The sequence below is a fragment of the Rhyacophila brunnea genome, unplaced genomic scaffold (genome assembly GCF_057557595.1).
Source record: "Rhyacophila brunnea isolate RB1 unplaced genomic scaffold, BYU_Rbru_1.0 scaffold_73, whole genome shotgun sequence".
Lineage (NCBI taxonomy): Eukaryota > Metazoa > Arthropoda > Insecta > Trichoptera > Rhyacophilidae > Rhyacophila > Rhyacophila brunnea.
In genome coordinates, this window is record NW_028233343.1 from 1160363 (window position 1) to 1304541 (window position 144179).

The window sequence follows — 144179 nt, forward strand, 5'->3', positions numbered from 1 at the left end:
TACGGAGTTGTAGATTATATTTTTCGAGAAATAAATTCAAAGCCTATTCTAATATAAATATTATGTTTTTTATTTCGCAAACATTTTTAAAATTAGTTTTTGGCTGTATTCACATTTTTTAAGTCGCCTGAAGAAAAATTTTCTGCTTAAAATTATAATTTCTTTTAGGTTCTATGTAGCATGGTCCAAAGAGACTTTTTCTTTTCTAATATAAAAATAAAGTACCAAGATAAAAATTAATTTTTAAATAAAAAAGTTGTAGAAGCCAAATTTTACCTATTTCACTGAATGTACACAATAAAATAAAACTATGCTGATCTAAACAACAAAAGCATGTGAACTTTTTCATAGTATGCAAAAATATATACAGAAGAAAAAATAGTGTGGAATTTTTTGATCTGAATCTAAACTATTGTTTTGGCTTATATCAAATCAATTTGTTAAATGTATTATGCATATTAAGAATAGACCAAATAATAAAATGAAGCTTGTGTGAAACAGATTTTGTAAATATTGATTACCATCTATATTTTTTGTACTAATTGAAAAACAACAGAGCTTATTTATAGCTTCTTGCTTTTTATAATAAGCTAAAAAATAAAATTTATTGATTATCTTTTGGTTTCTGCTCTTTAGACGCAATTTTTTTTAAGGAATTGCATATTAATATATGAAATGCTCAAATGTCGATCTGTATAGGTCTTTATAAATCAAACTCTTTTATTGCCTAAAAATAATAAAAACCAACCAAAATAATGATATGAGAACATAAAATAATACACCGATGAATCGCTATGTAGAAATCTTGGAATTTAATGTACCTTGTTATCATTTTTTCATATAAAAATTAAATATAATAAAAAATTTGACTTAAAATCCAAATTTTCATTAAATTAAACTAATCCGCAATATTTTGCTAATTCTTCTTATAAATATACCTCCCGATTTCTTGATTATCGATAAAAATTTCGACTAAAGCATAAATGGGAAAAAATAGTATGAATCGAATTATATTTTAAATCTTGCAGGGTATTTTATGGATATAATAGTTTTCTTTAAGTTTTGTTCTAAATCAAACTTTCACTGATACTAGTTATCTGATTTTAGTGATTTTTATATAGACTGAATAATCACGTATGATTACTACTTATAAGTGCTATTATATTTCATTTATTCCCATATAAAATATGCCGCTATGAACAACATGGTTTTTTATTGTGTATCTAGACCATTATATGTGAATTTATGTCAAATAAAACAATATCTTTGATGGATTTGGATCTTAATATAAAGCTTGGAATAGTGTTCGAACTGCTGCAACGCTAGTGTGTGTTTTCGAAAAAGACAGAAATCATAAAGCCATGTGATATAAAGTTTCTGTCAAATTTTAGTAAACCATGCGATAAGACCGTCAAGTTTCTGTTAAAATAGATAAGGCAAAGATTCGATGCCTTAAAATGCATTCTGGTACATCACTAGATAAAAAAAATATGCTCCCAAGTGGAGCTTAGAAGATATTTTTTTATATAAAATTACAATAAATTCAAGATAAATGTATTATATCAATGCCGATATCGTTCGGATATATAATAAATTTTTTTATTCTTTTCTTTGACTTATACAAGCTATTTGACAATAAAAAGTGTGTACCTTGAATTTGTAGTGAAAACCTTTGTTTTTGTATAGGATAACGAAGAAAAGCAAAGTTTAATAATTCATTAAACCTCTTATTCTAGTTAACTTATATGTTATGAATCAAACTATGTTTACGTCACAATAGAGATTCAAAAAAATAACGAATTTTATTATTAGATTTTATGCTGAAAAACATTTTAATTAAATATTATTTTTTATATATAAAGAAAATTATTTTTAAAAAATCAAAAAAAAAAATTATGACATCTTAAAATTATTTTTACTCTATATGAGTTAATAGAAAGATATATTTGCTCATATATTGATAAAATCTCGATTACTAGTGATTTAAGGAACAAGAGTTATTCACTTGTAAATACAATTTTCTTGTAAAGTAGAAGTTTAACGATAAAACCATCGTCTGATGAACTGTTTTGATCAAAAAATATGTGATGGCAACAGATAGTAAGAAATATTATATTAATTGCCTCTTTTATTGCATAAAAAAATCATATAAATAGTATTTAGAAGTCTGTGGCTGATATTGTTTTTTAATATCTTCAAATATTTTTTATTGGCTTTTATATTATTATTAACGTTATTAGTTTTTTCTTGAGAAAATGGTCCTGTAAAGTATCATATAAAAGGTTTTTTGTCATTTTAAGGAAAAAATACAAAAAAAAATTGATGAAAAAATGAACATAAGGTTCATTACATTAAAATTCATGATTGTTTTTATTGTATCCATTACTTTATCTTGTAAATTATAGAGGTTTTATTGCCCTTATGAAATCTTCGAAATGATTTGTTTTTCTTTTTATTCATTAGAATTTATTCATATGCTATGCAAAAATTAAATTTACTGTGTCAATCTTCTGTTCACTTTAAATAAACAATAATTTTCAATAAATTGATTATTTTATTACAGATACTTTTTAAGATAAAATTTAAAAGTATATTATAGAAAATTTGGTTTTAACATACTTATTAATAATTATATTGTGGTTTTTCGATATTCAAATAAATAATATCTAAAGGAAAAAAAAATTACAATTTATATTTTAAGAATAAATTTTTAATTTGTGCTGGTCATATATGTAAAAAAATGTCCAGGGTTGTGATATTTTAAGGTTTTTATAAATCTGCCGTAAGTATTAAACAAATGTAATTTCACATTTTAAGCTTATTTTGTCCTATTAAAATAAAGAAATGCATCCGAAGACTAAGAAGATAATTGGCGGCATAATTTTACAATAAAACTTACTTTAAACGTATAAAATATGTTTTTTCTTATGTTAAAAAGTATATTTTTGATTAAAAATGCATTTACAACACAGAAACTTAACAAAAAAAACTATTTCATAAAACTTTTTTTTTCTTAATATGTATTATATTCTTCATGATATATTATAAATCTAGGTTTTTTTTTCTGTAGTTTCTTAAAAAAAAAATTATTGCATGTATATACTGTATTCATTTCAAAAGAAGAACGAAAACGAAAGTTGAAGGTTAAATAATTTTCACTTAGTACAATTATATGATTTAAGCATATTTTATGTAATCTAAAGAAAGATTTATCATTAGAAAAACATTGTATTATTTTTAAGAAAAAATGTATAATTTTTTTGTGCAATTATATTTTTTTGTAGACATATTTTTGTGGCCAATAAAAATAATATATTTATAAATTACTTAAAATAGATATAAAATATTTCAAACTAATATAAATTTGAGCGAGTAAACTATCATATTATATGCAAGAATTTGATTTTTTATTATCAAAGCAGGTATAGATTGTTTAATTAGATTAAAAGAACAAAGTTGTTTATAAAAGATTGCAACCATGAAAATTTGATATAATAATAGAACAATAAGGCTGAAAAACCATATAAAAACCAGTATATTTTTTTACTATTTGAAGAAAAATACATATGTATCTATATGTTATTTATCGATCCCCTAAATTGTGTACAGCATCAAATTATTGTTGGTTTAATCATAAGTTCTAATTATATTATTATAAAATTCAACTTAAATTGTTTTATTCAAAGTTCGACAATATTTAAAGTACATGATCATAAAATATCATAAGAAAATATATGATAAACATATTTTATACAGATTTTAAAAAAATGCAAACTAAAAGAATATAATTTTTTTTACAGCTATATATGAAAATAAATCTTGTTTACTTGTTGAAATATTTAATATATGCTCAAAAACTATTACCGTTTGCATAAAATTATCGAGATAACAAATTTATTTGATATGAATCCAGATTTGTTTAATTAAAGTAAAACAAATATTAATTTGTAGTTACTCAACAAGATTCCCTAAATATTAAACTATAATATTTTTCTCAACAAAAATTAGGGTAAAGCATTGTAGAAATCGGCACACACTATATGCAATTTCAGTAATAGATAAACTTATGCATTGACCGGATTAATAAATACGCAGAAATTTGCGCTTTGATACTAAACTGTACATTATATTCAATTAAAAAAAAATTTAATAATGCGATATTTTCTTCTAATACGTTCTAGGTAAAAGACAGACTGTTTTATACAAGTGCTTTTCTAGATCGAGATTCTAAGATGATGATTATAATATAATTTCTATCGTTTCTTGCAGACCCATAGGTCAATCGATGATGATTTTAATTAAAATAAAGTCTCTTTTTTTAGCATTATTTTATTAAAAAATATGAAATTATGTCAGCTAAAATTAAAAATCATTTTATAAAGCATTTCAATGCTAACGGTTATTTTTATTTTATTTTTTTGGCTATATAAGGATTTATTTAAAGATTTCTCTATTAGAAAAACCATCTTATTTATTTTTTATTTTAACTAAAATCATATAGACAGTACTTATTTTATAAAATAGCCTTTTTACAACTAGCAGTATATTTTTGACTTTATGATGTTTTATATATGATTATTTTTTGCTTATATATTTTTATAATAAATGTGGTATATAGTATATAAATATATTACGCCACAGAGACCAATGAAGCAATATAAAAATCACGCATAAGCGACAAAAAAACGTGGTTTTATGTGTCTAAAATACTTTAAATTAGTTTCTACATTATTCAGTACTATTTTTGCATACAAAAAAAATGTGCTTGTAAATCCTAAGCCCGATAAAACAGCATTTACTTCGCTTTTAAATTTATCGTGTTTTTTTATATGATTTACTATTAGAATGCAAATATTTTTTTTTTCTAGCTTAAAAAAAACCTATCGTTAGTTCCAATGAAATCACAGATACAAAAGAAAAATTGCGAGAATTTTCTTTAGAAGCGAAACTAACATAAATACACGATAAAATCATAACAGGAACCAACGTAGTCCAAAATTTACGCATACATATGTCAGTAAAGCTTAAAAATATAAAATGCATCTTCAAATTCTGTAAAAGAACATTTTATATTTTAAAAGATTTCAATTCTATTTTTAGAAGAAAGAATTGAGCGCATTTATTCAATCTGATGGAAAAAAGGTGGTTTTAGGACAAAAGATAAAGTTTAAATAAAAATAAAAAAAATAGCGTCGTTAGAGATGATTATTAAATATTTTTTACATTTTTATGTGATAAATAATGAACGAGCTTCTTACCGGATAATGTATTATTTAACGCGGGTATTTAAAATAACTAAATTGTCAATAATATAAATGAACACACATAAAATTGCATAAAAGATGTTCTTATAAATATATGATATCTTAATTTCATTGCAGTAAAATAAGATAAAAATGATCATAGGTTGTATATTTATATCATGAAAATAAAATTTCCTATATTTTTAAAAAAATAAGGCATTAATATCACTTCTTATACATGTAATCTACCAAAGATCAGGAGATATCAGATAAAAGATTATGGTAGATATACCTGAAACCATATTTTGCTCACATTTTATATTTTTTTTTGATAATTTTAATAAGCACCTTTCTTTGTACATTTTTTAGAGTGAATTTAATTGTATTTCTTAATTTAAATAATTAGATTATATTTAGTTGATTCTATTCGATGGTAAAATTTATGGTAATAGAAAATAAAATATCAAGATAATTATTTATTTCATGTGATCTTAATTTATGTATCAAGCTCGTTTCGTAATTTTTACCTAGAATTGGGCATTCTCATTAACAAATTTGAATAAATAAAACGTTATTCTTAGATTTTAGTTTATAAATATATAGTATTTTATTAAAAATGTAACTTTTGAGATCAATTACTTCTATCATAATCTTTTTATTCATTAAAATCTTTATTATTGCTAATTTTGTTCAAAATTGACGGGAAACTGCATAAAAACAATCTGATATATGTTAGAAATCCAATAATATAAATTTTACTATTATATATTAGAAAAACTTCAGTTCAATAAAATGAATTTTATAGAAATTTTTATTCGTTTTAAAAAATTATGTTTAACAAAGAAAAATCTTTGCTATATGCCACAGTTTATGTTTCGATTTAGATCTTAGTTAAAACAAAATACGAACAATCGGATTTATTTTTATAAAAACTATAACAGTATGGGTAAATGAATTTATTCTAGTAAATATAAAAATTCCTTGAAATAATGTTAATGCATTAAAAAAAAGAAATTATGATGGTTTTAAAATGTGTACAAATAAAAGACTATAGTTATAAATGTGATATTAAATTTTCAAAACGTAAATGTGTTGACATAGAATCAAATGTACTTTAAGTTGTCTTTGGAACAATTATTTTTAATTCCTATTTAATTATTTTTTTATTTTATTTATATAGTGAATAGCAAATCCTCAAAATATCTAAATAGCCTGTGTATTTAAAAATAATTTTGATATTTACTTTACGAAAATCAAATATTATAAAATTCATATTACTCGTAAGAATGATATTTTAAAAATATATCTTTAATGAGAATCGCATAGATTTTTATGGTCCATAAAAAAACAATATAAATGACTAAAAAACATAAAAGTTACAGTAATTTTGTTTGGACTTACTCATTCTTTACTTTTCATAATTTATTTGTTTTTAACGAAATTAAATATATAAACAACACCAGTTTTTCATTTCATTTTTGTCTTACAGAAAAAACATTACCTATATAATATTTCATTAAAAATACATTTCTTTATTAGAATAAATGTTTAAATTTGTACATAGGTTTTAAATTATGTAATAAAAATCCGAATGTGATATTTTCTCTTTTTAGGCAGTTTTTTTTGGATTAAAAAAAAGCTATGGTCTATGAATGTATACAATAATAATCTATTAATCTTAGATCAACAGCCATTTAACTACAATTTATGGATGTAATTTTTTTTTATGGAGTTTACATTTGAATAATTTAGAAGAATCATAGTGATGATCGTGCTAAAGAAATAAAAATAGAGATTTGTATTGGATATTTATGGGAAAATAGAATTTCATGTTTTCTAAAATAGATCTATCGAAGTTTCAATAATAAGAATCTAAATATGGCGCATATTTGTAATGATTTTGCAATAATTCGACTTTTTTGATTTTCAATTGATTTTTGAAAAAAAACTAATTTCAATTTTAGATGAAGTAACTTCGATTTGTCAATTCTCAGATAAACATAAAACAAATTTAAAGAAACTTATTTTATTATGAGCCTGAATTTTTTAAAAAAAAATTTGTTTCCATGCTAAAAAAAACCTGTAGTATCTTGATCATTGATTAACTAACATATATCCCAATAAATCTATGTCAGTTCACAAATATCGCTTATAAATTATCCAATAGAAATTATATACAATTGAAAAACGCGAACTATATATATTTTATCCAGAAATCATTATCATAAAAATTTATTTTTACCTCTTTTTTAAAAACATAAAGAAAAGTTCTACAATAATCCAAAAAGGTGATTTCAGTCATCTTTTCTCGAATTATAAAATATTACTTCTGTTATTATTTATAGAAAATACTATATTTTATCCTATAAATATCAAGATTTAGATGTTTTGAATCTTTCCGACTTATTTTTATCAAATAAAATTGCGAGTATGGGAATCATGTAATAAAATATAGCTTAAACGATAATAATTTATTCAAAATAATATTTGGAGATATTCGGGCTAAAAAATAATATTATTTTTAGATATGTCAGTAATTTTTGTTTAGTAGCTGTTTAAGATTATTTGAATAATCACTATCGCATAATTTTTTATATAATTTATAAAGGGGTTTTTTTCTGCGAAACATAAGCCGGTAAAAATTGAATTTGAAGATGTGATTTCCACATATATTCGAATACAAAATATTTTATAATAAAATACTTATTTTTGATTTCTAAATAAAGTAAAAAGACATCAGCATCTTTATTACTTAATAGTCTTTTCATAATGGTATTTATGAAAATTTCCCTATTATTTGAACCCTATTATTTAATATTTTTTCTTAAATTATTAAGAAATCGCTTTATTTTATGTGGTTTTATTAAGTTCGCCATGATTATCTCTCACTTTTAAAAAAAATAACTGTGGGAGCAAAAATATTTTTCTGCACAAAATATGAAAGTAATTGAATTAAAATATGTTTTAATTCATTCTTTTTGGAAAAAAACAATCGTATGATCACGAACCTATCTACTATACACTCTAAATTGTTAATTACATTTAAAATGTGATTATACGACTTTTTTTGCAAATTAACAAATATACGCATATTGGCTAATTTATATTTACAGCAAATATAGAAAACAAGCTATTTTAGGAAAATCATATAAGGGCTTATTGGTTATTTGAGATAAGAATTTTTCAAGAATAGTATTTAATGATTTATATTTATATACTTTTAATCTTGACTATATGTGAGCATGAATTATATTATTTGTAAATATCTGAATTTATTTTTCGAAATGGATTCTGACGTATTGTTAAATTTTGAAGCAAAGTTTATGTGCCCAAATATTGTATACGTAAAAAAATAATTTTTATTGTTAATGCTATTTTATAGATTTAAAAAACATATTTTAATTTGAACACCATTATCTAATATTTATTAGGATATTAATTTTTTTATTTAAGCATTACTTGATTGGTTTCTCACAAAATAAAAATAGAAACATTAATAATCCAACATTTCTCGTTTTATGGGTGCAAAATACATTTTTTATTTAAGTATAACGTGATTTGTTCTATACGAGATAAAATTAATGTAAAAGTTTTTTATATCCTTCTAAAATACATATATTTTTTTTATCGGAACATAATTTTATTACAACTTTTATAATATATTTAAAGTAGTCACATTAATGCTTATGCCTTCTGATTTGAGAGTTTATTGTAATTTTTTTATATAAACATAATATAATTTGTTATTCAAAATATATTTAAAGTAGTCGAATTCATAAAATAGTCTTTCTTGTTTTAGATCTTTTTACGAAAGATTGTATAATTATAAAATAATTTGTTTCTCTCATTTCATTTAAAAATGATGAATTCATATTATATTCTCTCTTGTTTTAGATCTTTTTACGAATTGTTTATTTAAGCTTAAAATAATTTATTTCTCCTATTATATTGAAATTATTCGCATTAATTTTATAGTCCTTCTTGTTTTAAATATTTATAAATAAATTTTGTATGTTCATAGACTAATATGTTTCTCTCATTATATTTAAAGCAGTCACATTCATATTATATTCAATGTTTTATTTGCTGATTAATATTAAAATTTGACTTATTTAGCTAAAAATAATTTGTTTCCCCATTATATTTAAAGTATTCACATTAATTTTTAAGTCTTGATGTTTTATTTGCTCATTAATTATAAAATAATCTAAATTAAGCTTATATTCTCTTCTATTTAGAAGAAAACATAATTTATCTAATTTACAAATATAACTCAATGCAGAAATATTAATATTTTTAAATACCAATTTTCTAGCCCCATATTAAAATTGAATGGGGAGTGATTTAATTATAAAGAACATAAAAATAATATTATTGCGAACACTTCAAGTTTTATTGGTTCTCACAAGTCTTCTATCTTCTGGATTTTTAGCATATATCTGCAAGACACACAAAATGCTACCAGCTTTAGTTTTATGGCCAGATACAGAGGAAATAACAAAAACACACAAAGAAAGAAACAAAAAGGAGATCGAAAAATATATTCTCGACGGAAATGATGTGATAAAATTTAAAATAGCCGAAACAGAACCTTTTAACAGCATAGACTTTTGGAAAATTCCATCATCAAATAACATCAAACGTATTGCTGATATTTTATTATTTGTAAAAGACCAAAATATATTGGTGTATTCATTTGATAAACAGTATAAAAAGGTGTTTAAGATTGATGATTATATAAAATTAATTTTAGATAACTGTGATGTCTTTGGTGATCCAGATATTCCTAAAAATTTAACTGATCTGGTTAAATCACTTAAGGAAGAACATATTGGTTTTCCTTTGGCTAAAATTATCGTGACTGATGAAGCTTGTTATCTTTTCGGTGAAAAGTATTTTGGACCAAGTCAGATAGCCCAATCACATATATATGATAGGATTCTTTTATAGATGCTTATATTTAATATAATCAAATTATCTTGTCACATATGTAATTCTGATTTTATAAATGGGTCTTTTTTTACCTATCTTTCTGGTTATTATAAAATCGAGTAATTAAATTATAATATTTATGATTGAATGTATATTTTAATAACAATACGACAATTAATTTATATTTTAATAATGCTGTAAAATCTTCTTAATTTATTATTTAACATTGCTCAAACAACAATACAATCATTAATTATACTAATAATAATGGAGAAATCAACTTTTTTTATTATTTAACTGTGATTAAACAATAATACAATCATTAATTTAACTAATAATAATGCAGAGAAATCAACTTTTTTTATTATTGTATGTATGATCAAACAACAGTATAGCCATTGAGATAAATATTCAAATACTGCGAAATCTCAATTTTTATTATTTAACTGTGATTAAACAACAATACAATCATTAATTTAACTAATAATAATGGAGAAATCAACTTTTTTTTATTATTGTATGTATGATCAAACAACCGTATAGCCATTGAGATAAATATTCAAATACTGCGAAATCTCAATTTTTATTATTTAACTGTGATAAAACAACAATACAATCATTAATTTAAGTAATAATAATGCAGAGAAATCAACTTTTTTTATTATTTAACTGTGATTAAACAACAATACAATCATTAATTTAAGTAATAATAATGCAAAAAAATCAACTTTTTTTATTATTTAACTGTAATTAAACAACATACAACCACGATTCTAAATATTCATAATGCTGTGTTTTTATTATACTCGTACTATATTCAAGGTATGATTTTAGCACAAACTAAAAGAAATAGAACATAATCCTCTATTTATATATTTCTTCTTAGTGAATATATAATGATATATTATTTTAATGTTTGCTAAATACAGTAAATTTTTATAAAAGAAGTAATTTCTGTTGTATGAAGTATCTTTTATTAAACTCTATATCTTTTAAGGCACAGGTAATTCTTTTATGTGTTCTTTATAACTAATTTAAATATGTAACTAATATAGTTCTGTCTTTGTCTCCAAAAGTTTAAAATATTATAAAAATCAATTTTTATCCCAAAAAGGGACTTTATATTTCTAATTTTCAAACTTAAATATAAAAAAATACTGAAAGATAAACATGCTAAAACCAAATTCTGTTGCATATAAACTTTTAATAAATAAAATAAACTTTCATCTTGCCTTCTATCTTAGCTCGAAATTACACCCAATACCCATTTTAAATAAAACAATAGAAATGGCATTATAAAAGATTGTATATTGAGTCAATTTTATCAGATTTTCTTTATTTTTTTATAAAATGCTGTTTTATAAACTTAATAAATTACAATTATTTGAGTTTATAAAAAACAGATTTTCATCATGAAACAGAGTAGAAACAATAGAATTGCTAGAAAAAATTATATCCATTTTAATTATATGAAAAATAATGATTTTATATCTTTGATAGCAAAATTAACCCATCATGCATTTCATCTTGATATATTTTATTTTTATTTAAAAAATTATAGCGATATTTTCCAACAATATATAACATAATTTTATATGAATAAAGTTTCGATTGATAATGTATCAATTTCTTGTATGTTCTGAAGAAATAATCTTTCATCTATGTGCTATAAACTTTTATAAGTGAAATCAAAGGTCCTTTTAAGCAGAAAAACATGAAAATACACCAAGTCTATCAACAATTACTATAAAATGACGAATTTTTTTTTGGATGTTGTATAAAAAGACTTTGGACCAAACATTTAATTAAGTACATACAAGCTGGTGCCACTTATCAAAATCCTTATTGCAGGAATTTGTCTGATGTGTTTGAAATGAATTAAATTACTTCTAAAAATGTTAATTTTTTGGATTAATTTAAGAAAACAAACGAAAATAAGTCTAATTTTTTAGATGTGTAAATAGAAACTTGTTGCATTAATAAGTTATGTGTTTTTTGTGCCCAAACAAGTTAATCTATGGTTAGAAAATATACAAAGAATAACTGAAATGGTGAGAAAATATACAAAGAATAACTGAAATGGTGCGAAAATCTACAAAGTATAACTGAAATGGTTACAAAAGCTACGAAAAATAACTTAAATGGTTAGAAAAGCTATAAAAAACAACTTAAATGATCATAAAAGCTACAAATAATAACTGAAATGGTTAGAAAATATACAAAGAATAATTAGAATAGTGAGATAATCTACAAAGAATAACTGAAATGGTTGTTAAATATACAAATAATAGCATAAAATGGTTAGAAAATCTACAAAGAATTCTGAAATGGTGAGAAAATCTACAAAGAATAGCTGAAAATGGTTAGAAAAGCAACAAAGAATAACTGAAATGATGAGAAAAGCTACAAAGAATAATTGAAATAGTGAGAAAATCTACAAAGGATAACTGAAATAGTTATAACTATAGGTATATGAATTACAGTTGTTCAAATACCAAAATACTATATCGATCGTAAAAGAATATGGTTTTTAAATGAAAAATCGGAATCAGGAAACTGATTTAACTTCTTATATTCATTAAAACAAGCCTTCCGACAATAGCTATATGCGATGTTGTTGGTATATATAGATGTTCGCTAGAAGGGTGTGAACGAGGAAAGAAACGAATAGGCAAGCATTGTGCCAAAAATGCTTTTTAAATGTATGGGTCTGGTTTACCATATTCGAGCCGATATAGCAATGCTTATAAAAGATTTAGTCTCATCGAGAAAGGCTTCAGCAGACCAGCTTAAGCCTTGATTATTGTAGTCACCTAGCCAAGTATTTTTCGAGGTTTTTCTTTACAGATCGAAAGAAACATCGATAAATGCCATTAAGAGAGCGGTCAGTTTGAGTTAAATAATGTATTCGATAATGGAAAGGCAAGATGATTTATCATTAAACAACAATAAACAGAATGGTAGCACAGTTCTGTATAATATTGTTGCTCATGATTCTTTGGTTCAGCACAAAATGTTGAGTCGTAAATTAACAAGCTGAAGTACAGCATTGAAAAAGAGAATGGTGTATGAAAAAAAATATAGAGACGCATATTTAAAGGTCTATATTTTTTTTGATTATAATAAAGCCTGGGTATAAATAGCAATATTCGAATTTACTAAAATTCAAGGATGAGCTCTTACGTTTTTAATTTTAATATTGTATCGATCTACAATATTATATTCCATAATTTTATCAAAATATTTTGCATTTTTTTATATTACTTTAGATGAATTTAGTTGATTTTCATTAATTTTTTCGGCTGGTGATTTGTCTATTGATACGGAAACGGGCTATACTTATAGAACCTAATTAAATATCTAGGAGGTTTTATAATCTAGTTTATGTAATAATAATATAATGAAAACATTTGGAATTTGAATTTACTGGATTCATATTCATACACTTAAATAATATTTTTATATTTATTATCAAAAAATACCATTTCAAGAACGAAGAAACAAATAGAAACACATAAAAAAGTCAATTTTTTACTATTACAACAGTACCATCCTTCACTTTAATTATAATTCATACATAAAACACAATAATTTTATTTAATGCACTTCAAAGGAAATGGTAAGCCACTTAAAATATCGGATACGCATTATACAGATTCCTAATTAAAATTGTTAATTTAATATTTGAATTAAAAAAAACAATTCAACTTATTTACTTTGAAAAGAGGAGAGATATAGAGAAAGATATTAGATAGGGATATTTAGTCAAAATTAATGATATATGTACTAGTGCCAAATCAACCATGCTGTCCCTGAATATAAAAATAAATTTACAGTATCAAAAAAGCTTATAGTTTATGTTCTAAATTACATATTATGTCAATATTTAACTTCAGAGTACTATAAATATTTGAATTTCGCCCGGTTTTTATAAAAAAAATACACCTTGTATCAGCCTATACCCTTTTTTTTAAAAAAAAAGACTGCGATTGCTCGTATCATACACATAGCGCTTATAATAATAGGACTATTTTAAAACATAAACTATGCACATAATTTTATTTAACATTCCTTTGCGGCAGAAAATGTAAATATTAGTTGATTACTTATACGAAAATATCAAAATATTCATATCTAGCGAAATTATTATAAAAATACATTCTTAACAACCAGATATAATAATAATGTTGTAATCTACGTTTCCATATATTAATATCAGTAGTATCACCAATATTATATCAAATACAGTAAATCACCTTTTTAAATTTGATATAAAAAAATATTTACGTGTTGTATAAATAGTCTAGATAGTATCAAGGTCTTGCTGAATATTTTCTATAACTTTTGTAGCATATTTCTACAATTAAATAATAAAATTATGTAAAGAAAATCATCCTCAACTTTAAAATTCTAGAAATTAAAATGGGGTCCTAAAATAATTATACAGCATGAATACCTTAAGTATAAAAAAGATATAATTTATTTTGTGTAGGTCTATAAGACAAGTACGTTAGAACTCAAAACAGCTAGAATGTCTGATCTTGTATACATAGTATTTTAAATAAGATATTGAATCTGTATTTTTTACCATTTTTAGGTGATTAGAACAACAAGATTCCCATTTTATAATTTTATTGAAAATAGATCCAAGCGAAAAATATATCATATTAAATACACTTCAAAAAAATATTATTATTTTGCCTATGAATTTTATTCATTTAAAATTTTTGTGGTAAGAATACTTTGATTATAACAAAAATACAATATTTTGTTTTTTTATGTATAGTATTAAATTTTTTTCATTAAATATAAATTATAAAGAAATAAGCGAACCTAATAAAAATCAATGTATAGATTCAATATAAAAATAAATAAATTAAATTTGACAAAAAATACAGATCTAATTATTGAATGAAGAATCCAAAAATTACGATGAATGGAATTTCCACATTTTACAACGGTTTTAAATAAAATTTATTTTAATCGATTATTCAAATGAACATATGTAAATTAAAACATAAAAGAACATATACGAAATATTTATTTATGGGTTAGTTTTATTTTTATCCATTTTATCTATTTAGACGTAGTCAGCGTGTTGTGAATATTGCACAACTCCTTGATGCATCTTTTGACACCTTCCTTTGATCTATCTTCGTCAATTGCTCTTCTTCTCTCAAATAATATGAGTTCAAGTATCTTGCTTAAGCTAGATATGAAGTTCTTATTTATTTATGGGTTAATTTTCTTTTTATCGATTTTATCTATTTAGACGTGTTCAGCGTGTTGGGAATATTGCACAACTCCTTGATGCATCTTTTGACACCTTCCTCTGAGCTAGATATTAAATAGAATTATACATAAAAGGTCAATTAAATAGATAAATAAATTATATATAATATGATAAATTTACAGTGACAAATAAATCAAAAAACTAGGTATTAAAAAAAGACAGTAAATATGATAAATAAAAAGTTCATAAATAATCTATATTTAAAAATAAATTATATGAAAACGATCAATAAAATATATACTTAATTAAATATATAAATTCTAGATTTAAAGTGTAATTATATTTAAATGATTATTAAATAATCCGATATTATTTATTTAGCTTTACTCTTTTTAAATCTTGCCATATAAAACCTAAGCTCATCACCTTGCAAAATACGACCCGATACAAATCCTTCTTGACCAGGCCTAGAATTAATCACACCATACAAATTTCCCTTCTCTAAATTATCCACAAAAGTAGGATCAACTTTTTTTAAATAAGACAATCGTTCAGCTACCTTTTCTTTTAAGTCCTCAGCATTGGAAATCTTAACAATAGCACCCTTAGTCAATGTATTGGTTCTCATAAGTTCGGTATCTGAAGGATGATACATCACAGTCGTCATAGTACTTGTTAGTGAAACATTGTCTGATGCAAGAGTAAATTCGCCAGTATTTAGACGTAAGCCACGTTTCTTGATGTTTCCTCCTCTTACTCGTAAAGGCCTTACCCTCGTCTCCCCTATTTTGGTGTTAGATGGTTGTCTGGCCAAAGCAAACTTTCGTTTCTTGCGGTATATCCCTTTTTTTGCACCTGTCTTTGAACGTTTATGTCTATCACTTCGCTGCAGACCCATTTTGATGGGTTGAAAAAATATAAAATGAAGAATGTAAAAAATTTAATTTATAAAATTTTAGTGTAAATCGCTGATGTCAAGATTTAAAAAAATAATATTAAGGATATTCTGAATTAATTTATTTTAGACGAAACTATATATTATACAAAATGCAAGTAACTAATAAAAAAAAAGGAAAATATAGTAATATGTTTCTGTAAGAAGTATCTTTCGAACGGATTTTTATATGATAATTTCTCAAAAAATTGTGCCGTATTGTCTCTTCTACATTATTATGGTTTTTATTTAAATTTTCTAAATATGATGATTTTTATTTTTCATATATAAATATTTATTTAAATAAAACCTTTGAAAGCTCTATAAAAACCATTTATCCAACTATTGCGAATAATAATATTTAAAGCCAAAAATATTGGTTTCACATTTAAAGAGTAAAAAATAGAGTTTTTTTTTATTCCATCATTTGTGCATGTGTTTCTGCTTCATTAGAACATCCAACCCCTCGACATATTATTACAGTCATATTATCACTAATTTATATTTCTTGCATCATATTTATATAAAGTAAAATGAATATTTATAATCATACAGAATATTGTTTTTTGTCAAAAATTTTATAAAAACTCGAATAAATGTATTTATGGTGCAAGTTATAAAAACACAAAAGGTGTATTTATGGTGTAAGCTATAAAATGATGTTTATAAAAAAAACATAATTGTGTTGTTTATGAATGTGTTTTTTTGCGTTTAAAGTGCCATAATCAACGCTAATTAGTGTGTTAATCTGAAGAGTTAGTTATTTTTTTATTTAATCATGTATGCATATTTTCTTATAGACAAAGAACATTTCTTTACTGTTATACTCATTTTAAACAAATAAAAAATAAATTTAAATTTATTCATATTTTTTTATGAAAAATTTAGAACGCTTTGAAAGTGTTGCTAAAAATTCATAAAAAAAATATATCATTATTTTTTCAAGGCTATGCCATGTTATTTCTTGTGATTTTTGTTTGAAATGCCAGAATTTCAAATTAAAAGGAATATATGATTTCCTTCTTATTTTAATATAAAAACCATTGTTTTTTTTAACCAGCACGCTTTTAATATTTAATTTATTTTTTTGCCTCAAGATATCTTTTTTTGCGTTCTTCTTATAAAACATCTTTTTTTTGTGTTATTCTTCAAAAATTATAGTGAACATTTATTTTTGCCTAAAACCAGAAAAGAAATTATAAACATCTTAATTCAAATAATAAACAATAATATGTTACACCCATTTGAATCAATCATTATAGAATGTTCGTTTTTTTTTTAGAGATTTAGATAATATTTATTTATAAAGCTCAGTTTCTCTGTCTGATATTAGAATCTAAATCCAATTTAGCGTTTTTTTATGAATAAACGACATAAACCTTCAATAAAAATTATTTACGTAAATGTCAATTCAAAGTATATTTTTTCCGTTATTCATCAATAGATCATGAATAAATACATATTGTAAACTATATAAATGACGTTATGATGAATAAAGCTAATTTTGGATTACATAGATCGCAATATTTCATATGCATATAAAATGCAGAATGATATTTGAATCATTGAAATATCGAGTTAAAGGTTTTAGACGCACGTCAATCGGTTCAAGGTTTCCCTTACCCCCATGAAATAACTTTTGTACTTAAAAAAATATTTCACGTATAAAATAGAGATAATGCGTATATTTATCCCGATAAAGTGTTTTTAAAAATGCTTGTTTGCTTTTTTTTTTGATCGTACCAGTATTTTCTATATCTCTTACAGCTAAGCGGCATACATTACTTGTTTATAAATTTACCAATTTTTATCAATGTATTTGTATAAGAATAACTCGAACCCTAATCCTTCAAATCAAGATTTTTAATCGAATATTTACACATATAAACTATGGCCACATTTGTCTTCTTCAAAAATCTAGATTAAAACAAATGTATTTTTTTGTAGTTTATATATTTTTTAAATTCGAAAAAAAAAACAAATCAAATTTTTATAGATTTTGGTAGTGGGCATTTAAAGATAAAATATATGGTTTAAATAAAAAATAACTTTCTGTCAGTTTAAGTAGAATATAAAAATAAAAGAAACTTAATCATATAAATAAACAGCTATATATTATAAGGCCTAATAATTTGGATAGTTTTATCAAACTTAAGTAATCATAAAAAAAGAAGCCACAAAATAATAAATGTGATTTTTAGCTTTTTTAATATTTATATAATGAAAATAATATTTGCCTGCAGTATTTCTTTCGTGCATACTATAACAATTTCCAATAAAAAAATCATTGAAGTTTGATAGTGTTTTCTTAAAAGTTACTTGAACCATTTGTCTAAACAATATTTCAAAGCGTATATAAAGCTGAAAAAACGGTTTTTCCAAAAACATGCACTATTTGATAATTATATCTGTTTTTAACATTAGTAAAAATTAAAAAAAAAATAAAACTTACTTAATGCATGATATTGTTAATTTTTTGCGTGTATTTGCCTTAATAAAGGTAAAAGCGCCATAAATTGTGTTTTAAATAGCTTGAAAACCACTTAATTGAATTGTCGTTGACAATTAAAATATAATTATTTGCAATTTTTGAACATAAAAGCTATGTTTTTTGGAAGAAAATGGCGTTTTCAAACTTCTGTATTTTTAAAATTACATTTATTTGTAATTTCACTAAGATTAGAATATAAAAAAATAGCATATTTTCTCAAACATACCATCAAATAAATATTTTTTTTTGTGCATGTAATATAAATCATATCGCCTTATTTGACTTATATTTTTTCTTATGAATTTACGAATGTTATTTTCGGCATTCTACTTCTTTAATTGATATTTCCTTTTAAGAAAAATATTATAAAACATTTAGCTGCAAAAAGCATAAATTATGTTTAATTTATGTCATATCTACATTTAATAAGCATTTTATAAAACATATAATAGTATGAATGTCTGGTTTTATGTGAATAAATATTTTTTTTATTTTTATTTTTACATTTTCTTGAAATTACTGAAATTCATAGTTTTATTTAATGCAAAAAGCAGTATTTTCAAAATAAATAATTTTTTTTATAAAAAAGCCTCGTATAAACAGTAAAATCGAAAATTTATTTGCTGTAATACAGTATTTTTACAAATTTAATTTTGTTTAAGTAAAACTTGAGATTACCCTACAAATTATACTTAGTTAATACATATTTCAGCCATATGCCCTCAACAATATTCCTCAAAAAAAATATTTTTTCAAGACTTATTGATTCAAGTGTTTTCTTCAAATATATCGCTTGTAATAAATATTAATATAAGTTATTTAACATAAACTGCGAACTCATATCATTTGACAGAACAAGAGCAGTTGATGAAGATAGATGAGAGGAAGGCGTCTAAAGATGGATTAAGGATTCGTTAAATATTCCTAATAGGCCGTCATTATCACTGTAGATATAATTTATAGGAAGAAGAAACTTAGTACTTAATTATAAAAATTCAATATAATATAAAACACCGAGGTTGCATCATTATTATTTGCTTTTAGACATGTTTTTAGGTCACATAATTTTATAAACTAAATATAATGAACCCTAGAATATCAAAGAAAGCGAAAGCACATAAACATTAAAATAATAATGAAAAAAACTATGTGTTAATAACTCAAAAGGGCGATATTATATGAAATAAATAAAGGTGGTGTTATTCACAGAAGTACCTTATATATTGTTGTTCAAAAAAACACACAGGTTATGCGCTTAAATTTACATAAAAAGAAAATAAAACATTAAATCAAATTATAGTTTTGTTTAATTTTTCTTACCTTAGCTTTATTTTTAATTAATATTGACAATGTTTGATATTATCATATATCCATATTTTTTTGATTCTATTGGATACAATAACGTTCTCCATTTCAATACTCGGAGTTAAAAGCAGAATAAAATTACATTGCCTAGTTTTTAAAATTTTAGCATATTATATGGCATTATGTTGCATAAAAATCTACTTAAAGTAAATAGAATATTTCTAAATTCTTAAAAGATAAGAAAAGATCATTCAGTGATCAAATATCTGTTTTATACGAAAATCCTTATAAATTTGACAATATCAATTCCGCACATTTTGATGAAAATCTACAGTAAAACGAAAACATTATTATTGTTTATATTAAATAAATATATGTATTTTCACTTTAGAATTTTGCGAGGGTTTATGGTCTAGAGGTATGATTCGTGCTTAGGGTGCGCGCGGTCCTGGGTTCAATTCCCAGTAAACCCCTTTTGCCCTATATAGTCTCAATGTATCAGAATAGTCCATCATTAGACAAAATAAATTGGAGAAAATCTCTGTTAGTCCTATATCATAAAGTTTTAAATAAATTGACGTTTAAAATTGTATATCTTTAGTATGAAATAATTTATTCATTGCGAAATTTCTTGAATTGAAGTTTTTAAATCCAAATTTATGTATGTTCGTGTAAATTTAATAACCTCTGAAAATTCTATATATATTATGTACAGAAAAATAATATTGACAATTAATTAAAATCCATTATTTAAGGCCGATGTTGTTAAAAAAATTACCGTTTTATCCTAAAGTCTCTAAAATATTAATGCTAACAACGAATTTATAGCCATAGTATCACGTTTAGCTAGTTTTTTATTTTACATTTAGTTTTTCTGCTCTCAATTTCAGGTGTATTGAAAAAAAGACACATAAAAAATTTAAGCGCTTTTTAGAAACAGTCCACAAAACAGTTAATACAAGCCGAAAAAATACAAATTATCCCTGTTTAAAAACATAATTTAGCATCAAAATGTTACATCTGATATAAGGGTTAAATAAATAAAGGATATCGACTGATAAAACACCGTAAAGTAGATTTGAATGATATAATCTGCTAACGTAAAAATAGTAGCAGAATGATTTAAAATTTCTATAGAAATTGTCATGTTCTTGTATATTTAAAAAATTATAGTGTGTAGTTTTTATGAATAAATCTTCACTCTAGCCAGATGAAATTAGTTAAAAAAACTTAGAAAACCAAAGCTATATATTAACTAATATATTGGGCAATAAAATATTATTTGCTTCAAGAGATAATAATATCTACTTATTATATTCAGTAAGATTTAATTTATTATTTTAATTTTTTAGACTATATATGGGTCAAAATAACCTAAAAACCATGTGAATTTTATATGGATTCTGGTGTATTCATATTTTTTAGATAAAGGTTTTCATTATAATTCTTAAGATTAAATTAAAAATTATTTACAAGCCAAAAAGGATAATTTTTCTGTACAAAATCAATTGGGCTCTATTTAGAAGCATTATTTTCATTCCGACTCTACTGATTTTATTATAATCTTAAGATTATGGTAAATATTTTCATCTAAAGGATATAAATTTCATGTTAAAAACAATTTTTACTAGATTTATTTTATATTTTTATAAAAAAAAATATATAGGGCGAATCTATTTCCTCCGATGTTAATATTCTTATAATATAAATTAGAGAATATTCATTAATAGAAGCACAATGCACGGTTATATCGATATGTACCGTATTTGCGTTAAAAGGCTTATAGGAAGTTTTATTTCATTCCAGTCACAAATGGGTGCTTATGGGGATATTCAGGGATACTGGTTGATGTATAGAATTATTTTGATTTTTGTTGCTAAAAATACATTTATATTCAAGAAGCCGCAAAATATTAGAAAAAGAACTTTGGCACAAATTTATATATTTTTACGAGCCATAATTTTCTATATTTAAATTTCCGTTTTTTTTATTTTTTTATCGAGCGATTAAATCCTTATATTAACCTTAATTCATGCATCAAATCTCGTAAGTCAAAAAATTTTCGAAATATGATTTGTTTGTCCTGTATTTAATCACATCAAATATTATATACAGAAAATATATGTACAGCTGTTGAAATCACATATTTTCAGGGTTTCCATTTATGCCCTGTAAAACTCATATATAATGATATAGTTTTATTATTTTATTATTTCCTTGCATAATTAAATAAATTACTTTTTAAGTTGATTTAAACTACTGAAAATTCATTCTTTTTTTCATTTTCTATTAAACTTACAAATACCCAAATAATATTTCTAAAAAAAATCATTCGAAGGCAGTAATAACTGAACTATAATCACATTCTCTCCTTGATATACTTTTAAAGTGTGCCCATCCTGTTTTTTAAAAAAAATTGCAGTGATCTGGCCCGATATCGAAAATTGAGCACATTTATGATCTGAAGCCTCATCATTTTTTTAACTTCCACTCTGAGTAAAGTATGGGGCTAAATATGATCGTGATGAGTTCGAAAAATCAATAAAAAATCAGCTCTTTTAATTAAAAATTATAAACCGCAGCTTTAAGTACAGACTATCTATCGAAAATTTCATTTTTTTCATTTATGTTATTGTAATGGCTTCATAAGATTTAATAAGTTTTTATAACGCTTCTTGATTGAATTTATTTTCGAGTTTTATAAGGTCTATTTTTTTTTAATTTTGATTATGTTGGTGATAAGGTATAATTTCTGATTGCAGTATCTAGAAAATTTATCTTATGTAGTATTAACGAGAATTAAGACACTGTTTTGTCTAAAAGATATAATGATTGTACATACTAAAGAAGGGTATCTATAGATATCAAAAGTCAAATCTGATACCCTATAGCGCTTTTAGGACATTTTCGTCAATGTAATTAATATAGAAACATCCTCATTCTCCTAAAAAGATGTTTCTTCTATTAAAAAGTATTGTTTAAAGTTGACTTTGAATCATTGACATATAAAATTATATAATTTCGTTTTTTAGATTCTATAATATTTTTTAAGTTTTAAAGTGATTTGTGGTGTTTTATTAGCATGCTATTTTTTTAAACAAATACTGAAATATTTTGAATAGGAAATTTCATAAGAATTTTTATTTATAAATTTTAGCCATAATATAAACCACAGAACCAGTGCACTTATAAATTTTTAAATATATATGGTTTATTTTTTTTTAGATAGATTTTTGGTTTCTTGTATTTTTAATTGTCACAATCCTTTATTGATTTGGATTTAAAGAAAATCATTTTTTTTTGATTGTATTTAATTCAATATTAATGCCAAAAATTTATTTAAGCATATAGATTGATATGATATGATATCAAAGAATTAAGCCTGCTGAAAGGTCTTTCTAAAAATCTTCTGGTGCGCATCACATTTTACATTGACCTCTGAAGAGATCATCATAGTTGCTGAAAACCTTTTACATATGAATTGGATTTTTTTAAGGCAATAGATGCGACATAAGTATAAAATTAGATGGTTTTAAATCATTATATTGTTCGTAAATTATAGTGGTTTGATGCATATACAGTAAATAAAACGAAAAAAAAATTGGCCGCAAACAAAGGAAAAAAACAATTTTAAGGTTTCAATGATATTAAAAAGAATAAATAGAGAATAAAAATGTCAAAAACGATTGCTATTCTTACCATGTATAGTACTTAAAAGTATTCCAAGATTGAAATAAAATTAAATACAAATTGTATGATTTTATGGTTCAAATTTTCAATAATCCATGATTCTTTTTATTGATTCAGAAAAATTATATATCCTTATAATATCTTAAACATAAAAAAACAGCTTTAAGCATGCAAAACTTCAAAAATTCCTATATAAAAACAGATAATATAACTAGAAACAGATCTTTTTGATGAAATTCTTCATATGAAGAAGAAACAAAATTGAAAAATTTTTTCTCTAGCTGTAGCCATTTCCATACCATGTTTTATTGATAATTTTTTATGCAAAATACAGTTAAAAAGCTTGTTAATTTATAAATAGGTATTTTAGTATGCCTTTAAATGCGCTATTTTTCTGATGTAAAAACTGAGGAGGATAAAAATATGAATTTAATTTTAACAAGAATACAATATTCTTTTTGTAAATACCAAGATCACATCTCAAAAACACCTTTTCTTCTACTTAGCTTAGATTTTTGCAACAATATAACTAAAAATAATTACTTTCGTGGCCTCTGATTCTTACTATTTCTTAATTAAGTTTATAATAATAAGCTTAAACACAAAATTTTTATATAAAATAGGGTCTGTATAGTTATTCATTGGTATAAATTTTTTAATAGTTAAATTACGATTTGAGTCAAGCCGCTGCGATCAAGTAATTTATAAGATCTACGTAGTATATGATATATTGTCCTTTCGCACGTATCTCCGAAAAAAATTTCTTTAAGTATCATTATTTATTGATAATTGTAAAGCTCATAGATTACCGGGAAAAAATTCGGCCACCAAGTAATTTTCTATTTTAGAAAAATAACCATTTTTTTAGCAGAAATAATTTATTTAACAGATTTAAATTCCGATGGTCATAAATCAACACCTTGAAATTTTTACATGATGCATAAATATAAAATAATAAGTTTATGCTTTACAATGGCTTAATACATAATTAAAAAGGAATATCCTCTCGGAAAACATTGCATAATTTTATATTACACTATACTTTTAGTTTTTATTTGATTTAATATTAAATTATGCAAGAATATGTTTGTTTATCGATTATATAAGCAAAGATTATGTCTAATTATCTATTCTAAACATAAAAGATATATTTTTCTGTAATCTATTTTATAGTCTATAGCTCATTCAGTGTTATTTTTTGTTTTAAATTTTTTTATTTCAATTTTCAAGCCTTTTAATTTATTTTATAAATAAAAAATGTATAATAAAATTACACTTAAATCATTTTCATGAACTGAAGAACAATTCCTCATTTCATTTCTTAAAAGGAATAAATGGCGTGAGGAAATGGGATATTCTTCTTATTTTTACAGCCAAAGGCATTTCTTTTTCACAGTATTTCTCGTTCATTTGACATATTCATAAGAGTTACTATAATGGATTTCGAAAGTCGAGAGTGAGATTCACGGTAAGCTTATAACAATAATTTCTTTTGCATCCATATATCCCTTTTATAGCCCCGGAAATATCGTCAAAGCCTCTAATTCATTGTGAATTATTATTATTTTTAAAAATCTTTCTATTTATTTTATTTCTTAAACCAGTGTGATCAATATATTTATCATATTAAAATCATGAAACCATTGCTCATACAAACGTAAATTTTTTATAGGTTTCAAAGTGATACCATGCAAAATAGTATTAATCATAATACCTTTTCTAAAATGAATTTTAGCATATTAAAAATGTACAAAATCTCCTACTTATGCTTAAACTCTAGTTTACGTGTTGCACTGTTCATGTTATTAAATTTTTATCGTTGACTTAAAAATTTCTTCTAGCTTCTTATCTTTATTAATTTTTTTAATGTATATTTTTATTGCCTAAAGTATCAAAATATTTTAATTGTCTAATATGAGAAAAACGTTTAAAGCCACATTTTCTATATTCAAACAACTTTCATTATATTTTCATACAGGAAGCAGTCATTCACATTTAAATAAAAAAGATATACAGTATAGATAATACCTTATTTTGTACCTTTTCGCATAACAAGAATTATTCAAGCATATTTAGTAATAGAACTCAAATGATTGCCTATATTTATATATTATGTAAAGCCAGCTATCGAGAAGTCTAATTTTTGAATTTTTATATATGCACATTAGCCAAAACGTATCAGAAAACCATAAAATTGTGAAAATAATATTGGGCTCGAAAAATAAACTTTTAACTTACAGGTTAACTTCAGCGAATTATACTAAATTATTAATTGTTTTAAAAGATAAAAAACTCGCAATTACCGTGAATTTCCTTTACACAGACATAAAAATATAATACATTAATGATTCCAGCAATATTTTTATCATAATGTTGATAAAAATAACTTAATAATAAGAAATATTTGCAAAAAAAATGGAAAATAACCTAACGTTAACCGAACAATAAACGATTACAATAAAGGCTTAAAATTCAAACCAGATGGATTTTTATCTGATAAATAACTTGATTAAGTATAACTCGATTTCTAACAAATAAAATAATAAAAAAAACACATTATAATAATTAATGACTACCCGATCAAGTTATTTCTGCCAAATATTTCACCATGTCTACAATTTTACATTGTATCTAATTTTAATTATCTTTTATTTATTTTAGAAAGATTTCAGCCGAACAAACAAAGCTGAAAAATAAAAGATCGCAATATAATATATATAATACATGTATGATTTACTCACGATAGTATTTTTGTATTTGAATAGTCGTTCTAAGTATTTTTAAAACAATGGATAAAGGGGTAAATACACGTAAAATTGAAAGCAAATAAGATTTTTGGAAAATAAAACCTACATGTTAGAAATAAATGATTTAAATAGGCACAAGTCTTAGTGTTAGCATATAATATTTTTAAGAATTTCTAAAATCAGTACAAATATTAAAAAATATTAAGTATTTACATGATATATAACCGCGTATTATATAAAAAATGATAGTTTTAACCATAGAAACAGAAAACGCTACTTATTGGAGTTACATGGCTTTATGAATAGTTTTTGCAGTGAATAGGCTGGCAAATCATGGTAATAATTTTACCGTGTGTTTCAAAGCCACTTTGAAGACAAAAATGCCACTGAAGTGCGCCATCTTTGAATTAATAAATAGGATACTGATATTTGAGAATACACCGATAAAATGTTAACAAAGCAAAAAAATGAAATAGACAATATCATATATTTTATATGAATTTCTTTTCTGGCCATTTGCACTAAATGCACTCTCATTTTAGCACTTAAATGCCATAAAAACACTTGGAAATATAGTTTTATATAAGATTGTTATTTTTTTGTATATAAATCTCGATTTTTGTAATGGGATAAATATATCAAAGCCAACGCCAATAATATAAAAATAAAATTCTCAAATTTTTATCACTAACAACACGTTTTCTCATAAAATTTCAAATAATTACTCGTGTTTTTTTATATTAAAAAGCTTATATTTATAAAAAAATCAAGTATACAAAGTTAAATTCATATTGATTGGGTAATAATATTGACGCTATCAAATATGATGCCTGCCTTTGTTTTTTCACGTATGAATAGCGAGATCAGTTTCGACGAATTTAAAATAAGATACTTGTTTGGGCACCACGAATTAAAAGACATAAATAATAGACATTGTCCACAATAATACTATAATCGTTTTATATATAAAATTTTGTTTATAAAACAGCACACATGCTTCATTAAACATTTATATTTAACTTCGGTATCTGCATATTTGAATAGCCTAAAATATGCCTATCTCCCACCATCACATTTTCCATAAATTTAGTAAAGATTGGATAGAAATCTCTGGATACAAAAACAAGAGCTAGCTACATTTTCATATTTTACACCATACGATTTACATTTTGCAGGAAATATTTTACGGATAATTAGTAAGCTAAAGATATCTAAGATACAATTTTTTGAAACAAAACCAGTCGTGTATTTATTAAAAAACAGAAAATGCCTTCATATTTAATTTTACAGACGTACCAGATAGTTATCGTTATGGACACCTGAGCATCACTAAATATCCACCTTATGAAATTTTCGAACATAGGACTAAGATGTTTCAACCCAAATAAAATCATATAATGTGCGATTTTTCTAGTAAAAATCGTCAAAATTTGTATTTTCAACAGTGTATTGTGTTAGATAGAAAAATCAAAACATATAATACTGAAAATATTTTTATTCCATTGCTTTTCGTAGAATTCATGTGTAGGTTTTTTTCAATCTATTTTAGAATTCGAATTATAGTGTTCAGGCTTCTTTATAATACGTCAAAATATTGACAGTGTCTAATATTCGCTCTTGATGTAAATTTTGAATTGAAGGTAAAAAATAAATTTGTACAAATAAAAAAAAATCTTAAATGTGATTAATTGAAAACATTCTATATAATTTTATAAATTCTATTATATTTAGCAAATGTGTTCAGGGATAAAAATACGCTTTTTTTAGATTTTTTATAATAAAATATAAATTAAATGGTCATATTCCATAATTATATGTTTTACGCAACTTAAATAGTTCTTTAGCATATTATCAAGCATCTATAGCCCATTTAATATAAAATATTTTCAATCCTTTTTTTCAAAAATAATTTACAACCATTGTAAGAAAATAATTATGTTGCACAATTTGTTAAACTTACCTTTATTATCTAATAGTTGATATAAATCAGTACGATTTATCAAATCCACTAAGCACTTTATATTACAAAAAAGAACACCCCTATTTATTGACAAAAAGAAAAAAATTCATACTGTTCTAGAAAAATTAGTTTCGACATTTCTCTTTCGCCTTCTTTTTTAAAATTCATCATGATTTTGATATCATATTTTGAAGAAATAGCAAAATTATAATTTTGGCTAGTTTTTTATATAAAAAATAAAAATCAAGATAAATATGTTTAAAAACGGTTATTACAATATTCATATATAATTTCGGAATATTTACAAAAAATTTAAATTACTCTACATTTCATTATGCTGCACAATTCTTATTTTTCAAGTATGACTAAAATTTATTTATAATTAATCATCAATACAGTATTTTATTATTAGGGATCTGAAAAACTCAAACTCATAGACTTAAGAAAATACAAAATTATGTTAAAAACCTTAAACAAAAAATAAATAAATGTAAAAACATTACTTCTACTAATTCATACAAAACGTTTGCTTTAATTTTTTGTATAAGTTAGAACTTGAATTTATTGACGCTTGGATTATTTTCTTTATAATAGAGCGGAATTAATATTGCGAAGATGAATGTAAAATATAGATTCATTTTTATTTTGGTAAAAATTTTATCATATGATTATTTATTGTTTTGCTAAAATCATATAAATATCATTGTAAACTCTCTATATGCACCAAGCGAATTCTCGATGGCATAATTCAGTCACATTTTTATCATTGTGTTTTTGATATTAAGATAAATTACAATAATTATATAATGTGTATTCCAAATATATTGTTTTTTTTTGTATTAGAAAAACGTTCAATAGTTTAATTATGTTAAATGTGCGGTGATTTGCAATGGAAAATAATATTTTTGTTGTTTAAGTTTATAAAAAAAGCACGTAGTTCTAAAGAAATATTTTCGTTTGTATAGACTTTTTTTTGATATAAATGTGATTTTTTTTTCGAATGCATATGTGAGTTCATTCATGCAATAAGTTTTTTATGTATTTGAACCTTTTTAATTTTTTTGCGATATAAATGTCTACATTTTTCGTATTATCAGAGGGATTTATTCCGCACGACATATCATAAAATATATCCCCATTTTTTTCATTTTTTTCAATGCAGCATCCATTTCTTACATTTATATCTTGTAAAGTTCATATATTTTTACATATATATTTATACTATAACTATCTTTGGTGGATTCAAAGATCATCAACAATACTAGATGGTTTGGTAGCTTATGCATTATCATGCAAAAAGGTATTTATGGGCCGAACTTACTAGATTTGAAAACATTCATATAGATATATCTAAAAATTAAATCATCGTATCTTCTGTGTGTGAAAATTATACAAACATAGATAAATATATTTTTTGACTGTTATTTATGTATTATTAGGAATTTTCTTATCACGAATATTTTTAAAGATTATAGAATATAATTTATTTGAAATATTTTATGATATATTGAAGTAATTTAATTAAAGTTTGAAAAAAATAATAATTTAATTTTTAAGACCTATAAATATTTTTTGGATAATTATTTTCTTTGGAATTGCAAATATATCAACTAAGGTCTGGATTTTATTTTTTATAAATTTAATTTAATATGAAATAAAAATAATATCTTAGAAGTTATAGATAATACGAATATGTACTATAAACCCTGAAAAGTAATGTATGTGAAATATAATTTGATTATAAATTCCGTAATAATAAATTATTTACAAGAACTGATTCTTTTATAGAACACCAACTGGCAAATCCATATAAAATAAATGATTAATAATATTAGAATATCCCTGCTTGCAATTAATCATAATATATGTTGTGTGTTCTAGAGACAATAAGCCAATTTCTCAGCTTCATATCAATTTAAAATTAAAATCAATCTACACAAAAATACTTGGAAATTTTTTTTTAACCTTGTTTCTAGTTAAACCTAAAATATCAAATAATTATTGTTTGGTTGATTTTTAAAATCCAGATTCTGCATTTATATATATAATTATGGATTACATAATGCAAAGGCTCTATATTAGATTTTAAACAATAAAAAATAATACAATTGGGGAAATTAAAAGAAGTAATTTTGGGTAAAAGCAGTTTCAAAAAGTAAAAATTTTGGGGTTTGGATTATTTTAGATGCAAATTTTTATATGCCAAAACCGGCAAATAATAGCAGACTATTTGAGAAAATATATGTCTATTTTAAGCTGCCGATCAGGTTATAAATAAAATATTAAAATATTAAAACATAAAAAAATATATCAAAAATTATAGAATAAATCCATATATTCAAAATTTGTAATTCCAAATTCACTTTTTACCCCATAGTTTGTTGTAAGCACAAAAAAATGAAAATAAGAAATTGTGATAATCTATTATTTATATTTGATTTTATCTTTATATTGAGTAAAAGTATATTAATTCCCATTTTTTCTGTTTAGAATTGGAACATCTTGCTTTATTAAAGCCTACTCAACTTTAAAGTATTCTTAATTCGTATGCTTTCCGCTATTTTAATCAATAAGAAATCATAATGATATATCTTTAGTCGATCTACAAAATATTTATTTGAAAATTCTTTTTTTTATAAATAGCCGAAAAAAAAAATTTATCCACATTTACATATTCCATAAAATCCAAATACAAAAATTAGATATCTATCGAATTAAACAGTATTAAACATTTTTTTGTTCTTCCGATTTTTCAATCATAACAAGTGCCAAAAAATCATATAACGATCTTAAATAAAATATTTACGCCTACCAAACTTTCTCACATAAAAAATCCAAAATAATTTTTGTTACTCGATCTCATCGAAGATATTTATTATTTTTGCTGAATGCTGCAGATATTAAAAAAAACGAATTAATTTTTAGATATACCTAAGACTTTACTGACAAAAAAGTTTCTCACTTTAGAATAACAAAAGGCTTGATTTGAGGATTTGCATAAAATCTAATTTAGAACCTTCAAAATTTTGCCCAGAAATTTTCTTCTTGCCTGGATTGTGTTTTTTTTGCTTGTTTATAGTATCTATATGCTTTTATTGTAATAAGACATTAGTTATAATATCCGAACATGCTCTATTTTTTTATTCCAATTTTTTTGAATATCATAACCTATTCCACATCGGTCGACATAATCAATTATTTCATTTTCTAGAGCAGTATAAATTTGACATAAATGATTTCCTGTAAAGGTTAAATAATTTAGCAGTGAAAACCTAATATAGATACAAAAAAAAGGAAAGGCTATTATAATTCCATCTTATAATACAATCCATTAGAATTAATGTGAATACTATATTTTAAAAGTTGATATGGCAGGGAGATGGAAATATTCGACCCAGAATCATCATTTTAAATCCTGAAAGTTCGAATCTTCGACACGCAAGGGTATGATAAAACATAACTGTTAACTATTTCCGTTTAGCTACAATGAATATAGATATACCATTAGGCTGAGCGACAGTAAGAGAACAGGGCCTTCGATTTTGAACATACACTTGATTTTGGAGCTAATACAAACTTATATTGATTCTAGAAAGCCAGTGTAGGTGGTCAAAGCCAGCCATATTGGCATTAAGGGATGTTTTTCTGTAGCGGTTGTCCGGTTGGCTGATCAATCAGGAACATCTTTCATGAAAATTTTTACTTAATGAATTTTCTTTACATTATAAAATAAGTTAAAAATATTGTCCAATCTTTAATACACAGTTAATTTTTTTAAATTGATTCGGGATTTACAGTTATAATACCAACAAGGTGATATGGTAACCGCTTTTGGGAAACATTACCATTATAGTAAAGGTGGGTTTCACTTAAGCGATATTAAATTTAAGTTGTAGCAGAATCAAGTGTTTGATCTCTGTGATGGCTTTCTTATATTTCCGTTCAAATTATCGCGTTAGATTTATATTATCCATCTAATCGTTATCGCATTGAAATATTTTTAATTCTATAGTGCCCTTGCGCGAGAAGGAATCGAATTCTCTTTATCTAAATTGTAGATTCAGGGTCCAATATTTCCACCACTCAACCGAGACCACTTAAAAATAATTGGTGGCATACAAATATTTTTTATTTATGGGTTAAGTTTCTTTTTTAAAATTCCATCATCTGTGGTCAGGTCAGCCCATTGGGAATATTTCACAACTCCTTGATACATCTTTTGACACCTTCCCCTGATCTATTTTTATCAACTGGTCTTCTTCTGTCAAATATGATGAATTCAAGTGTCTTGAATAATTGGTGGCATAATATTTACAAATATGAGATATTCTGTAACGGATTCACATAAAATATTCGTATTTGCAACTAGGCATATAATACAAATAAGTAAAATGGAATATTAAAATATACACTATCATTTAGTATCCGTCATAAATTGTGACAGATGGTTACAAATTACCATAAATCGTATATTAAAGAGTTAGGAATTCCAAAGTAAGCAGAAGCACAAAAGATAGGATTGAGAAATAAATTTGAACTAATATGTCTGAAAAGCAGAGGTGAATAAAAAAGATTGTTTTTATGACAGGTGAAAAAATTGTCAGCTAAATATGTTCTAAAGAGCATTCTGAAGTTAGCTTATACAAGATTTTGTGGCAAGAAATCAAAGTAACCTATATTTAATATTATGGAAATTTATAACCCTGGATTTAAATATATAATTTATTCAAATTGTAACTCCTTTTCTTTGATATTAGCTTCGAATCTTGATTGAATGTCTTCTAAAACCTTTCGATCATTTTCATTGTCTATAAAACTCACGGCAATTCCATTGGTCTCGAATCTTCCTGCTCTTCCAACTCTATGCAAATAAGTATCTGAGGACTCGGCCATATCATAATTTACCACTAAATTAACATCTTGAACATCAATGCCTCTTGCAAGTAGATTAGTAGTAACAAGAATTCTACTCTTCATATTTTTAAAATCATTAAATCTTTCCATTCTCATTTTTACATTCATTCCCGAATGGATATCAATACTGGGGAAAGCCACGCTTTTTAAAGACTCACAAAGTTTCGATGCTCGATTCTTATCACGAACAAAGATTACCATTTGAGAAAATTCAGTCTCGTCGATCAAAGCGGAAAGAGCCGAAAATTTAACAGTATCAATATTTAAAGATTCTTTCCCTTCAATTTTCTTACCAATATCAACAAATTGCTGATCAATTCCTCTCAACCTAAGTTTTTTTTCTTCATCAATACAAGCAACAAACGGGTCTCGAAGAAATAAAAGACAGGTATCTTTTATTTCTTGATTTAAAGTTGCTGTAAACATCATGGTTTGTTTAGAAACAGGCGTATAATACATGATTTTTTGTAAAGCGTGTCTCATCTTCAAATCACTCATAATATGATCAACTTCATCAACAATAAAATGCTTTACTTCTGAAAAGTTTATATTTCCTCTCTCAAGAAGATCAATGGTTCTTCCAGGAGTTCCTATAAAAATTGTTGGTGGATTGGTTTGTATTTCTTGCTCCGAAATATTAAAAGGCAATCCTCCATAAAACTCACCAACAGAAACCATATCGTTGAAATGTGTAAGAAACCGTGAGTACTCATTTTTTACCTGTACTGCCATTTCTTTTGTGTGCACTATTACAACTACAGTCACTGATTTTTTACAAGGAAGTTGAAGCTGTTGCAAAGTACTAAGAACAAATACGGCTGTTTTTCCTGTACCTGACTTTGCTTGTGAAAGAATATCAATTCCTAGAATTGCTTTCGGGATACATAGCTGTTGTACTTCTGATGGATGCTCGAATTGAACATCCGATATCGACTGACTTAATTGCTCACGAAGAAGAAAGTCCTTGAAATAAGAGGTTGTGTTTAGTTCTGAGGATATTGACTTCGTTTTCGCTTGCTCGTGTTTTTCTTGGTCTTCATAACTTACAAGATCGGATGCGTTTGTCATGGACTATGGGGCGTTAAAAATTTTTAAATTTAATTAAGAAAAACGGGTTTAATATTTTAAGAAAGTTTAATAACAATTCTAGAAATTTAAGCATAACAAATTAAGATTATTATTTGCTATTTCATAAAAGATAATTAATAATTCTAGAAATTTAAGATTAACAAATTTATTTTATTCTTAACGTAATTCCGTGAAATCTTATCAACAATTTTATAAATTTAAGCTTAGCCAATTTATATTATTATTTAGTAATTTCATAAAAGATTAATAAGCATTATAGAAATTTAAGATTAACAAATTTGGTTTATTATTAACATAATTTCATGTAAGATGATCAGCAATTTTATAAATTTAAGCTTAACCAATTTATATTATTATTTAGTAATTTCATTAAAGATCAATAAGCATTATATAAATTTAAGCTTAATAAATTTAGATTAATTTAAGATATTTATTTATGGGAACCTTGGGATTGAGAAAAACCCTTGAATTAATAAGTCTCGAAAGAAGGTGGGGTATTGAAGAAGACTTTGGAGAGGAGAAGATAGCCGAAAGTATAAATACGCTGTGCGTACAGAGAATCAAGCAACCTGTGCCTGAGAACAAAAACTAAAATTACGACTAATAATATGGCCCATAAATAAAAAATAATAGAGATTTTAGTATATATTGGTATAACTAAATTTATTCTTTTATGGTAATAATTTAAATTTCTCATTGGTATTTGAAGTTTCACTTAAAATATGTTAATAAAAAAATTAATTATTGTATTTAGTGTATTTAGAAGGAGAATATAATAATTTGTATTTATTTTATAACAATGATCCTAAAGAAAAAATATTTTCATCTAGATATGTAGTGTTTTCACATATATTTGATTTTAAACAAATTTATGAATAGCTTAGTAACAAAATACGTTGTATAATAAATAAAAATTATGATTCTGAAAAACATTTAACGATAATTTTTATAAAAAAGCGTAATTTTAGAATTCATAATCCTAATAATGGAGAATTTTTTATTTAGATAGAATGCAATATAATGAAAATATTGCGATAATCTCACTATGAAAACAACTACATGAGACAATTGTATATTTCAATACTTTACATTCCACTAATTTTACCTTTTTTATAGTGGGTAAATGATATATTTAGTGGGAAAAAAATATCAAATTAATTTTTTTAATAGATGGCATTTACTAAGTTTTTTAAAACTATTGGAGATATAAAAACCAATTAAAATTATAATTGATCAAAATCTTGTATGAAAGAACAAGAAAAAAATTTAGACCTGGCATTTATGAATTTAGATGTCTTATATGCGATAAAAAAACTTCAAGTCAGAAATGTCCCATTTATGCAAGACCCGATCTGTTTACAAGAATTTTTTATGAATAAAACGTTATTTTTATTATAAAAGTAACTAGAAATTCCAATAAACACATTCATAAGTCTTCAGTCATCATTAAATAACATAAAAAACCCAAGAAAGGCGTGAAGGAAATTCCAAACAGATTCCGTGGCTGTTCTAGGAGAGATAAACATATGGTTTAAATCAATGAACTATTATTCATCAATAAAAACATAATAGAGGGCCAATCAAGCGTGTTAGATGGTCTCTTAAATATATTTTTAGGGTTATTTGAAACCTTGTAATTTATAATATCGAGGGGGAAAAGAACAGAGCCATTAAAATTATACTCAAAAACTAATTCAGAAAACACACGTATAAATTCATGGTCTCTATATGGTTAAAAATTGCCCAGTGGTTATTTATTTTTTATTCATTTATCAACATATTCGATTTTTAGGTATTTAATCTTGTTGAAGTAAAACTTCAGAATTATCTTAGGATTAGTTTTTGCTTCTTCTTCTTTCACCTTGTACCGTATAAATCTTCTTCAGTTCAAAGTCTTCTTTCCATACTTAGTGGTGTAAGTGTCTTCCTCAATCCTATTGTCTGTACCATGCTTACGCTTTCGATTGCATTACTAATTCTTTATTAGCCGAATTTTGGTATCTGAAATTACGCTATCTCAAGTCATGAAACATGGCATCAAGCGTTTAATATAAGTATTCATCGGGAACAATAATAAAAACTTAATAAATCCTGAAAACGGAGGACATATATAGTTTATCGAGTAATCATCGTCAAACTTGAGATATATTAAGTATAATTGACTAGAAGATGTCGATTGATGAACCTTATATATGACTTTCGCTTTAAAGCTAAACTTAAAAATTATAATCCAAACGTTTTTAATAAATTTTTAAAAACTTTATGATTCAATTATTTTGGCACACTTGTGATATACTTTGCACCTTTTAAAATTCATTTGATCGTTTATATATATTTTTTATTTTGCCTCGGTTCTTATACTTTCCCGTCAAATTAAAAATTTACCCCGATAATACAAATAAGTCTACCAGTAAAATTTTTGACAGACAAACAGAACGAAAAGTATGGTATAATTATAAGTATTTTACGTATAAACTAACAAAAAAGAAATCTTATAGATTTTCTAAAAAGTAGAATAATAAAAAAAATCATAGTCGAATTTACTATTATTTATAAATGTTAGTTTCTATTGCTTCTAGATAGTAAGATTTTTACGCATAGGAACCTAAATATACTGCTACATATCTCTATGGATCTCCTCCAGCACTTCTTGCCACCTATAATCACCGTGGATTAGGCCCTTTCTCATGTGCATAAGTCATTATGTGGAGGGTATGAGATTCTGTCTTCTGTTCATCGCTAAGGTATACAAGCTACGACTACATTTACACTCATCTATATCCTTACTGAAAGGTATAGGATCCTTTCACATAATGGAGGCACAGTTCAACGGCTAACACAGCAACCATATATTTCACAATGCTTTATGGTTTATTACTGGCTACCCCCTTTAGTTATTTTTCTTTAGAGTGAATTTGTTGGTGAATTAGTGGGGTGGTATATAGTACAACCCGCAACTACTCATAAAAGCACAGACTTGTAAAACACTTAACCATACCACATCCGGAAACCAATAATATATAATATTAATTATAAAAAGTGAATAGATATAAACGTTTGAGTATTATACGTTATCAGAGTAATTAAAAATATATAAATCGCTCAAATGATATCAATGGATATTTTTGAAAAATTAAGCATTGAATGAATGCAATTAAATATATCTATACAATGATTTTTGATACTTTGGTGACATATGATTAAACTTTTTTGTATTTGAGAATATCATCTAATATTGGTTATAAATGGTAAAAAGGCTTGTGAAAGCTAATAAAATTCAAAATTCAAATCGTTCTTAAGATAAATTACGAGAACAATAGAAGTTTTTGATATATCTACGGCTGAATAATGATCCTTTCTCTTATGATATATACATTTTAAAAATACATATTAATTAGATACATAAGAATATAGATAAAAAGGTTTTAATAGACAAATTACAAATCTACTTACATGAAATAGAAGTTTAAAATTATCAATTCGCCCAGAAAAATATATTTTATTGAATCTGGACAACATATTGTTCATTAAATCTTAAACCCAGAGAACCCTCATCCCAATATGGCTGTCTTATATTATAAAAATAGTACATAATCTATTATTTTTCCCGAACCCGATCCGCGATATTTAATATTTTTCAAAGTCCAATAAGATTTATTGCATGTTAATCTTCTATCGTAGATAATGTATGTACATTTTGCATGGTTTTATCAGATCAAGTATACTGTGAATAATTTTATATTTCCGAAAACATAAAAAAACTATGCTATCATGCGATAATTTTGAGTTTTTGTACCCGCTAAAAAGGTGCATTTTTTGGTAATTTTATAGTGCGTAGGTTATATGGGTTTCTTTCTACTATGAGGTTACGTAAGTTCAATCATTATTTATCAATTAACGCTTTATTTCAGTGAATCATCTTTTTAGGTAATCTTATTTGATTAAACCGTTGTTTAAATATATTTTATAATTTTTTTTAAAAGTCAATAATCACATTAACAACTTCTACTAAATACAAAAGGATCTATTACCCATTATTTTATATCCTTGATTTCACAAGAAAATACATACGCGATCCGATGAGGCAAAAAAACTCCGAAATATTTGAGCAAACATATATAAATACGTGTTTTAAACCAATTAAAATGAGTAAATAAATACGAAAGAAGTATGAAGTAAGTTTTATATGTATCTTTTGCATTCATAAATAGCCGCTTTGAATTCATTAATGGCATATAGATGTCTCATTGTTGCTTACACATTGTAAAGATACATAAATAGTAGATAATTTTATTTAATTTACCTATATATCTCAAGATAATTGCTTATTTAATTTTTTTATACAATAATATTTTAAATAACAAAAAGTATGATTTTAGTGATGTTTTAGTGGGACTACTCGCATAATCTCAAATTTTTTTTATAAAATCTAAAAACCTCAGAAGACTTTAATGCAAACATTTGTTTAAAATTTCGGATTAGCAGTCTTTAATGAGTGAAAGAAAATAAAATATTAATTACAAAAAATTATATAATATCCATGCCTTTAAAATTTGCTTTTTAGGATGCACAAACCGCAAAAATAATGATGAAAAATATTAGTTTATTTGTCATGTTAAAGATTTTAGAACTTAAAATCTGGTCTAATGTTTTTTTTGGAGCATCCATAAAATAATGTGTTATTTTAAAACGATATGATCACTTCAATAAGAAAAAGAGTAATGGAAAAGAAAAAAATAAGAAAAAGCACAAAATAAACACATGCGACTATCTATAACAACTTGGTGAGATATTCTATTATTTAAATAGGCATAAAAAAAGATTGAAAAGTAGAAAAGTTATGTAAAAAAATTAAAAAAAAAATACATAAAAATGTGGTAACAGTGTTCATAAATAGAATCAATTTCCTATTAAATGGTGTAAAAATTGAATTTTAATGATTTATATAATTATTGCAAAACTAAAATACAGGTTTCAAATAATTCCCAAATATAGTGCTGAAACAAATATAAATGAATTATAAAATTCTCTTATTTATATTCTATATCATCTTTACTGTTAGTATACAACCATTTACAAAACATTTCCGTAAGTTACTAAAGTTTACTCTTCTTCTATATATAGGATGCAACTATCAAAACACCTTTTTCATGGTTAAAGTATTTTTTTATATATAAAGTTATTTTTATTTTGCGAAGCTTTTCCTACTTAATTTTAAATTATAAATCAATTTATTTACAAAGAATAATAGAACTATATATAGAAAACTATGCTCAGATTTTACTATACAAATATAATTTATAAATTGAGATTCAGTCAATATAGAAGAATGTCAATAAATTAGTAAATTCTATCTATTAATATATATTCGTTTCTGATGTGCTCTAATTTTTATCATATATTTTTAAGTATTATGCTTATAAGTGACAAACACGATTTAATAAGGTTTTTATCTGTTAAATAAAAATAAATAAAGGGTGTTTTTGAAAATCCCTTCCTTTGTATCTTTAACTTAAGAAAAATTATCAGACGAAAACAATCTTAGACTTGTAAAATACAGCTCTTATTTTAATTGGAGCAACATGTCAATTTAAAAACATCTATTTATGAAAAGTTATTTTACAGGAATTCATTAATTATAAATATATAAATGAATCTGATGTGTATGTAAAACCAATTGCGCCACTACTTTTAATTCGGATCAAAATTTACTACACAAAATAATTATTTCTTTATTAATGTATATATTAGGGATTTTTTGTGATTTTAACTTTAAATGTAGAACTTATCATTGCTATTTTAACTTAAACGAGACAACTTTGTAGGTAAATTTCAATCAGAAATAGATTTTGTGAAACATGAAATTTTATTTTCCTGAAATTAATTCTAAAATAATATTCAAATTTCATAATATTAATTTGACATTAAAATAATTTAAAATTTATCATATTTTATTGATTCTAACCTAAAAAAACCAAGTTTCTATTTATGTTAATGTAAACATTTTACTATTTTATCAATATTTATAAAACAAAAACTCATCCTACAGCATTATCCATAAAATACCAGAGAACCCAAAATAATTTAGCTTAATTTTATTATATTTTACATTTCACCTCATAAAATGCCAAAATCTAACGGTATTAACTATATATAAAAAAAAATATTTTTAAGATAAGAATCATACACTTAGAGATGTTTTAGTAGAGGGTAAAAAATCAATTTATATATTTTTTTAAAATAAGTATATCGTAAAAAATAGAAGCGAGCATACAACTTCAGTGCATATAATTTATATAAAACTGATAATTTGCCTTTGGTGATTATTTATTGTTATGTTTTCGCCTATAATAAAGTTAAAAAAACATCAAATTTATAATTTTTTTATATGATGAAGATAAGTTTTTTTATGAAACTAGGACTTGTTTTTATATCAACGATTTATAAGCTTTGTTCAAATATTATATGTACCGCATGTATATACTTAGATATAATTTACTTTCGGTTATAGCTGAGCATTAAAAAAATTACAGAATAAATATTATTTCAGAATTGTTTAAGTATTCACAGCTTAATAACAATGGCAAAAATTATTATACACATTGTGACAGTTAGTTTTCTTTTTTTAACATCATCTAAATTGAAAATCCAATAAACAGCACCGATAGAACTAGGGTGTTTAAATATCCTTTCCCCTATATATTAAAATAAAAAAGCACATTTGAAAATACGAAAATTTTAAGATCATCAAGGTGGTATATTTTATTTCATATTAAAAATTAAATATTATTTAGGGAAATGTGCAGTATAAATGCGATCTAAATAAAAAATAATCTTTTTATATATTTTAGGTGTTAAAAGAGCATTGTAAATATTTAAAATGTCTATATGTGCGTAAACCAACGTTTTACTAAAATATTTGAAATAGACGTTTATTACAAGAATTAAAAATAACTTGATCTAAATTTTATAATAAATATTTTATTTTATAACCTCGTAATGAATATAAACAAGTAATACTCGATCTTGGATAATTATTTAAATTAATTTTATCACAAAATTATTTGGTAAAAAAAAACTAGATAAATACAAAAAGTCCAATACGATTTCTATAAAGGAAGTAATCAATTAAGGAAAAATACTGCAAATACGCTAAACTGCAAATTAAATTGTAAGACTCAACCAATATAAAGTAAAAAATTTTATAAATACGCCAACATCAGCAAAACTATATGCTCTGTATGATATTAAAAGAAAAATAATCTGATTTAGCTTGAATTGTTTGTTTCCGGATATTATTAATACGATGAAATAGATAATTAATATCGAACCTACCATATTTAATATATATAATAATACTTAATACGTGTATTTTTATTTTCTTATTCGCTTTTATTTTAAAAAGGATGCAACATAATAAAAACATGTGCCCTTTAGATCATTTTATAAGAAATTAAACAAATTACATTTAATATTACTAAAATTTCTTACATGATTTCATTTATGAATTATTTAGTTTTAACATGCCTTTTCAAAGATAAGTTTAATATTAAAATATAATGGCTTGCCTAGTCATTAATACCAAACGAGTCATGAAATTTATGTTTACATGTCTTTACTTAATAATCCTAAATAAAAAAAATAGCATTTATCTTTGTTTCAATGTGACTTCTTGATATAAAAAATTGATTTCTTAATTGTATTAGAATATACTAGGTTTACCGATTTATAAATTTTAGAGAGTTCTCAAGCATTATGTTTCGTCTTAAATTAATTGATACAGTTTTAAAAGCAATAGATTTATATAAAAAGTCATTTTTCAGATACATGAATCGAAATCAAAATCAAGACTATTGGCTTATATGAGCAAATATATTATTTACCAATAATTTTGAAGCTTTAAAACATTTTTTTTTGAAATAAACATGAAGTTCATTCTTATATTCATTTAAAAATAATTATTAATGAAAACATTTAAAAAACAAAAAAATTCGTAGAAATTATGAAAAATAAATTTGCTGAAATAAAAACCGATACAAGACTATTAAACAGATGTCACGATAAAAAATTATCACCCGATATGTTTATTTGTGGCAAAAAAATAACTGTATAACACAGATAGAAGCTGGCGTCACTAGCGTCGATATTATAGCCTTTGATAAAAACGATAAATCAAGGAAATATTATATTCTTGCCAATGAACTGTCTTTGATCTATAAATTTAAAGCGAAAATAATTCCAAAATGAAATAACTTGAGATGGGATGTTCATAAAATTTCACAAGAGAATTTGAAATAACTTGGAATATCCAACGAAGTCGAGGCATATATGCAAACCAAAGTATTTAGAAATACCCTTGAACTGATAATTCTTGAACGAAGAAGAGCTATCAATGAGGATATAGCAGAGGAAGATATAGTGAAAAATAATGATAAATTTTGCACCGAGAATTGTATCACATAATCTGTTTGAGAAATATAAATATGAAATCAAAAATGAACCCCCAAAAAAAATAAGCAAATAGTATAATTGATGTTTTATGGTTATTTTTCATGGTTAATATTTACTGATGATTTCATAATTCTTTACTTTATTCCGCTTTCATAAAAGTATATCATGGCCTTAAGTATATATCAGAAATAATTTCGAGATGCTTGATCTCACACTATAAAACGGTACATTACTATAATCATAGCACTATCCAAAGGTGTAAATAGTCTATATCGCATATAAAAAATTAATACAATTATATACAAACAATAATAATACCATATGTAATGACTTAAGATGGGGTGGTTACAAAATTCTATAAAAAATATGTTAAGGAGTTAAAAATCCCAGACGAAGTAGAAGCATACATACAAGCTCTCAACTCGGCAAGACACTTGAACACATCTCAACTGAGAGAAGAAGAGCAGTTGATGAAGATAGATCAGGGCAAGGCGTCAAAAGATGCATCAAGGAGTTGTCCAATATTCCCAATATCCTGACCCCGTCTAAATAGATAAAAAGAAAATCAATATATAAATAAATAAAATTTCCAATTAATTATATTAAAAGCGCAAACAACTTCCTGTGGATGTCATTATTACTGTTGCTTCAAGCCAGAACATAAACAATTCTAATCGAATTTACTTTATTTATTTATGTTTTACTTCTATTACTTTTTAGGAAGTTCGCTTTTTATTAACAGGAACTGTTGCTTAACTGCTGCATCTCTCTGTGGGACTTCCCTGCACTTCTTGTCACCCGTAATCACCGTGGATTTGGCCCTTTCTCATAGGCGGCAGTCATTATGTGGAGGGAATGTGATTCTGTCTACTGTTCATCGCCAAGGTATAAAAGCTACAACAACACTATACACTTACCTATATTCTTGCTGAACGGTGTGGGATCTTTTTCCATACTGAAGGCATAGTTCAACGGCTTACACAGCAACCACCTATTTCTCATGGCTTGTCAGTGCTTTATGGTTCACTGACCCCCTTCTTGGGTATTTTTCTTATGAGTAAATTCCTTTCGGAAATTAGTGGGGTGGGAGTGATACCTGCGACACCTCACCTTGGGGTCCGACTTGTAAACCACCCAACCATACCACCCAAGCCAGAACGAACATATACTTTAATTAAGAAGCTTCCTTAATCACAACAAAATGCGCAAACAAAGGCTTGGAATGTATAAATTATGAAAAATTAATTCTTGAAAAAACCAATTCTGTTATATTCGCATCGCAAAAATACGAAAACCAGTCAAGCAAATAATCTTTTAATATTTACAATTGTATAAACTTTCATCTGTTTATAAGAGAAAGTAAATTTAAAATTTTTATTTTCCTCACATTTTTCTGTGTTACATTTTGCCGGTATATATATATTAAAAAGCAATATTTTTTTATTTAACATATATTTTCTTGATATCAACTTTCAACAAAGTCTATCCAAATGATTTTCTTTCGAGCAGTAAAAGCTTTTCCCCCATAATATAAGTACTTTTTAATATATAAGTTTAAATTAATTTCTTATTGTTGTGCGATTAGAACATTATATGCTCTACTTCTCAACATAGATGAAAAAAAATTTTACTATGAAAACATATAAGTATTTTAATTACAATTCATGGCGTGGATATGAGAAATCTCTGTTATTGAACAATAAACGACACCAGTATACTATAATCTTTATAATTTGGTTTGATTGTGTTTATGTGAAAGAAACGAAAAAAATATTGATACCGTTTTAAACTGCAAAAATAAAATTATGATGAGAAAGGTAGAATTTTTTATTTGAAATCATCAATCCTTCAAGGTAAAGCTGGAAAGTAAAAAGTTAAGGATGAATATGATTGCATTCAAAATAATTTTATTTTTAGGTTTATTTATATTATAATATTTAGTTTTGATGCTTATCAAATATTTAGTGATAATTTAATAATATTTCGCAATAGCGTAAGCTGTGAGGTATATATACTCGACCCAAAATAATCAATCTGAATAATTAAATGGGAAATCCTTCACTTATAGAGACATTGATATACGATAAAACTTGTAATTAATACTGCTTATCTGCCGGGAATATAACGAGCGCTTTTAGGCCGGCCGACAGTAAAAGAAAGCTTTTGCATCAAAAATACACTTAATTGCGGTCCTGTAAGAACTTGACTGAACCCCCAAATGTAAGTGGATGCAATAAAAACCAGTATTGAGATGTTTTCATCGTGGGTATGAATCGATCGGCATAGTCAACACCGTTAATCTTTTAATAGTATTTTGCAAATTTTTATTTGAAAAAAATATTACAAAGAAAGTTTTATATTGGACAAAAATTACAGCACAAGTTGGCAGGAAGTTCTTAATCGTATGTAAACAACCCATCATTAGTATTTTGTTTTATAATTCATTGATTCAATGCAGATGTTTCAATCAATGTAAGTGTGCAGGTGATGATATAAAATACGATGAATTACAGGCAAAAAATCTATAATATTACAAAACTAAAAAATTTAGGCAGATTAGAAAAGGCAAATAATTAATGCAAATAAATATTTATTTTTTTATTCAAATTTTTATATCAAAAAGCCTTTAAGATTTTAAGTATATACAAAAATTTAATTGAAAATAAACGGGTAGACCTTCACGAGGCTTTAAGAAATATTTTCATAATATATGTTCTGAAATATAATTTGCCGAACTTATACAGACTAAAACCGGCTTTTATAGACCATATTCATTTTAATATAAACCTAAAAACACTTGCAATTACAATTAAGTTTGTATGCGCTTAAATATGATACTAAACTTTTATTTGTTAAATCTACATGTGTTTATAAACACACACAGACATAATTACAGCAAATTTTATCATATTTTTCAATATAGCGTTATACTATTCTTTCCTGATATTAAAACATTTTTTAAATCTTGATATATAATAGTCCCAATACACTTTATAAACAAGGCAGTGTAATTTATTACTCCAAAATACAACGTAAGCCTAATCAAATATTTGAGCATGCCACTTATATAAGTATATGAAAATAGAAAGGGATTTTTTCAATATATAGATTTCAGAAAGTTATATATCAAAAATAATTATGGTGGTATTTTTATAAATTCCGAAGCTAGGAAAATACATAACTTTTTTTATATAAATACCAAATAATTATGAATTTCATTTGTTGTGAAAAAAACATTTATGCATTGAAGAATGAATTTTATAAAATTGTAGCTAGATACTGGAAGATTATAGATATCCACCCAATAAAGCAAGAAGTAATTGTTAATTCTAGAAAAAAAGGTATTAATATGCAAAAAAATTAGAAAAAATGTGTGGATTGATCTATACGAACAATATTATGAATTTATTGATCCAGTAAAACATAAAAAGTTATTTTATTGCGGTTTATAATAAAAGCTAAGGCTAATAGTATCATAATCTTATTGAATTAGAAAACAATTACGATAAATTTGAAAAAATTGAACTTATCAATAGAACATTGTAAATTTATTTAATCTATAGAAAAAATTCCATTGATAAAAAACATCGCAATGATCATTTAAAAATCGCGAAATTTAATTGAATACTCATATTATAAACAAATAACAAATATAGATAGCTTTTAAAAAAGATAAAAATATTCTTGATTTAGAAATTCTAAAAGCAATGCAATAATCATCAAATAGAATAGCTTGGGTAAAATCTGACTCCAAAAGCTTAGATATATAAAATTGTTTTTAAAATATAATGGGATAAGTTAGAAAAAAAATTCTATAAGATAAAAGAAGCCTAAGTCTTTTGGAGGAATAATCAGAATGCGCAAGAAGGATCCAAAATACATTTTGATAAAATTAAAACTAAATGTATCTGTAGTGAACCACCAAGTTTTTATTTAGTCATAAAAAAACCGAATCATTGCGCTTTATAATAAAATAATCAACTATACGAAATAGATTATGGTTTAATCTGATGATTTGATCTAATAAATACCATATAAAAAGACATACCAATATCACCATACATGAATAAATCACTTATTTAACAGTAAATATATGTTGGTATTATCCTTTTATTGAAAGAATCAAATATGTTACATCCATCTGGCTTATATTATATGCTATCCACTTTAATGGGCGTAGTATGCTAGCTTGAAATTTTTAACTTTTGAGTCTTCCAATTAGCATCTTCTATTAAGTTTTTATGTAATATATGCATTATATTTTATAAAAGAAAAAAAAATTTCTTTATAGAAAATATTATTATTGTTTTGTGTCTTTTATCATTTAATTTGGTACATGGACCACCTAAATACTTTTGGGATGCATTGTTTTGAGCCATAAGAGAGCTCAAAAATATTTAATTGGAACGAATAAATATGATTTGCTTTTGAAAGAAATTTCTTTGCAGCATTCCCGTTGTATTATTAATATTTGGAATATTTAATTTACCTTGGGCTCATCTTTTTAATATGAAAATGGGGAACTTCATGCCTATTATGTTTAAAAGATCATGCTCTGCATCACAAAATAGAATAAAAATATAAAATTTATATAAATCAGTCTTTGAAAAAATTAGTGTAATTTAACCTATCTTATTCGTAAAATCAATAAAATAAAATCAGATCAATAAAAAATCAATTTAACTTTATGATTTTAACTTAATTAAATCTTAACTCGGATATTTTATTTATTTACGGCCAGAACCTATTTTCAGAGACTCGAAAATTATGTATTAAAATCATATAATGTTATTCATATCAGCAGCCACATGTAATAAATTTGAATTAACCAGTGCTCATTTCGGGTCCATGAATTATGTCACTCAAATCGTATATATAAAGAATTTTTTAAAAATTATTCTTCTCTAAGATAAAAAGGCGTTTTTCAATATAATACACAATTTTTAAATACAATTTTTTCAGTACAATTGAATCAAAAAAGCTGAAACATAAGAAAAATCCACAATATAAAAATTAATTAAAACTATATCCAATTTTCAGCTAAAATACATTCAAAATATAGTATTTTTTTTGCAAATGTGCATTATTTATATATCATATTTAAAACTTTTCTGATGGTATACAATTTGATAATTTTTGGTTAAAATAAAAACAACACAATTATTTTATACTTTATTCGAAAATTCGAATTCAATCAAAAAACCATTTCAGATTCATCTAGCAATTTCTGTTACAAAGAAACATTCCGGATCAAAATATAAGTTACAGGCGGTCCCATAAGTCTTTTTTTAAGTTTATATTACACTATGCATCATAGAAAAAGCATAAAAAAGTCTTCACACTTAGTTGATGAAACAAAATTGCAGTTTATTAAATGTTAATTAAATACATCGTATATTTTTTTTATTGTTTATTATATATATTGAAAATACTATAGATAAATTATTATATCGGAAAATTGATATGTTTCAGTTCATATGTACATCAAAAAATATTGTATTTTTCAATTATAATTTCTCAAAAATTTAATCATCAATTGATTGATCTAAAATTTGAAACTTAAAGATAATTATAGCGAAGTAATAAAATGTGAATTGACAGAACAAAAAATCATAGATATTGTAATTCGATTTATGCATAATAGGTTCAGACTAATATTAAAAATATAATAAAACAAAAATCACATATTTGAGTAAAAATTAAACATAGTGATTTAACATATACGGATTCATGAATAAATGTGATCAATAATATAAAATAGATCAGAATTGATAATGTATTATTTATTGATTTATCTTTCAGATAAAAACAAATTTGACATGAAAATTTGATTTTAGTTGGAAGGTTTTATAAATAATTTTACATGATCAATTCAGCTTTATATAAATTGAAATTAATAAGCGAATCCCCAATGAAGTTGATTTTAACATTATCGCTGTTATGTAAATCATACGGGACATGGATATCGCATGGAAAAAGATTGTGTTTAAAAGTATGCACAAACAATAACAATGAATGCTCGAAAAATCACGATATAAAAAAAAAAGAATGCGACGATGATGCTCAAAAACTCCAGGTCAAAAGTGACAGAAACATAAAATGCAACAAGGATAGTTTAGAAATATTATTTCAGGAACATTTGGAATTAAGCGATGCAGAAATTACCTACAGATTACAATTTAAATATCTTACTGGTTATAAGATTCAAAGTCCATTAATTGCGAATTATTTGAAGAAATTAGAAGGGAGCATCCAAACTTATTTGCAATACACTACGAAAGAATCTGTCCTTTTTGTTAAAGGTGAAAATTCAGAGTCTAAATTTTATAGCTTTAGGCGAAGAATATTGTTGACTTTTTTCAGTCCACGTTTGACAAATGATGAAAAGATATTTGATGATTTTTCCCCGCATTATTTCGTAATTTTAGACACTTTTAGACCTTTGTGTGTTATTTTCCCAAGTTTCATGCTTCTGATGATTCGTTTTATTGAAGACTGCACCTGGGAAAATTTCTCGAAAAAAAATAACATTTTACATGATGAAGCAACTGATATACGTGAAGATTTTTTTAACTTACAGTACGATAAACTTGATATTTTTATCAATTGTTATCATAATTTCAATTTGAAATTACAAAATCTAATAAAATTGAGCTGTAAGGACGTATTGAAGGATATAATGGATATAAGAACGATTCTTAGAATTAAGAATTATAAAAATTACCATTTGTACATAGAAATATATGACTATATCTATGCCCTCGGGGCATTATTTTTACCAGATTTCAATCTAACATTTTACAGCAACTGTATGAAACAAATGAAAAGCTATAAAAATATTCAACTAAAAGGGGTAGAAAAATGTGATTTTCAAAGTATCCTTCATACTTCATTTTTTTTATCATTTCTTTTGCAAGAAAACGAATTAGAAAAATGTAAAATCGATATAAAAACGTTATTTCCTGTATGTATTGGTAAATGTTTTAGATCATTTACGCCATCACAGGCCTATTTCACGATGATTTTAAATCGGATACAGATTTTTTATCATAAATTTCAGATATTCGCAGAAAATTTTTCTTATGTTTATCCTTATTTTGGAACCGGTGGTTTAAAGACCATTCAATCTAAAAAATACAAGCTCAAAATAGTGCTGGAAAAAAATGAAAGAGTGGTTGAAATGCGAAAAATAGATTATATAACGTTAGTTTTGGACATTATAAACTACAATATACTGCATTAAGCTATGTGAAACAGCAAACCAATAAAAGGTGTCGATTTTTTTGGTGTAAAAACTATTAAACTAGCCATGTGGAATCTTGATTAAATAACCGCAAAAAAAAATTAAAACCAATTTTTTGAAATTTTATTAATGATTATAAGGCTCGGCAAATAAAAATCTTTTATCCTTTTGGAAATAGAAGCAGCATATGATAAGATGTTCCTAGGGGCAACATAAATAGCTTTATTTTATTTTTTCTATAGAAAAAACATTAAAGGCGTGAAATTTTGATTCTTAATCAAAGCTCTAATTATCAGTGCGTATATTATTTTCTCTATCGCAAAATAAATTCTTTTTTTAGCGTATAGAGCCGGATAATTCGATCTTTAGTTAAAGAATCAAGATTTTTGATACCATATTTTTATTATAATTTTAAAGACTATATGCTCGTCCAAGAACAATTCATTTTAAATGCTAATTTATCTAGTGATATAAACCACACAGAATTTTACGACTGTTTTTAATTTAAAAACCCATTTATTTTTTGGTTTTGATGTAATCTAACTGATCATCATATAACTCAGAGGGATATCATAAAGTTTACACCCATAAACATCTGTGATTATAATGAATTTTACATTTAATGATGCAAGCTTAAATTAATAAACAAAGCTTCATAGGTAATTATGTTATTATATATTTCCAACTGCGATATTATTTTACAATCTTTTAATCTTCCATGATATTTTCCTTTAAAAACCCTTTTATGATGAAGTTTCCAATGAAATTTCTTTAAAAACCTTTTACAGTGAATAAAAAATAGGTTTCTGTCGAAAATACATCACATTTACACCAGAAAAGTATATCCGAGTAAGCAATTGTTTAAGGCTTAATATATCCTAAAACAATCTTTTTACAATTTTGTAAAAAGAATTCGTTGATTACCCTCTAATTTCATTATAAAATCGGCATTTTGTATTATTTTGATGATATTGAAAATATACTAACGCAATAATTAATTTAAAGCATTAATGATTTTTTTTTAAATTGTACTCACAAACACTACGTTCTAGGTATTTTATGTATAAGTATAGATGCTTTACGTTTATTAAAGCTTATACCAAAATAAAAACAGATATATTAATAATTACAAAAATAGACCTGATATTTTGTATACGATAAAAAAGAAAATATTATTACGTTGATTGAAATAGATATAACTAGCCTTGAAAACTTAACTGAAGTTGAGAATTAAAAATATACAAAGTATGGCATCTTGGCATACGAAGTTGGTTTAATTTACAAATTTAAAACAAGAATGATACCATATGTAATGACTTGAGTGGAGTGGCTACAAAATTATATAAAAAATATGTCAAGCAGTAAAAATCCTAGACGAAGTAGAAGTATACATGCAATCTCTCACACACCGCAAGACACTTGAACTTATCCCATTTGAGAGAAGAAAAGTAGTTGATGAAGATGTATCAGGGGAAGGTGTCAAAAGATGCATCAAAGAGTTGTGCAATATTCCCAATATCCTGAACACGTCTAAATAGATAAAATTGATAATAAGAAAATTAATATATAAATAAATAAAATTTCTAATTAATTATATTAACAGCGCAAACAACTTCCTATGCATGTCATTATTACTGTTCATTTAAGCCAGAACAAACATAGCTTTTAAATTAAGAAGCTTGCTTAATCGCAACAAAATGCGCAAATAAAGGTTTGGAATTCATAAATTATGAAAAATTAATTCTTGAAAAAACCAATTCTGTTATATTCGCATCGCAAAAATGCGAAAACCAGTCAAGCAATGAATCTTTTAATATTTACAATTGTATAAACTTTCATCTGTTTATGTGAGAAAGTAAATTTAAAAATTTTATTTTCCTCACATTTTTATGTGTTACATTTTGCTAGTATATATATTAAAAAGCAATATTTTTATATTTAACATATATTTTCTTGATATCAACTTTTAACAAAGTCTATCTAAATGATTTTCTTTCGAGTAGTAAAAGCTTTTTTCCCATTTATCAGGTACTTTTAATATATAAGTTTAAATTAATTTCTTATTGTTGTGTGATTAGCACATTATATGCTCTACATTGCAATATATTGATGATAAGCATTTTTACTATGAAAACATATAAGTATTTTAACTACAATTCATGGCATGGAGCTGTAAGCTTGAGAAATCTCTGTTATTGAACGATAAATGTCACCAGTATACTATAATGTTTATAATCTGGTTTAATTGCGTTTATGCGAAAGAAACGAAAAAAATATATTGATACCGTTTTAAACTGCAAAAATAAAATTATGAAGAGAAAGGGGGATTTTTTATTTGAAATCATCAATCCTTCAAGGTAAAGCTGGAAAGTAAAAAGTTAAGGATGAATATGATTGCATTCAAAATAATTTTATTTTTAGGTTTATTTATATTATAATATTTAGTTTTGATGCTTATCAAATATTTAGTGATAATTTAATAATATTTCGCAATAGCGTAAGCTGTGAGGTATATATACTCGACCCAAAATAATCAATCCGAATGATTAAAAGGTAAATCCTTCACTTATAGAGACTTTGATAAACTATAAAACTTGTAATTAATACTGCTTATCTGCCGGGAATATAACGAGCGCTTTTAGGTCGGCCGACAGTAAAAGAAAGCTCTCGCATCAAAAATTCACTTAATCTTGGTTCTGTAAGAACTTGACTGAACCCCCAAATGTAAGTGGATGCAATAAAAACCAGTATTGAGATGTTTTCATCGTGGGTATGAATCGATCGGCATAGTCAACACCGTTAATCTTTTAATAGTATTTTGCAAATTTTTATTTGAAAAAAATACTACAAAGAAAGTTTTTAATTGTACAAAAATCACAGCACAACCTTGTAGAAAATTCTTGATCATATGTAAACAACCAATCATTGGCATTTTTTTTTACAATTCATTGATAACTTTGCAGATGTTTCGTCCAATACAAGTGTGCAGGCCATAATATAAAGTACGATGAATTTCAGACGAAAAATCTATAGTAATACTAAACTAAAAAATTTAGTAGATAAACAAAGTCAAATGTTTAATGTAATAAAATATTTATTCTTCGTTGAATATTTTATATCAAAATACCTCTAAAGTTTGTAGTATATACAAAAATTTAATTGAAAATAAATGGGCAGACCTTCATGATGTATTAAAATATATTTTCATAATTTTTGTTCTGAATTATAAATTGCCGAACTTAACAGAACTAAAACCGGCTTTTATAGACCATATTCATTTTAATATAAACCTAAAAACACTTACAATTACAATTAAGTTTGTATGCGCTTAAATATGATACTAAACCATTATTTGTTGAATCTAAATGTATTTATAAACACAAACAAGGCATAATTTCAGCAAATTTTATCATATTTTTCAAGATAGTGTTATACTATTCTTTCCTGATATTAAACCATTTTTTAAATCTTGATATAAAATAGTCCCATCACACTTTATAAACAAGGCAGTGCAATTTATTATTCTAAAATACAGAGTTTTCCCAATCAAATATTTGTGTATGTAGCTTATATAAATGTATGAAGATAGAAAGGGATTTTTATTAAATATATTTCAGAAAGCTATATATGATAATTAATTATACTGGTATTTTTTAAATTCCGAAGCTAGGAAAATGCTTAACTTTTATTTATATAAATACCAAATAATTATGAATTTCATTTGTTGTGAAAAAAACATTTATGTATTGAAGAATGAATTTTATAAAATTGTAGCTAGATATGGGAGATTCTAGATATCCATCCAATAAAGCAAGAAGTAATTGTTAATTCTAGAAAAGAAAGTATCAATGTGCAAAAAAATTAGAAAAAATGCGTGGATTGATCTATAAGAACAACTTAATTGTTTTATTGATCCAGTAAAACATGGAAAGTTTTTTAAAGCCTCCTATGCTAAGAAAAGCCCATTCGAATGCCGAAGTAAGGTGGAAAGTTATTTTATTGCGTTTTATAATAAAAGCCAAGGCTAATTGTTCCATAATCCAGTTGAATTAGAAAACAATTACAATAAATTAAAAAATTGAACTTATCAATAGAACATTTCAAATTTATTTAATCTATAAAAAAATTCCATAGATAAAAAAACATCGCAATGATCATTTAAAAATCTTGAAATTTAATTGAATACTCAATTTTCATAAAATAACCAATAATAGACAGCTGTTAAAAAAGATAAAAATATTCTTGATTTAGAAAATTTAAAAAGCAATGCAATAATCATCAAATAGAATTGCTTGGGCAAAATCTGACTGCAAAAGCTTGGATATATAAAATTATTTTTAAATAAATGGGATAACTTAGAAACAAAAATTCTATAAGATTAAATAAGCCTTTAAACTTTTGAAGGAATAATCTTAATGCGTAAGAAGGAACCAAAATACATTTTTAAAAAATTAAAACTACAGCTAAAACATATATGCAGTGAACCACCACGACTATATTTAGCTGTAAATATGCCCGATAATTGCGTTTTATAATTAAATTAATCTACTATACGAAATAGATTATGGTTTAATCAGATGATTTGATCTAATAAATAGCATATAAAAAGACGTACGAATATCAATATACATGAATAAAGCACTTATTTAAGAGTAAATATAAGTTGGATTATCCTTTTATTGAGAAAATCGAATATTATACATCCATATGATTTACATAATAGGCTATCCACTTTAATGCACGTAGTATGTTAATTTAAATTTTTTAACCTTTGAATCTTCCAATTAGCTTCTTCTATTATATTTATATTACATTATTAATACACAAATGCAAGACAAAGATTATCCCATATTTATAACATGGGACGGTGTGGTGACACGATATCATAGAAGGTACCTGAAGGAACTAGATGTCACGAACCAGGTTGTGGCATATATTCAAACCTTGGGATTGAGAAAAACCCTTGAATTAATAAATCTTGAAAGAAGGTGGGGTATTCAAGAAGACTTTGGAGAGGAAAGATAGCCGAAAGTATAAATACGCTGTGCGTACAGAGAATCAAGCAACCTGTGCCTGAGAACAAAAACTAAAATTACAACTATAAACCTGGCCCATACATAAAAAATATGTTATTTATATTACATATAATAAAAGAAAGAAAAATTTTCTTTGTAAAAAATATTATTATTGTTTTTTGTCTTTTAATTAGGTACATGGACCATCTAAATACTTTTGGTATGCATTATTTTGTGCCATAAGAGGGCTCAAAAATATTTAATTCGAACCAATAAATATGATCTAGTTTTGAAAGAAATTTCTTTGCAGCATTCCCGTTGTATTATTAATATTTGGAATATTTAATTTACCTTGGGCTCATCTTTTTAATATGAAAATGGGGAATTCATGCCTATTATGTTTAAAAGATCATGCTCTGCATCACAAAATAGAATAAAAATATAAAATTTATGTAAATCAGTCTTTGAAAAAATTAGTGTAATTTAACCTATCTTATTCGTAAAATCAATAAAATAAAATAAAATCAATATAAATCAATTTAACTCTGAGATTTAAACTTAATTAAGACTTAACTCGGATATTTTATTTATATACAGCCAGAACCTATTTTCAGAGACACCATTAATTATATATTAAAATCATATAATTTTATTCAATCAGCGTTCACAATAATAAATTTAAATTAACCAGTGCTCATTTTGGGTCCATGAATTATGTCACTCAAATCGTATATATAAAGAATTTTTTAAAAATTATTCTTCCCTAAAATAAAAAGCAGTCTTTCAATATTAATACACAATTTTAAATACGATTTTTTCGGTACAATTAAATCAAGAAAGCAGAAACATAAGAACATCCACAATATAAAAATTCATTAAAACTATATCCAGTCTTCAGCTAAATTAAATACAAAATATATTATTTATATTTTGCGAATGCGCATTATTTATATATCATATTTAAACTTTTCCGATGGTATGCAATTTGATAAGTTTTCATTTAAATAAAAACAACACAATTATATACTACTTTATTCATAAAATTCGAATTCAACCTAAAAAAAACATTTCAGATTCGTCTAGCAATTTCTGTTGCAAAGAAACATTCCGGATCAAAATATAAGTTACAGGCGGTCCCATAAGTCTTTTTTTAAGTTTATATTACACTATGCATCATAGAAAAAGCATAAAAAAGTCTTCACACTTAGTCGATGAAACGAAATTGCAGTTTATTAAATACATTGTATATTTTTTTATTGTTTATTATATGCATTGAAAATACTGAAGATAAATTATTATATCGGAAAATTGATATGTTTCAGTTCATATGTACATCAAAAAATAATTACATTTTCAATTATGATTTCTCAAAAATTTAATCATCAATTGTTATATCAAAATTTTGAAATTTAGAACAAAACGGTGAAATGATAAAATATGAATTGACAGAACAAAAAATCATAGATATTGTAATTCGATTTATGCGTAATCGGTTCAGACTAATATTAAGAATATAATAAAACGAAAACTCATATTTGAGTAGAAATTTAACATAGTGATTTAACATAAACGGATTCATGAATAAATGTGACCAATAATATAAAATAGATTAGAATTGATGATGTATTATTTATTGATTTATCTTTCAGATAAAAACAAATTCGACATTGAAAATTCAATTTTAATAGGATGATTTTATAAATACTTGTTTAGATCAATTCAGCTTTATATGTATCGAAATTAATAAGCAAATACCCAATGAAGTTGATTTTAACATTATCGCTGTTATGTAAAGCATATGGGGCACGGAGATCGGATTCAAAACTATGCAGAAAAAATAAAAAAGGATGGTCGAGAAATCACGATAGACAAAAAAAAGATTGCGACGAAGATAATTTAGAAATCTCATTACGCGAACATTTGGAATTAAGCGATGCAGAAATTACCTACAGTTTACAATTTGAATATCTTACTGATTATAAGATTCAAAGTACATTAATTGCGAATTATTTGAATAAATTAGAAGACAGCATAAAAAGCCATAAGGAATACACTACTAAAGAATCTGTCTTTTTTGTCAAAGGTGAAAATTCAGAGTCTAAATTTTACAGCTTCAGGCGAAGAATATTGTTGACTTTTTTAGGTCCACAATTGGAAAATGTTGAACCGACATTTGATGATTTTTCACCGCATTATTTCGTAATTTTAGACACTTTTAGACCTCTGTGTGTTATTTTTCCAAGTTTCATGGTTCTGATGTTTCGTTTTATTGAAGACTGCACCTGGGAAAATTTCTCGAAAAAAAATAACATTTTACATGATGAAGCAACTGATATCTATAAAAAATTTTTTAACCTACAGTACGATAAACTTGATACTTTTATCAATTATTATCATAATTTCAATTTGAAATTACAAAATCTAATAAAATTGAGCTGTAAGGACGTATTGAAGGATATAATGGATATAAGAACGATTCTTAGAATTAAGAATTATAAAAATTACCATTTGTACATAGAAATATATGACTATATCTATGCCCTCGGGGCATTATTTTTACCAGATTTCAATCTAACATTTTACAGCAACTGTATGAAACAAATGAAAAGCTATAAAAATATTCAACTAAAAGAGGTAGAAAAATGTGATTTTCAAAGTATCCTTCATACTTCATTTTTTTTATCATTTCTTTTGCAAGAAAACGAATTAGAAAAATGTAAAATCGATATAAAAACGTTATTTCCTGTATGTATTGGTAAATGTTTTAGATCATTTACGCCATCACAGGCCTATTTCACGATGATTTTAAATCGGATACAGATTTTTTATCATAAATTTAAGATATTCGCAGAAAATTTTTCTTATGTTTATCCTTATTTTGGAACCGGTGGTTTAAAGACCATTCAATCTAAAAAATACAAGAACAAAATATGGCTGAAAAAAGATAATAGAGTGGTTGAAATGCGAAAAATAGATGTTCTTGTGTGTATTTTAGACATTATAAACTACAATATACTGCGTTAAGCTATGTGAAACAGAAAACCAATAAAAGGAGCCTATTTTTTTGAAGTAAAAACCATAAACTAGCCATGTAGAATCTTGATTAAAAAACTGCAAAAAAAAAATTAAAAACCAATTTTTTTTTAACTCTATTAATTGTATTAAAGCTCGGCAAATAAAGACCTTTATCTTTTTGGAAATAGAAGCAACACATGAAAGATATTCATAGGTCAAACATAAATGGCTATATTTTATTTTTTCTATAGAAAAAACATTAAAGGCGTGAAATTTTGATTCTTAATCAAAGCTCTAATTATCAGTGCGTATATTATTTTCTCTATCGCAAAATAAATTCTTTTTTTAGCGTATAGAGCCGGATAATTCGATCCGTAGTTAAAGAATCAAGACTTTTGATGCCGTATATTTATTATAATTTTAAAGACTATATGCTCGTCCAAGAACAATTCATTTTAAATGCTAATTTATCTAGTGATATAAACCACACAGAATTTTACGACTGTTTTTAATTTAAAAACCCATTTATTTTTTGGTTTTGATGTAATCTAACTGATCATCATATAACTCAGAGCGATATCATAAAATTTACACTCATAAACATCTGTGATTATAATGAATTTTACATTTAATGATACAAGCTTAAATTAATAAACAAAGCTTCATAGGTAATTATATTATTATATATTTTCAATTGTGATATTATTTTACAATCTTTTAATCTTCCATGATATTTTCCTTTAAAAAAATTCCCTTTTTATAATGAAGTTAACAATGAAATTTCTTTAAAAACTTTGTACGGTGAACAACAAATTGGTTTCTGTCGAAAATACATCACATTTACACCAGAAAAGTAAATCCGAGTAAGCAATTGTTTAAGGCCTAAATATATCCTAAAACAATCTTGTTACAATTTCGTAAAAAATTTCGTTGATTACCCTCTAATTTCATTATAAAATAGACATTTTATATTATGTTGATGATCTGAAAATATACTAACGCAATAATTAATTTAAAGCATTAATGATTTTTTTTTAAATTGTACTCACAAACACTACGTTCTAGGTATTTTATGTATAAGTATTGATGCTTTATGTTTATTAAAGCTTATACCAAAATAAAAACAGATATATTAATAATTACAAAAATAGACCTGATATTTTGTATACGATAAAAAAGAAAATATTATTACGTTGATTGAAATAGATATAACTAGCCTTGAAAACTTAACTGAAGTTGAGAATTAAAAATATACAAAGTATGGCATCTTGGCATACGAAGTTGGTTTAATTTACAAATTTAAAACAAGAATGATACCATATGTAATGACTTGAATGGCTACAAAATTCTATAAAAAATATGTTAAGGTGTTAAAAATCCCGGACGAAGTAGAAGCATGCATGCAAGCTCTCACGCTCCGCAAGACACTTGAATTTTTCACATTTGAAAGTAGAAGACCAGATGACGAAGATAGACCAGAGGAAGGTGTCAAAAGATTATCAATGAGTTGTGCAATATGCCTAATGAACTGACTTCGTTCAATAGATATAATTTATAGGTATAATTTTGATTTTTGTTCTCGAGCACAACTTACTTGATTCTCTGCGCGCACAGCGTATTTATAATTTTGGTTATCTTCTCCTCTCCAAATTCTTCTTCAATACCATTCCTCATTTCGAGGCCTATTAATTCAAGGGTTTTCTCAATCCAATGGTTTGTATATATGTCTCGATCTGTTTCGTGAAATCTAGTTCTTTCAGGAACCTTAATGATTTGTGTCCCCACATAGTTAGATGTTATAACATATGGGAATATAATTAAACATAAAAAGCAATATAATTTATTGATTAATATCAAAAATAGTGTTGAAGTATAGTGGAAGTATAATTCTTGAAAGAATAAATCCATAGAAAGGCGTGAAGTTGATTTGATTAAAATGATCATAAATATGTTTGAGATCAGAGATGAATGAACAAGTTTTGAAAGGTGAAGATGTATAATGGATGGATGTGAAGAGGATGGGATTTACTGAAATATCAAAATAGGTTGAGGAAGATACTTTAATTGATGATTTTCGAAAACAGAAGAGGAATCGAGGAAGATTATGAAGAGAAACAAAAGAAATAAAGTATAGGTATTAGTCTCTTACGAACCATCTAAAATTTTCATTGATTGAAAAAAGAAAAAGTATAATTCTAAGCTAACCATAAATATATTCATATATACCTCCAATGCATTAATATTTGTCATTAAATGGATATACGGGATCATGATAAATTTTTTTTAATTATAAAAAACGAATAAGAAATTAACACTAACCAGTGGATAAATTTAACGACTTTGAATTTATTAATAATTCAAAATATATTAAAATTACAATAATTAAATATAAGTTTCATAAAAAATAATGTATGTGTTATTTTAAAATTTAATAAGCATAATTAACTAATTTTTTTATGTAATCGCACCAAATTAATTACATTAAATCATGTGCCCCTATTTAATATGACGATTGAGTGGATACTCCGATTAACTCCTACATTTCCATCATTCACAGAAACAGAAATAACGAAAATACTGGATTATACTGCAGGCTCTTTTAAATTAGAAGTTCTCAACTTGGATATTCCACTCTTTAAAGTAAATGCTAGCAAGCATCAGATTGATTATCTTGTTGAAAGATCAATTTTTTTGAAATCTGTATCCATACTTCTAACACCTTCACAAAGTTTTTCTAGCTCTGTTGAGCTTTTAGAAAATTGGAAATATTCTGATGAAATTGATGTATTTTGCACATTGACCAATGAAAAATCACCAAATGACAGATTAATAGGCTGTGAATATTCATTTACTAAATCATCGATGAAAAATCCCACACTAATAAACAATAAATTAATTATTGGTGAGAAACTAGAAAATATAGACCAAAGAGAAATTGATTTACCCATAGATAAGATATTCGATCAAGATAAGAAAAAATATGACGAAAAAATAAACAATTTATCATTAAAAAAATGTTTAAAATTCACCAGTGCTAAAATAAATATAAAGAAATATGGAAGTCCACTATCGTCGTCCGATCGCCTAGCCTTAATAGAATCAAACTCTCATTATATAGATCCATATGCCATAGACCTCACAAACCCAGAAATAATTCTTCAAGTACATATTACGAAAACCATTTTATATAGATCAGTTCTCTATAAAAATAGCTCAAGAAAAAAGATGCTAAAATGTAGGATACCATGTAGACCCTTTATAGGTGTAACCTGTATGGACTGGGAACTAAGTATATTCATGGCAAATATATGTAACATAAACTCATCTACATTAATTTGTGACCCCTTTATTGGCAGCGGCGGTGTCGCTCTAGCCTGTGCATGGTTTGATGCAAATATAGTTGGGATAGATATAGATAAAAAGGCTTTAATAGGACATAATATTCAAGTGAGCAATGTTAAAACTGCTTTGAAGGGTTTTAATATCAAGAATAACTTTGATTTTATTAGAAAAGGAAACAAAGTCTGTTGTACAATTATTGGAAATACTTTATGTCCTCCTCTTAAAACAAACGCCGGGTTTTTATTTGATGCCGCTCTTTGTGACCCGCCCTATGGTGAGCGCATTAGTTTGAAAGGGCTCGATCTTGAGGTATATTTGAAAATGTTAAGAAATTTTTGTGATATGTATTTAAAAATTGATGGGTGTGTTTGTTTTTGGGCACCTCAGAGTTATAGTGATTTTGTTTTCAGCATCTTTAGTGGATTCGAGCAAAAGGTCATGGTTGTGCAGAAACTGAGGACGATCGAGAGGGTTGTTTTTCTTTACACAAAAAAGTTATAAATTTCCGATAAAGATATTTTTATTTGGAAGTATATATTTAATTATTTATTTTTTGCTATATTTATTAAAAAATCTTCAGTGGAAGTTACATTCGACTGATTTCCAAATAAACTAATATACAACAGGAATTATAGCATTTTATCGTATTTATAGAATTATACATATTGAACATAAGAGCCTTTTTTGCTTATTCAAAATTTAAAAAAGAATAATTTCGCATGACTTATCTAGAAATAAAAATTCTGGGTTTTGTCTGATTTGAAGTTCATTATTTTTTAAGAATTTCTGTATTTGTATACACACCAGAACAAAATATAAATTTTTTAATCTAGTTTGCTTGTTGTAACATCTATTGCAGATTTATAACTATTGTGTATCAAATATAGCGTTTATCAATAGGGACTAACTTTAATATGTATATTATTCGAAGATATTCTTTTTTTATAACTTAAACTGCAAAATTCAATATTTTTTGGCATTGCAAACATTTCTATAGATTTCTATTACTAATACAATTTTTTATAAGTTTTTGCTTGAGAAAAACCATTTATACAACCCAAATGTTCGGAAAAATATAAACATTAGAGATACTTTACAAGATGTTTAAATCACTATATGCTTTAGCATATAAAATTATATGCATTTTAGTGAATAAATTGATATAAATAATATATATTATACAAAATTTCTTTCATAAATAATCAGTCATTGTTTTCGGTCCTATATTTCAAAAATTTTTATGAAAATTGATCTTTTTTTACAACAAAATTTATTAAAAGTCACCTAAAAGCCTATATTTTTTCACTGTTTTACCATTGGCTTATATATAAAATATATTGAATAAATATATGCTAGAAATTTAACAAATATAATATTTTTGCATTTTTCAATATAATTTCTATGATTAAATCAGCTAATAAACTATTCTTTTGTTTTCTTTGTTTTATGCAGAGAGAAAAGACTGGTCTAAATTTAATAGTATAATTTTCATATTGAAATTCCACAGATTTCGCATGTAATTATTGATTAACATTAATTTAAAGCCTTTATTCATCTGATTTTTTTTAATTTGCATATGTATTTCTTGAAATATTTTATTCGTCTGGACACAACAAATAGTGTTAATTTTTGTTCATGTGTTTACTATTTTATATTCAGATGATAAATATATTTTACTAGGATCTAGTAATTTAGTTATTCAAATGAAATCGTAACAACTATGATATTTTAGATACAATGTATTAAAATTTTGTGTTTATTTAATGAAATATAGATAGAATATTTTCTGTTATGCGTGGCATTATTAACAATTACATAACCTTATAAAAATTGCTACCGAGATGCACTAAGATTTGAATAATTGTGATTCTTCAAGTAAATTATTAAGTCTTCTTAAATCTTTTAAGTTGGTCTAAAAACACATAACTAGCCATAAATGGTATTTAATTTTCTATATAAATTAAAAAATGTATGTTTTATTTACTAGATTCCTTTTTCTTCTTTTAAAGCATTAATTTTCTCTATATTGATTAATTTTCATTATTATAGTCTTAAAAGTTAATTTCCTCATTAATAAAATTTTTTCAATTTCTCAAGTATTTTACACTAATATTTAATTTTTAAAATAGAGTTTTAGCTTGGTCAGTTATATTCAGGCTTCTTTCTTGTTTGATTTTATAATAAGACTCGCTTTTAACACCTTTGTTGTGATGAATAGTCACTTGCATACATATTTTCTGCAATTTTGAATAAAATATCATTCATTAATAAAAAAAGAACACGGTGTTAAATAAATGTACATAATGACTTTCTAAATTTTTGTTAGAAATTAAAAGGAATTTTCTTATTTTATTTTGATTGTATAATGCTTTAAATTTACCAAGAGTTTTTTTATATTATAAAGGAATAGACATCTAACTTAGCACTTATTAATGGTGAGATATTTTTAAAACTTCTTAACAATTTTATTTTTGTAGAAATAATATTTCCTAATTTTTTTTTAGTGAAAATGTATTTAAATCAATTTAATTTTGATTAACGTTCGATAAAATAATAATTTAATTTTGAAGAATTTTCAATTTCTTGTTTTATTAAGTTATAAAGGTAGATGATCATCAATATAAGGAAACAAAATTTCTATTATTCAGATTGACAAAAAGGTTGAAGAATATTTCGCATACTAATATATAATTTTTGCCCATATTATGTCAAGGCTGGAACTTTTTCGCATGAGAAAAATGTAATTTACAGATTAAAAATTTAGAATAAAATATACAAAATACATATCTTATTGTATTTAATATGTATGTCACTGTTAATTTGAAGACCAAATAATAGTAATTTTATGTAAAATAAATTGTAAAAAAAATATAGTTTTATACAAAGCCTTTTAACACTTGCAATAAACACATCTTTTCGGAAAGCAAAACAAAAAAAGTGTATTTTTGGATTTTTTTTTGTTTTAAACAGAAATAAGCAGGCTCTAAATAGCTTGATTTTCGATATTTTTTTTGTTAAGTATATCTCCATGTAACTCAATGCACATTCTTTTAAAAGTTTCCCGTTTTAATAAAAAAACTTCATATTTCTAGATGAAATGAATAAAAATTGTAATTTTTGTTATAATTCCAGCATCATTAAAAAAAACCAGGATATAAAACGAATTGATTTATATTTTATACTAATTTTAAGATAGAAAATAAAATACAATCATTGGGTCTATAATTAGAAGACCAGAAATAATCTGTAAGAAATATCATGGGTAAATATATAAATTAATTTACTAAATATGCATCAAAGAGCATTTGACAATATTTTCACGGGAAAAAATATTGATGACTACATTGACACAATATTTATACACATAGATTTTGATAGAGGTGTATTTCTGACATAAAAAATATTTAAAAAGAAATTTTTTTACAGGCTTGCTTTTGGATTATTCATTCAGGTATATTACGCTGCTGTCAAAAATCCATATAAATGTTAGCCAATCTTATATTTTTTATACTTATAAAGTATTTATAAAAATAACTATGCTGCGATTGCACGATAAAGACCTCACAAAAAAAATTGTGTGCTTTAAAAGAAAGAATAAATAGGATAATAAAATATATAATGTGGTAGAAAAAACAATAAAGACCAGTGTACATAAAATATTGATTTTTTAGTCAAATGATGAATTTTTATAATATTTTAAAAAATGGTATTTGAATATAAAAAAAAGGTGATTGCTTTTAAAACATTTTTTTCTTGCTTATTGCATAAAATTCAACTTAAAAATCAGCGAATATTATTTAAGCGCCTCCATTCATTCTAAATTCAATTATTCGAGTCATTTTATTTTTTTGAAATATATAGAGTATTTTTTTTGTAGATTCGATAAAATTAAAACTATAAAACATCAGATAAATTAAAACAAAATTTATAGGGAGATAAAATTGTGGTAAAAATTAACCTAAAAATGACTTTACAAAGAAGCTAATTATTTGCGATATATAATTTTTCGGCCAAAAAAATTATGAATCTATCTCTACAAAATCATTATTTTGTAAGATTCTGTTATCTAAAGAGCATGGAATTATAATTAACTATGATAAAAACACAAGTATTGCATATAAAAAATTTAGTACTTTGATTGAAATATTGATATTTGAATATAAATATTTTTAAAATAAATCAGATCAAAAGCCCATCAAGCACACGAAAAGTAATTAGTTCGCATACAAATGAATATCGAAAAAAATGTATGCCTTAGATACACAAAAGTAGCTACTTTTTATATATAATCCTGCACATACTAGAAAATTTGAAGTTCCAATAATAAAGCTTTTTTCTTATAAATCATAATAAACTGTAAATTTTAAACGATGCCTCTATTTTGTGGATTTTGAGTCCCTTTATAATAAATATTGCTACAGTTGAAAAAATATTTAGATGAATGATAAAATGCATATAAAGTTTGGCTAAAAAAAATTTTTTCTGTGTGTTTTTTATAATTATTTTTCGACTTTATTTATCCAAACTATTTTTAATTAATTACGCTAGAATTATCATAAATAAAAAAATCAGTTATTTATGATATAAATTTAGTAAATTCTCCTTTTTTTGTCTATAGAATGCAATATTTTTTTAATTTTATTTATGATCTATTCAACTACATCTAAAATTTGAATTTCCGCCATAAAGATGCAGATTAACTTCAGCAACAAATTTTCTGTTCATAAAAAACATTCTAAAAATATGAACTAGATTACATTCTTGGCTATTCATTTGATGTATAATTGCCATATATTTCAGATACGTAGTTTATTTTCTACGCAATAACATTAAAATTTTACATAAACTATACATAATTGAACATATAACTTTTGTAGTAAATTCAAAAAACCCAGAATTTAATAGTACATCATCTTAAAGAATCAACAATGAAGTTTATGTTTAAATCACTTTTTTATGTTATAGATTTAGGTCTAATATTTCAAATATTTATAAAAAACCTCCTTAATAAAATAAAATGTTCTTCGACCTTCTATTATACTCATACATTCTTATCATCATAAGACCATATTTATTTTACTTATTCTATATTTATTTACATCACATAAACCGTCTCTTTGATAACGTTTTAAACATTTTACCCAGCGAAATTTTTGTTTGGCTTTTAGTCACAATCTTTTTTTATTAAAATCATCCATAAATATAAATATTTTCTTAAATAGTAATATATATGATCAATTTTCTATTTTAAGAAAAATTTTAATGTAATTTTTATGTCTACATCAATTAAAAATCATATAATAATTATTTAGTCTACTATTATTTGAATAAGTTTCTCTTAGTTAATTACCTATTAATGAAATAACTACCATTTGAATTTAATTCTACTTTTAATAGCAATTTGCATAATAAAAAAAGATTTTTTATATCCTAAATATATAAAAAGAGCTATTTATTTTATATGATAAATTTTATCAGTATTTTTTTATAAAAAATCAAAAATATATATTAAGCTAGCTATGATTCATATTTCTTCATAAATATCGGTGAACCCCATCGAAGTTGACCAATAATTTAATTCGAAATAACATATGATTGTAATTTATATATATTTAAAGCATACAGGGTTGTGATAAAATTTAAATAAACAACTTATCATTGCTGTGTGATATATTGCAAAAGTTTCATAAAATTCAAGTCTTATTGCAGACAAAATCAAAAAATATAAAGATATTGTAATAAATTTTTATTTGATATAATAAATAATCATTATTTAGTCTAAAAAATATTGTGAAATAAATTATTATCAGAATGTTTAGTATGTCGAAATTAACAAAGCCTCAAAATTTGTTTGATGCAGTTAAATGTATATAATAAAGCACAAAGATAGCCATTCTGCGTTATTAAAGCAATCAAAACGAAAAAATAAGCGTCTTAAATGTGTTTTGTCGTATTGGAGAAATAAAAATTGATTCTAGGCATCACAGAATGATTTATTTATATAAATGTAAATTTTCAAAACGCATTAAATAGCAAAAACACGAACTAAGCCTAAAGAATGTACTGCAAATCTTGGTTTTTTCACAAGTTTAAAAATTGTAAATTAGCAAGATTGAATATTTTTAAGAAAATTTATTGCTCTGCAGATTAATTTTAGACCCCCATAACTTTTAAATATGTTTTTAATTTATGGGCTAAATTTATAGTTGTGATTTTAGTTTTTTTTCTCTGAAACAGCTTGCTTGATTCTCTGTACGCACAGCGTATTTTTACATTCAGCTATCTTCTCCTCTCGAAAGTCTTCTTCAATACCCCTCCTTCTTTCGAGACCTATTAATTCAAGGGTTTTCTCAATCCCAAGGTTTGAATATATGCCTCAACCTGGTTAATGACATCTAGTTCCTTCGGGTACCTTTTATGAAATTGTGTCACCACACCGTTCCATGTTATAACACTTGATATTTTTTTTGTCTTGCGCTTGTATATATATAACAGGTCGATACTAGCAGGTTATATTTTGTAAATTTTTCGTTTTCAACTTTTTTTTTAATGTCAATACTTGTCAAGCCATTTCGATAAGAGTGATGCAGTTCTTCTTTTTGTCATATATGCAAATATAAGGTCTGTCATTCGATTACTAGATGTCTGTTTTAATTCTTGTATCTAATTTTATCACAGAAAATTCGTTTTAGATTATTTCTTGTGCAGAGTGTCTGCTTTTTCTTAATTTTTTTGAAATTATATTTTCTCGCCAACATAAAGTGAAGACATCTTAGAATCTCGTTGTGTCTTCTTGCATAGTTATGGCAAAGAATTTTTTACATCTGCTTGCTAAGTGGTCGACAATCCTATAAGAGTCGTTACAGTGCCAAATCTTGATCTTTTTCCGATTTAAAATTTTCTATTCAAAATAAAACAGAACCTAGATGACTCTTGTGGTCTGATATTTCCATATTGTAGCCACTTTGAGGATCCAATATTTCGAGATTTTAAATTTTTATGCACATTGAAGAGTTTTTTATGCAGTATTTTTTATGTATTGTTTTTTGTTGTATTTTACACAATAAACACTCTTTTTGTTTTAATTTATACACTGATGATCTATGTCGTATTTTGTTTTGAGTAATTAATTAATTACGGATAGGTTAGTCGCATTTTCATTTTTAAATTATAATATTTTAGCTTTTCAGGCTGATTTTCCTTCTTCTTGGCCCTGAGTTTTATATAGTTGGTATAGTATTCTTCGGAACTAAACTCTATATTTTTTAATTCACGTCCTAGTTCATTTCTTTAGAGATATAATCATTCTTTATTAGACGGTTGCAAGTGTATTATATTTTCTATTAGTATTCGCCAATTTCATCGTCTAGCTTTCTAAAGTTTTCTAGTTCTAGCTTTAATAAACCTACGTAGTAGTTTATAGGTGATATTGCATATATATTTATCACTTTAAAAATATTTTTACTATTTAGTTTTGCTTTTCTGTAAACTCTTTCTAGCATTTCTTTTCTAATTTATTCCATCGTTTCGGGTTTAGCTCTCGATTTGGAATCTTCCAGTATCCCGAGATATTTATAGCCATATTTTACTTCTATTACTGTGGCAATATCTTTGCAATTTATATTGTTAGTAGCTGTTTTGGAATGTTAATTTCCATTCCGATACATCTGAAGAATTTTTTGCTTCATTGGACATTAGTTTTAAGTTACTTTCTTCTTTCGACATATCTTTAAATCGTCAATGAAAAGGAAATGATTAGTTTCAAATGTCTTCTTATCAAGGTTAATAATAATTGATGGAACCATTTCATTTAATCGGCGCCTTAGCGGATCCATACAAAGAACAAACAGTATTGGAGATAGACTATCCCCTTATATAACCCCCATTTCATTTTTTTATCCATTATTTCTTCATTGTTTAATCTTGAAAATAACTTTTAGTTTTTTGTTAGTTTAGATATAAAGGCAATCATCCATTCTTGTATGTTAATATTTTTTAAGCAGGACAGAAGATACTCGTGGTCGATTGATTCAAATGCTTTTTTGTCGTCGAACCATGTTACGTGTAATATATTATAATGCTAACTGTTTATTGAAACGTTTATCATGGATTGTTCTTTAGCTCCCTGTACCCTTCTGACCGTCCCAAGTTGGTTTTCCGATAGAAAATTTCGGGATTCGACGTCTTTCTGTAATATCATTGTGAGAGCTTTAGTTATAAATTCGTATAACTTTACCATGTATGTTATAGACCTGAATTCCAATCTATTAAAAACTTCTTTTTTGGGTATGAGGTATGTGATCCCAAGTAGAACCAACTTTTCACCTCTTTGTTTTCAAGGCATATTGATTTTACTGTTTCATATAATATTGGGTACAATTTTGTAAATTTTCTGATGAAGAAGTTATATATAACATCGCATCCAGCAGCTTTCCAGTTAGGTAGGTAGTTGATGATCTGGAAGAATTCTGTTTCTGAAATAAAAACCATTTGAAGTGTGTTTTATAGTGAGTTTTTGCGCAGATAATTATCGAAGTTCAATATTTCTGTGATTTTAGGCCACATATTTGACCAAAATTAAACAATATTTTCTTTATGTGATGGATTTTCGGTTACACAGTATCTATCAATGCCCTCTAAATTGTATTCTGTTGACTTTGAGCAGGCAGATTGTTTTTGTAAATTCTTTACTTTATCCATATTGCTCTATCTGTTTTTTTATTATCCTTATTCTATCGTTATTTTTACTAATCACTTCAATGACATCATTTTTTTTGTCAAGTATCTTATAATGTTGTCTCATGACTTTTCTTTGAATTTCTCACACTTTCTGCGAGTTTTCCTGGGTTTCTTACGTAGGATTTGAGGGTTGTTTTCATTTGATCATACTTCATATTTTTTCCAACTTTATTAATACGTAGTTTAATCCTTCCTGGACAGATTTTGATGTTAATTCTCCGTAACTCTTTTGAACAGCTTGCAAGATCTTTGCTATATCGCACATGTTTTGGGGGCGGTGGTTAGTGATATGCGAATTAACTGCTATATTCAAACCTTCAATTATATCGCCTTAAACTTTATATAGGGTATTTTTCTTGTTCTACGGAGGTTTGTGATGTCCGTATTATCTAAGTCCGTCAGTACTCTAAGAAATGTATTTTTGCATCTATCCAGGGAATGCAATATTTAAATGTTTTATAGTCTTCCTCTTGATATTTTTGTTTTCTTCTTTTCGTTTCTATTTCTTTGAACTTGCGGACTTGTCCCCATCATTATCTTTCAGAAAGTTTGATGATTTGGCTTTAATTATAGATATGCTCATATCACAATTAAAAAAAATACTTGTGAACCTTTAGAAACTCTTTCCAGCCAGATCTCGGCATTCTTCCGAATCGTTTTAGGATTGAGGTATAAGCCTCTTGAATCCAGTACTCTTTCTCGGTGGGTGTATTCTTGCAGATGGCTATGAGAGTAGGAAGAGCCGTTGTAAGAATGCGTGTGGCTGTGTAAGGTTTAGGCAGGTTGTCGGCTGAGATTGGCGCTGCAGGATCGGTTTTTGAATGTTTGTCTTGGTAGTTCTCCTCTCCAGTTTTTTCTTTATTCCCCATTTTATAATATCTTAAAAGTTCTAATCGAATTTACTTTATTTATTTATGTTTTACTTCTATTACTTTTAGGAAGTTCGCTTTATACTAATAGGAACTATTGCATAACTGATGCTTATCTTAGTGGAACTCCCCCAGCACTCATTGTCACCCGTAATCACCGTGGATTGGGCCCTTTCTTATAGGCGGCAGTCATACTGTGGAGGGAATGTGATTCTGTCTACTTTTCATCGTTAAGAGTTACAAGCTACAACCACACTCTACACTTACCTATATCCTTGCTATACGGTGTGGGATCTTTTTCATTCTGGAGGCACAGTTCAACGACTTATACAGCAACCTCCTATTTCTTATGGCTTGTAAGTGCTTTATGGTTTATCTTTTATTGTTCACTGGCTGCCCCATTGGGTATTTTTCTTTAGAGTAAATTCGTTTCGGAAATTAGTGGGGTGGGTGGAAAGGAACCCGCGACCCCTGACCTAGGGGTCAGACTTGTAAACCACACAAGCATACCACCCCATAATATATTAATATATTTATTTATAATAAATGACAAAGCTTAAAATAAATAAATATAAAAACAGTGAATAAAAATTCTAAAGATATGACTTTTATGTTTGAGATCTTATGATGAAAGCATGAGCATATAATAATATTAATTTTGTGTTATGTAAAAGTTTAATATGCTCAAAGAAAACATATAGGTAAAAGTTGCAAAAATGTTTGTTTATTATCATTTAAAATTTCTTTTACAAATGGCTTATAGATTCAACAACAATATATCCAGAATTAATGATACCTTTAAGTCAGCAATTCCACCTCTAAAATATGTAGATGATCCAGAGAAGTTTTTGGGACTCACGTTTGAATATGATCATTAGTTTTAACTAAAAGTTTCACATATTTTATATTTTTTTGACATAAACTCTAAGGATTGAAAAAAACCTTGCATAACAAACATCAACAAACGAATAATAAATTTTTCAATTTTGACTTTCGAGCCGAAAATAATTGGAAAATAGCGTGATTATTATTATAACTCTGAATAAATCCAAAATGTTGTCTATAATTTAAATATAACATAATAGATTTCATAATTTAGCTTGCGTATATGATAAATTGTAAAATTAGAGGAATAAGAACAGATCCAGTAATGGAAGATTAAAGGTCATATAATACACCAAAGATTGTTTTTATTCGTTAATTTATATCTTGATTTTATTGTTGAAAGAAAAATAGAAAAACATTATTTTTTTTACATATTTGTTTAGGTGCTTTCAATGGCAATTTTGTAAACAACGAATCCGAATTTATCTTTTTTTTTGCGGGTCAAAATATTGTAGATTGGATACTAAATACAGTTTCGCATATGTAAATACGCACTTTCCTTAGTATGATCATACAAATGAATTTCGAAATTATTTTTGTCCAATATTGCAACACTACAGCAATAGAATATGTAATTTTTAAATTTATACTTAACAAACATCTCCTTATACTCAAATATACCAAACATGTGTTAGTATATAACCAATAAAAATTAAACACCTGTACGAATGCGGTTTATAAAAAAGAATAGAGTAATCTCTTATTTTTAGGATATTAATAAACAAATATTCGAATCTAACTACAATAAGTGGAAATTTTCCTATTATTCAGAGATATATTATAATTATTATAATATATAAATTCAATTATCTGTATTTTTCATACATTTTCACGCTGAAGTGTAGGTATTAAAAACAGGGTCATCATATTTTCATTGGATTTTAAACATATTAAATATCCCTTTTCTTAAATTATCATAATCAATAACATTTATATTTTCAAAATGCATTATATTCAGTTTCTCCTATTTCTCGAATATAAATATTTTCAAAATGAAAAAACATTCATCCAGATTAAAACTATTTGAATGTATCACAATAATAATAACCTTCCTTTCAGAATATAAACAAATTTTGAGTTATCGCATGAAAAACCAGATATTTTTGTGTGTTATAAAAATAAAAACTTGATTACATTGATAAAAATATTAATAGCCAGTATGATAAACTGGCATATATTGAAAATGATGAGACAAGAAAATATGATTTGGCTGCAAATAAACACACCTAATTCACGAACACATATAACAAATAGTAGAGTATGCTGTAACATGGGATGGAGTGGAAAGAAAATACCATAATTCGTAAATTAAAGAGTTAGAAATTTCCCTGAAGTCTATGTAAAAGAATTAAATTGAGGCCATAATTTGGAATAACCATTTTATCAAGGATTATAGTAACTATGATGAGGTTAAAAGAAGTAATGAGAATATATGTTCTGTAGAAAAATTTCTAGTTTTGCCTCAAACAAATGTAAATGGTTAAAAAATAAATTAACACAAGGATATATTTATTAATACAAGAAATGCTTCTTATTTATAATTCACAGCATATAATCAAATTTCCTAAAAATATCCGAACTTGATAAGTTTTTTATAATGAACGCGTGTATTCTTTGGAATGAAAATCCCACAATACATTTTAAACCAAAAATATCATTGTATCAAACTTTATGTTTTATTTATGGGGGAGTTTCTTAGTATCAATTTCATTTATTGAGACATAATCGGCCCCCATTTGGGATATTGCTAAACTCCTTGTTGCATCTTTTGACAACTTCCACTGATCTATCTTCATCAACTGCTCTTCTTCTCTCAAATGAGATGGGTTCAAGTGTCTTGCGAAGACGGAGAGCTTGCATGCATGCTTCTAGGTCTTCCGGGATTTTTAAATCGTTTACAAAAACTTCATGGTATAAAACTTAATTATACTATGACATCGCATCTTCTTCAGAATATAAAATCATACAATCTATTTTAACCTAAAAATTTTCGAGATGATAAGTTTTATACTATGAAACGCCTCTCCTCTAAATAGAATAATCTACAATTTATTTTATATTAAAACATGTAGTATATAAAGGTTTTATCCTTATACTGTTTAGATGATAACTTGGGATAGAGGGGGTTAAAAAATATTATCAGCCGTTTATTAAAGAGTTAGGAATGCCAATGGAGCAGAAACATACGCTCAAAGAATAGGATTGAGGAATATAATTGAACTAATAAGTCTCGAGGGAAGAAGATGCATTGAGCAGATTTGTAAAAATGATGAGATTGGAAGAAGTATCAGCCAAATCTACTCTCTATAGAGAAATTTAAAGTTTTACTTGAACCTGAACAGCTATAAAAAAGAAATTTATCCATAAACAAATAAAAATTCAATATTTTATACGATTAATAGAATAGAAAAATAATACACCAGAGGTTCACCTTATTAATATTTTTAATTATAGCTTTATGCTTCTACTATAATTTTACATAGACACATGTAGAAGGTTTCGAAGTCGATGTCGTCTGTTGCAATGACAGCGCCTTGCCTAGATGGATTTACGCGTGATAATAAAGTTCTTTCTTGGCTACCGCCAGCATAAGTTTCTACAAACTGAGGGGTAGGCAGTCTTTTTTCGACAATTTCTTTCGCCCTAGCTGTGCATTCGTCCAAACATTCCCTAAATGCCTTATATTCCTCTTTTTCGTGTAAGCCCTGTTTTATCCATTCACTTACATGTTCTCCTTTCCAAATAAGAACGTTACTAAAAGCGTCTAGCAGCAGTATAGAGTCCGGTTTCAAGCTTTTGCTATCCATTTCCATTGGAAGGATTCCTTCTGAGTAGTGGTATGATGTCAGAACGGGTACGATCATTGTCATTGCCTCGGTTACTCTTTCTCTAGCAAGAATATTCCTGTAGTAGCTAGTTTCATCTGGTGAATTGGTTTCTGATTGAACTACTACGCTTCTTCTTAAAAAGTACATAAAATTTGGGTAGAACGACATTGATTCTGGTAAATTTACAGAAGAAACGTCATCTCTTCCGTAACTTGCAAATTTTTTAACGAATCGAATTAAGCCTCGATCGATTCTTCGCACCAAATCGATATCTTCTTCCAAATTGTTTTTTATGGTATATAGTCTTGATTGCAAGACACATCCTGCTTCTTGATCAAATCCTATTCCTATTTTTTCTTTACCGTCATTAAACATTCTTGCGAGTGTAGTTACTCTTGTTATGATTTTTCTTTCTCTTTGTGATGTTGTTATTATTTGGATATGGCAAAGCTCTTCTGGTTTGGCATTTACGGGTTCGAAAAGTAGTGCGAGATTTGTTGATGGATATAAAGAATTGATTCTCCATGTTTTTTTACAAGAAATTCCTTGACCAACAACGCCTTTAAAAGCAATATTTTGTGATGTAAATACCATCATTTTACTGTTAAACAAGAATCCAGATTTTAAATTTTTTGTGATTGATGAAAGATAAATTTCAGGGTCGAAATCTTGTGCCATAATAATTATTCCACCAGTCAAATCGCTAATAACTTTCATTTCATATACACCAATATCTTCTATCGTAGCACCAATAATATCGAGCGATACACCGTTATTTGCCATAGTTGTTGCCATTTGGGTATAAAATGAGACAGCCGGTTTAGAGTATGATGCTTTTCCTTTGATGATGTCAGAATGGCCTCTTATACCCTCTTTTAAAGACAAAGAACAAATTGTTCCAGGTCCAAAAGTGCATGGTCCTTGCGTAAAAAGAAAGATTTTAGAACCTACATCAGCTATATCAAGTAAGGAAGAAGCAAACGATATGGCAGATCCAGTACATCTCAACGGGCGCATTCCATTATTCACAGGAAAACTATCACGCAATATGGAATCTACATCAAAACACCGAACATCAGAATTGTTAATGAGGGATGACTTAGGCTTAAAAAAAAGATTAACAAGAGAAGATGAAAACGAACTTCTGCCACTTTTTTGATCATCAATGCCCTTGAAAACCTTAGAAAGATATTCTACAGAATATTCTTTTCTACCAGAAAATACATACCCACGATCAATACCATCTTCACCCAAAACAACAAGCTTAATATTTGTCCCAAAAAGAACAAAACAAATCAAAGAATCTGGTTCAAGTAAATCAAAAGATAGTTGAATCGCTTGCTTCATAAGGTCGTGTCTCTTTAAATCAAAGGTACATACATCAACAAGAAATACATATATTGGATTTATACCTACCTCCTTCGATAAAACATATTCAACAGTGGTATCGTACATCTCTGAAGGAAGATTGTTTTCTAGTCCTCTGAAATGGTCCGGCAAAATATTTCGCTTGCCACAAAATATACAGGGCCAACTTCCTGAAGCGGGGTCTATCTCTGAATACGGATTTATTACCGACTGGCATTGGAAACAAAAGACTGGCTCATAATCAAGTGTCGACGGAAGTGTCATACCTGGCGTGTAAAATACTGAGATTGGTAGGGTGTCGCTAACTCGGGTTGGAAAGATATTGAACGGAAGTCGAAGTCCGTCCTTTCGCTCTATTTCTCGTATTTGCTCCTCCATTTAGGGCTAAAGAAAATATAACCAATTTGTTAAAAAATAATATGTTATATATAGTTTAAAGATCATATTAATCTGTTGCAGCTAGAACATATTATTAAGGAAATTACCATCATGTAATTACCTACAGTTTATATATATATTTCGCAGCATTTTTTTTATAATGTTGTAAGATCCAAAATAGTTTAGTTAATGTCTTTTAAATTATATTTCTATATGACAAATCTTATAATTTTTTATATACAATCTTATATTTAAGAGATATTATTATCTTACAATTTTTTATATGTATGCTAATATTGGAAAAATATTTATATTCTTATAATTTTATATTTTTATATGTAATCTCAAATTGAAAAATATATTATTCGCATAAAATAATTTATTCGGATTTTCTATTAGAGTCCTATATTTAAGAGATATTATTATCTTATAATTTTTTTATATTTAATCTTATGTTGAAAAGATATTAACGCCTAAAAATTATTTATTATTTTACAATTTTCTATTTTATTTAGAAATATGTTGAATTGAAAGTATATTTAAGGAAACATGCTTTCTTATTGTTTTTCACAGTAAATACAATTATTTTATAATGAAAATATATTATTCAAAATCTTTTTGTAATTTATATAGCATATGTATATTATATAGTTTTTATAGCATAGTGATGTTATTTTTTTTATTGCAAAAAAACATTAATAAAGCGATTTTTAGTTTATATAGCGCACAAATATCACGACAAAATAGTAATAAATACTGCCTGGTAGTGAATCATTGTATAATTCAGAAGAAAACACAAATTTAAATATTAATTTTATAAAGATGACTTTGAATATCCAATAATTTGTGAAAATACACCCTTTCAGCTATATTTTTAAAATAATTATTATTGTGATAGATTTTTTATATGCAAAAAGTAGCTTATATTCTTCTTTTAAAATACTAAAACCCTTTATTCGTATATTAATTTTTGGACGATTGCAGCTTTTATCCCTACTTATTTTATAATTTTTTTTTAATTTATTGATTTATGTGTAGAGTAAGCAACAAGCAATATGATGACTTTAATTTCAAAAGAATATCAAAGAATCTAGAATTTAAGAAAACAAATTCACAATGCTTACATAATTTTAGACTGCGTTAACCACCTGAGCTGATATAATTGCAGAGAAAGCATGGTATAGAAGAAAAGTAAAGAGAACGATTATACCAAAATGTATTCTAGAATTTATACACAGAAAAACAATAATAATAGATAAAATCTAAAAATATAATAAGAAAGCTATAACATGAGAAAAATTAATAGTTCTGCAAAATTCATAATTACACATTATAAGATATGCATTTTTACATAAGCACATCAATACCCAAAAATGTGATCTGACAATGTATTCAACTAGTTCTATGCATATTTTATATTTGAACGCCAAAAATAGGTATTTAAAATGTAATACATACAACCATATAATTGAAATTCTTATACCACGCATAATTCGAAAATTAATCAGCGAAATTTCCCAAAAATTATAGTTTAAATTAATTATGGTGCAAGAAAATTTAACTATTTTAAACAATATTTATAAAAAAATTATCGATTTAAGTATTAATATGCTCAAAAAATTGTATTTAATAAGCAAAAAGAAGCGAAATTTATGCTCAAATTAGCGCTGAATCCTTTATAATTTATATATCTATCGATAAAATACATAAAAATGTGATTATATGTAAATGAAATATGATCTGTAAACCAAATTACCGCCGAAACTTATAGATTTTACTGATAATCAAGTATTTACATATGGATATTATATAAAAAAACTAAAAGATATGGCCCTAATTACCGCCGAAACCCATAAATTTTAATGATAATCGGTATATAAATAATTAAATTTTACAAATTAACTTAAAAAAATAAATATCAATCTTATTAAACCTTATAAAATTCATGAGTTAATAAATCCACGAACGAAAAAAATATCAAATCAAAAAAAATAAAGATAATTTGTAGTATCTATTAAAAACTAAAATTCTAACGATAAATTATTTAAAAAATAAAAACTTAAGGCAAAAAAAAGTACAAAGTGCGCTTTAAATAACGTTTAAGCAACAGAATATCACAATATTGTATTCAAAAATAGATAAAGGTGATTAAATATTGAAGCGAACCAAAAAAACTGAATAATTACACATAAAAATTTATTCTAGAAAGAGTGTATGATCCACGCTATTTTTCAAGACAAAGAAGATTTTTTTTTGCAAAATAACACACCGTTTTTTTATCACAAAAAAACTACGATCTTATAATGGCGTTTTATATGATATTTTTATAATGTAATTAGTAAACATTCTTAAGAATATCAACCGATTGTATATTATTAAACATATTCAAACACACAAAATAATCAATAGCATCCATAAATTGCTAATTTCCAGATAAAAAAAATTACTCTGCATATATATAATATTTAAAATATTAATTATATTTTTGCTAATACTTCAATCATAAAAATTACTAAATAAAAAAGAGTAAATTTTCTTTCTTTTATATACACCAAACTAATGGTGTTAATATTTATAATTTTTGTTAGTGTTTCCATATTCACATTGTTGTTTTTATTATTTTCAATATAATTTTTGACAGATTAATTTATTACATCGTTTCAAAAAAAAATTAATATTATGCAATTTCCAATAAAACATAAAAAAAAATACTTTCGAAACTTTATTTCAACTCTAAAATGCAAAAGAGAATATTCTTGAATTATAATTTAAGTTATTTTATCATTATTAAAAATTTTCATCAAGAAAATTAGAGGCGAAATTATTGACGAAAATAAATACTCTGATATCGAAAACTTAATATATTGAAATCACGAACATGATTTTCCATAAATATACACAAATTGATTGAAAATATAAATTTTATAATTTTATTCAGAGAACAGAACAAGTAATGATAAATTTCAGCCGCACTAAACTATATTAATAATATATTCAAACTGATAAAATATAACTTTCATTTTTTGCAATTTATAAATGGCACGATTGTAAATATTTATGGTTTATGATACATATACAAATTGAATTCTAATGAATCATAGAGCTTGATTTGATGTCAATATTATGGTTACAATAAAAATATAGTATATTCTGATCATGGTAAACACAATTTTATACTGCGTTTTCAGATTGAAATAATAGAATAGAAGATTTTTATTATCGAAAAATTGCACTTTAAGTGTAGTAAAAGGTTTTGATCATTAAAATTGGATTGTTAAATTTCTTAATTTGCCATAAAAATTATCATACTTTAAAAATCTCTTGAAAAAGTATGATTTATTCAGTGATAAAAATATAATTCTATAGGGCATCAAATATTACTGTCAATAATTTTTTTTTACATTTTTAATCATAAGTTATTAATTCTAAAATAATTAATATTTTATTTTTGGAATCTTATGGAACATTAAATATGATGCTTTTTTACTATTAGAAATTTATATCAGGCGTTTTTAATATACATAGCTCAAGTTTAATTTCCTTTTTTACAAAAAATTTATTTCAACTCTTACATAAAGATTTTTTTGATCAATAGTATTTTATCCGCTTCTTTATTTATTTTATAATAATTTTATTCCCAAATATTTTTTAGAGTGTTTCGTTTTTTTTTGCATTAAAGTGAAAGATTTTATATCAAAATCACAAAATATCTACCCGTAAGCTTTAAATAAAAACATGGCAGCACCTTTAATTTTTTTTTCACATGAATTTTTTCGGCTCTTTTTTGACACATAAATGTTTATATATCTAAAAATTATTTACATTTATAATTATCATCGTTATAAGCAAATATTTTGAAGAACATCTGCAATAAAAAAAGTAATTTGAGAAAGTATCGCCGAAATCATTCGTATATTTTCTTTTTAATTTATGTTTTTATTGATTTAATTGTTTATTAATTCAATTGTTTTTTTATAGAAAGTATTATTATGACTTAAATTTATAGACGCTTTGTTTCTTTAGTAGATTTAATCCCGATATTAGCATGTTTTACTATTTATTCTTTCATTTCGTAATCGAATGAATTCATGTATAAAATAATTTATTGATTACTCAAGTTTAGTTTTGATATCTGTAAAATGATCGAAAAGATATCAAGTGAATTCTTATTGGCTCGCATATATGAAAAAATTACTAATCGACATTTTTGCTTGTGACGACGCAATTATTATGACATTTACTAAAATAATAATAATGAGAAATAAAGAAGATTCGTGCTTTAAATTGTAATTTTTTGATTATAAAGAACTATACGGCCGCTATTACGGTAAAATCCCAAAATATAAAATTTATTTATTTCTGATATCTTTTGTTTAGATTACCAGCACAAATAATAGTTATTGTTTCTATAATTACAGTTTTATGATATTCTGGAAATCATTTTGCTACTAGATAAGGATTATATGCATACGCATTTATAAAAGTAATTTCATTAGAATACATTTAAAAACCGTGAATAAAATGTAAAGTAAATGTGTTTTCATGACAATAAAACCATATGTATAGTTTGTGAGATACATGAAAGGATATTTTTTTAACTTTACACAGTAAGCTTTACATGCTTAAATTGAGGCTAAAAAAGAATATAAATATTTTATGTTAAATACAGAGTTAATAAATTTAATACGGTTTTATACCTAGTTATTAGATTCTATGACTTATTGAGATAATTTATTTAACGCTTAAAAGTATAAATGTTTCATAATTTTTATTCAAAATCCTTTTTGAAATATCAAAGAAAATTCCCATAAAGTCTAAAATTATTTATAGCTTCTGGTAAAATATCATATTATTTCCGAATTATGGAACGAATTCGAAACACATTAATAAATATTCGTAGGTTTTTTATTCTTCGACAATGAAAACGTTGATGTAACTAGCCATTAATTAGAGTTCTGTGTGTTCTTTTATATTTCCCATTTATTATTCTAAAATTTAAATCATACACTCATTTTATAAACGCTATTCTTGTCAACAAATTATTAGAAGATTCCGAGTTAAATTGAAATATTTTATGTTGATCGATTTTTTATGTAAGATGCAATATAATGCAATTATGTCTGAATTGTATGTTTTAATTATATATTTCAAATGAGCATTGATGAATGATTTTGTCTTCATCATCCAATAAATTATTTGATCAATCAGACGGCAAACATCGACCAATCCACGACTCCATGAAAACTATTGGCTTAAATGAAGTTTTAAAAAAAGGATTTCCAATCTACCACCAGCTTATTAAATTTTAACATTTAACTTGTCTGTTATAAATCACATTTGGTGTAAAAATTACAGCCATTAATTTCGTTTTACGATGTATAATTATTAAACTATCCTACTCGAATGTATAGATCCCATTCCAATCTTAATTTATTTTTAAAAATTTTCTCTCATTTTTTAAATGTATAATGTGTTATAGCCTATTAACACGCTATTCGCTTAAAAAATATTCATGGCGCACAAGATTTATGATTTTTTTTTCTAATTTTTATGTACATGTTATAGAATTTATTAAATGATTTTGTGGCAAAGCAAATTCCCACATGCATTTAGAATATAATAAATTGAGTTTAAAGTGTTTTATTTAAAAAACAGGAATTTAAATCATTGATGAATAACATAATTAAAGACATAATAAATATGAAAGTCCGTGATAGAAAATATACATTATGCTTAAATGATGTCAAATTAGCCGGAATATCATAGTCTATGCTAAAACCAAACCATTTAAATTAACATCAATAAGAATCTATGTGAAAAATTATAATGCACATGTCTAAATATATAAATGAACACAAATCATCAATAAAATTAAAATTTACTGTGGGAAGCTGTTTGTAAATATCTATTCAGTACAGAAATCTATAGATGTTATTTTATTTATATACATTCGCTGCATTATAAAAAATTTTGTAGTGAAACAAGTTTACATATTTTAATAATTGGACAAAATTTTTTCTAAAAACTTGTCTGACATATAAAATACTTAGCATAATAAATCTATATTATTATAAAATTGAATCATGGATCATTTATTTTGATTCTTTGGATAAATTAAATTTGTAAAAGTTTCATTGTTTTAAATTTTGTTCGTAGTTGGAAGATAGCTCCTTTTGTACTATCATTTTATATTCTTGCGAGATTCTTATTTCTTTGTCAATAGTTGTTATCAGTTTATTTTGGAAATTCTAGTATTTTTCCATTTATGTCTTCGTGCTGTCATGATTACGAATTTTAGAAAAAAAGTATATAAGGATGAATTTTCCATATATAAACACTATTCTCTATTTACAATCAAAATTTTGACATTTTTAGAAACACTCTCAGAATGGAAAATATCTTCTGAGATTTTAGACAAGCGCATATTTTATTTTGAAAAAAATATACACTTCATAATGAGTTTATTTATGATTAAGCATTGATCAGATACTTCCGATCCTATTACTAATTTTATCCAATTTAATATATTAAGATGGCGTTAGATCATAAACACTCAAAATTACATTCAATGATTGTTTAAAGTCATCAACACAAATCTTCATATCTACATTCCTTTTATTGCTTTTGAAAAAATATTTTTTTGACCAATAGTTAATCATCGATTTTTCTAAATATTGTAAAAAGATGCATAACAGCCATCGTCCATAATAGTATACAAAAATTAATATATTGTTTCTAAAGAACTTACGTCGTCCACACATCTACCTAAATGTAAATTCATTATAACCGAAAAAATTCAAACTTTGTATACATAATGACTAGAATTTAATTTAAATTGTTTTTTTTAAAATCAAAATTTAATATTTTAGATAATAATTATAAAGATTGATAATATAAATTCATAAAAATAACTAATATATAAAAAGAAATCTAATGAGATCACAGATGAATTTAAAATTACAAAAAAATGTTGTCAAAAAATTAATATCAATTGCTCAACTATTCAATATCATAGAGGCAATGAATGACAGTACAAAAACTGATAAGACATTAGAGATAGAACAAATGTCTTCCGACGAAACAAAAAAGCTAAAAGTAGAAAAGCTTGATATTCTTGAAATCAAAGCACAAGAGGAAACATCAACGGGGGGGAATAATAAGGAAGAGTTCCATGAATATGAAGAAATCGTGTTTTCCAAAGCTGAACCAATAACTTATGATAATTTCCCTCGTCTCTTGAGAAAAAACATCAAACATACATTTAAAACAGCAGAAAATCGAAGTTTATATGATCAAGAATTAGAAGATGTTGAGTTTGAGAAATATCTGGAAATTAGTAATAAGATCATGAGCTGTAAAAATAAGGATGTTGATGATCTCAGTAAAGAGGGAATTCATAAAACGCAAAGCGAAATATCAAAACGTAAAGATAAAAACAATGTCTTTATGTCTTCGAAAGAAGCTATATTCCTAAAAGAGCGATTATCAGGAACGGAATGGCCAGAACAACGGGGGAAAGCGGATTTCGGCCCCGAATTTTCGTTAAATACTAAGATGGAAGAAAGGAAAACCAATAACAAAGGAATAATATATTACGAAAATCGAAATTTATATTTTTTAAATATATCATCATCTGAAAAATCACGAGTTTTGTTTAGTAGGTTGGATAACTTTCATATTGTAGCAAACGAAGGATCAAGCAAAAACTCATACATAAGATATATAAATATAACAATTGATGAGGTTGTAAGTTTAGGAAATTTATCAATAAATTATCGAATTGAATCTAATGATACAGCAAAAAAATACGGATGTTTTTATTTATACGTCCGAATTTTTGAACATCCATGCTATGAAATAAATAGTAATATGCAAATGTTCATTTTAAAGGGGTTTGAAAAACAAAATATCGTGAATGATAACTTACAAAATCGATTAAAGCATGCAAAAAAAGTTAATTTGAAGGGTGTCACTGAAAAATATCTAATACTAAATATACAGAAGAGTGATTACAAATATTTCGAAGGTGATATATCAAATAATTTAGTTAATGGAATTGATGTTTATAAAAATAAACTTCATCATATATTCGAGTCAAAATTAAACAATGCGAGCATGAAGAATACCAGTCGTTTTTTTCGCCCTGAAAATACCGTTATAAAAGAAAATCACTTTCTAGAATTAAAAAAGGGAATAGAGCAGTCTAAATTGCAGATGTCTCCACCTAGGATATCTAAAAGTAATGTTATACCAGCCGACATACAATTTATAGAAATTAGTTGTAAGGACCCTTGCAATCAAGAAATCAAACCATCAATCCCAACAAATACATCAAGTGTAAAAGCAAGACATTTAGAAGAAGAAAGAACCAAATCGCTCGATAAAAACAAAAATGTAATAGAAAATGATGTAATAAATATTTCCGTAGGTAATGAAAACGAAATAGAACTCGATGAAAACCATGAACTTATTCATTCGATCAATAATCCTGACCAAAATAGCGATAAAAATTGCAATCAAGAAATCAAACCATCAATCCCAACAAGCACATCAAGTGTAAAACCACGACATTTAGAAGAAGAAAGAACCAAATCGCTCGATAAAAACAAAAATGCAATAGAAAATGATGTAATAAATATTTCTGTAGGTAATAAAAACGAAATAGAACTCAATGAAAACCATGAACTTATTCATTCGATCAATAATACTACCCAAAATGGCTATAAAAACCCACATAATAACGATGGAAAATTATCACATGGTACAGATATTAGCGTGGACGTGATTTCAAATCCAGGTTTGACGCAAGAAAGTAATCCACCAGCAGAAAAGGAATCAACACCTTCAAAGTCTATTGAAAATGATAACAATAACATAAAATATCTCATTATATTTTCAATATTCTTGATTTTATTTGGTGTGGGTGGCGTTTGTTACTATTTTTATTTAAAAAGTGAACAAACTAGGAGTTAAATAAATAAGTTGCATTTAAATGTGTACCATTTGGGTAAAAAAATTTATAATTTCTTGCTGATCGTATATAAAACTTATGCGTAATATAAAATTTTTGAAAATAATTATTTTAAAAACTTACTAAAAAAACTTCAATGTAAAAAATGTAATAGTATTTTATATGGGCCGTTTATATTGCAAATTACTGGATGACATCTCTGATTTCACAACCAAATAACATATAAAAAAAATATAAATTTGATTGTATAAAAATTAATTTTTAAATATATTAAATAGCCTCACTGAACATTCAAAAAATAAAGTAAATTATAGGCTCAAATATGAAGCAAATTTTTATAAAGATTTTTTTAAAAATTTAAAAAAAATATTTATTTGCACGATATATATAAATAAGCTTATGTCATTCCATGTCTCCCAGATGTATATAAAAATAATAATTATTAAATCTATAGAAGGTGAATAAATTATGTTTATGAGTTAGAAAAAAGTCTTTTTTGACTGATGATTCGCAACACAGGCAGTAATATACAAATGAAATATAACTTTTAATTTCTAAATAATGTACAATACCAGTAGATTAAGAGTTTCAAAAGATAAAAATTATATTATAGCAATCTAATTTAAGGGATTCAATTACTTTCCAAATCAGTCAGTTATTTCTTTATTATCGAAACGTGTCATAATAGTTCAGAAATACGTTAAAAACCTGGTAAATTCGTTTAAATAACCAAAAAATATATTATAATTCTTAAGTTTCAAATTATTGTTTTGATATAATGATAATAATAATATGGCAAGCGTTTTTAATCATAAATAAACCTATTTGCCATATTTTTAGTTAAATAATTAAAACAATTTGATTTTGAGCATACACACTATTATGCTTGATTTAATTTTTTTCCTCAATATGTAATATGACAGAGTTACAGTTTCTATCATTTAACACATAATATAAATACTTAATGTGCCGGTAACTTATGCATAATTTTCCTTGCAGGTACTTTAGCCGTTTTTTAAAAATTTAAACTTAAAAGATGAACCCAACTTTTTTTGTATTCGTGATATTTTATAATGTATTTTATTGATTTGCTTAACATAATCCGTAAAAAAATCTTTTGTAAAAATAGCAGAAAAAAACATGACTATTCTGTAGTTAAATATATAATCATGGTTTATTCACATCAAGTGTTAATTATATATAACACACTAAATTATGGAATTATAGCATTTGCATTTTGTTAAAATGCAATCATTGAATGATAGGCAAGATGTATGGTTGTAAATAAATATATGATATACAAATACCTTTATATGATGATCATACAATATTATTGGCTATTATATTTAATTTAAGTAATTTTTGTGCACTGGTTTCAAAACCAAATAATTGATCCGATACTTGAATAGCTTTTATTTCTAATTATTAATATTTATATATAAATGATATTTGTATATTGTTACAATTTTATCTATTTTATATGATTTATTATTTAATTTCTATTTAATTTATTATTCTTAATTCCTCAACATTTCGACCATTTATAATTATCCAAGAATTCACAGTTTAGGCATCAGCATTAAATTTAATTTTTATTATCGTTAAATTATAAATGACTAGCAATACAGAATTCTTTTTTGTTTGCGTTCATAGAGGTTTTAATGTATTTTATAATACTTGAATTCCGATTATTATTCTACTCGGGATTTTATTGTATTTACGATAAGTATATATAATCATATATTTAAATATTTTATATAATCATTTATTATAATCAGCACTTATATCCGGTATTATATTTCTAATCTTCATATTTTTTATTTGTTCATATGAATATTTTGAGTGAATTTAAAGCCAAGAATACTATAATTTTTACCTATTTTGAGGCAAATTTAGAAAAATTTTGGAGTATTTGTATTTTAATTTCATATTATTAAATGCCAAAATAGATTATCATCCAAAAAAAATGCCCACAAAACTCAAGCACAAAATTTAATAATATTAAAAGCTGTATTTGGTTTTAAACCTTTTTTTACTAAATTAGTAAAAAATAATTATACCTAAAATATTTTCTAATCTTTTTATCTGTATCTTTTTAATTGAAGACATTACCTTTTTACAATTGTTAAAAAATCCTACAAGAAAACTTATACTTTCTAGATTTACTATCGTAGGGCAAATAATTGTATATAATATCTATAGCTAGATAATAAAAACACACCAGATATTAGCTTTAAAATTCTGTTGAATAATTTTGATCATTATGCGATTGGTAAATCGAGTCTAAGTATCAAAAGTTATCGTTCCTCATATACCTACAGACTCATAATAAATGAATTTGTTTATTTTAAAGGGGTTTAGACTATTAAAAACACAAAATATTTTGTTTTTAAATCTATAGCATCTATTTTTTTTGATTTGTTTACAAACTAATTGTCATCCTTGGTGAAAACCCAAATATGGTTATAAAATAACGAAATACATTTTTTTTGTGAACAAGCAATGTAAATCCGCTTTACTTTAAATTCGCAATTTTTTTTAAAACATAGATTCCCTTTTTTATAGATATTTTATTTCATTAATAAGGTTTTTTTATAATCAGCCTCAGCAAAGCACAATGCTAAAAAATCCATTTGTTATGATATTTGCATATAAAATAGCACCCGGCATGTTTATATTTTATTTATTTGTAAAGAATACAATCTTTTTACTTCATTCTCATCTAATAACTAAATTTTTTCGTATTTTGAGCATCAGATTTTTTCCCTTTGCTATTTTGAGCCTGATATCATCATCTTTGAAGTATATAAAGCAATAATCTTCCAATAGAATCTTCTAATCGCGATATGCCCAATGCCTACACTTACTTATAAAAAAATTTTCATATTAAGCACACCAAAAGATATTTATATCTTTATTTATTTCACTCACAAATTATTCGTTTATAAAAATATTATATTTCCATAAATATTCTTCAAAGAATTGAAATAACTGTATATCATAAAGCGACCAACAAAACTGCACGAAAATACTTAAAAACATATTATTTTTAGTAAAATACCTTTTTTTTATTGCATAAAATAGAAATGTACTTAAAAAAAATATTTACCCAAAATTTTAAGTTCTGCTCTTCTTGCTAGTGAAAATTTATGTTTGGGATTGAAGCGAAGTTATTTATATTTTATAACAGAGGATTTTAGAATCGATTAACATTTTTTTGAATCGAAAATCGTTCTTTTTATAATCGACAATCATTTTTTTGAATCAAACAAACATTTGACTTATCCATCGAAAGATAAAACTATACGTTACCCATTTTATTCTGATCGACAAGAAAATAAAGGGAATGCTGCTGGTAAATAAAAAGACAAACCTGACATAAAAAATAGTTGAATACATATGAAAGACTTTTTTAGAAATTTCATTTAATGAAATACGGGCCCATAGATATTATAAACTAACTTTAATAAAAGCGATAAATTTTAAAAATCAGAAATTAAATGTTTGTAAATTATACAAATGTCTTTTAGCGTTATATAGTCAATGGATTATCGAATTATTAATCAAAACCAGATGAAATTTAAAAATGTTTGTTGACTAGTATGTAAAAACATATTCTATCTAATATCTAATCATAATTTAACTAATCAAAGGAGAAAATATTAAATATACTAATATTTTACAATATAAAACACCACAAATAACTCAGCTACAATTATTGCCAATTTTTCAGAGTTTGAAATGGTTTATAATGCAATTACCATGAAAAACATTTTCAAATTGAGTCAAAGCCTCTTAGTGAGAAATTACTTTCATATTAATATAAATCTAATTTCACGAATGTAACAGTATCAATAAGTTTATGCATGATGTTTTTTTTAAAAATATTCAGATTGCTTATTCCTGAGATTATGATAGAAAAAACCAACCTTTACTTCTATATATAAAAACCATAGAATAAAATTCTAATATTTATATAACTTATATAATATTTAAAATTTTATAAGATACATTAAATATAGTTACACATAATAATCAGAAATATCATATATTTATTGATTGTGAAATAAAATAGGTGGAAATATGAATTCCCGAATCTGAGTTATATAATCCGGAAATTCTATTTCGATTTACAGGCATAATAGAGGATTATAAATATAGCTAAATTAATTGTTTATATCATCTTTTTTAGATATGTGCTTGAAATTTTCAAGGCCATTATTGTAAGAAAATGCTTGATGTATGCAAATTTTTCATATAAATTAAACTTCTTATCAGTATTATATCTAGATCTTCATTCGTAAAATTATAATTTTTTATGTTTTTGTTGCATATCTATTTAATTTTCATGATGATAATTCAATTATGTTTTGCATTAGTATTACTTGAAATACGCATCAAATATAAAAACTCCAATATAAAATATGCATCTTTATTTTCTTGTATCTTTATATGTAAGAAGCGGCAATCTCTCAGCTTTTGAGTTTATTAGTGCTAAAATACAAAATTTGAATTAATATATAAATAAGCATCTATATTATCAATTCAACTATCTCTTTTTGCCAATCATTTATTATTTAATGATCGCAGCATATATACCCAATTTTGAGCTTGTCGCAGTACAATTTGACATATTATTTATTTTTAAATTTGAGAAATAAAACCACAATGCTATATAGATAAAGCGACAAAAACAAATTATAAATAAAATAAATATCTAATCTGTAGTAATAATGATAAATTTATTCCTGAATATTTTGAATTCGGTTAGTATCAAATAGGAAATACTTTATAAATGAGAAAAGAATAAACCGTATTTGTTATTCCCATCTAAAAATTATACTATTTTTCTATAATTTTTATGATCTATAATGAAATCTAGTTAACATATAGGATCAATATAATATAAACTCTTGCCATATCTCATTAATATAAATTTTTACTACAGATATTTGGACTGATTGTATTATTTTTTATTTATGGGCCATATTTATAGTCGTAATTTTAGTTTTTGTTTTCAGGCTAAGCTTGCTTGATCCTCTGTACGCTAAGAGTATTTATACTTTCGGCTATCCTCTCCTCTCCAAAGTCTTCTTCAATACCCTTCCTTCTTTTGAGACCTATTAATTCAAGGGGTTTTCTCAATCCCAAGAAATGATACGGACTGATTTTATCATAATTCTTTTAAATGTAAAATTAGATCTATAAACCATGTTTTAAATCTATTAAATTATTAGATACATATATTTTATATTCTTACTTTCCTTCAAAAAAATTGATTGACTAGCACAGAATTATAGATAAAATTTTTGAAATTAAGAATTTTAGATATTTATTTAAGGATAATTTTCCTTTTGTTGATTTTATCTATTTAGACGTGGTCAGCGTGTTTGGAATATTGCACAACTCTTTGATGCATCTTTTGACACCTTCCCCTGATCTATCTTCATCAACTGCTCTTCTTCTCTCAAATTAGACGAGTTCAAGCTTCTTGCACAATCGGCATTATATTTGTTATTTTCGTATATAATAAGATATCGGTATCCTTTCATCAGAATTCATACTGAAAAAAGCAAATATATATTTATAAGAATATCCCGAGACAATTTTATGTCGCGGACTGTGTGTGGGTGACATATATGATTATTATAAATAATTCAAACATAGTGCAATCTTGAAAATTATACAATATCTTTGCCATATAGCTTGTTGGAAACATCCATTTACGACTATAATGTTTCTGTAAATAGCTAATTTTTTTTCATAATTTAATTTGCAATTTAGAATGATCTAAAGCGGTTTTAAGTATATCCTTTTGTTGGCTTTATATTATATAAATACCCAACACTGTTTCACTTTCTCTATCATTAGATATATATATAGAGGTATATTTTGAAAAAAGTAAAAATTGGTATCAATTACCGTTTAGCCATATTACTGATCATATATAGCACAAATTTTTTCAATGAAATTTCGATAATATATGAGCTATATAAGAATGAATTTAATCATGATCATTCTGGAGTAGATACTTTTACTACTTTGCATACAATTATAATTTTTTTTTGCATGAAGAAGCAAGACTAAGGTTTAAAAAACAGTTTATGAAACATAGTGACTTTAAAAATCCAATATCAATAAATTAACGAAACAGTACCTAATTTTTTTTTGCGGCTTGGCTATAAAAGCGCATAAAATATATAAAATGACATTATGATTTTGAATTTTCTATTTTGATGTCAACAGATTTTGAAATAATATAATTCACAATAAAAAATTTTTATTATTGATTCTCACATAAAATCATTCAAACTCAAGTATGCAACCAAAAGAGTGCATAGTACTAAAAAGATATAATATATATGCGAAACAAAATTTAAAATGATCAGAGGAGATATTATGTTAAAAAACAGAAAATAAAATTTTAAAATTTGAACATGCCGCGATGAATTGCTGTTAGTGAGAAATATATGTTAAAATACATTAAAAATGCTTTTTAATAATTTATTTGAAAATAAAATGCTTAAATTAACAACGCAGTGAGTAGACAAATAGTTATACAGGTTAACTTAGCAACATATTTTTCCTGAATAGGACCTATTATTTGTATTATTCTTCTCTTTCAGTCACAATAGATTATAAATCCATAATACTGGCTTATTAAATAAAGATTTTTAAAAAATTAGATTAATAAAAATCTTAGACTTCGGCAGATTTAGATAGAAGTAAAAATTAGGCTTATTTTGAATAATAAACATTCCAACAGGCTAAAGATCAGAAAATTTAGACTTTTGAATTCACATCAAACATTAAGAAATTTGATCATGTATAAATGAAAACCATATTATATTCATATAATTCCGTTTTATAGTATTCTAGAACAGTCTTCAAACAGAGCTTTTTATGATAATACGTATAAAAAATGTATTCTAAATATCTAATAATGTAATTTTTAGAAAATTATATGATAAAAAATATATATTAGACGCAAAAAAACACGTATAAATTATATTTTATATATTTTAGAAACGCTTAAGCGGCTAATGTGCTTATTAATAAAGTTTAAACTATATAGTGCAAGCTAATATTATCTAGTAAAAAATTGATATGCATACACACTATAATATATATTTTTAATAACATTTTTTCTATTTCTATATTTATAAATCCTATCCAATAATTACCTTAAAATATCAAGACCTTATATGCAATAAAAACAAAGATAAAATCATATAAGTCGCAAATATCATAAATATATTATATTTCACATTAAATGTCACACTGATATTGAGCTAAAATATAAAAATATAACAACAAACCAAAACATAAAACAAAATGTTGGATAAGTAAATCGAATATAAATTATAATCTGTTTTCTAATCTTAATACTTATTGTTATTTATTCTATATTTTTTAACCTGCATTTTGTCATTATGATATTTCATAAACACGTAAGTTAAAGTAACATGGTGTTTGACCACTATTAACACATTTAATGTGAGTTTAACCCTGCTAATACGTTTTATTTTGTATTTTTGTTTTGATTTAAATGTTTGCCTTTGAAGTTCTTAGTGCAAACATAAAAAATGAATGATGGGTGTTTTCACCATTAAATATATTTAAAAACTTCATAAATGAATATATTCTGTAGAATACATGTAACTACAAGTTTTATCGTTTTTTTCATTTATGATATTACCAACTTTTTTTGTAATTTCCAACTCTTTAATAACAGCTGTGGTATTTTGTGAAGATATTATGACATCTGGCACTTCTTTTGAATATGTAAATTATAGAAAGTCCGGTTTCGAGGAATAATATTTTTTTTCTTCTATCTTCATAATGCGCCAAATATTGATACTTGTTAATTCCATTATATTCATTGAAATTAGATATAAAATTTTCTTATAGAAATACAACTGATATATGTCTACTATGTGACAGTTTAAATTCAATTTAATTTTTTGTGCCACTTTTTTCTGCTATTAGTTCTTTTTCTTGAATTTATTGAACTGAAAAGTATTTTTTTATTTTTCATTTCGTGTTAAATTCGTTTGAGAACAATAAATTTATTTACCAAAGTTTTTATTAGGTAACCGTACTAGGAATGTCAAAATTACTTTCAGAATCTAGTTTTTGTGGGTATAATATTTTAAAAACCCACTATAATATCAGCATGTTATTTTCATATCAAGGAGCATATTTTTATTCTGCAATACGAAGATACTAAGTTTTCTTTCTGGCCTTAAGTATTTAATTTCAATGATTTAAAGATGCAGTCTATAATTTGAATACGTGTTTATATATGATAATATGTGCAGAAGCATAAGTTATCTATTTTTTAACGCATCAGGCTCTAGTTATTTATAAAAGATTACCACTAAGTCTAACCTAACCTTATGTAATAAACATATAAGCCATAAATTGATTACATACAGATGTTTTTTCTTTGCTATCTTCAGCCCGTCATTGTAATACTTTCAAATGTTCTTGGTGTCTTTTTATGATAGAACAGCATTTTCATATAATAAAATTTTTTTAGGTAGTTTTAGTTTTCAATCAATATCTTATATAACATAGTCTTTCTCTGATGTTTATTGTAAGAGTTAAATTACACCATTAAATCTTTCCAAATACAAGCATTTATTTTTATAAAGTCATTTGGAATTAATTAAAGCAATTCTTATTAGTAGTTTGAATGCGAGATGGCATGCATTGACTAATTTAAAGAAGTATATTACATTAAATTCGGTTTTATTATATTTATTATGACTATTATTATTAGAGTGCATGTAATCCTATATCTTCTTTACGAGTCAAAAATGTCTTAGCTAATACACCAATTTATTGAGAAAATTCTTGACTAAAAAAAACAAGTTTTATACTCGTTAAATATGGCGTTCTATTTGGTTATCATTTTATATAAGTTTGAATCTAATGACTATATGGTTCTAATTGCCTTTTATGTCCTAAAATTATGTTTTATATATCTTATGAGACAAGCAAAAGAGAATCCTTAAATAAGAATTATTTCGTCCTTAAAAGTGTGATTTCAAAGTTCGTTTGCTGGGTGCTTTATTATTTTCTGCTTTCAAACGCAACCAAACGAATTTTACACAAATTCACTTAAAATAATAAATACCCGCAAAGGGGTGGTAACTCAGAAATACAAATAAAAACCATAAAAGGTCTACAATGGAGCATAAAAACGGATGACCAATGTGATAAACGCCATAAAATGCCCCAACTATATATGAATTATGCTCCGTTCAGTAAAAGTATGGGTAAGTTAGAGTGTCGGCATAGAATAATTAACCAGTGATCTCGAATAGATAGAATCATGCTTCCTCTTATGATCCTACAACCAGATTTAACAGTCATAATTCACGGATATCAAACATATCACATAAAATATGAAGGATCACACGCGGCGGACATTGGATAAGCAAAAGTTCCTATAAGTCACAAGAGAATTTCCTAAAAAAAAATTTAAGTCTAGCACATGCATAAAATATAAGCAATTCGTTTCTTATTTATATTTTAAGAATAGATTTCTCATTAGAAATAGACCTAGAAAAATTCATTACATTATAAATTGCTGAGCGACTATACGTAAATATAAAATGTTTTCTTGCAATGAGTTTTTGAAAACACGTTTTTAAAATATTTCTTTTTATATTGCATACTAAAAATAACCTTTCTTCGCCATTTAAAATCCATGAAATTTATTATTCTAACTGTTAAAATACATTTCAAATGACACACTATTATATAAATTATTAGAAATAGCAATGTTTTCTTTTCAGATAAATTCATATAGTACATAGCTTTTTTCGTAACATTATAGTAAGCTGTTAGTTATATATTCTTTTTATTGTAGACTTTTGTGCCCGACGTACGGTAACTGACTGCATCCTTCTATGAAATATTTTTTATTTTTCGTAATATTTTGTCAATAGATCGACGGTGAGCTTGTAAAGATTGTTTTTAGAGGTTATTGAAACGTTTTAGCTACCTGTATGTCACCTTCTGTTGGATTTTTATGAGATTTCTTTATAGAATTTTTGTTTCATAGATTTTTTAGCGTATATATCTGTTGAAATTTTATAAATTACTACTATGTGCTGGATATCTTTTTTATTTGCAAAAAATTTATACTCAGTTTGAATAGAAAGTTTAACATGGCTAAGCAGGTAAAGAAGGTATTTTTTTTGTAGAATCCTTATATGCAATAAAATAAATTGTAATTTTTACTACTATTTTATAAAAAGAAAATGCTTCATAATGCTATTTATCGATTGTTTTCCTTCTAAGATTTACCGAAAAATTAAGACCTTTGTTTTTAAAAGCCTAAATCACAGTTTATTTACTTTTATCTTATATAGAACTGACATATGTTTTTTTATAAATTATTATTTTGCATGTTAAATATCTTCTTATAAAAATCTTAAATTCTTCTCTCCTTATGTCTAAAGTTTCGATTATGAATTTTAAAACATTTATTCTACACTTTTTTTAAGAAAGATTATATTCTTTGTTCTATATTTCTTCGCACTTTTATTTATTTTTGATGGAACTTGCTTGTGAAATTTCAATTGAGCGATAAAACTGTATACGTTTCTCAAGTTTTTGCAGTTTCATATTTTATATCTGTTTGGAAGATCTACGATTTTATATTATTTTTTGATACTCTAAAACTCAGCTACACGATTGTAGGATAGTTTCGTGTTTTCAGTCATGGTTTTGGTATGGTTGTACTAATGTTTGTCTTTACTGTATATTAAGATCTTTTAATATCTTCTTATTTATCACACAGAATGTCAATTTTCAGTTTTTTTGACATCATATACCTCTGGATCTTTTATATCCGACACTTCTTAAATAAATCGATCTGGAATTTTTTTTTCTCTCTTCCTAAATTGTGGTGTGATTTAAGTTTGAATGGCTTTAATCTTATTTTTATATAGAGTTTATTGGTCTAATTTGCGAGAAGGTTTAAACCCTTATTCACAATAATATTGCCTCATATTTTTTTGCAATTGTTGTCATTACGCTTTGATTCTAAATTTTTAGAGATAAAAAGACCACTTTTTTCGCAGCCAAGTAGTGAGATATACTATAGGTAAATGATAATTGATTTATAATATTCTCAAATCTATATTTTTTTTAGTAGGGTGCATTTTTAAGATTTTTTTTGTAAATTTATATACATCTGTTTTTTTTTGTACTTTTTTATATCCTTTAAATCGTATTATTCGTGTTTAGAAGCGAAAAAAAAATTTACTCATTTTTTGTTTATTATTTATCATTTTTTCTTTTATAATATATAATTTTCACCATTAAATTCAATGTACGTTATTACCTCTAGATACGAATGCGACCTTACACGTAACTTGTGATCGAGTGGTTACAGAATTCTTTAAGTCTTATATTTAATAAGCTAGGAATGCCAACTAAATGAGAAGTATATAAAAAACACAAGGATTAAGTAATAAAAAGAACGAACAGCTCTTAAAAGAACAAGATACACAGAGAAAAAAATAAAAATAATGACATTTTGGAAAAATATATGCTCAAATCTGTTCTATATGGAAAAATGAAGTGTTGCTTGAATTAGATAAAACAACCGAAAGTTCTATAGAACTCATAAATAAATAATATAAATAATATATATAATTTTTTGGTTGAATCGTATTCATAACATTTTTATATTGATTACTATTGAGATACATATAGATCACATTAAATCATTAGAATTTTATTGATGGAGCAATATTCGAGCTAACTTGTATTCCGTATAACAGATTGGGTGAAAAATTCTTGTAGCAAAGTTCATAAATACTTTCTCGTTTCTTTCCTAGCTAAATATTCATCTTTTCCCACATTAATACTAAGAATTATAATTTTAAAATTCTTTTTCAATTCTAGAGTTGACTCTAAATTATTTAGTAAGTAGACTAAAAATAACAAAAAGCAGCCCAAAAAATTATAAATTTATTACCATTACATCTTTTTTTGGAAATTATAATGCCAATGAAAACTCTATATATATACTAAGGTTACCTATTTGCATTTTTTTGCATTTATTTTATTAGCACAAGAAAATTTCTATATCCCTGTTATGAATAAATGGATGTGGTATAAAATGTTTTTTTTTGAATTTAATATTTCTATACCCATAATTCATGAATAATTGTGTTTTGATATACTAAATATAAATTTAACTAGTCGGCGAAAATTGATATGTTCGATTTTTGCATAGCCCCGTATTTGTATAAGTAAATATTAACTACCATTTTTTAAGTCATATACCATATATTTTTTTATATCGGCAAATATAGTTTAAACTAAGGTCTACGAATTTATGGTCAAATAAAGAACTTGTAAAGCGATAAGTGGCCATTACAATACTTTTACCTATAAAATATATCAATTAACTGGCGATAATCCTTGTTTTTTCGAATTGTGATTCTAATCAGTTAACATTTTTGAGTGCTTGATTAAATTACGCTTAAATTGCGACATGCTCAAAAATGCCAATAAATACCAATTAATTTCAATAATAAATTCTATAAATCGTTTAGTATAAAGGTCAAATCAGGCGCAATTTTTTTTTGATAAAAACAAACCTTTGGTTCAATTTTATAATCTGTTTTTTCATAGAAATATTATTATAAGTTAAAAATGTCCATAACACCTGAACTCATAATATTTGAGAAAAGAAGACACGTTGATGAAGATAGATCAGGGAAAGGTGTAAAAAGATGAAAAAGGAATTTTGCAATGTTCCAATTATGGTTACTACATCATTATAGACAAAATTGTAGGAAAGCAACTTAACCCATAAATAAAAAATACAAAAAATAAGTTAAAATTATAAACCAATTAATGCCTATACTACCTTTAAACAGTTTAAAAAGCATTTAACATTAAAATTAATATATATGATCTCCAAACTCTTTTTATCATTAATCGTGTTTATCTATTTTCGAAAAATGAAGTTTTGGGTTTTATTCAGACAAATACTATAAAAAATAATATTCTTTAATTGTTTTTTTCATGTAAATAAAATATCATATGGTCATATTTCAGCTTATTTTGAATACTAGTTGCATTTCCGAACAGAATATAAAGAATTAAACTTTTTTAGTACTTATTTTTGCATTTATGCTTGTGTCTTTAATAGGCTAAACTTGGCGGGCAGAAAGCATAGGAATTAAAATTAATATATTTCAGTTGAATTTAAACATTATAATTGACAATGAATTTAAAACTAATATCAAAAAAGCTTTAATTCTTAATATTAAATAGTGCTAGGAATTTATTTATAATAAATAGAAAAAAAATAGACCTTATGTACAAAAACCGAAATTTCTACCTGTATTAAAATAATTACCATCAAAACTTATTAGTAAATAATTATAAAGTACCAAAGGCTTACATTTATTACATAAAATTTAGAAAAATACGCATGCAAATTTAGAAAATTGACCATATCTAAATATAATTACTAATATTAAATTTACTACGGTACTTATAAAGAGGATTTGCAAACATCTTGTTATTCTTGAAAATAATAAAATGTAAATGAACGGCGTCAGAAATAATTAGACCCAATCTTTTGCATTTTATAAAAAACTTCTTTCATGTAAAGAGTGAGACCACTACTTAATATTCTGTTGTATATAACCTTTTTCAAAGATTAAGCACCCATATAGTTATTTAAAAACAAGGTTTTTAGAAAATAAAAAACAGTGATATCATCTGCCAAAGGAAACCGAAAATAAAAATCAAAATATTATGCATATTACTATATTTATACGACGAAACTAGATATATAAATTTTTTTTTATAATAATTTGCGCAAAATTTACTTTTATAGGCGTTTAAAAAGCCATTTCTGGGCCGATAAAACTACAATCTAAGCAAAAATAAAACCACAAATCAAAATCAGATCTACATCAACATGTTCTCTGTAAATCCGATAATTTATTATAGGATAGTGGTTATTTACCAATATAGCACATTTTTATACAATCATAAAATCGTGTCTTTGCTAATTTATAATGGATACAATACAAATAAGATATAAAAAATCACGCAAAAATACTGTCAATATATTATTTCATACCATTTTTACTTTAATGTTTAGTTAAATCCAACATGTTGACTGATAAGTAAAAGCCAATTATAGTTTATGCAGAGCGATTATAGTTATATGTCTACTGTTAATCCGAAACAATAGATAAAACTACAAATACAGATAAAAAAGAAAAAAAAATTCCCAACAAGCCATCTTTTTGGCTAATATAGAAATAAAATAGTTTTTTAGGTGGGTTTTGATATTTATTTCCTAAAGTTTAGATCGCAAAATAACAAAAGCAGCAACAAATACAATTTTTTATCAAAATTTTGATATGATCGGTATAACTGTGTTGTCTTTCTTTCTTCTTTTTTATCTCTTAAATTAGATAATGAGAAAAACATTTTTTTTTTGCAGTGAAATTTAATGATATTATAATTTAGAACATAAAACCAAAAAAAATTATTTTATAATTTTATTTAAACAATTTTTATCAATAAAACTTATGTTTAAATTTGAATTTTACACGTATATGAATAAAGGCAGCATATTGTTAAATAATAAGATAAATTATCGTCTTAAAAGAAAATGTTTAAAATTATAAATTTAATTATAGTGAAAAAATTTTATTCGAAAGTACATAATGTTAAGATTTTATAAAATTGAATACATCCAATAAACAATAGTTGTCATTTTGCTTCCAAATGATCACACGAATAAAAACGTTTTATATACTTTTTAAAATCTATAGAAAAATGAGAAGCAGAACTAAAGCTGTTGCGATCAGTTAATGCATCAAAATTTATATATATTTGATTCTAAATTCGAAAAAGAATGCCATACTATCTTTCATATCAGAAATATATACTTAGTTGATGTACAATTTAATTATTATAAAAAATGCAGAAATGTATTATACGATTTAAAAAATAAAACCCAATTCCCATGACAAAAGAGCATTAAAATATGAAATTATTGTTTACCTTATGTTTTGTGTGTGTTTACATAGAAAAATACTCTATAAAAGGCAAAAAACACATTTAACATATTATTTACTGGTGTGAGACTGCAAAATATTGATATATACAAAAATATTAATAATATAATGGCTTAATAATGATCAAAAAAAATAACTCCAAATCACAAAAACGAAATAACATAAAAACTAAATGAGAAATTGTAGCGTGTTTAAAATAAAATGATAGAAGAACGTCGATTCCGCAGAATAGCACTTTTAGAAATCTAATTTTTTTAAGATATAATAGTTTCGAAAAAAGTATTTCGACAAACAAAATTTATGGTAAGTGGGCGAATGAAGAAATTAGTAATCCGAAATATTTCGAAACCTGATACAAAAATATATTCTATAAACGGCCACTGAAAAAGGTTTATTCAATTTTTTCAAATTATATTTTTTGACAATTATTTTTCGAGTTGAAAGTATATTTTATATTTGATAACTTTTTATAATATTCATAATCACATCATCATAAATTCAAATGTCAAATTTCGATGTTCTAAAAACTATAAAATCATATTATAAACTTTAATAGCAATAGAGATAATAAAAACTATCAATAAATATAATGAGACTACTAGGCTCAATTTTAATTATACAGTTGCAGCCATACATGTCATTATACACTTATAGCCGCTTTATGCTTTGCTAAGGGCAAAAATGATTGAATTTTTTGAGCCATAATAAACAATATCTTTAAAAATTTATATTTATAAATAAATAATTGGGATCAGTTTTTTTTAGAGAAAATATTAGATAGGTTGCATTCTAATTTAGTAATTTACAGAAAAAAACAAACATTTAGCCATAATATACAGAAAAGAAATATTTTATGAGAAATGCATATTTGCAAAAGCAAAGTAGATTGATGATATACAAACATCCAAATGTAGCAATTAATTTTTTTATTGATCTAAATTGTTTTGCCTAAATATTTGCATATTTTTAATAACTTGTTTTTCTATAGATTATATAAAATTTTTTTTTGTATCCGAATTTCATAAATAAATTAGTCTTTTTAAAAACCTTTTTTAAATTATCAATGATATTTTAATCATTAAAAATTCATTTATAAAAAACAAGAAAACAAATTTATATTGTATATAATAATTGGGAAAATACACTTCGTAAGATTTTATTATAGTACGGGTAAATATAAGGGATTTGATAAGGCAATTACTTTCAATAATATAATTTGTATAAAGAACCCAAAATCGAAAAATCCCCTTATCGAAGCACAAAAAAACTTCATGTTACTTAAAATACATTTTTTTTTGAAAACCATATGCTAAGATCACAAAATATACTAACTTCTAAATAGCTAAAATTTTAAAAAATATATCTTTTCTTCTTAAATCACATAAAAAAACTATAGCATCATATGCTATAACAAGTTCACAAAAGCTTTCATTGTTTTTGTTCATTATGCATTATTGTGACTTCAAAATAAAATGCGCTAAATGATTACAAGTAAGGCTATATAATCACATAATTAACTCATATATAACTGTACATAGGAAAAGAAAATCAAAAAAAATCATATGTATATATAAATTAAAAGATCTTCATCTTAAAAATTTGATTTAAACCGATGTATAGACAAATTTTGCATAATTTGAAAAGGATTTATACATTCATTTTTTTGTGAGATCTTTATTGTAAGATATTAGATCGACATTAGTATTTGCATAAGCTTCTGCTTCAGACAAATTTTATATTTAAAACTCTTGAATTACAATTATAACAATTCGAATGGTATTTTTCTGCTATTAAATACTACCACAATCCTATAAAAAGAATAATTATAATCATTTTTTATGTTTTTTTATCAAAAAAGAAATGTAAAGCATATATTGAATGTTTTAAATATTAAACAATGCAATAAAAATTTGGTGGTCCGACTTCGGGATTATTGTAAGCCATAACTCAATGTACCAGTATATAACTGTCATAAAGAAAACTTGAGCAAGGTATAAAAAATTTGAAAATAATCAAACAATTTATTTCGAAATATTTTTAGTTATTATTTGCATGAAATATGCAAAGACACATTCTACTTTTATAAATCAAAAGTTGTATTTACCAAATCAACTAATATTTTTTGAAATAAGCGTCAAATATACATGTGAAGAAGATGTATATAGGGTGAAGTTTGATCGAGACCATACTTGATGAAACTGCACAACAAAAATAATTTAAATACATCTTTGTAGGGATCTAAAAAAAATTGTTTATATTTTAAAATTTCTAGAATTGTGCTTTTATTTTAGACCCAAGAATTCGCATATTACTTTTTTAGCAATAAAAAAATTAAGAGTGTAAAATTCAATAAAAAGTAAATTAAAATGTTTATAAAAAATATATAGAATCACTGAAAGTCGCATACGATCCGTTTAATTTTTTAGAAACAGGTTTTTTATGCACATTAATTTCTAATATTTGATTATCATGGGTTTTTATCTACGATGAAATAATATTTTAGTGATTCACATGCTTCTGTTGTTTAGTATTAGTCAAAGCACGTTTCATAAATTTTAAATAGGTATAAAGCAAGAATTTATCTTTTTTCGTTACAATTTTTCTACGCGTTTTCTCATTTTAATAAAATAAATATGTTTCTGCATTATTTGAAATTTGCAATTATTATAGTTTAGATCTTGCCATATATGTTTATAAAAAACAACAAACGTCAGTATTATTCCAAGATATTCAAATTTATACAAGAAAATACATATTAGAACAAAATTTTTCATGTGATAAAATACTCGGAATATTTCAATTATTTAAAAGTAATTTAATAACGGTCGTTTTTTTAAACTTCTCTCACTGAATATAAAAAAAACAATTTTTTATAAAATATAAAACAGAATGTATCTTATTTGTATTTAATATATTTTTTTTGCTCGATAAAATATACAAATTATTGATCAACTTAATCTCTAAAATAAATAAAAGTAGCATCATTTTACTAGTATTCGTGTTCGAAAATTTAAGAAAAATATAAATTCAGCAAGAGACTTTTTTTATCCATAAATACTTTGGCTCGAAGTTCTATTTTTTTATTTAATAAATGAAAACACAAGATTAAATAATTTTGGGGTCTAAAAATATAATAAATTGTGTACTATATTTTTAAATTTTAGAATTGTATTTTAATATATAATTCAAATGCTTCATAACCAGAGATTTTTGATACAATTGCCTTACTGCTTTAAATACGCCATAAAAAATAAATTTTTACTTACATTAAGTAAAGTCAAAGTTTTATCACACACACCCAGTATATATAAAAAACACCCATTTAACACTTTAAGATAAATTTCGATTTAATAAATGCGCATAATTTCATTTGTATATATATTTTTATTTTAAGTATGATTCAGGTTCTTTCGAGGGTCTTTTTATAATAATTTTAGATCGAGTTTTTATTGTACATAGAAAATTAACAGATTCTTTACCATAGTATTTATTTGCTTCTATCTCACATAAAGTTAAAAAGAAATTGGATCGGAAAAAAAAAGAAAAAACGCGGGCTATATTAAAAATATGAATATTTACAAGGTAAAATAATGAAAGAAAGTCACATAAAATTAAATAAAACGCACAAAATTTTTGTCGATTAACAATGGCATTTTTTCTGTTTTCAGCATTTTTATAACTAAAAAAACACAATTTATTACATAAAATTGAAGCTATAGTATATAGAATTCACAGTATGAAGGACTAAAAAAACAAATTATATAAAATAATAACATTTAGAAAAGTTTTAATCAGATAAAAAATGATACGAATAATTTCTTGATTATAATTACCATGATATGGGTTCAGAGCTAATGCTTAAATCATATGAATTTGACGCGAGTAAATTTGATACTAAAATAATTTCCGCAGAAATCAGACATATAGATAAAATTGAGCGTATTTGATTCCTCAAGGGTAAAGTAAGACAATTTTAAGCGCATAAATTTTAGAGTTTTTCATATTTATCGATTCGTTTTCATACATTATTATGAGTATTTAAGTTCCCAATATAGGAAGATGCATATAATTTATTACAGAATATCGGATACAAAAGTATAAAAGCTTGCACAAAAAACCCATTTGCATAAATACTGCCAAAACTAGTATTTTTATTCTATATTTTACTTATTTTACAGCATTTTAAAATATAATCTACATAAAAAGTGATTATAAATTTTAAATAAATGTTTTTTTCGACAATTTAAGCAAAAAAATCATATTAGAAATGAGTTATTATAACACAGAAAAAGTATTTTTAATGCAATTTCGGTGATACTATATTGTTAAGCATTTTTTTTTAAATTCGTTTGAATAAATCTACAAGAATTGAATTTTGTTTCGTCCATAGTTTTTTTTCAATCAGACTTAATAAAAAGGTTTTTACAAACTTAAAATAATTTTAACAAGATTTCTAGATTAAAGAACTTTTTTTGATAAAATATCTTTAAAAACAATAGACGGAATAATTTTAATGATTGTATTATTTTTGGATCTAAAATTAATGAAATTTATGTTTGAAGAATTCATGAAGTTTTTGTTATACCTTATAATATATTCATGATAGATATTAAATTAAGTATTATGAGCTGTGTAGAGTAATCATATTTCTTTCATGACACAGTTATGAATTGATACATGAGGCCTATAGGCACTTTATCTAAACAATCTTTGGTAAATTAGTTTTTTTTGATGCGTATTTTCAAAAAAAACGCAATAAAAACAAAAAAATCAGCATTAAATTTGTAAAATACACAAAAAAGTTATATTTACTCTAATTATAATGCGATTATAATCAGTTTTGATCAATATCTTTCTTTTATTGCCTAACTTTGGTTTTAAAATGTGAAATCTGCATTCGAAAGAAATTATTGACACATTGGAAAAAAATCGAGGGAATATAAAATATTCACGTTTGGTAGTAAAATTCACCAATAAAAATATTAATTATCTTCCATATTTTAATTATCATCCACAATTTAATGAAAGCAAAATTTATTATCCTACAAAAGAATATATGTTTATATAAAAAGGTCTTTTTGTACATAGAACAAAGAATTATAAATTAACCATTTGAAAAACACAACAAAAAAGTATTTGCATAAACATAAAAGAAATAACATTTTGCAATAGAATCTGAATATAGACCTAAACTAATAAATTGCAGTTTTGCTGCTATAATTAGAATGCCATGATCTGGGATAAAATTAGAAGATACTTTAGTTTTATGCATAAGATATATAAATAACGAATTATGGTTTTAAAAAAGAAAGTAAATTTAATCCACATTTTTTAGAATTATAATTTATAGTTCGTGATTTTTTATTTTCGCGTCAAAATGTTTTATTTTTTAATTACACAATAGTTATTCTTTATTAGTATATTGGCAAAAAAGCATAAAATATATTATTTTGGTACACATTCTTTACATAAATAAATTATACGAGTTTACAGTAAAAAAGTATTTCATCGTAGATAAGCGCCAATAAAAAACAGAAAAATACTGTATCAATACAAAGTATTTATTGGGATTCGGCAAAATCAATTTTGTAAAAGTAGAATCATTTTGCTGATTTTTCTGGACGAATGAAACGATGCTTTCAATAAAAATCGTTCTAGAAATTTTTTTATAACAACGATATTGCATTTATCTACCAAGAATTCAATGTCAGTGCATAAAAAAGATATTGAAAAAATTAGAGTTATAAAAAACTTATTACATTTTATAAAATTAACATGAATTTTAATCAATACCGATGCGAAAAATTTCCTTTATATCTAGGCCTACAATAAACTGTCGAATAAACACAATAATTAAAAAAATAATAAAATATCCGAACGTATAACATAAGAATACAATTAAAATTTTTTATAAATTTTAAAATAGAAAACGGGCTTATTTTCTGTCATATAGTATGCTTATAAAATTTTTAATTAAAAAGATTATAATTTATTTTATTTATTTTTAGGCTTTCTTAAATGGTATAAATATTATTGAAAAACGATATCTAGATTATAAGATGACGGCAAACCCCTGAAAAGTCAGAATAATTTTTGGTTTTACGTCTGAAGCTTTATTTAAATTTCTTGCGCAAAATACCGATCAATTTTAATATAAGACTAAAAAGAACGCAAAAGGCGAAAAAACCAAATATTATATGAGCATTATATGTATTTATTTCTGTAATTGCAAGAAGTGTATCTACGAGCAACATTATAATTATAAGTTTGAATATATGGAGTTTTTTCCCAAAAATTATATAATTAACTTAAATTTTTTTTTTATTATAAGTGTAGAATTACCGAAATATAAAGTTAATTTGATGTAGTAAGCGTAAAATATATTTTAAGTTTCTGATAATTAAAAAAACAGAAGTGAGTATAATAAAAACCAAAGAATTAATGCAATTATAAACAGAGTATAAAGAAAAGGTTTGCAAAAATAACAGAATACGTTGTTAATAACATGATACTGTGATTGTGAATAAACTAAATAATTTTAAAAATATTTATAAAGTATTCTTTACTATTGGTAAGTTTTTTTCAGTTATAATTCCTTATAAGCCAATGATAATTGATTAATTACAATTTGCGAAGATATATACAAATACCAGTTAGTCATTCAGTAAAATTCACATATGAGTGCAAGTAAAAAAATACATATATGATGGATTAAATGTCCGTATGTGACATTTATCATAAATATATAATAAAATACATGCTTATAAAAAACTTATACTTCAACAAATGCATAAGATTTTACAAATAAAAAGAAAAAACATATTGAAAGCCCCCAAAACTGCGTTCAAATCCTAATCACACACAGATAATAGAAATAATATTAGTTTAGCAATTAGCTTGCATTTTTTTTGTAATAATTTTTTTCATAAATTTAGTAGTATATAAATTGACATTGACAATTTATATTTTATTTATTTTCCTATGCGAAAAAAGAATATGCAAAATCTTTGTTTACATTTCTTTTATATATAATTATATTAAAATAAATATGTTTTTAGATTGGATAATATTTTTACCTTTATAGTTAGATTGTATATATAAAATCAGAAAACGAATATGAGAGATAAGATTGTTAAAACAGTTTTAAAATCAAATTTTACTTTTTTCGATCGCTTTTCATTAATAATTTATATAAAAAGTATATTAAACTTGAAATAGAACAATTTTTGATGATGATCAAGATTTAAAAAACAATTAAACTTTATAAGAATACTATTTTACCGTAAAATTATCGAAATAAAATTTAAATTGTTTTATTATTGCTATTTCTTGCAAAAAAATTTTTTTACAATTGAAATTGAGTTAAAAAGCAAAAGTTATTGTAAATTTCAATATATCACTCGTCAAACCATTGTATCGCACCACTAAAGTATAATATAAAATCGCATCAAAAATAGTCTTTTTTGCCAGAATAATGATACCAATAAGAGTTCGTACACATAATAATGACAAAATGGATTTATTAGCCCGGCAATTTTACATTAGATATATTTTTCAGTGGCTAAAATTTGTGTGATTCCTTTAGATTCGTTTAAAAAAAGATTTTAATTTCCCAATTTTTTAGAATGATATTATGCAGAGTTAGCTATACGAAAATGGTGTATAACTAATGTAAGTCTAAATTTTTTTATAATGGGATATTACTCATTGCGCTAATTTTGCAATGTAAAAAATCGAGTTATTTTAACCAGTTTATAAGAAAAAAAACCTAGAGAAGTAATAAAGATTTTAAATGTCTTTTCGACCAATAAATACATAATACACACACTATATTTAAAGTAAATTATTTTTTTTTTGGTTCCACGCTAAGTTTCACGTTGTCATTTAAATTCCTTAATCGGAATGACTAAAAACAAGATGCTTCAAAATAAATCATGGAAAAATACGAAATATTTTCTATATAAAAATGCACAGAAATATTTGTAATTACGCAAAAGGTTGCTGTATTACAATTACAGTATATTGCAAATTGCCTTTTTCAAATATGAAAACATACTTTGTATATATTTTTATATTTGATGGCATAATATCGCCTCAGTAGCTTTAAACTTACATTAGTTGGGAATGTATAAAAATCATATTTTCTTTTATTTATTATATATACCTCGATCTATAATTGAAATAAGCAATAAAATTTTAGAAATCATATAAAAAACTAATTTATAAGGTTTTTAATGCCTATTCAATTATTAATAACGTATAACTTAAGTTGTTTTTGCATACATTAAATTTCAGCGATAGTGTAAAAGTTTTATGAAATTCAGCAAAATTTATTTATATATAGTGTATCCAAAATAAAATATAAAAGTGCAGTATAGTTTAAAAAATGCTATGATACTTATTGTACGCATAATTTAAGCTTGGATCATATTTTTCAAAGGAATTTAAAATTTAGAGACATCTAAGAAAAAAAAGCCTTTTACTTTAAAAGACATAAATAAACCACAATATTTAATTTTTTTCAGCTGAAAATATTTATATCCGTTGTGATTTGCATATATATGGCGATAATACGTAATATTTTTATGCGGAAATATTTTAATAAACTTGTGCTTTTATATATTTAGTGATATTATTAAAATATAAATATTATTTATTGATCGATATAGTCACATTAAAATGCATGATGATTTTTTTTATTTGTTTAGTTTAACAACCTGTGTATTGTTTTAAAAATATAAAAAATAAGATATGCAATTTTCTTTCTTATTATTATAAATTCAGCAAAAAATCGATACAAATCATCTATAACGACTATAAAATCCATAAAAATTAAGAATAGAACTTCGTTTTAAATTTATCTAAATCTAGTTTGGGTGTTTGTCTTATCAGAATATATAAAAATATATTTTTAAAATGTTATAAATGCGATAAAAAAAATAAACAAAATAAAAATTTTAGCATCAAACTGTAAGATAATTATATCGTCAATAGTAAACCGTATAAATATATAAAAAAAAATCTTCACGTAAAAATTATTTATAGAAAAAAATATAGCAATATTTAAAAAATAACTTGATAGACCGCTAAAAATTATATCAAGAATTCATAAAACAACTTGAATATTGTTTATTAAATTACTATTACAAAACAGAGGCATTTTATGAAACCGCCGTTTTTTCACAACATTTATTTTATGCTATTTAAAGCAAAATTTATATATTAGCATCCGTAAAAGACTTTTTTAGACTGTTTAAGGCTTAAATATGTCCAATCTATTATTCAAAATACTATTTTTGCAAGTTTTTTTAGCGCAGAAATATATAAATTGATCAAGATTCTAATTCAACTTAAAAAAGGTTTTTTCCCGTTTTTAAGCATTATTATTAATTGCTAGTGACAAAAATTATTGAAAAATTCGTGTCTTTTTATATTCAAAATGCAATAAAAATTAAAAAACATAAAAAAAACTAGAATATAATAGTATTTTTCGAAGTAATATTTTAAAACAGTCACGGAAACTTTAGAGATCTTTCAATTAAATTAAACGATAATTTATATAATGATTGAATGTAGACACAAGAAAATTCTATGACAGGCTTTTTAAAGAGCATTAATAGTTGAATTGATTTTGGGATTGAGGTGGTGAACTAAGCAAAATATTATGAAGAAAATGTTATTGCGTAGAAGATGCTACTAATTGGGCATTTATAAATATATGAACAAGTGAAACATGTTATTCCATAAACGAAAAACATTTTAAAGATAAAAATTTCCGTTTTGAAGAGATATAGACAGTAAAGTCTTCACATGTATAATAAATATTGATTTAAAGCTGTTAGCTACATATTAAGTAGTTGAGTTATGAATATATTTAATAATACACCAAATAAGTTAGACGAATAAAAAAAAATGAAAATTCAAAGTAAAAATAAATAAAATATACGGCTTAATAAATCTACAGACTTAATCATACAGTTAAAAATATTTCAATATTAATATAGACGAAATTTCTAAACAATGAGAAATTTTTGTATCCATTACTTTCATTAAATAAAAAAAATTGGCTTCAAGTTTTAACTAATAATTGCAGCATTAAAGAAAAAATATAAAAATATCTATTTAAAATACCTCTTCTGGGGTTTTTCTTTGAATATAAATTGCCAATAGTGTGTATAATATTATTCTGACAAAGCATTATCTCTTTTTTTAAGCAATTAACTGCAAATAACATTATTAACTTGATCTTGCATGTTTTTGAAAGCCTTTAAATATCTAATTCATTCAAAATCTAAATATGAATCACATAATTTCATTTTTATAGGTTTATTTTCGAAATATGTGTGTGTAAGAGAGAAATGGATATATCAAAGTTCACATAATTGTTTCTAAAAGTCATTGAAGAACAGTATTTTTAAAACGAATATCTGTGTATTAGTAAATAAAATCTTAGATAATAGAAAGAAGTCGCAATCTTATAAAAAAAGTACAATATCTATTGACCAAGAAATTCAAAATATATAAGGAGTATACCAAGAGGATTAATCGCAAATAAAAAAATTTTTGTATCGCAATTTAAAAAAATTTTGCGATTTTTTATATAATATATGAAATTAAAGAATGTTAGCGCTATATACATAATATTGATGTAATATCAATGTTAATGTCAATATTTTTATTTTATTATAATTTTTATATTATTCACGAACAAGAATCTAACATTTCGTATTCTATTTTCATGGTTTAAACACAATTAATAAACCATAGATTTCATGCGTTTATTATAGTAATTTTAAATTTATTAACCAGTAAATAGTCAAAATAATACGAAAGTTGTGCCATAATATGCAGTTTTTACAATATTTTTTATACTCTAAAATATTGATTAAAATGAAACAAAAAAATTCATATTAGAATTAATTTATGGCATGAATATTTTTTTTGCATAAAAATTGTAAAATTTTGCTAAAAGATCATCTACAAAATCTTGCAATAGCTTACAGCTTTATATTTGTATCTTGTTTTCATTATTTTCTATTGGCATCAATAGTGATTGTTTCTTTGCTTAATATTTTTTAGGCTATACTGTATTTGTATTTCCTTCGCAAATACTCTTTAAAAAAAAGTTCGAATTTATAAACAGAATATATAAAAAAGATAAAGCTTTATCACCGCAAAATTCCGTTCATTTTTATAAAACAAGCATATCATGCTGATAAGTGCTTTATTTAAATGCCTTTATGTACATAATTTTTTTGTTACTTTTAAGCTTTCAATTACGTATATCTGTATCTGTGATTTATTCTTCAGCCGTTTTCGCTGTATATTTATTTATGGGAAGATTTCAAAATTAAAAGAAACAAATTCAAAGATTATGAGTGTAATATAAGCATCGCACATCACATCTACTGCATAAAGGATGGTTTCATATTTTTTTGTCCTATCGAATCGTATTTATTATATTAATCTATGCGACTAATCAAAATTGTAAATGTTTACACCCCTCGCGATCTGCATGTATCTTAAAAGAATAAAAATGGTTTTGTATAGATGATAATATAAATAACCCGAAAAAAATTCTTATTGTGTTTTTTGACAGCATATTTGTGTATTGTATTAATAATTTAAATGCTAATCTCTTACTAGATTATATATAGGAAGTATTAGAGCTTATATTACGGATTATAACATGTATTTCTATAAGATTAACTCTTTAAACACAGAGATCTCTTATACTTTTAATTTTAAACTTGTATATATTCAGACAAGTAATTTCTATTTATTAACAAAGTTTCAGTTTTGTCTTGTTCAGAAAAATTACATATTTAGGCGGAAATATAAAAATATATGTAGCGATATGATTAAAATATGTGAAATAGAATAGTTATTTCATTTTTATCAAACAATGTAAATTTTTATATAAATAAATAATGAGCAAATTTTTCTAGATTAACATTCCCATAGTAATCAAGATTTCAAGCGACCTTAGCCTTTTAGAGTTATCAAACAAATTAATAAGTTCATACTATACAGAACATGTAAATTATATACTTTAAAAACATACCGAAAATAATAACGAATTAAACGGTTTATTAAAGCCTTAAATACAAAGTCTTGATTTGAAATGTTAGTGGTATTTTTGCATATTTAAACGCATAAATCAATTATGAATTTTATATGATATTGTCACAGCATGTGGCAACAACATATATTGAAACACTATTATAAGTTTTTAAACGTTCTTTTCGCTAGAAGAATCTATGTCAAAAAATAAAATATTACCATTATATTCATTTTTTATCTCTTAAACGTTAAAATAAAAAAAATCAGCACTTTTACTTTTAGAATTGCTTGGTAAACGTACCATATAAATTCTTATTTATATATCAATGGATATTTATAACTTAATAATAATTTCCTTCTAAAATTTTTAAATAAAAAATTTAACCATGCGTATTTCTAGATAAAAAGCAACAAAAATTTATAAATCTTCTAGATTTCTACAAACGGATGTTTTTACATAACATTTAACCTTTTTAAGCATACTTGGAAATATATTCGAATTTTTAAAGGCATTTTACTGTTTATTGGTATCATCAATTACATAAAATAAAAAAATTCACATAATTTTTGTGCTATTTAACAATTCTAGACAAAAAATCAGGGTATAAATTTTTACAAAGAAGTAAATATAAAAAAATTTTTAAAACGAAAAATACGCAGAAGAAAACGCATTTTAATGAGACAATTTTTTTTTCATTAAAATAGTATCAAGAAGACTAATATAGCGTGTCGGTAATCTATGGATATGAATTGATAAGTAATATGAAAAAAAAAACCGGCTACGACTGCCTTTTGGAATATATTTTCGAAAATTTAGAATTGTTTTTTGTAAAGAATAAATGTCTGGTTAATTTGGAAATAATACGAGTCTAAACGAAGAAAGATAATTTTTGTAAAAGCAAATTCTAAAATTTTCTAGCATGTAATAGTAATTAATATTATGTGCGTTTAGTATATTAAAAATGTAAACTAAGTATTTTTTGTGTATATAGTATACGTAATTATGAAATTACACATTTTTTAAATTTTTTATATGGTTAATACGAGTTTTCTAAAATAAATTTAATTTACATTTTAAGGATGGCAATTGCATTTCGAAAATATCTATTCACTGGAATTTCGATTAAAAAACAAGTAATTCACAATGATTTTAGGTATTTAAGAAAAGAAATATTTATAGTGTTCCAAAATAGAAAAACTCAAGAATACATGTAAGAAGCTAATTACGCCTTTTTTTTATTAATGCACACATATTTTTTTTTTAAATTCCATTAGTGTCATAAAATAGAATATATATTATATTATAGAATATTAAATACCATTAAAAGAATTATAAATTTAGATAACTGAACATATTTTATTTAAAAAGATTGCTATTTGACGTCTTAACGCGTTACTTCTTCTATCACGAAAACTAATGTATAATATTTATAGATCAACATGTAATATCAATATAATTTTTGATATTGATAATAGATGTGAATAAGACAGAAAAATTTTTAACGCGTGACAGAAACAACCTTGTTTGAACAATTGTACTAAAACTGTAATTTTTGTATATTTACAGTCCTTGTATGAATTAACACATTAAAAAACTACAAAAAAGTGTTAGTATATTTATATTTTCTACCGAATATATTTTGGACCAGATATATATCTATTTCGCAATAAAATCTATAAAATCCATAGTAGGAATGCTTTATGGCATCAGTTATTTTATTTTGCATGTTTTATATATGTATTTATGTAAAAAAACAAGATAACGTTTGTTTAGTCAACGTGCGTAATTTTTTTAAAAATTGTTTTTTAATCCTTGAGTAAAATAGATAGATTAATCCCATGGTTGATAATAAATCTAAAAATCCTTCCTAATTTCCTTTTTTTCGAGAGGTAAAAATTTAGAAAATTTTTTTTATCGATATTAACCTTCGAAATTTATATTCGCTTGTCCTTTAATTCCATATTTGGCTAACACATATATAATTTCATCGTATATAAACCGATCAAAATATCAAATCAGTGTGAATTTTGTTTATGACCGCTCATAATATATTCATTTATCATACTTAGTGCATCTTTACGAGTAGAAAACACTGTAGATTAAAACAAATAATAAATTTACCTACAGATAACTATTTAATGTGTTTTAAACATTCCCCTGGAACGTTTTTTTTGATTTTGAGTGCCTTAAAATTATCTTATTGAATTAGTTGTGTTTTAAAAGTACGTTATCCAGCAAAAATACTTGGAACCCGACTTGATAACCAGATTAATTCCTTCTATATATCCACATAAACACAAAAAATAATTTAAAATGTTTTTTTTGTGCAATATGATACGCATCTAATATATTTAAAGGATAGTAAGTATGGCGCTGAAATACATGAAAATAATGCTCATCGTTAAAAAGACAACAATTTCTCGATTGCAGATAAGTTCAGTAATTTTTAATTAGAGTAAAAAAGGGTTAATTATTCATGGCCGTGAAAATAAATGCTAGGAAATATAATATAAATTGTTAATATATTTTATTAGTACCAGAATCCCTGGCATTTTTAAAAACCCTCGAATTAATAGGTCTCGAAGATTTGAGGGGTATGGAAGAAGACTTTGGAGAGGAGAAGATAGCCGAAAGTATAAATACGCTGTGCGTACAGAGAATCAAGCAAGCTGTGCCTCAGAACAAAAACTAAAATTACGGCTATAAATATGGCCCATAAATAAAAATAATATTGAATTGTAGAAAAAGTAGAATTATTCTGTTGATGACAGATTTATGGCAAAAAATATAATTTCTGATGATTTAACACACAATATAATATTTATTAAGCAAAATAATTTTATATATTTTCAGCAAATAAATAAAAAATGGATATGCCAGAATTTGCAACAATATTAAACAATATATACAGATAAAAAAATAGATACAGCAAATTAAAATCCAATGATAAATAATTCTTACGAATAATACAAATATAGTTGCAAATGAATTTTGTACGTTTCTTTTAAAAAATAACACTAGCTTATCTAACTGTATACTAACTATTATAGTGGAAAAATTTTTTAATCTATTTTATTGCTATTATTCTTTTCTTCATCTTTTTTGTTTCGAAGAGAGATACACCACATGTGTGGTATTCAATATACAAATTAAATACACAAACATATATCATATCATTTTATGCTTTTATTTAAATTGCTGCAAATTATTTATGAATTTTGAATAGATTCACGTGATTTTTTTTATTTTTATCTTCAAATCTTAAAAATAACCGATTTTCACAATAAGAAAATCTATTTAGATGTCGGTAATTCTTTAAATATTTCATAAAAAATTGCTGAAAGTATAAAAAAAGACCCTCATTACAAAAAATTTTCTTTTAAGTGTTCAGATTGATAGTTTACAAAATAAGTCAGTTTATAAAATGATAATTTATTCTTCAAACAGATTTTAATGAAACAAGATCCGTTAACTTGTTCAATCTGTCCCATAAAACAGCTTTTTAAAAGGCTTGAAATAAAGTGGCAAATAATACAAATATTTGCTAAATTACACACCTATGCCTTTTAAATCTAAGAATTTTTGCTGTACTTCGATCATTATTTCATTCAAAATTATACGGTAGATAATATATTTTATCTATATTCTAAACCTTCAAAATAATTATTAAGTCTTTTTAAAAAAACATATTTCTTGTCAATATATTTTTTTAATGTATTATTGCAAATCGATTTTTCACATTTTTCATTTTATTGACAGGATTTACACATTGATTCATAAGAGAGCAAAAAGGGACAGAGAACTTCACAAACTTAAATATAAAATTAAAGTCTTAAGAATTCGCGCATTTAGTAAAACAGCGCTGTTTTAAAAAATATATATTACTACAAAGAAAAATTTGCCCTTAATTTTTTTCTTGTATAATTTTAATGCCATTTCATCTTAATATTTTCTTTTTTTTCGTTCATTTTTATTTTTCTTAAGTTTTATCAACTATTTTTTATTTATAGACGCTTAAAATGCCAAGTTATCTATAGGATTCATAGATGTGTAGCGAGATTATAAAAAAATGATTTATCTTTATTGATTGCAAGCATAAACATTAAATTGAATTTTTGTTTTAATTTAAACATAAATTTTATATGAGAAACTAATAATAAAATTATTTAGATGGCATATTTTTAAATGGGTTTTTAGGATTTTAATATTTTGTATTTACTTTTTTTTAATTAAATCAACCAAAATAATTTTTATAGCATGTCAATAGTTTCTATTTTTAGTATAGAAAAAAAATGGCGAATTATTATTTCAATCTAAATTTATTAAAAAGCTTTATATTAAAAAATGTAATAATAATTCAAATATTTACATCTTTTTATGGCTTAAATTAATTTTCGACTATTCAATTTTGTTCAAGCAATACTTCAAAATGATCACTAGAACATATTGGATGACCATTCTTTCACATCGACATATCTAAAATCTTCCGCGATGTACTTGTTTTTTTGTTCAGACTTTTTGGTTCAAGTATAGTCTTTAATCCTATTGTTTGTGCATATGCTTCAGCTCCAGTAGGCAGTCTTAACTTCTTAATATTCAAATTATTTATTTTGTAATCACCATATCTCGTAGCTATGGCTATTTTAATATGATTATTACGGACCGATAATATTTTGCAGATAATTTTTTAATCGGGCTGTTTTTTTTACAAAAATTAAAAATTTGTTTCAATATTTGAACATTTGGCAAAGTTCGATGTTATGATATTTTATAAATTTATATTTCTTAAAAATGAAATTTTATGAATTAAATTACCCTCTTAGAAGATAGTGGAATTGCAATATCCGTTAGACGATTTTGAAGTTAATTTTTTTTCATTATTGTTTGGATTGATTTTTTTTATCGAAAACTAGATATAAATTTTTTTTATATTTTGTAATTTAAAAAGATAAAAAACTGAAAATATATGGAATTAATTTGATAAAAATGCAAAAAGGCATATACAATCTGATATGCCTTTTATATAATTATAAATTTTTATGTGTATGCATTGATTAGGTATTTTGTGCACAATTCTTATTTAATTTTTGCCACGTTTCAAATATTTATAATATATTAGGATTCATTATAATATTCAGCAATATTAAGCTCAACAGGATAAATAAAGTCTAAACTAAGCTCCTTATTCTTACCTACTAAATAGAAATTAATCAACATAAAATCATATATTTCTTTTGGAGAAACTTTTAGACATACCTCTTCCTCATAAGTAATACGAATGTAAAAACCTTTATTACTTGTATACATAATACTCCAGCGAGAATCCACCTTATTTTCTTCGTCACTTATTGCCGGTTCACTTCTAACATAGATTAGATCCTTTCCTAATAACTTAATTTTCCCACATTTCTCATTTTTATAATCAATATTTCTTGAATATAAAGATTTAAAATATTCATTCGCGAATGAGACTTGTTTTTCATAGACAAATTGTCGGTTTAAATTTCTAAAAATTTCATATAAGCCCCTATCTAGTGGCTCTAGATGGATGGGATATTCACATATAACATTGAGATATTCGGAAATCACACTATGCGCTTCTCTTGATTCTCTCATTACACCAGGAGGAAATTCTATATTTTTGAAATTGTTATCAAAGTCTCTGTCAACTGAAACTATTTTCGATTCACTAATATTATCCGAAGTTTTATCTTCCCTTATCAATTCTTGAAAACTGTAAATCGTGATACAACATGGGTGTTCGAAATGACGATTTTCTCCACAAATATGGAAACCAGACACAGATTCTGGATTCGAAGTGAATAAAGATTCTTCTCTATTTTCCAACGCAGAAATAAAATTGGAATTTTCGTTTGATTCACTATAAAGAGAGATACAAAGAAAATATAATGTTTTCTTTGAAAGTTTCATATTTTAATAGGGTATATTTAAATTTTATTTAAACATTTGTCTAGGCTTAATTTCATTTTTGAATATATAATTTTGGTAAAGCAAAATTTTAATTTTATTAAAGAGCAGACTTTCTTAACTATTTTTTTCGGCTCTTAAAATTTATAATATTCCTTGTCACATCTTTTTCTTTCAATAAAGCAAATTTAAGGATCTTACCAAATCCTATAGTTTGTATATACGCCGGAATTAGGTTATATTATTCGAGTTCTATACGAAATTTTCATTGTTACCATTCATCTCCTTTATGTATATGCATAATACTTGTATCTGAGCTGTAAATTCTTAAGAATTTGCATAATAGAAATCATGCTTTATTGTTTTTTTTTAGTTTTCAAAAATGTTTAAATAATCTATGCAGTGATAATAATTTCCATTAGAACATACGGCTATTCTTTTTTTTGTATGGATATGGTATGCAATTTGATAAATTGATTCCTTGTTTAGATACTTGTATATGATTTTATTTCAGAACTTTTATTTATAAAAAACCTCTTTATCTTGTCAGTTCCATATGTGATGACTTGGGATGAGACTGTTCACAAAATATCATAAAAAATATGTTAAGGAGCTATAAATCCCGGAATCAGTAGAGGCATACATGCAAGCTCTCACACTCCGCAAGACACTTGAACTCATCTCATTTGAGAGAAAAAGAGCAGTTGATGAATATAGATCAGAGGAAGGTGTCAAAAGATGCATCAAGGAGTTGTGCAATATTCCCAACACGCTGAACACGTCTAAATAGATAAAATCGATAAAAAGAAAAATAACCCATAAATAAATAAGAAGTTTGGATCTTGTCATTTTATATTTTATTGGTTTTTTAAATCCCGTTTTCTTGCACGAATCAGTGTAAACATTTTACTAACTTCAAGCTTTCTTCTGTAATCGTGGATTGGTATTTTTGCCATTTCTGATGATGCAATAAAATACACTTTACTAATTTATCGCGGTGAAGTAATCATTGTTATTTCTTTCCGAAAAAAATTTCTATCACGAATGAAACATTTACTAGCTCCTTCTAACAACTTATTATTTTCTCAGCGTAAATACTGAGAAGATTCTATAAAATAATGGTGATTGAGCCCATGCAAATGTGATAACAAATCCTTGCGGGGGCTTGATTATAATTTCACAACAATCTCATTTGTTTTCCCACAGAACTCAGCTGTCCATATTTTTAAGTTTATAACTTGACCCTGAGTGTGGCAGTTATATATAAAAGGCTATTTCAATAGTAAGTTCAATGAAATCAAGATGAATTCCTAGCTAATTTTTTAACTCTCCTAATAATAATATTTGTCAATTACTACAGTATTCTTTCTGATCAAAAATTATGTTTTTAATGTATTCTATCTAAAATTAACATAATAGAAGTCTTTTCATATAGGAGGTTTTTGTATTTCGCATATTTTATTATCTGATTGCTTCTTGTGTCATTGTCCTATTTGTTAAATTATCCGATCCAACTTTCAAAAAACCTCTATAGAAATTCATATAAAATTTCCATTGAAAGTCTTGTAGATTGCATTTAGGTTTTTATTTTGCCCAATTTTCTTTTTTTTTCATGCTTTTTTTTTAATTTATATTAATTTTTTTTATGGTTTCTTTCTTGAACTAAAGTTTTTCAAAATACCAAGTGGATTGTATTTATCTTGCTCGTCTAGCAAAAGGGCGATTTCTTTGTCTTTTTTCTGTAAAATCTTACTATGCAATAATAATACTAAAAAAAAAATTTAATTCAATTTAAAAGTTACATATGTATCTACAATAAATTCTATTGTTTACGCATATTTATACAGAAATATTCATCCGAAAGATTATTTCAGGTGTATATATTTTCATATCGAAAACTTTAATAATTATGTTAATTTTGCTATAATCACATATGTGTTTTATAAACATTTTTTTATTATAAAGGGGCAAAATATAAGCTCGTAGGTTCTTTTTTGCATTCAAATAGTAAAACGAACAATCACTAGAATTGTAAAAATTATTTTATCTTCATTTGAACTGACAGAATTGCGTAAAATAAAATCCATTTTTTAAAAGAAAAGCATCTAAAAAAAATACTGCGGCATATACATGATCTGAATAAAGCTAAATTATATGTAATATACCACAAAATCAATAAATGCAAAAATATATAGAACATGATTTTCCATATTTTTTTTGCAGTCTAATCAAAATTTATGTTTTTTTGTACAATTATAGATTATCAATATTTTTTAACAGTCCAAAAAACTATTTGTTAAATTACGGCCTCACAAAAGACAGTAAAGAGCTTGAGATCACAAAAATAATTGTTAGTATTAGATAGTTTTTAGTATTTTTTATATTTTAATTTTTACTAATTTAGCGATTTTTATAAATATTTAGAGTGATACACATTGTGTGCATTATAAAAACCTTAAAAAAAATTGTAACGAGATTCCCAGATAAAAAAATCTTGAAAATTGTAACAAAAAAATTCAATAGAACAAAGAGGAAACGGCAATTTTTCGTATAAAATCGAACATGAAGATTCAAAAATTAAATGAAATCAAAAAATCATAGCGGAGCACTTTGGAGTAATAAAAAATATAAAAGTCAACTTTGTGAAAAATATTCTTTGGATATCTCGAACTTAAATCTAAAGATCAATTCGCATAATATTTGAAAATACAGATAATTTGAATATAGTTAAAAACAGTTTAATAGTCTATAACTTTAACAAAATAAAAATTAGTTTCGAGTTTTATTGTATTTTATATTTTTGTTTGATGAGCGAATAGAAGCGTTTGTCTATTTTTTCAAAATAAATTAGATTGTCTGTGAAATGTATAAACATCAAATAAAGTTATAAATTTATTTTATAAAATTAAATAATATTTAGAACGACGATTAAACTTATAAAAAGATCGATTATATACTGTTTATGTATATTCAATCATAATTTTCGCAGGATTTTAAGGGTTTTAAATTCTAAATTTAAACTGAAATGTTTTTTCAGTATAAAAAAAATAGGAAAAACGAAAATGAGAAAAGTGGATATTTGAGCATTATAATATAAATAATTTCTTGTAGTTAGAAATTGTGGTGCTTTCGTTTTTTTAAATTCGTGAAAATTCAATTTAGATCTTTGTTAAGATGAAAAAACCTAGTGTTCTTGGTGAGTTTTGTACAATAAGTATATGAGATGACACATCCTACCTATAAAAGGATTTAGCCACAAAAAATGTAAAATACTAGCCAGAGGGGTAGTGATAAGCAGACAAAGTAAGGAAACCAAGATTAGGATCTTAAGAAATAATATGAATTTCTGTATTTTATTATTACCTAGTAATTAGTGATTGATATAACCATAACTTCTTAGCCATGAATATCACGAATTAATTTTCTTATACATATTCCTTTAGCAAACAATTTTAATAACGCATGACATTCCTATATAGTTTGATCACCTGTTTTGCAAAAAACCCATAACATATTCTTTGCATACTTAAATGCCAAAGTTAAAACGATAATGTTTGTATAAATTTAGTAATTCAATTTTACTTAAAAAGAATAACTAAGATTGGATTTCATTATAGTATACAAATTAAACCATCGCTTTTCTAATAAAATAAACGTTACTGAAAAAAACAAAAAATGTTTAATAGCGTTTTAAAAAAAAATTTGCAGCGTTGCAAAATATGGTAATATATTACAACCAGAACTTCAGATACATAAAACCATCATTGTATATTAGTAGAAAAATATTTCATTTTAGAAATATTCAGCTCATTAATGATTTATAATTTTTTCATAGGCAGAGGATTAAAATTATAAAATTTTTGAATCCTGAAAAATTAACATTTAAATTTTAGCTATTGTTAATACAAACACCTACAAGAAAAAAAATTACATTTTATTTCGAAAAAGTATTGAAATTACTACGTAGTCTTGTTATTTTTTATTATTTCATAAAAAAATAGAGGTTTGATTTTTTTTATCTAAAAAAAATTATAATTTGCGTGCATTATATATTGAAACCATTGAAATCAGAAGTTTAATTTTGAATCGTCATTTCATGTTATAAAGATATTATATTTAAATTTGGTGTATTTCACTAAGAATTAGCTGTATCTCATATTCCCACAACCGGTGGTTTGATTCGAAATCCCATTCTAACTATAAATGCATTAAAAACATAAAATCTCTTAAAAACACACGTTATGGTATTTCAATCCTATTAAATCATGTCATGTTTATTATAATTGCATATTTGCAAAAAATCTTAAAAATAGTTAAAAAGAGCATATAAATTCTTATTTTACTTGTTAGGAGCTCGTAAATGTTATTATGCTTTTTCGGAATCAGATATTATGGTATTTTTAGGCGGCAAAAGAGGCAAAAATTGGAGATGGAAATCACAGCTAAAGAAAAGAATCTAGAATCAGAAAAATATGAATAATTTTAAGATAAAATCGTTTTATAAATCTATGAATCATTTTAAAATAAAGCACCCAGCATCTTTTTTATCTTAATTCACAAATAAATATGTTTTCAATGAGTACAGTGTCTACTATTACGCCGCAAAACTCTCTTTAATGTAAAAAATGTTCAGAAATTATTATTAATATAAGATATACGATATTAATACCACACACTTGCACCAAAATCAAAAAAAAATAATGTAAAAAACAGTATTGAATTTTTGAAAATCATAACATTGTCTAAAAATCATATTAATATTAAGAAGTACAGTTAACAATGTAACTGACCATTATTTTCAGATGCTATATATATTCCTAGCAATAGCAATTCAGTCGAAGAAAAAATAAGTAATAAAATGTTGATACTAAAAAATCACTAAATTATTTTTGAAAATGTATGATTATTAAGTAAGTAACACAACAAATTGCAAACAAATACAAAACAAAGAATTTGAAAATAATCATACAAAAAAAAAATTATTTATACAACGTAGTAATTTCAAGATTATTTATTTTTAAAGCCTTTTTAGAGCATTTAATGGTATTTTTTCTGGAAAGCAGTTATATATGTAAATAATTTTATAATTAGAAGATAACATTTATGCATTTTTAGATATAAAAAAAATCTCTTTTTCAGTCTTAAATTCGAGAAAAATATCTTTCTCATTTTGGTATCAATAAAATTAACAATCTTTTGCATATACTGAGTTTAAAATTGATTATTTGTGCTCAGATATATAGTTTTGTCTAATTTTATTTTTTTTATGCTTTGTTTGGATTAATTTACTGAAAACATTAAAAGCCATATTTAACACTTCAGTGTAGCATTAGATATTTTTTTGATCATCATACAAGTTAAGATCAAAAATAATATTTATAAAATAAGTTGTAAAAATAATTAATAACCCCGCTTTTACCATATTTCTATTCAATTAAACTCACAATATAATGCTAAAATGCTTTTAAGATCAAAGTCATTGCATTGTAGTTTTTATCTGAAAACAATATTACAGTATATTCAATTAATGAGGTTTAATCATGTGCAAGAAAATATAATAATCAAAAATATTTAGTAAGCGCAGTAATAACGGGTGATATACGAATAAATTATAGCTTAGACGTATAGTGAAGCATAAAATTAATTTAAAATCAAAAAACAATCATAAATCAAGATCATGATTATAAATGAATGATAGATAAAAAGCAGTAAAACATTTTATTAAAAATATAACTAGCACAATTACTATACCTTATTATGATTTAAGTCGCGCATAAATACTTTTTTTTCACGTTTTGTTATAAAGAATGCAGAATTCAAGTTATTTATTTTCATATATCTTTAAAATATGGAATATCATATAAACTTTCGATTCCGATTCCGATTTTAAGTTCAAAAGTAGAAATTTACTAAATTTACCGTGCAAATCTTTTTATTTTCAAAACCGCTTAAATGGAATTAAAATACAAGAACTTTTATTATATTATAGTTTAGATGGTTTTGATTAAATATTATTTTTTTTTTGCGTATGAAATACTTTATAAATAATTAAGACGATATAAAGGTTTATTAAAGCCTTAAAAAACATTAAATTGTAATTTATGCCACCAAGATGGATCTTTGCAGATGCAAGATAAGACAAGATTAAAGCTAGAAAATATTTGCAATTATATGTCTTACAGCTCAGTAAGCTTTTTATGAAAAGAATTCATAATATTTTCGATTTTACTTTAACTTATAATATTCAAAAGATTTCTTGTATTTAAATAACCCAGTTTGTAGAAATTCGCGAAAAAGGTTTTATATTGAGAATGTTTTTTTTACTACCAAATAAGTCTAAAATGTGATTATGTGTTTTCAAGAATATTTTGTGATCTATACCTTGTAGTTTTTACAACCTAGGCCGCTTTTCATCAGCTTTTTTATAAATTCATCTCGATTATATATCGATTAAAATCATCTATTTTAGCAAATTTATGATTTAAATTTCAAATTTTACATTCATATAAGCATAAAGGTGTTACTAAGCGTCTTTAAATCGCAATAAAAATCAAAACAACGGATAAATTGACTCCCTTTGCAAAAATATGTCTTATCAAATTACCGAGCTCAAAATCATTTGAATCTAAAAATAATGTTAACTATAAGTTGAATTTATTTTCGGTTTATACGGATATGGAAAATTAGTTTATATCTATATAGATAATTTTTAACGGTCGAGAAACCTATAATTACTCTACAAAAGTAGAAACAAAATACAGACTTGACCCTAAACATAATTAACGCTTCAAATTATTTTCAGCTGATAATATAATTTTTTAAATGCCTTCTAAAATTCCACCACTTTTATAAATGTTATAGCAAGAAGTATATAAGAAGATTTTTTAGAAAAAATATTTCGAAAAATATTTATAAAGAACTGCAAATAATTTTCCGAAAAGAATTTAATTTTTATGGTGCACTATATATATTTTTTTATATATGTTTATCATAATTATCCATATTCAACAAACAATGAAAGACATTCATATATAATAATGAAGAACTCATGGTTTTTCTGTGCTTTTTATACACTATTTTAAATTAATCTATTTAACTTTAAACAATCGATCACGCCTATATTTCACAGATAAGCCTTAAAAATGTTCAACGCTACAAATTTTATTACAAATTAAGGCAGTGTATATATAATGTATATTGTTTTTATCATAAAACATAATTTCTTGCATCTACTGAAGCTTTATCACATTAATATGCTATTATATGAGAATAAAAAGTAAATCCTTCGTTTATATGAGTTTGTGAGTTTTAACATTTTATTATGATAAATATATCATTTGTTTTAGAAATTTGAGTTTATCTATAATATATAAATTTTAGATCAAGTATTGAGATGATTTATTATTTATATAAAGCAATTCCATAGAAATGTTTTCTAACATTTTAATGAATATATTATATTATTGTAAAAAGGTTTGAAAATGTTTTTGAAACTTAATACATAGGATAAAAACTTTTATATTGATAAGAAGATACAATTCATTTTTGACATTATTTTCTTTTTCAAAATAAATTTACAAGATGTTTTATTTTTATTATCAATGAAAACGAATTAATTCTTGATTTATTGCATTTTATACCATATAAATGCTTAATATATATTTGCAACTGTTTTAATGGCTTATAGATTTATCATTTATTGAATTAATGTGACATAAAAAATTTTAACATTATTTATTTTCAAAATTAATTTACATTTCATTTATATATATTATTATATAATAATTTCCGTATTCAGTCTTTATTTTTGGATTTTAGTGCGAAAAAAACGTGCTAATTATATAATTAATAATACCGTCATTTATGCACTGTTATTTGATTGCCTATCTAGAATTTTTTTTATTGGCAATAAAAATTAAAAGACCACATTAAATTGAAGTTTTTTATAGACCTAATTTTTAGGCTTTAAGTTTACAGAAAATATTTAGGCAACAAAGCTTTAAAATAAATCTGAAATATGATTAAAAAATTCATAAAGTTATTGCACTATATTACTATAAATGTATAATCTGTAGTTCTATAAATTTTATCAAGTATTTAATGTTGAAAAAAACATTCAACTGTATTTTTTCATGGTTTTTTGTTGCGATATATTTTTACGTAGCTTATAAAAATATTGGAAATTTTTTCCTTTAAAATCTATTTAAATCGTGCTATGTGAAAAAAACCTAAGTTCTAGTAAAATAAAAAATAAATGGGTATAAGGTTATCTTCATGGTATCAAAATTAATGAATTTTATATAATAGATTTCACATGGAGAACAAAAGAACTAAACTTATATTTTAAAAACAAAGATATAATAACCCGCGGTGTTTGTTTTTTTGTAGTCACGAGGGAGGGGGTTATACATGTAGCATAGGGAATAATTTGCATTGAGCAAGCAAGCAAGAAGACAACCACAATGCTATAATAATCCAAGAATTATATTTTTTATAAAAAAAGAATAATAATCATATGAAAGCACATTATAAATTTTTACAATAATGAACAGTGTAAAGATCGTTTAAAAATTCCTAAAAGTAATCCTAAGGATTATAAACTATAGTTACTCGGTTCCTTAGAAGTGGAAAGAATATTTTTTAATTTTGAATGAAAGAATATTCAATACGGACTGGTAATTACATTAAACTACAACACAGTGTAAGACCATAAAAAAATCATAAGGTTTCATGATATTTATATTACATATTAATGAGCCAACACAAAAATTAAATACCAAAAAAATCGAATTTGGAATGTTGATGACCAATGTATATTGATAAAAAATAAATAAAATCAATCCATTTATAAAACACAATATTTAATAGATAACGGAGTCTTTTATTTTTGTGAAAACTATGCACTATTATATATAAATTAGTAACATTAGTGGTGTAGCGTATAAATACTTTGCAAAAATACAAGTTAAACACGATAAAAAGTAGATTTGGGTGTAAATAAATAGCCTTTTGAACCATATAAAGTCAACCAGTTTTTTTATATAATAAGTTTTCAACCTTATTAAATTTAAATTCAATCTGAATTGCACAAATAAACATATACAGCTAAGAGCACTAAATATTGATCATACTTAAATATGAGCAATACAAATTGAAGACAAAATAATAATCACAGAATGATTCAATCGTAAATCTTGTAGTGTTTTTTATGTCGAATATATATTTTCCTCGCACATAAAACAGATACCACGAAAATAGCAGCAAATCATAAAGAAGATGATTTCGTTTCCAAAATTGCAAGAATCATAAGAAGTCTTTGGCAAAAAATTGCACTTTAAATTAAACAACACTGTATAAGCCACACAAACAGCTAATATTTAAAACAAAATTACGAGTGATTAAAAGTTTTATAATTTCACAATTGATCAGATAGAAAATAATTTATGCCAGAAAAAAACTTACAACGATGGAATTTGCACTATAAAAAAGCCCTATTTTTTTTTACTAGATATACTACACAAAAATCATAATAACATTTGTAATATTAAATTTTAATGAGCATAGAAATACCTAGCTTTTTTAGCATATCAACCAGTAAAACGGAAAGAATATAAAATAGAATCTGTATGGCGTGTTTTTTTTTCTAAATGGCATTTCAATATATCCAAAAATAGGTGTATATAATATTTATATTTAAGTACAGTATTCGCTAAAATTGGTAATTTTTTAGGTTTTCTTTGTAGTATCATAGAAACTTCTGACTTATCTTATAGTACCAAGCGTTTATATTCAATCTAAGTATTTTCATAAAAAAGTAAAATATTCGCGTAGCTCAATGTTTTTATACACAAAATAAAGAACATCAAATAAAAATGATAAAAGAGCTAGAAAAATTAATATTTATAAGATATAATAAAAAGTAAAAACGAATCTCCTGGTATGCATTTGTTATTAGTAAGAAAAAACTAGAGAACTGGATAGATATTGCCATAAAATATTAGAATCAAACAGAATTTAAAATTTTTTTTTGTGGCTTAATATGCCTTGGAATATATTAGTTATATACTATGCGACAATTTCCAGATCATTTAAAGTTTCTGAATAGATTGAATAAAAAGAAACCTAAAAAAGTACATCAAATGAGAATGCAACCAGTTCAGCTAAAGATCACTAAAATTATGTCTAAATATAGCCTGTGTAACATTAAAATGTAGAAAAATAAAAAAAATCTCGCAGTTTTATTTTTTTAAAATAGATCAATAAACTCCTTATACATATAAGTAACTAGAAATCACAAAACCTAGAATTAAATATAAGACAAAACTATTTAAATGACCAATTTACTCATTTTTGTATACAAAACGTATTGCTTTACATGGATGATTAGCATAAAAAAATTTAGCTTAGGAACAAAATACCTGCTCTGAATTAAGATCTTAAAACATAATTTATTGTATTTTATTGCATGGGAATAATTCGTCGACCGATACTTTTTTGATCTAAAATTATTGAAAGATATTTTATATCAAGATATTAATAAACATGCATCTGTTTTATACATTCTATATTAATCTTATATATTTAAATCGGAAATTATTAATTTATAAAATATATAAATAAACAATAGAACTCGATGTGAACTGTTGTAGCGAAACATCATTGTTTGAATGAATTTATTTTCAAAGCTATTAAAAATATTGCTTATATGTGGATACAAAATTTACATAAAATAACAGAAACTTTTAAAAAAATCTATCTTAGAATTTAACATAGGACGAATTTATTTAGAGATAAACTTATGTTAAACTAAAAATCAAGAACTTCGTAATAAAACATATATTCAGCAGAAAATGATATCACCATAACATCACATCTAGTATGAAATATCGACAAGAATATATATCTATAGAGATAATAGTAAATTATAGAATTTATTTATGCACATTTAGCGAAAAAAAATATCTATCTTTTATGTTATTTGTTATATTCTGGCCAATAAAAATTATAAAGTTTGAAATTTAAAATATCTAAAATCAGATACCCTTAAATTTTAAGGATTAAAATTGCAATAAATTAATGATTATCTGATTTTTAAAACTTCTAGTGTCAGAATCTATACTTTGAAAATACTGGTCATCATCTGGGTTTATAAAATTCAAAATTATAAATTCATTCAAAAAAATGATTCATAATCCATGTTTGAATAACTTATCGGATAATATATTTGAAAAATGGTATCTGAAAATATAGAAAAAATCTTTTTTACGGACAAAATACACAGAAATATAATAGTTTTATAAATAGATTATAAAATAAAATTCAACTTTACAGAATCAGACTTATAAGAAATTTATATGTGGCAATAAATCTTAAATAAGATGGAACTATTTATTTATAGATTTCAGATCTAAATAAAATTATGTGCTAAATAAAAATTCAAGTTTTGCAATATTAGAACAAAATATATGAATGCCCCCTTTAATTATTGATACAGAAATTTAGATTACATTATTATACATACTTTCGCATAAAAAAACAATTAGATTAGCATTAAATAAATTGTAATTAAGAAATCCATCGTAAATTTAGTATTTATATAAATATTTACATTATATTTTGTCTAAACACAAACATCAAAATGTTTCTCATTTTACGAAAACATATAAGCCTTTTATATCATCTCTAAAAATTAAAAGCCCAAATATTAATTTTTTTATGATACCTTAATATCTTACTTGAAGGGTTTAGAAGGAAGTATATAACATGAGCTATAAAAAGAACATAAAAATCAAAATAATCAAATAAGTTTTGCCATTAAGCCTTTGTTGCCCGCAAAATATCAAAAATTATATTTTATGACTGCAATAGACAAATTAAAATTTTTTTTGGCATTATTGCAATAATTTATTGGTGTTTATACATGGTCTATAAATAAAATATGCCTTTTTACTTAAAACTATAGTTAAATGATTGCATATGTTTGTAAAAAAATCATAGTGATCATAAAAAAGCTTTATTATCTGTAACTCACTTTAATAATGTTTAAAAAACAATTGCACGCATAAGTTTGAAAGTAAGGTCACATTAAACAGTTTTAGAAGCATGCGCAAAGCCGAATGAAATTGTTATAAAATACATTTTATAGGATGCAATGTACATTAATATTTCTTAAATATATTTTGCCGCATAAAAACATATTCTTTCTTTAAGTGCAAAAAAAACTTAGAAGATTAACTTGATTATTTAGCTAGGATCTATCGCTTCTATATAGGGCTTTAAAAGTGTTTAAATGCTGTAAAACAAGTTTTATATTATATCCAAGATAAAATACACTATACACTATACAATATATAAGAAAAAAATTTTATGGTTAAACAAGTAGTTTTAATGATTAAAAAGATCGGCGGCAGAATATACATATCATTGTAGAGAAAATATACCGATAAATATAAATAATATATATTATCAATAAATAATTTTTAAAATGGCTATACTAAAAAATGTTAACAGATATAAATAGTTTCCTTAACATTAAATCATTTATTTAATGATAATATATAAATACATTACAATTTTTTTGGATTTAGGATCGAGGTTGGCAATAAAAAAACAGAACATTTTATGCTTTTTGAATAATATCATGTAAATTGGCGGAAACAGACAGCTTACCATATATACGAATGTTAAAAAAAGTTCTAGCTTCAAATAAAAATTACATAATTGTTATAAAAATGTGTTTTTTATACTCTTGTTTTATTGAAATTGCGATTTTATTTATTTTAAGGGAGCTTATTAAATTTTTGACTATAGGAAGTTAAAATCGGTTGTAATGATGATAAACAAATTCAATATAAAATTGTACAACAACTACAAATATTTATACAATTAAAAATAAAATTTATGACTTAATCATCTTAATTTTGTTTTATTGTACATTTATCTTTATTATTAGCAATTTCAGATCAGCTTGCGGGGTAGTCAATAAATTTTCATTTTACAACATTTTTATATTTTTGGTTGCATATTTATTCGGTAAAATTTAACGGTAAAAATTTTTATACCAAAAAAAGTCGCATTACTTAAAAAAACAAAAAGTCTCTAGTTTGACACATTAAAGGTATGCAGGGCTTCTTTACACCTTATTTTGTGTTAAAAATTGCACAATCGAAGTAATATCATTTAAGATCTTCAAAATTTGTTATATAGTTTACAATTGAATTTTTCATAGTTTATATTATGTTTTAGATTTTGAATACGTTGAACATACTTCAAATAACTTGATTTTCCCCTAATAATAAATTTTTATGAATAAGGTTTTGTAATTAAAATGATTTAACTGTTCATAGGATTTCGCTAGCAAAAATAGTTATTTTTAAGCTCAGTTTTTCATGTGAAAAAATTAATATCGTAAGGATATACTAGTATATGGCGTCTGCTACACCAATCTATTTTTAATGGGATTATATGAGTATAACTCTATAAAAATTTGCGTGTAAATAGTAAAAAAATAATCTTTCCGGGTTTCACTTGGTGTAGAAAGTTCAGTGTAATTTATTTTTACATGTTCATCATAATAATTTCAATTTTTTAGCATCAAACAACTTCGATAGACACCACTTAGCATAAAATTTGTTTTCATATTGACTTTCAAGTCAAGCAAACATAATTTTTAATCACATAGTTTTTTTTCGCATTTTAAAAAAAGTATTAACATGTATTTTTTATACAGTAAATTTATATTATTTTTAATATGTATTTTTATATGCAGCTACAATTTTTGTTTGTATGTACTTTCAGATTGTATTATCAGGTAGGGAACCTTTTTATAGTTATACTATTGTAAACAATGTTAAATTTTCTTATTTTTATTCTAAATTAAAATATTTATTGTGGACAACACTGAATATGTTTACAGAAAAAGATTGGTAAATATATATTATGCGTTTGAGATTTGATTTAGCCACATATGTTTCAAAAACATATGCAACTATCAAAATCACAAAAAAACCATAATAAAAATAATCAGAAACTACATATGATGTACATATGTTGTTTTTATATATATTGCTTTAAAATGTTGAGTCTTCTGTGAAAACCCATACTAAACAACGATATTGTATGATAAGAGTTTACTTGCAATCATATCTCATATTTTCATTGCATTTATTGTCTGTATATGGATTTAATCTTAGAACGATTAAACAAAAGAGCAATAAGTGAAATATTATCTCTTTGTTTTTATATTAGAATGCGCTGAAAAAAACGTATTTCTTATCACTATAGCATTTAAACAATAATTTTGTATACTTAATATAATTTATGCATAATAGATAATCAGTTCAACAAAATGTCTTATAAAATTTGAATATGGGCCATGACTGCATAAAAATAATTTTACTAAAAAACTTTCCTTTCTAACTAAAAACGTTAAGATAGCTTCATTATTTTTATTTTAGTATATAGTATTTTTTTACACCATAATAGTCAAGAAATTACAATTAATCGTCTAATCTATATATAACTGCAACAATTTATATTAAAAACTTTAAAAGTTATTCTATATAAATTGAAGCTGCATGTATCTATTTATGTCTAAGAATTTTTAGTATAATTAAAATTTGGGGAACTTATGATACAATGTTCATAAATTTCTGGCGAACACAAGATATTTCGATATTAAACTGGCAAAAAACAACATACATTCTTTAAGAATTAATTTTTAAAGAAAAAATTAATATGCCGTTGAAAAATCATCATTAAAAAAGGTTGAAACTTATTTATGCAAAGAAAATTTAGAAATATATATATTTTAAAATGCAAACTTTCGATTTTGAAGAGAATTTTGTTGCTTTTTATGCACAAAGAAAGCAAAAATCATTGAAAAATTATATAATCATTCAATATCTCGAATTTAATATATATTAATGCATAAAACAGCTTAATTTATTTTAGAATTGCAAGATAAATACCAGTACTTTATACAAAGACTTTAATTTTATTTTGCATAACTAGTATAAATTTACATTCTTTCATTGATAAAGCACACATCGTAACACCACTCGAAAAAAAAATGCAAAATCTAAGTGTAAATTTTTTAAGGTATAAATAGATATTCCGTAAAAGACAGGATAAATATGCTTTTCTATATGATTTCCACAAATTTTTTTTTTAAGATTTATTGGATATAGAAGCAAAAGATATAATTATTTTTTGCTATCTATAATGTAGGATTTTAGTTAAACCTAATTCATTCAAGTTTTTTGTAAATTTCATGGCTTATTACAATATTTATTGGTTTATTTCTCTATTGTAAAAACTTTAATTTACATTGGAGTATATTTAAAAAGTTTTATTTATGTAAATTCTTTTTTATTTATGGGCTAAATTCATAGTTGTAATTTTTTTTTCACAGACACATCTTGCTTGTATATCTGCGTGCACAGAGTATTTATACTTTCGGTTATCTTCCCCTCTCCAAAGTCTTCTTCAATACTTCTCCTATTTTGAGACATATTAATTCAAGAGTTTTCAATATAATCCCAAGGTTATTATATATACCCTGATCCTATTCGTGACATCTAGTTCCTTCAGGTACCTTTATATTATCCTGAAATCACAACTTACCATGTTATAACATAAAAAATCGTTTTCTTTTGCTCTTGTATATAAATTACAGCACAGATGCTATAAAGTCATGTTTTTACAATTTTTCGTTTCTTACTACGTTTATATTGATAATACTTGTTACGCCAATTTCTATTAGAGTACAGCAGTTCTTCTTTTCATCATATACTAAAATATCAGGTCTTATATTCGATAATTTGACGTCGGTTTTTATTCTTGTATCTACTTTGATCTCCGTGATTTGGTTTTTCATTTTTTCTTCTACAATGTGTCCTCAGACTGTCTTAGCTTTTTTGAAATTGAATTTTCTACAGAGTGTCTGCAGGTTGTCTTGGCTTTTTTTAAACAGCATTTTCTATCCGACATGTTTTAGATAAATCTTACAATCTCGTTGTGTCTTCTTGTATGGTCATATAAATGCTCTTTTTACATCTAACTGCTAAGTATTAGACAGTTTTAATAGAGTCGTTAAACGGCGGACATCTTGATCTTTCTCCAAAGAATACTTTTCTATCCTGAATAAATACAGATCTTAGATGATTCTTATGGTCAGATATTGCATATTGTAGCCACTTTTAAAGTTCTAATAAAGCATGCGTTAAATTTGAGGCACAAATAAGACTTTTGCATTTGGTGTTACTTTTTGTATTTTACAAAATAAACTCTCTTTTGTTTTTATTCAGTGTTGAAGGATCAGTGTCCACGGGTCCTGTTTTGTTTTGAGGAATTCATTTATTACGAATAGTTGGGATGCATTTTCTTTTATAAATTACAATATTGCAGCTTTTTTCGGTGATTGTAATCTTTCTTGGCTCAAGGTTTAAAATGTGGTAGAGTATTCTTTCGGATTTATACTCTGTATTTTCTAATCCGCATTCTAGCTTATTTCTTTTGACATATAATCTTTCTTTTTTACATGGTTTCAAGTGTATTCCATTTTCTATTAGTATCCGCCTAATTCCATCGTCAAGCTATCTAAAGTCTTCTGGTTCTAGCTTTAAAAAACCCACGTAGTATTTTATCAGTTTTATCTCATATTCATCAATAACTTTAATTTTTTTTTACAAAATAAGTTTTGTTTTGAATGTGCCATATGCTCTTTCTAGTATTTATTTTCAAATTTTATCCATTGTTTCGGGGTAAGTTCTCGATTCGTAGTCTTCCAGTATAACAAGATATTTATATCCATATTTTCCGTATGAGGAGGAAATATCCTTGCAATTTATGTTGTGAGTAGATGATTTGGCTACGTTTGTTTCCATATCGATAAATCTGAAGAATTGTGTTGCTTCATTGGTCATTAGTATATAATAACTTTCTTCTTTACCGAAAATTTTATAATCATCAATGAAAACAAAATGATTAGTTGTAAATGCCTTCTTGTTGAGGTTAATGGATATTGATAGGAACCTTTTTTTTTATTGGCGGCTTAGCGGATCCATACAAAGAACAAACAGTAGTGGAGATAAAATATCCACTTGTAAAATCCCCTTTTCTATTTTTCACCACCATATTTCTTCATTCTGCATGTGAAGCTTAAATCGAGGTTTTTTGCGTTTGGGTATAAAGACGATCATCCATTCTTGTATGTTAAGATTTTTTAAACAGGGCAGAAAATACTCGTGGTCGTATGAATCAAATGCTTTTTTTATGTCGAATACCTTACGTGTAATTCATAATTGTGTTCATTGAACATTGCAACGTATAAAATTGCCTGCTTTTTATCTCCCTGTACCCTTCTGAACGTCCCAAGTTGGTTTTTCAATATTAGGTTTTGGTATTTGACATCTATTGCGTTATCATTATGACATTTAAAGTCGTAAATTTGTATAAGTTTGACATGCATGTTATAGGCCTGAATTCCGATCCATTTAAAATTTTTTGTTTGGGTATGAAGGTATGTGATTCCTGTGTAGATCCAAATTTTAACCTTTTTTTTTCAAAGCATATTAATTTGATCGTTTCATATTTTTTTGGGTGCAATTTTGTAATTTTTTTGATGAAGAAGTTGTATATACCATCGATTCCAGCAGCTTTCCAGTTAGGTAGACAGTTGACGATCTGAAAATATTTAGTTTCAGATATAAAAACCAAAGAAGGTATAGTGTCTTTTCTAGTGCGTATTTGCGCAGGTCAGTTTTGAAGTACATAATTTTTGTGCTTTATGTGCAAATATTTGACAATAAATTTGCAATATTTTCTTTTTCTGCCATGATTTTCAGTTTTCTGTAACTTTCATTGCTCTTTAAATTTGTCTTTTGTTGACTTCGAACTAGCAGTTTGTTTTTGCAAATATTTTTTTTTTAATATTGCTATATGTTTATTTAATGTCCATATCCTATTTTTATTGTTACTAATCACTTCAAAGACATCATTTCTTTTGTCAAGTATCTTGTTTTGTTGTCTCATATATTTTTCTTGGAAACATTGTCTCACTTTCTGAATGTTTCTTATGTTTCTTGCGTAAGATTTGAGAATTATGTTTATTTGATCGTACCTTTTTTATTTTTTCTTCCTTTATTAATGCGTAGTCTAATCCTTCCTGGGCAGGTTTCAATGTAAATTTTTTGTAACTCTTTTGAAAAGCTTGTAAGATAATTGCTATATCGCACAGGATTTTTTTTAGGGGCGGGGGGTCGAAATGTGATATGTCAATTTCCCGCTATATTCAAACCGTCAATTATTATGCTTTTAACTCTTGTAGATGATATTTTTCTTTTTCTCGGGTGGTTTACGTTTTCTTTATTTTCCATTTACGTCAGAGCTGTAAGAAATATTTTTTTGTATCTATCGAGGTTAGTGCAATGACATAGTGTTTTAAAATTCTATTCTCGAGTGCTATTATATCTTCTTTTTTTATTTCTTTGAACTTTCGGACGTGTCTTCTTTCCATTATTAATTTGCAGAACATTTGATGATTTGGTTTTAATTTCAACATGCTCATATCACAGTTAAAGATACTTTTGCGACTCTTAAGGAACCATTACCAGCCAGATCTTGATATTCTTCAATATATTTAAAGGCCGAGGTGTAAGCCTCTTCAATCCAGTGCTCTTTCTCGGCGGCTGTATTCTTGCAGATGGGTATAAGAGTTAGAAGAGTCGTGGTATGAATGCATGTGAACGCGTGAGTTTCAGGCAACTTGTGGGTTATGATTAGAGTTACAGGTTCTGTCATTGAATTTTTAACCTTTTAGTTCTCCTATCTGGTTTTTCTTTATCCCATGTTTCTGTTATCGCAAATAAAAATTTTTAATTTTATTTCGATTCTATAAATTTTCATAATTTTATATGAGATTCAAAAGACTTATATAGCTCTCTCATTGTTAATTTGATTTAAAATCTTTATTAGAATTAAATTACTTGATTTCATGGTGTTTTCGTAGTGGAGTTGGCATATTTAGAAAGGATCTTGTAATATAGCCAGTTAATGGCTACTTAGTTATATATACTTTAATTAAATGAACTTAGGGCTATCTGTATATATCATGTTCATTAAAATGATAAAAGTCTAGAAAAATAAATATAATCGTATAAAACAATACATCACGACAATTAGCTTTCTTTTTTAACATATTCAAAATTCCGTATTTTTTAATTGGATAAAGAGATTCTTTATGTATTGAATTTATTATATCATAATAATTCCACATATTTTATACGATCAAAATAAGGTCTGAACATTCGGAACTTAAGAAATTTCTATATACATACTTTTTTTTTTATTAAGAATTCCTGGGTAAACTAGTTTATGGCTATACCATTCGATCACAATCATCATATTAAAATTGTGAAATTGCATAAAAATTGTTTAGATAAGCTTTTCATTACGTATAATCCTAGTTACACAAATTATTAATCTATACATTTAAAAAAATTCATATTTACTTTTTAATATTTTATTGGATTTGTCATTATTTTATGAACGTTTTGACATATGTTTTTACATAAAATACAATAGACTTATCCGATCTAATAGAGTAAATGTAATTTACTAAGATTTTAGAACGAAACACAATTAAAATGGATCAATACTAGATAAAAAAAGACGGCGGGAAAATACTCGCGGTATATAGAGTAAAAAATGATATTTCAGAATTCATAGGGATAATATATAATAACAAATAAAGATAAAAATTACTACTGATTTTCTATTTAATATTTTACTAAAGTAATCATAATTATTATTACAAATTTTTATGAAATTTGATATATTATATTTTCTATTAGCAGTATTCGAATTCAGTGATGATATAAACGAAACAGCTAAAGTGGGAATATAAAATATAAATAGACAGCGGAAATTTTTTTCGTGTTTAAAAACCACAAATCGAATATAAATATTAATGCTTTTTTAGGAATGGCTTACATCCTTTAAACTTATATTTAAGAAATCCATACATTTAATTTTTGCAATTTTGTTATAATTTCGGATTAATTTTCTTGGAAAACTAGCGTATATTAAAGTATAACATTCTGTTATTATCATTTTTTTATAGTAAAATAAAATATAAATATTAAGACTATTATTGTGAATTTATGTTCATTTTTGACTCAACGTATATTTTATAATGCTTAAATTTCGATTTTTGTAAAAGAAAAAAATATATACGGAATTTTTACGATGACATCTTTAAATACATTAGCATTAAGGCTTTCTTTTATGCATATAACACCGCAAGAAATTATTATTTATAATCAAATGAATTTTTTTACGCAAAAATAGGATCAAATATCATGTTATAATATTTTTACATATTAATTATTATGGCGTAAATAACTTACACTTTATCAGCTAAAAATATATGCGCACATTGAAGCAAAATTAGATTCTAAATAAAAAAGAAATTTAAGAAATAGTACGTATTTTTCTGATAAGGTCTAAAATTATGGTATTTTAATTGTACTTTATAAAATTTTTTTAACAAAAATATCCTAGATCTTCTTTAAAAACTATATCAGATAAATAAAAATGCTTATAATAATCGTAGCAAATAACATATGGACCAACAGTAGCTCTTAAATTTCTAGGCCAATTTTTTTCACATTATATTTTGATATATATCTACAATTATAATGAATAGAGATTTAAAAAAATAATTATTTTCTTAAAAAATGTAAATCATATAACACTAAATTATCAACACTTAGTCAACAAAATATACAATAAATATTTTCATCGTAAAAAACCCAAGACAATTTAGTCTATATAGAAAAGTGCATGGGTTATTGTATAAGATTCACAATTTCAAATTTACTTTTCGATTAAAAATATGATTTTTAAAATACAGGTGTCGATGTTTTTAATAAATATATTACTTTAGATTTTTTATTTTTAAAATATTTATATTTTATTCTATTTATTTAATTCGGCCATAAAGGCTTTGTTTTGGTAGTAACAACATTAATATCTGTGATCATAGGATATTCAGTGCTAAATTTACATTTTGTGTCTTTTTCTGTAAAGTTTTTATTCGTGTTCGTTTGTATTTATATTAATATCATAATATAATTAAATATTTACCACTTCTTTTTTACTGTCCATATATTGTTATGCAATCAATATTGAATATAATATTTATGATTGTGCTTTTTTTTCAATAATTTTTGTATTGAATAACTAAATTCCTTGCTTTCTTCAAAATATATCTTTATATCAGGATTAATGACATTGGATGTGCAAGTTACAAAATTACATAAAAAATATGTTAGGGAGTTAAAAATCCCGGACATAATATAAGGAAGGTGCAAGCTCTCACACTTCACAAGATACTTTAATTTATCTCATTTGAGAGAAGAAAAGCAGTTGATAAAGATAGATCAGAAGGAGTCAAAAGATGCATCAAGGAGTTGTGCAATATTCCCAATGGCCTGACTAAGTATAAAATGATTAAGTTGATAACAGGAAACTTAAACCCTAAAAAAAATAGATTATATCTATGCGATAGTCTATTTCTATCAGATATCGAAGTATAATATCAATAACCAAAGTTTCGCATAATGTTTTTTCTTCTATTTATTCGGCATAAAAATATGTATAATGCAAAAATATTTTAAATAATTCGAATCTTAAATCTTTCTGTGTGAATCTAAGTATCTTATGCAATGAAAATTTCATAAAAAATCATATAAAATTTTTATATTTTGCGTTGTCTGAAAAATGAATTTTTTGAAAGAAATCAGAATTTTTTTTAGATTTTGTATTTCACATATACATTTTTGTCATTTTTCTTCTATGTGAAATTAATACATTCAAATCACAACTTAAAAAATACACCAAATGATTGACACATCTTTAACACGTTCGGAATGTGTATTTTTAAGTGATTTATAGCGATAAAAAAAACAAACGAAGACGTTTGTAAATTCTAAAGGGATTCGAATTGTAATTTTGCAAAAGAAAAAGAGTCAAACCAACAACAACTACTGCAATCTGTAATTTGAAACTTCAATTATGTTCCCATACAGTTTAAATAGAACGCGTCTTTTTGAGATCTATCATTTCCAATATTTTTTATCAATATGAACAGTTTTATCTGAAGAATTTAGTGGTTTAGCTTATGAATATTTAACACAGAACTTAAGTTTATGTATATTATAATTAAAAAATCGAATTGATAGTATAAAAGCATATTCATACAACGTAAGTTGAAAAAGCTACATAGGAGCTATCTTATATCTTTTCTATATAATGTATGTTAACACCTCAATATTACAATGTAATATGCTTTTTAAAAATGAAACCATTATAAACACAAAATCCAATTGATGCCATTCTTTATATAAAATGCAAAATATCTAGAATAAGGAGCATCAGAAAAATCATTTTTAAAATATTATAAATTTCTTTTGTGACAACATGTATATTGTTTTTAACATTTGGGAATAAAGCATGTGTTAGAAATAATATATAATTAAGTTTTAATTTTTTTATTATAATCAAAACTCTATTGATGGATAGTATTAATTGGGTCAAGAATATTTTTTTTCTTGGGTTTAAAGTCTTAGACTGCCATGAAACCATAGAATTCTTAGAATTGCGCCACGTTTATACTTGTATGCATTTCTGGCTCCTTAATAACATGGCCTATATGAATGTTACAATAATAACCGTATAAATATCAATCAGTTTACAAATTAATTCAAAATCGTTTTCCAATATGAGTATTACATGGAAAACTAAAATTTATATTTCAGCATAATCAAGAATAATAAAACATGTAGAAACGAACATAAATTACCTAAATTTACGCACAAATAAGACCATTCAATTTTGGCAATGTTAAACAGGATTTTCTAAACTTGTAATTTTAAATAAGTGTTTAAAAATTTAATATTTGATTTTTTTTATAGTTTTAATTCTTAGATATTAAAAATTGCAAAATGAATCAAGCTTAAAAAAGAATCACATCTAATAAAACATAGATATCATAAAAAAATAGGTTTAAATTATTAGTTTTAAGATTGCATAATATCTAAATAAAATGGAATAAAAGCAAAAATACAAAGATAAAATGTGCAAAGAAATATTTAAACTATATTCAACTTGGTTTTATCAATATAATAATACTATCATATTTTTAGCATTATCCGCTGTATCAGACAAAAAATTTCTGCCAGAAAACAGGAAAGAAAAGTCTTCTCTTGCAGGTAATACACAGTAAAATCATTGATTTCCTAGGTCGCTGGAATTTTTATATAAATATGTGTGAGTTTAGGTTCACTCATTTGTAATTCGAATCCACCGATTTTTTTATTTTTTAGAACTACTAATAGACTTCGTATAAAAGTTGCGCAAAATTCTGTTTATCAAACCTCGATATTTGCTCTATTCGATATTTATAATTTCCGGGTTAGTTTTTTAAGTGAAATAAATTACAAAAAATGATAAATTATACCAATAAAAGACATTCTTTTTATATCTATTTCTAATGAATAATATAGTTTAAGATGTTAAAGAATGATTGTATCAATAAAATTATATCTATAAATAAAAAACAATTCAAATGAATAAATAGATAAATATACAAAAATATATATTTTTTTACATGATTTTTATTAGAGTTGATCGTAGTTACCAAATGACTTATTAAAAAATATTTACCTGTGATTGAACCTTTTATCCACTAAGTATATCACTAGAGAATATTTTCAAACTTGTATTCATTATCTAAATAATAATTAATTCCTTAAAAATTTTTTTAAGCTGAAATTGAATATAAACTAGAGCAAATCATAAAAAAAAATCAATGTTTTTTTTTCTGGAAAAATGACGTGTTCATGTTATTTGTATAATAAATCACTATTTTAATACTGTATGTATTATTTTATGTATTTTTTTGATATTTTATATCTAATGAATAAATAGTTTCCATGTTTTTTTCGTTAAAAATATAAAAAACAGTATGCATAGTACCGTGAGGCTATTCTTTTGTGTTAATAGATATTAATGATATTTATATTATTGTTTATCTCAAATATATTGTCCTTGTTTTCTTATGCATAGTGATTTCACAATTCGCCTTACTTTCAGTATTTCATCGTACAAAGATTTGATTATTTTATCATTCAAAAATTTGTTTGCCTACTTCTGTACTTGCTAGTATGCACATATTTTTTTACAATACAATTTATTCTTGAAAAAGGATCGGATCTTGCATAACTCTCTTAAAATATACACCATATATAAATATATAGCAAAAATACATTTATGTGCCCCTCTATGAAAATATTTGTTCTGTTTCTATTTTCACAGAAGTCACGTTTTCCTTCCAACAAAACAACACATCCAAGCAATTTCGTATTTTTTTATATCAAAACCATTTCAAAATATACTAAATTATATTCTGTGTGCTTTTAAGCTAAAAAAATACATTTTATTATTTTGGATGATCTTATAGACCCACACTGATAAAAAGTTCTTTGTAAAAGAAAAAATAATTTACATTCTCGTATTTTCTATTTTTCATGTTTAAATAAAAATCATCCAATTAATATACATTGTGCTGATATATATCTGATTTACATTAAAAAGATGGATCGTTGTTTTACTTTCTATTAAACCGATTATTGCTTTATTATCAAGAGAAATTTTTTCGAGTAGGTATATACAATTTTTCTGCCTATTTTGTGTGCACTTTATGAGCAATATTTTATTTTGATTTCAATTATTTTTATTTAGATTATTAGGATTTTAAAAATGAATTTGGATTTTTTTGATCCTACTTACCCTCGCTATATGTGTTTCTTATTATTCAAATTAGTATAAACCTTAAATTCATTATAAAAAAAGATTCTAATATTCTCACAAGGCCTTAGAGTGATATAATACAAGTATCTAATCTTTAATATAAATATAATTCTCTTAGAAGTTATAAACATTCATTACGTTTACACCAGTCTTTTTTTATATTTGTTGTTTTCTGGGTTACTTCTTCATATAATTGAATTATAAGCAATATAATATTTTTGTATTCGTAAATGATTTATTTGATAATATTTTACTTAGACCGTCATTTATAAGTGCAAAATTATATGGGAATAATATTATATTATAATTAATAAGACACTATCACGAATCTAACTTTTGAGAAGAAGAGCAGTTTAAAAGAAAGGATCAGAGAAAGGTGTAAAAGGATTTATCAAGAAGTTGTGCAATATTCCCAATTTCTGATCACGTCTAAATAATAAAATTGAAAAAAATAAACTTAACCCGTAAATAAAAAAACATTAGTATTATAATTATTATATTTTACAGCTTGAAAATATTTTTTTTTATTTAAAAATGTTTACTCTATCTTAAGATATTAATGCATATGATACCTTTATAATAATGGGGCAAA

General features: G+C 24.7%; 1 non-coding gene across 1 annotated transcript; it reads left to right on the plus strand.

Annotated features, from left to right (window-relative positions):
- Positions 1–20539: 20539 nt before the first annotated feature.
- On the plus strand, positions 20540–20611 carry TRNAP-AGG (transfer RNA proline (anticodon AGG)). Its single transcript has one exon. It is a non-coding gene; the product is annotated as a tRNA-Pro (tRNA).
- Positions 20612–144179: the final 123568 nt, after the last annotated feature.